This window comes from Mesoplodon densirostris, chromosome 13 (genome assembly GCF_025265405.1).
Source record: "Mesoplodon densirostris isolate mMesDen1 chromosome 13, mMesDen1 primary haplotype, whole genome shotgun sequence".
Lineage (NCBI taxonomy): Eukaryota > Metazoa > Chordata > Mammalia > Artiodactyla > Ziphiidae > Mesoplodon > Mesoplodon densirostris.
The window spans coordinates 12,612,581-12,756,759 of NC_082673.1; the positions used below are offsets into that span (position 1 = coordinate 12,612,581).

The window sequence follows — 144,179 nt, forward strand, 5'->3', positions numbered from 1 at the left end:
TCCTCACCTCGTCACTCATATAGATTATATTCCCCCCAGAGAAACAAATTCTGTGGTGTTTTGTCAACCCTGTTAAATACTGAAGGGGTAGCTTCAGTTACTTTTCCATGGCATGTGGCCCAACCTTCCACCTCCTGATGCCCCACCCCCATGCATAACTGTACCAAGTAATACTAACGGGGGAGGACTCAGCACAAGTTTTGGTTTTTTGCTAACAGCTTTATTGGTATTTAATTCACATACCTTAGAGTTAACCCAGTGTCAAATCCACTGGCTTTTGGTTTCTTCAGAGTTGTGCAACTATCACCACAATCGATTTTGAACGTTTACATCACCTTGAAAAGAAACCCTGTGTGGGTGGATAAACAAAATGTGGTATATACATAAAATGGAATGTTATTCGGCCTTTAAGAGGAAGTTCTGATGTGCTATGACATGGATGAACCTTGAAAACATTTTGTCAAGTGAAATAAGCCAGTCACAAAGGACAAGTACTATATGATGCCACTTCCATGAGGTGTACCTAGAGTAGTCAGATTCACAGAGACAGAACATAGCATGCTGGTTGTCAGGGGCAGGTGGGAGAGTGGGGAGCCGGGAAATGGGGAGTTATTGTTTAACGGGGAGCGAGTTTCCATTTGGGAAGATGAAAAAGTTCTGGAGGTGGATCATGGTGAGGTTTCACAATGTGGATGTACTTAACATCGCTGAACTGTACACTTAAAAATGGTTAAAGTGGTAAGTTTTTTTTTTTTAATTAATTTTTCTTATATTTATTTTATTTATTTATTTATTTTATTTTTGGCTGCGTTGGGTCTTCATTGCTGTGTGCAGGCTTTCTCTAGTTGGGTCGAGCAGGGGCTACTCTTCGTTGCAGTGCGTGGGCCTCTCATTGCGGTGGCTTCTCTTGTTGCGGAGCACGGGCTCTAGGCACGCAGGCTCAGTAGTTGTGGCTTGCAGGCTCTAGAGAGCAGACTCAGTAGTTGTGGCGCTCGGGCCTAGCTGCTCCATGGCATGTGGGATCTTCCTGGACCAGGGGTCGAACCCATGTCCCTTGCATTGACAGGCGGATTCTTAACCTAAAGTGGTAAGTTTTATGTATATTACCACAATTTTAAAAAAAAGACCCATACCCAATAGCAGTCACTCTCCACCCCTTAAGCCCCAGGCAACCACTAATTTATTTTCTCTCTCTCAGATTTGTCTATTTGGGACATTGCACATAAGCGGAATCATACAATATTTGGCCTTTCCTATCTAGCTAAATCTTTTGCTTTACATAGTATTTCCAAGGGTCATCCATGTTGTAGCACATTATTAGGACCTTATTCCTTTTTATGGCCAAATAACATTACGTTGTATGGATATACCACATTTTATTTACCTATTTATCAGTTGTTTCCACTTTTTGGCTATTATAATACTATAAACATCAATACTATAAAAATTCACATATAAGTTCTTGTGTCAACATATGTCTTATATTCCCTCTCATATTATCTATGTATAATATGTAATATGTGACATGCAATTGTTGGGTCATATAAAGAACTCTGTGGTTCTTTATCAGGAAAAGTTTTCCAAATTGTCTCCACCGTTTTGCATTCCCACCAGGAGAGTTTTTAGTAAGTTTTTAAACAAACAGGGACACCCTTGGCCTGCGATAACAACGAAAACCGAGGGTCTTTATCTTTCTCTCTGTCCCTTGCCCCGCAGGGAGGAAGCACGAGCGACTCTATTAAAGAGGGTGGAGGGCATGTCAGGGTAGTTGCCTTGATGACCGGAAGGGGCGGTCCCGGCAGGCTCCGCGCAGCCAACGGCCGGAAAGTGCGCGCATGCGCGCGTGGCCCTGCTGGTTCCCGGGCTCTGGCTTGAGGTGGCGCGCGCGACGGACAAAGCTCGGTGGGTGCAAGAGTCGGGGGCGGGGGGGCGGTGGTCACACACTCCTGGGCTGGGGTCCGCAGTGCTGGAGGTTGCTTCTGAGGGTGGGACAGGCCCTGGAGCCCAGGGTGTGAGGCCGGACTCGCTTTCCATCCACTTTGGTTGTGAGGTGGTTTCCTGCTGCCGCGGCCCTCAGAGAAGACACGCCCCGCGTCTGTTTCAAGGGGACCAACACGGGTTCTTTAGGCTGTGGGAAGACCTGTAGCATTTTATCCCGTTTCGCTTATTGGGTGCTTTTCCAAAGGCGTCCATGTCTTTTCCTCCACTTTCCCATACCTTGGAAATGCATCCCCTCCCAGGACGACGCCCGCTTTACCCACGTGATGCCCAGAGCAGCGTTCTCTCGAGCCTTTTGTAAGTTCCTGAACGCCAGGCCCTGTTTCATGTCGCCCTAGTGCTTCTGTCTGTCTGGATGTCCCAGGAGCCCGTCAGAGTCAGCATATTTCAAAGGAGCTTTACCTTATTATTTCCGTCCTCTTCTCCTGGCTTCCGTATTTCCATTAGAGCGGCGTCATCCACCCACCCTCACAGAGCGGATACCATGCCCAGGGTGAAATCTTTAAAAAAAATGTCTGGAATCCAGCCTCTCCGTTCCATTTCACCCCTAATGCCCTGGATTGGGCCATCCATCTCCCAGGACTATTTTCAATACTTAGAAACTGATTATTGACACTTCTTCCTCTATTCCAACCCACTTTCCGCACTGGTGGCAAGTACTGATTTACAAAATAAAAATTGACTATATGACTCACCTGTTAAACACTTTGATGGTTTCCCTTTGTCTGTATAATCATCGTGGACTTCAAAATTTTTCAATCTGGTTGAGCTCCACCCCGCCATTTCCTTTTTAGCAGCCTCCCTTCATTCGGCCCCGGAAACCCTATGTTCCCATGACGCACAGGTGTAACGTTCTGAACACAACATACACTTTAAGATCGTTGAACTTAGGGCCACAGAGAAATAAACTCCAAAGTTTCTCTCCCCGCCCCCTCCCGCCGTGCGTCCCTCCACCCCCCGCCATATAATAGGGAGAAGGACAGTCTCGATTACTTTTCTTTGCAAAGTGACCTGAACTCCAAGGAGCAGCGGTATGGATTCACCAGTGTGGGTCTGAAAATTAGGGGAAGGGGGATTACCTCTCTCCTTGGAAAACTCTCTTCCTCTCTTCACCTCTCCTTCAATTAGTGACATCTTACCTATCAAATGTCACCTTTAAAGTAGAATTTATCACTTCATGTCTATGTCCCCACTGTATTAAATCAAAATGTCCTAAAACAATAGAAAATATTATGACCCCTACACGAGGATGACCCCAAATTTTGTGAGCTATTTCGTGTATGTTGTTCCTTCTGTGCTCTCTACTACATTAATATTTCTTTAATAGCACGTAAGTTGTACAGAATTATAATTTTTTACATATCTATTTTCCCTCACTGTACTCTCTGAACAGTAGGGACCATATTTTACTGATTTTTGTATCCCCAGTGCCTAGGACAGTCTGATACCCAATAAATAGTAAATACCCAATAAATACTTGATAATGAATAAATGTGATAGTCATTATTTCTGACTTCTCTTAATTGGCAGTCATTGAAGGCAGAATTCAATCTTAATCATTTTATCCCTAGGCCCTAATACAATGTTTGGCATATATTGTTTCCAATGGTGTTTGCTGTCTTTAAATGAATTTTATGTATTCCACTCTCATTACTATAGTTTAATGTTTTATGTTGGTCACTGATAGAAAATTTAAAGCCAGAAGAGGCCTTATCATCTAATACAACCCCTTAATTTCCTACAGATGAACCAAGAGAGGTTGGGTGATTTACCCATAGCAACTAGCAAATGCTGGATCTAGATCCAGGTTTTCAGACTTCTTAGGCTAGCTATACTTTATTACTTATATTGAATTTGTGAAACAGATTTTACCACTTTCATTTTTTTAAACAACGCCTGCAAGGAGACCTCATTATCCAATATTAGTTTCAACAAGCATTTTTTGGTATACCTACTCTGTAAAGAGACATTTGAGGCTCCTGTTCTTAAATTTGAAATCTTATGGAGAGTCTCATAACCTAGTGTTGATAAAAATATCATTTGGCAAGAGAAACCAGTTTTGTTTCCCTTTGAATAGGATTTTTTTTTTTCTGCACCACACGGCTTACCAGATCTCAGTTCTCAGACCAGGGATTGAACCCAGGCCATGGCAGTGAAAGCCTGGAATCGTAACCACTAGGACACCAGGCAACTCCCAGGAATTTTTTAAGTTGGAAATTTTACCTCATTTTATTTCACCCTCAATTTTACATTTAATAGTTTAAACAGTTTTATTATAGATCCTTAAATGTAACTTTTATTTTATTTCTAGGTGTTCTTGTCTTTTCTATGAATTTCACTCTCTGTAGTCTTCACCAGCAGCTGTGGTTTAATCATTCAGTAAAAGAGAAGAATCATTAACTAGGAGAAAATGTCAAATCTAAAAATGAAAGAGGCAGCCCTTATCTATCTTGACAGAAGTGGAGGCCTCCAAAAGTTCATAGACAATTGCAAATCCTACAGTGGTATGTTCAGCAAAGTTGACTTTATTTTAGAAACTTTAAAGTCCTACGTATAACTGTCCTCATTTTTATATTTGTGTATTTTTACAGATTCAAAACAAAGTTATGCTGTCTATCGATTCAGTATTTTAATAAATCCCTCTGATATTATTGAGTTGGATGCTGAACTTGGAAATCATATATTACACCAGCCTTTAAAAGCTGCTCAAGTTTTTCAATCAGTAAGTTAAAGAAAGAAATAATTTTATTCCACATGGAATTTTTGCTAACTTTGGTTTTTTGTTTGAAATCACAGGTCTGTTTTATTGCTGTTAAGACTCTCTCATTAATTGGACAATTACAGACTGAAGCTCAAGTAAGTTTTAGTTAAATTTAACAAAACTAAGGTACAATACTTTCAAGATACCTTGTAAATAAATATTTTTATATTCATATATATTTTTTGTTTAAACATATTTTCAAAGTTTAATAGATTATCTTACATACGCATCTTTACTTCCTGTTTTATCACTTATAACTTTAAACATTTTTATAATAAAACATTTCAAACATACCCCCAAATAAAGAGAATAATACAGTGAACCTCCATATATCTATCACGCAGATTTAATAGTTTGCAATATTTTGCCATACTGGCATCGTCACTTTTTTTCTGAAATGTTTTAAAGCAAATCTTTAAAATACATTCTGTATTTCACCCCTACATACTTTGGTATGTATCAGCCTCTAAAAATTGTGGACATTTTTGTTATATAACCACAATGCCATTATTACCATTTACAAAAAAAAAAATTCCTTGGTATCATCTAATATCCAGTCCATATTGAAATTTACCCAGTCGGGGTCTCAAGACTGTCTCACAGTTTATGTGTTCAAGTCAGGACTAAAACAAGGTACACACATTATAACTGGTTCTTACATCTCCCTAAGTCTCTTTTAATCTAGAGCCATTTCCTCCCCCTCCTTTTTTATGCCATTGAATTTTTGAAGAAACTAGTTAGTTGTCCTGTAAAATGTCTCATCTGGACTTGTCTGATTATGTTCTTGTAGTATTTAACTTATACCCCTAGACACCAAATTTCTGGAAAAAAAGTTGGCTCTAAAGACTTGCTTAGATTCAAATTCAACTCATTTTGATGAGGATATATCATAGTGTCATGTGTTTCATACTGCCCTACATTAGGAGAACTGTTCTATTTGTTATCCCACTTTTAGCAATGCCACGGTTGATCAGTGGGTGCAGATGATGTCAGTCTGATCCCTCCAATATACAGTCTCCCATCAACTGTCATCTAATGGTTTTTGCAGCTATTGATAGTCACTGCCTAGATTCCATTATTTCATTAGGAGTTTCAAAATTGTGATTTTCCTGATTTTAGCAAACTTTCTATATTTATTAGCTGAAACTATCCTGTAAGAGAAGTTTTTCCTCTCATCAACTATTTGGTTACCCTGCATACAATTTGTACAGGAAAAGCAGAAGAAATGTTTGATTCTTTCCATCTGTAAATTTTCAGAGTGATGAATTGAAATATAACAGCCTCCAATGATGACCAATATTTTTTGTTTGTTTTTCCTTTTTTACATTATGAGGAATTACATGAATTTTTAAATATATCTGATAGGTTTCAATGAATCTTTGTCATTCTTTTTGATGCCTATATTATCTAACTTTGGTCATTGGGAGCTCCTTAAAGTTTGTTCTTATGTCCTTTTGACACATTTCATTAGTTTTTAAGCCCCCCTGGTTTCTGTCACAGGGAGATGCACAAGGAGGTCCATCTGGTGTATTTTCTGCTCCATGGAATCAGCCATTTCCCCTAAGGAGCTCTGGTTCCTTTTTGTGAGAAATTATATTTAGAGATCTGGGCACTAGAAGTGTTTGTTGCTATTGAGTTGTCATTGTTTTATAAGTAAGTCTTTTCAGTGAATATAGCGAGAAATGTGTATTGTTAAAGAAAAATGAGTTTGTAATGATATTTTCAATTAAAATATCGATTATAAGGATTTTGCATCTTTAATTTTATATTTAAATCACTTTTCTCTTAATGCTCAAAAGATTGTTTCCTAATACTACTAACAAATTATCTGTTTGATTTAACCTACAAATATACTTACTATATTGTAATGCAAGTCCAATTGGATCTGCAATTTTTATTAATACTATTTTTATGTTCTTATTAGATTAATATACTGCTGAAGTTAACACATTTACCTCCTCTGCCAAGTTATAGTCTTGATCTTTGTGAGTTTCCGTTTGATTATACATCTCAAAGATTTTATATGATGCAAGGAATTGTGATTGCAATGACAACTGTAACCAAGTATACACAAGGTGCAAGATTTCTTTGTTCAGATGAAGCATGCCCTCTTTCAAAAGGTAAATATTAAAATGTAAAATCAAAACAATTTATTGTTTAATCTTAAGTCATGTTTACAATCAGTTAAAAAACATTCACAGCATAGAAAGAATGGACTAAAATTAGGTGTCTCCTAATGTTTACAAGTCTACTTTGCATAATCTTGAAATTCGTTCTTTCTTCCACACCTCTCCCCTATAATTTAACAGATGCTCTTGTGTCGCTGAAGTACTTGTTTTCCTCACACGCTGTTTCATGACTGTTCATGCTGTTCCCTCTCCATGTAATGTCCTCTCTCAACCCTTCGGCTTAACTTCCAGGACATCTTTTCCATTCATCCCCACCTCTTATTGGGTTGGATGCCTCTCCTTTCTTCTCTGTGAACACTTTGTGTATGAATACTGCATATTGAAATTATCTGTTTCTTATTGCCACCTATTGGAATTGTGTGCTTAAGTATCCACATCACCAGTGCCTGGCAAGAAATAGCCATGCCATAAATGTTAATTGAACTGCTATGAACCCACATGCAAAACTGATTTAATTGTATGTTGAATTAGATTCATTTTAAAGGATTGAAAATGGAAAGCTAAATCTGAAGGCAAATTTAGCTTAACTTTGTTTTCTTTCAGGATTTCAGTATATAAGAGTGCATGTACCTGGTGCTACAGAGTCTGCAACAGTAAGAAATGACTTTTTGTGTAATCTATGTTCATCTTCACTTCAAGAAGACAGAAAATTTAGAGTACTTGGTGGTAAAAATGCATTTACGTTTTACAATTACAATTTTTAAAATAATGTCTGATATTTTAATGTGGAAATTAAATTGAATATATATTCTAATAACTGATTCTTTTTTACTCTTTGCCTTAAGATAAACAGATAGTTGAAATAATTACCACAAAGGCACTTCGTGCTTTTCAAGGATATTCTAACAACCAGCCATTTAGGTTTCAATCTCTCACAATCTTCCTCAGAGGTAAGTAAGTCCTATTTGCACTAAAATATATAAACTATATAATTGACTTGTTTATGCTTATATATTATAAATGGTACTTCAAAAGCTTGAAAATAATAGGTCTTCTCTTTCTTGAGTATTTTAAAGAGTCATATTTAGCTAATGTAGCAATTATTCATTCAGTCATACAACATTCACTTAAGATATTAGCACCTGCTATGTCTCAAGCACTATGCTAAGTCTCAGGGTCACAATTATTTACAGTAATAATCTCCCATTATTGTATATATATGTCTTATATAAATATTGGAGTTATTGTTTTAAAATATAAGCTTCAGGAGGGTAGGGACTTGGGTTTTTTACTGCACATAGTAAAAACTCAATACATATTTGTTAAATAAATAAATGAGCATCGACATATGATTAACTGTTGAGAACTGCATGGGTAAAGACCTGTGAGTAGACAGATTCTGCCATAAAGGAGGAAATCATTATCAGTATCGATCACCCAGGGAAGAGTGAGTCGTTGTTGAGAAGCCAGAACTGTGAAAATGAGGATGGGGTTCAGTCTCTTTTCTTGGGCTAAAATTGGAAGAATTAAACTTTTTGTAAAGAGAGATCTTGAATGTCAACCATGTGTAGGAAACTCAAGGGTTAGAAAGCAGAGACTCAAACAAGAAGTCTTTTCACCATGGCCTGGCAAGGACAAGGCAGGCATGTAAGCCCAGATGATAATAGGTGCTTTTTAATATCAATTACTATGTGCCAGGCACTTTTACATATATTAACTCATTTAGTCACAGCAACTCTTTCAAGTAGGTTCTGTTGTTATCTCCATTTTACAATGTAGAAATGGACACACAGAGAAGTTAAGTAACTTTTCCAGGGTTACACAGCTAGTACATGGCACAGCCATGATTCAAACTCAGGCATTCTAACTTCAAAGTCTATGATTTTAACTATTTAATTCTATTATATACAAACCATACATTACAATATAGAAATATAAGTGACTATCCAACTTATATTTTAGTAGAAAACCCTTTCTTCAAATAAACTCTTAATAGAACCCAAATACGTTTTTAAAAGTTAAATTAATAAAAGCAGGCCTTTGGGGGTTTTCAGGAGAGGTACCCAGACTTCCCAGCCTCCTAGCCTTCCTCTTGACCCTTTCTTGACTTCAGGACACATCCACCAAACTGTAAGATTCCAAGGAACAGTTGAAAAATGATTTGCTTTAATTTTCTCCTTGTAATTCATACTGTATCCTTCAGGGGTTTTTTGGGGGGTGGAGCAGGGGGAATGTTTGTTTATTTGGTTTGGGGTTTTTATTTTCTCAAATCTTGGGGCTGATTCTTCCCATCTAGTTCTACAGGGTATATCAATATGCTCTCCGGATCTAAAAGAGAGAGAGAGACAGAGAGATAGAAAGAGGAACAGAGAGGAGGAAAGAAATGGAGATCAGTGTTTGATCACAGAGGGAAGTTAATCCTTGCTCCTCCTCGAAAGCCTTTCTTTCACAGTTTTACAACCATCCAAATTCTAACTGTATAATGGAGGATCAAGATTTTTAGCGTATGTTTTTTAGAATAAATTTTGAACTTGTGCAAAAGCTTTGCTCAGCCTGTAGAGGTGAGAGAGGAACCTAGTAAAGTGTCTTTTGGGTAGACTTTATTTATTTATTTATTTAGATTAAAAAGAGTTTATTTGTATTACAAATGGATACATTTTCATTGATGGTATTTGTTTTTCTTTTTTTTAAATTAATTTTTGTTGCAGCATAGTTGCTTTACAATGTTGTGTTAGTTTCTATGGTACAGCAAAATGAATCAGCTATACATATACATGTATCCCCTCTTTTTTGGATTTCTTTCCCATTTAGATCACCACAGTGCATTAAGTAGAGTTCCCTGTGCTGGGTAGACTTTAGACATGAGCAGACCCAGATGGGAATTTCAGTTCTGCTACTTAACTACTTAGCCTGGTGCAAATCACTTAACCTCTCAGTTTCTTCATATATAAAGTAGGGATAACAATATCTATCTTATAGTTTACAATTAGATAATGTGTATAAAAGTGACTTGCCTATATTATAGACTGTGAATAATGCTTTTTAAAATGATCTTCTTCCCAAATAAAATTATTACTTACAAGGTCATTCTTATTAACATCTCTTGTCATTTAATGGAAAGATGTTTCATTTTAAACACAATGATCTTGTTTTGCCTTTTGACTATTATAGGAGACTATCTAGTTGCTATGTCACATGCTTCTTGAAGTTAATTCATCATCATCTATAAGCATCAAAATTTATCAGCAATAAAATCTTCTCAATTTACATTATTAATGCCACTCAATATGCATAGTATACTAAACAAAAGTAACTACTTAGCAAATAACTGAACTACTAAATTGTTGCTGGTTTTATTTTTTTTTAATTTTTAATTTTATATTGGAGTATAGTTGATTAACAATGTTGTGATAGTTGCAGGTGTACAGCAAAGTGATTCTGCTATACATACACATGTATCTATTCTTTTTCAAATTCTTTTCCCATTTAGGTTGTTACATAATATTAAGCAGAGTTCCCTGTGTTATACAGTAGGTCCTTGGTGGTTATCCATTTTATTTTTGTTTGTTTGTTTTTTGCGGTACACGGGCCTCTCACTGTTGTGGCCTCTCCCGTTGCGGAGCATAGGCTCCGGACGCGCAGGCTCAGCGGCCATGGCTCACGGGCCCAGCCACTCCGTGGCATGTGGGATCTTCCTGGACCGGGGCATGAACCCGCGTCCCCTGCATCGGCAGGCGGACTCTCAACCGCTGCGCCACCAGGGAAGCCCGGTTATCCATTTTAAATACAGCAGTGTGTACATGTCAATCCCACACTCCCTAACTATCCCTTCTCCCCCCACGTCCCCCCTGGTAGCCATAAGTTCGTTCTCTAAGTCTGTGAGTCTGTTTCTGTTTTGTAAATAAATTCATTAGTATCATTTCTTTTTAGATTCCACATATAAGCAATGTCATACGATAGTTCTCTTTCTCTGTCAGACTTACTTCATTCAGTATGGCAATCTCTAGGTCCATCCATGTTGCTGCAAATGGCATTATTTCACTCTTTTTAATGGCTGAGTAATATTCCATTGTATATATGTACCACATCTTCTTTATCCATTCCTCTGTCGATGGACATTTAGGTTGTTTCCATGTCTTGGCTATTGTAAATAATGCTGCAATGAACATTGGAGTGCATGCATCCTTTCGGACCATGTTTCTCTCCAGATATATGCCCAGGAGTGGGATTGCAGGGTCATATGGTAGTCCTATTATTAGTTTTTTAGGGAACCTCCATACTGTTCTCCATAGTGGTTGTATCAATTTACATTCCCACCAGCAGTGTAGGAGGGGTCCCTTCTCTACACACCCTCTCCAGCATTTGTTGTTTGTGGATTTTTTTGATGATAGGCATTCAGACTGGTGTGAGGTGGTATCTCATTGTAGTTTTGATTTGCATTTCTCTAATAATTAGCAATGTTGAACATCTTTTCATGTGATTCTTGGCCATCTGTATGTCTTCTTTGAAGAAATGTCTGTTTAGGTCTTCTGCACATTTTTTGATTGGGTTGTTTGTTTTGATGATATTAAGCTGCATGAGCTCTTTGTAAATTTTGGAGACTGATCCCTTGTCGGTCACATCATTTGCAAATATTTTCTCCCATTCTGTGGGTTGTCTTTTCATTTTGTTTATGGTTTCTTTTGCTGTGCAAAAGTTTTTGAGTTTAATTAGGTCCCATTTGTTTATTTTTGTTTTTATTTCCATTACTCTGGGAGATGGATCGAAAAAGATATTGCTGTGATTTATGCCAGAGAGTGTTCTGCCTATGTTCTCCTCTAAGAGTTTTATAGTGTCCAGTCTCACATTTAGGTCTTTAATCCGTTCTGAGTTTATTTTTGTGTATGGTGTTAAAGAATGTTCTAATTTCATTTATGTATATATAGCTGTCCAGTTTTCCCAGCATCATTTACTGAAGAGACTTCTTTCCTCCATTGTATAGTCTTATCTCCTTTGTCATAGATTAATTGACCATAGGTGCATGGGTTTATTTCTGGGCTTTCTATCCTGTTCCATTGATCTATATTTCTGTTTTTGTGCCAGTACCATACTGTTTTGATGACTAGAGCTTTGTAGTATAGTCTGAAGTCAGGAAGCCTGATTCCCCCAGCTCTGTTTTTCTTTCTCAAGATTGCTTTGGCTATTTGGGGTCTTCTGTGTCTCCATACAAATTTTAAGATTTTTTGTTCTAGTTCTGTGAAAAATGCCACTGGTAATTTTATAGGGATTGCGTTGAATCTGTAGATTGCCTTGGGTAGTATAGTCACTTTGACAGTATTGTTATTAATGCCACTCAATATGCATATTATACTAAACACAAGTAAATACTTAGCAACTAATTGAACTACTGAATTGTTACTGGTTTTAGATCTTTGAACCATATAATCATGTAAAAGTTTCGTTTAGTAAATAGTTATTTTCTTTTGTGTTTAACAATTTTAGATGAATTAGTGAATGAAATGAATATAGGAAATGAGTATAAGATTATTGGAATTCCAACCTGTGTAAAAACATCACAAACTGCTGTCTGTATAGAGGCAAATAGCATCACTTTTTTCAATCCAAAAGGTAAGAAAAATGTTAGTATTATATATTAACAAATATTTAAATTTAAATCCATTTGTTCAGGAAATAAGTATTGGTTGCCTATGTGCTGGGCACTCTTCAAAGCACTAGGGATACAGTTGTGATGAGGACAGTCAGGGTTCCTACTCTTAAATCATATGGTAGACAGTCAATAAATCTGTAAACTAATTAATAAGACAATTTTAGATAACAAATGCTGCAAAGGAAATAAAGCAAGATAATGTGAAACCTTGCCCACAGGAAGAACTCCTTTCTTTTGGCTAAACCTTATTTAGATTTTTTTTTTTTAATAATTACCAACAAGAAAAATGTTTTAAGATGCCAAGAGTTAGAGATTAGTTTAAAGGTTTTTCTATCCAGCCCTTTGTTTTCTAGCTAAGTAACTGTTGTGATCTGAGAAAAAGGGCCCAATAAAATGGCATCCTTTTCCTCAGCTGAGTTTTGAACCAATCGAGAAATAAGACAAAAGAGAAAGGCAGTTGGGGGCCAAAATATCACCCTTATTACTGATAATTTCCTTGCAACCTAATTAAGAATTAAGTAAACAAAAGTGGAGAGCAGACCTACTCTTAACTTGGCACACAAATATCTAAATATAAGACAGGCTAGTTAAATCTTTTTTTTTTTTTTTTTTTTTTTTTTTGCGGTACTCGGGCCTCTCACTGTTATGGCCTCTCCCGTTGCGGAGCACAAGCTCCAGACGCACAGGCTCAGTGGCATGTGGGATCTTCCCGGACCGGGGCATGAACCCGTGTCCCCTGCATCGGCAGGTGGACTCTCAACCACTGCGCCACCAGGGAAGCCCCAGGCTAGTTAAATCTTAAATAATTAAGTTAGATTTTTTTTTTCTATTCCCTAGATAACCATCTGCAATAACAGAGGCCCAAGCTGAATTTGAATGCAATGGATTCTAGATACCTCTGCTTATTTTGAAGAGAAAGCTTTATTTATTTATTTATTTATTGGCTGCGATGTGTGGTTTGTGGGGATCTTAGTTCCTCGACCAGGGATTGGACCCATGCCCCCTGCATTGGAAGCACAGAGTCGTAACCACTGGACCACCAGGGAATTCCTGAGAAAAACTTATTAAAAGAATAAAAATATTGAAGAAAGAAACTACTAATGAACAATAGACATTTTTAAGATAATTAAAACATTTTCTGCTGTGAAGTGCTTTAAGATTTACTGATTTGGTGGCAGGACATGATATATATGTAGGTGAGGTGTGCTTTCTCCTGCTGAGCTCCGGAATTAGGCAGATTTAACCACCCAAATGTGGCAAGAGCAACACTAATGTAGGCCTCCCTTGGTCCATGGGCGTCGATGAGTAGAAGAAATCATTGCCCTGTGATGACAGCCCAAGAGGAAGGAGAAAGGGACTGGGTTACATGTGCGCAGCTGTTTCTCCCAAACTGACCAACTGGATTAAATCACTCATCTCTTTCAGGAGTTGGACAGAATAAGGTAGTGGAGAAGGTCGAGAATGTTACAGTATATGTTGAAGTAGTAGAGTATAAATCTCCCCTTTTAACAGCAATAATCAAACATTTCCCATTCTGCTTTTTAGACCTCACTAAAGGTGATAATATTTCAAACATAGGTATGTAGAAGCAAACACTGCAGTACAAGAGCCCCATGATCTGGCTTTACTCACATAGGTCTTAAAAGGAAAAAAATGAGAGATTTGCTTGCAACCCACAGCCAGTCTATGTGGGCACACAGGTTGACTGCTTCTTCTTACTGCATTCCTTGGGATAGAAATGATAGACCAGAGTGACCTCCAATCATAATTTAATATCATTGTAAAAATTTGAATGTGGCATCATTAAAAGAACTGCAATTTGATAATATTTTAGATAAATGGAATTAGATGTCTATAATATCATTTTCTTGTTTTAAAAAACTCTTTTTAACATATATGTAATATTTACTTTCAGTTCCTTCAGGAATTAGCAACAATTTCAGGTGTCTCCTCTCTTTGACTTCCAGCTCGTGCTGGAAGTTCACAGCAATACTTGCCAATATCTTTGCATCACAAATTGTTCCTCCTGGGACTTACAATTTGCTCAAGCTCTGTTTGTTGATGAGCCTAGTACAGACAAGTGACCGTAACAAGGAACTGGAAGATTGCCTGGATCTTTTAATTATAACAAGTGATATTCTACTCGTAGACAGGTAAAGTATATGACGTTATGAATTGTCATCTTTGTATACATCTTTTCCATGAGCATTATTACAAGACAAATATTTGGAATTTATCTGAGCAGTATAAATATTTAAATAAACTTTTATCAATGAAGTTCAAAACTTTTTAAAACATGAATTGAGAAATGGGATATTTGCTTTCAACATTTTGAGAATCTAACCACTCGAAGTTTCAACTTGTTTCCCCACTCAGACCTTTTTAAATAAATGGCTCCTTTGCAGGCTTCCTTTTCCCCCATTCCCTAGATCAGTGTTCTGCTTTTGTACTTTGTTTTCACTTCAAAATAATCTCCCTGCTAGAGCTAACAAGCTGTTTTCTTCTTTTTCTTCAAGATTCCATTCAATAGTATTGATTCACTGCGCCCAAATAAGGCTGTCAAAAGTGCCAAAATTACTGTTTTGGGGGTGTCACTCTAACCTTGGAGTAAGCCTCTACTCAGCATATTGGGGCTCTCCACTAGCAAGTACCCTTTTTATTTTTATTTTTATTTATTTATTTTTTTTGCGGTATGTGGGCCTCTCACTGTTGTGGCCTCTCCCATTGCGGAGCACAGGCTCCGGACACGCAGGCTCAACGGCCATGGCTCATGGGCCAAGCCGCTCCGCGGCATGTGGGATCCTCCCAGACCGGGACACGAACCCGTGTCCCCTGCATCGGCAGGCGGACTCTCAACCACTGCGCCACCAGGGAAGCCCACCCTTTTTAAAAAGTTACTTAAATGTTCAAAAAGCTAGGAATAAGCTTCATATATTAAAATCATGTATGCAAGTATAAAGCAAAAACAAATTTATAGAATGAATTTTAAATTAAAAAAATAAAATTCAAATTAGCTCTAACTTAATTGGACAGATGATGTTTTGCTAAAATTAAAATTAAATCACAATGTAAATATAGTGCTAACTGCTACAGATTGCACCAATTTAATCTTACACTAATGGGCATGAGAATATTTGTTTCCTAACAGCCTTACCAACACTGAGTATTATCAAACTTTAAAATTTTGCCATTTGATGGATGGAAAGTGGTATTTTATTTTAATTTGCATTTCTTTAACTAGCAGTAAGTTTTAGCATCATTTAGAATTTGTTAAACACTTTTTATTATTTTTCTATGAACTCCTTGACCACTGTCCATTTTTTAAATTGTTTATTTCTTACTGATTTGTGATACCTCTTGTAAATTAAAGCCTTTGTCTCTCTTTCTGTTTGTCATTAACCTTTTCCTGTGGTATTTGGGGCTGTATGAGAGATTTGGTGTTTTGTAGGTAAAATTTACATAAATAAAGTGAAGTAATCAGATCTTAGGTATACAGTTCAATGAGTCTTGACAGATGCATACATTCCTATAGCCATCACCTCAGTAAGATATGGAACATTTCCATTTTCCTTTACCTTGGAAAGGTCCTTCATTCTCTCTTCCAATTAGTTCCTATCTCCACGGGTGATTTCTGTCACCATAGGTTAATCTTCCTGTTCTTGAACTTCGTATAACTAGGATCATACAATGCACACTCTTTTGGGTCTAGCCTCTTTCACTTAACATGTTTTTGAGATTGGCCCTGTTGTGTGTATCAGAAGTTCATTGTTTTTATTGATGAGTAGTGTTCCATTATATGAATATACCAGAATTTATCTGTTCTCCTAGTGATAGACATTTGGGTTTTGCATGTTTTGTTTTGTTTTTTAATTATTAAAGCAAAGTCCTAGGACAGGGCATGGCACACAGAAGATGATCAATTGCTATTTGATGAATGAGTCAATGAATGGATTTGTGGGGTTTTTTTGGCTGCGTTTTGAGTCTTCATTGCTGCGCGTGGGCTCTCTCTAGTTGCAGCGAGCGGGGGCTACTCTTAGTTGCGGTGTGCGGGCTTCTCATTGCAGTGGCCTCTCTTGTTGCAGAGCATGGGCTCCAGTAGTTGTGCCTGTGGGCTCAGTAGTTGTGGCTCACAGGCTCCAGAGTGCAGGCTCAGTAGTTGTGGCGCATGGGCTTAGTTGCTCCGCGGCATGTGGGATCTTCCTGGACCAGGGCTTGAACCCATGTCCCCTGCATTGGCAGGCGGATTCTTAACCACTGCACCACCAGGGAAGCCCTGGGTTTTGCATGTTTTGACTATGTAAGTAAGGCTGCTGTAAACATCTCTTGTAGAAGTCTTTTTGTAGACTTAGGTTTTTATTATCTTGGATAAATACCTAGGAGTGGAATTATTGTGTCATAAGGTAGGTTTATATAACTGTATAAGAAACTGCCAAACAGTTTTTTTTTTTTTTTTTTTTTTTTTGCGGTATGCGGGCCTCTCACTGTTGTGGCCTCTCCCGTTGCGGAGCACAGGCTCCGGATGCGCAGGCCCAGCGGCCATGGCTCACGGGCCCAGCCGCTCCGCGGCATATGGGATCCTCCCAGACCGGGGCACGAACCCGCATCCCCTGCATCGGCAGGCGGACTCTCAACCACTGCGCCACCAGGGAGGCCCTGCCAAACAGTTTTTTAAAGTGGTTTTACAATTTTACATTCCTAACGAGTTAAGGTTCCAGTTGTTTCTATCCTCACCAACATCCAGTGTGGTCAGTCTTTCTCAATTTAGCCATTCTAGTGCATGTGAATGGTGTCTCACTACGGTTCTAAGTTGCATTTCCCTGGTGACTACTGATTCAAGCTCTTTTTCATGTGCTTATTAGCTACTAATGTATCTCCTTTTCTGAAGTGTCAAGTCCTTTGTTCACTTTTGAATGGGGATCTTCCAGATGCACATCCAGTGTCACATATGTATCATGAAATTTTTCTCCCAGTCTAAAGCTTGAGGGTTTTTTTCTTAAAGATATCTTTGATGAGCAGACCTTTTAGTTTAGGTTATTATTTTCTTTTATGTTTAGTGTTTTCTGGGTTCTGTTTAAGAAATCTTTGTCTACCCCAAGGTCATGAAGATATTCTGTTGTTTTCTTCTAGAAGTATTTGTTTTTACACTAGGTCTGTTTTCTATTACAAGTCAATTTTTGTATATGATACAAGGTAGGAGCCAAGATTAATATTTTTCCTATGCATTTATCTAATTTTTCCATACCATTTGTTTAAAAGACTTTCCTTTCCCCATTGAATTGCTTGGTACCAATGTTGCAAATTAGTTGAACTGGTTATAAACAGTGGTTATAAACAGTGGTTATAAACTGGTTATAAACCATTTTAGGTGTAAAATTGAACTGGGTATATATGTATTTAAACGTTCTTTTCTGTTATTTTGACCTTTATGTCTATAATTATGCCTCACATTCTTGATCATTGTATCTCTATATTAAGTTTTGAATCAGGTAGTGCAACTTTATTCTTCATTTTTAAGATTTGTTTGCACTATTTTAGGTCATTTACATTTTCTTATAAAGTTTAGAATCTATATGTTAATACCAACCTCCATCTGCATCGCCCCAAAAGAGCCTTTAATGATTTTGATGGAACTGCATTTAACTTATAAATCAATTTGGGAAGAATTTACATCTTAACAATGTTGAGTCTTCCAATCTGTGAATATGGTATATATCTCCATTTATTTAAATCTTAATTTCTTTCAGCAATGTTTTGTAAAGGTCATGCACATAATTTAAGTTGATTTCTAAGTATTTGGTATTTTTCATGCTATTAAAAATGGTAGTATTTTATTAATTTTATTTTTCAAATATTTGCTGTGAGTATATAGAGATACAATTGATTTTTGTATTTGGATCTTTTACTCTGTGACCTTGTATCAGTAGTTCAAAAAATTCCTCAGCTGATTCCAATGATTAGCCAAGTTTGAGACCCATTGTTCTATATAACTAGGTTCTCAGCCTGACTACATGTTAGAATCATCTGGGATAATATTAAAAAAAATTTTATAGGGCTTCCCTGGTGGCTCAGTGGTTAAGAATCTGCCTGCCAATGCAAGGGACACGGGTTCGAGCCCTGGTCTGGGAAGATCCCACATGCCGCGGAGCAACTAAGCCTGTGCACCACAACTACTGAGCCTGGGCTCTTGAGCCTGCGAGCCACAACTACTGAGCCCGTGGTCCGCAGCAAGAGAAGCCATGACAATGAGAAGCCCATGCACCACAACGAAGCATGGCCCCCACTCACCGCAACTAGAGAAAGCCCGCACGCAGCAACAAAGACCCAACGCAGCCAAAAATAAATAAATAAATAAATTTATTTAAAAAAAATAATTTATGACTGCGGCTCACCCCTAGAGATTCTAATTTACATCATTTGGGGTGGGGCTTGACATTAGAATTTTTTAAAAACCCCAGGCAATTTTTTTTTGTTAAAGTATAATTGACATGCAATATCATGTTCGTGTACATCATAGTGATTCAATATTTATATACATTTCAAAATGGTCACCACAATAAGTCTAGTTACCATCTGTCACCATACAAAGTTATTACAATATTATTGACCATATTCTCTATGCTGTACCTTACATCCTCGTGACATTTATTTTATAACTAGAAGTTTGTACTTCTTAATCCCTTTTACTTATTTCACTTTCCCAATCCCCCTCCCCTCTGGCAACAGCAAGTTTGTTTTCTATATCTATTCTGTCTTGTTTTGTTTGTTCATTTTTTTTTTAGATTCCACATATAAGTGAAATCGTATAATAATTATCTTTTTCTATCTGACTTACTTTACTTAGCATAATACCCTCTAGGCCCATCCATGTTGTCACAAATGTCAAGATTTCATACTTTTTATTGCTGAATAGTAGTCCATTATATATATACCACTTCTTCTTTATCAGTTCATCTATTCATAGACACTTAGCTTGTTTCCATATCTTGGCTATTGTAAATAATGCTGTAATGAACATAGGGGAGCATATATCTTTTCTAATTAGTGTTTTTGTTTTCTTTGGATTAATACCCAGGAGTGGGATTGCTGGATCATATGGTAACTATATTTTTAGTTTTTTGAGGAACCTCCTTACTGTTTTCCACAGTGGCTGCAACAATTTACATTCCCACCAACAGTGTATAAGGAGTCCCTTTCCTCCACATTCTTGCCAATGCTTGGGTTGTTTTTTGTTGTTTTTTTGTCTTTTTGATAACAGCCATTCTGACAGGTGTGATGTGATAGCTCATCATGGTTTTGATTTGCATTCCCCTGATGAGTAGTGATTTGACCATCTTTTCATGTGCCTGTTGGTTCCCCAGGTGATTTTAATGTGAGCTAGGGTTGAGAAACACTGCTCTATAGGCTTGCAAATTTTCTTTCTAAATCTTACTCACCCATTTTATATATCTTCAAATTAGCATCTAAATTCTTTGGAATGACACATACACTAGACATTTCATAGCATTTACCTATCCACATTTAAGAGATACTGCTTCACCCTCTTTGTACCGTATCTCTGCTCATCATAGTAGATTGCACCAGCAAGCTATGATTTCTGTGGCAAGGATTTAAAAGCTAAGCTAAGATAATCAGATTCCTTTCTTATCATTTAAATTTGAGAAATGAAGAGGTTGAGGCAATTGGCAAAGAGATTAGAAAGCAAAAGGATGTGCCAAGAGTTATCTTGATACATAGGTAATAGGGGTAGTCATGATGAACTCTTGGCAAGCCTAAATGCAAAAATATTGAATAAACGAAAGAAAGCAATTCATAAAAAAAGGAAGTCCCCGTTCAAATGTCATTTCTCTATAGCTTTCTCTGACTTCCATCCAGGAGGAAATAAAGATCTTTTATGGATGTCCTCATGACATTATTTTAGTACTTATCACATCGTATCTTAGTTTTTTGTTTACATCTCTCTAGGCTGTGAGCTTTCCAAGTTAAGGACCAAATCTCATATATATATATATATATATATATATATATATATATATATATATATATATATATAGTTAATAACCTGAGACAATACATAGCAAAGACAAATTCTTTTTTTTAAATTAATTAATTAACTTATTTTTTGCTGCATTGGGTCTTTGTTGCTGCGTGTGGGCTTTCTCTAGTTGCAGCAAACAAGGGCTACTCTTCGTTGCAGTGAGCAAGGGCTACTCTTCGTTGCGGTGCACGGGCTTCTCATTGCGGTGGCTTCTCTTGTTGCGGAGCACAGGCTCTAGGCATGTGGGCTTCAGTAGTTGTGGCATGTGGGCTCAGCAGTTGTGGCTCACAGGCTCTAGAGCACAGGATCAGTAGTTGTGGCACACAGGCTTAGTTGCTCCACGGCATGTGGGATCCTCCCGGATCAGGGCTCGAACCCATGTCCCCTGCATTGGCTGGAGGATTCTTAACCACTGCACCGCCAGGGAAGTCCATTTTTATCTGTAGCACTAGTGCTCAATAGACATTGAATCAAATTAAATCTAATTGTATAGCTATTATACATTATGACTTCTGAAAATCAAATATTAAATAATAGTAATGAGTAATTTATTTTTTCCCTTAGGCTTTTGAATTTTAGTATAAACCTTGTGCCCCGTGGTATACGTCATCCAGTCTCTACTGAAATTTTTCCTACTCTATCCAGGAATAAGTATGGAACTGGAGCAGTTAGCATTCAAGGTGGCAGTGCTTTGCTAGCTAAAGGTGGTATCTGCTTTATAGGAGACTTGGCTTCACACAAAAAAGATAAACTTGAACAGCTTCAATCAGGTAAACAGTATTTTTTCAAATTAATTTTCATCTGTTTAACTTATAGTCTCATCCGTGTCAAGGGGTTACTTAACAATTAAGATTGTATTGTACACGTTTTAGGAATAGAGAAATTATATTAAATGACATTTCTCATTTTACCTTTATAAATAAAAACAGAGGAATTTAATGTGCAAATGCATTGTTTTAGGCTTTGCTCTCAGTTTTGCTAACTCCTGAGTTTGTATTAGGCCAGATTTATTTCCTTTTCTTATCTTGTTGCATTAGCTAGGACTTCCAATATGATGTTGAAAAACAGTGGTGAGAAGGAACATCCTGATCTTGTCTTGCTCCTGATCTTTTTTTTTTTTTTTCATATGTGCTTTTTCTTTTTAGTGATATTTGTGGGTAGACTAGCTGGAGACCTTTGAAAATAAAATAGCTAATTTTCTCCCCATGCAGGTTGTTCCTGATCTTAATAGGAAAGTTTCATGTTTCTCACCATTGAGTACGATGTTAGCTGTAGGTTTTTTTGTAGAAGTTCTCTTGCAAGTTGAAAGAATTCCCCTCTATTCTTATTCTACTAAGAGTTTTTTAATAATGAATTGGTGCTGAATTTTATCAAATGCTTTTTCTACACCTATTGATATGATAATGTGATTTTTCTTCTGTAGCCTGCTGATATTATGGATTACATTAATTGATTTTCAAATGTTGAACCAGCTTTGCATACCTAACATAAACCCTACCTGGCTGTGGTGTATAATTCTTTTTATACATTGTTGGACTTGATTTGCTATTATTTTGTTGAGGATTTTTGCCTGTATATTCACAAGAGATATTGGTCTGTAGTTTTCCTATAACATCTTTTGTCTGGTTTTAGTATTAGGATAATGCTGCTTGGGCCAGATTTATAACTAACAAGGATATGGACAGATAAGTATTGGGCCAAGAGAAGTTAGGGCCTTACAATCTTGGCATACCGGCAAGAATGTGCAGCAATACTCAGGGCACGTAGCATATTGCCTCTCCCTACAAAAGAATGCAGAAATAGACCCACACTAGTATGCTTACTTGATTTTTTTTAAATTTACGTATTTAATTTATTTATTTTTGGCTGCATTGGGTCTTCGTTGCTGTGTGCGGGCTTTCTCTAGTTGCAGTGAGCGGGAGCTACTCTTTGTTGAGGTGCACAGGCTTCTCATTGTGGTGGCTTCTCTTGTTGCGGAGCACAGGCTCTAGGCGCACAGGCTTCAGTAGCTGTGGCACGTGGGTTCAGTAATTGTGGCTTGTGGGCTGTAGAGCACAGGCTCAGCAGTTGTGGCACATGGGCTTAGTTGCTCCGTGGCATATGGGATCTTCCTGGACCAGGGCTTGAACCCGTGTCCCCTGCATTGGCAGGCGGATTCTTAACCACTGGGCCACCAGGGAAGCCCTGCTTACTTGATTTTTGACCACAGCATCAAAGCAAGAAAATGGACAAAGGAAAGTTTTTTCAACAAATGATGGTGAAACATCTGGCTATATATATGGAAAAAATTAATATTGGCTCATACCTCACAACTGTATACAATAATTAATTAAAGATGGATCATAAGCCTAAATGTAAAAACTAAAATTATATAGCTACTAGAAGAAAACATGGGAAATCTTCATGACCTTAGGGTAGGCAAAGATTTTTTAGACAAAACCCAGAAAGCAATAAACAGAAAATAATTGATGAATTGGACTTCATCAAAACTAAAAAGTTATACACATCAAAAAGGCCATTTAAAAAGTGAATAGGCAAGCAAAGAAGAAGAAAATAATTGCAATACATATATTTGACATAGGATATACACCTAGAACATAGAAACAATTCTAACAAGTCAGTAATTTGAAAAACAAAGAACCAGACAGCCTACAGAATGGGAGAAAATATTTGCAAAGGATGTGACTGACAAGGCTTAATCTCCAAAATATACAAACAGCTCATACAACTCAACAACAAAAAAATAAACAATCCAATCAAAAAATAGGCTGAAGACCTCAATAGACTTTTCTCCAAAGAAGACATACAGATGGTCAACAGGCACATGGAAAGATGCTCAACATCACTAATTATTAGAGAAATGCAAATCAAAACTACAATGAGATACTGCCTCACACCAGTCAGAATGGCCATCATTAAGAAGTCTACAAATAACAAATTCTGGAGAGGGTGTGGAAAAAAGGGAGCCCTCCTACAGAGTTGGTGGGAATGTAAGTTGGTGCAGCCACTATGGAAAACTGTATGGAGGTTCCTCAAAAAACTAAAAATAGAGTTGCCATATGATCCAGCAATCCCACTCCTGGGCATATATCCAGACAAAATTATAATTCAAGAAGATATTTGCGCCCCTATGTTCATAGCAGCACTGTTCACAATAGCCAAGACATGGAAACAGCCTAAATGTTCCTTGATGGATGAATGGATAAAGAAGATGTACTTTGTCAATACTACTCAGCCATAGAAAAGAATGAAATAATGCCATTTGCAGCAACAGGGATGGACCTAGAGATTGTCATACTAAGGGAAGTAAGGCAGACAGAGAAAGACAAATATCATATGATATCACTTATATGTGGAATCTAAAGTATGATACAAACGAACTTACCTACAAAACAGAAACAGACTCATAGACATAGAGATAAACCATAATGGAAAAGAATATAAAAAAGAATGTATATTTATATATATATTTCTATACAGCAGAAATCAACACAACATTTTAAATCAAACATTCTTCAACTTAAAAACACATACACACAAAGGACCCAGCAAAAAAATGGTCAAAAGACTTAGATAGTGACTGCACAAAGGAATGTATACAAAATGACAAATAAATGCATGAAAGAGTGCTTAATATCATTCGTTGGATTTGGGGAAATGAAAATGAAAACCACAATGAGATACCAATACTTACACATACTAGCAGGTGCAGCTTCATGGGCGGGGAACAAGTATAGCTCTCCCTAGAAGAGCCTGGCACTTGGTTAAAACTCTACTGTCACCATCTTCAAATTTTTAATGATTTTAGGGCTTCCCTGGTGGCTCAATGGTTAAGAATCCGCCTGCCAATGCAGGGGATACGGGTTCGAGCCCTGGTCCAGGAAGATCCCACATGCCACATAGCAACTAAGCCCGTGCGTCACAACTACTGAGCCTGCGCTCTAGAGCCCATGAGCCACAACTGCTGAAGCCTGTGCGCCTAGAGCCTGTGCTCCGCAACAAGAGAAGCCACCACAATGAGAAACCCGTGCACCCCAACAAAGAGTAGCCCCCACTTGCTGCAACTAGAGAAAGCCCGCGCACAGCAATGAAGACCCAATGCAGTCAAAAATAAATAAATAAATAAATAAATAAAATTTTTATAAAAAGAAAATTTTAATGATTTTATCTTTGAAGTTGTTTTGTAAGGAAGACAGTGGAGCTTGAACATGAGCAGAGGGGATACATCCATGCATGTGTCCACCATGCCTTACTGCCCTATTTCAAATAGCATTTGCAATCACTATGAGGCTTGTTAACACACTTAATTTGAAATCAGTTTGATTCTCGCTGGACTCTCAAGCATTGTGACTACACTGCAATTCAGTGCCCATGTTCCATTTCAAAACATCTTCCCCTGAGTGAGATGGAGAGCTGATAGCCCCAAGGAGGCCAAGCTTTCCATTTGAATCAGACTTGCTTCTGTAATAGGCAGTTGCATTCTAAGAAACGCAAATGACCGAGGAACCCCATCATATCCTTTCTTACTTGGTTACTTCCCTGTATTTGCCAGCCTCTTACACTGAAAATGATAATATAGGAGGGAAGGGAAAGATAGGGCAACCCGTTGTTCCTTTTCCTTTCAGTCCTTCCTTACTCATCAGTAGAGAGTGCTGGTGAAATGTGTGAATATCAAGAAACAAATTAAAAACAGTTTTGTGCAAAATAAAAATATTTCCCCTGTTCTGATAAGAACAAAAATACATAAGTGTGTATTAATACTTCCTACAAAATACTAATGATGCTGCATATGAGTTAAATGCTCAAATATTTGTATTTAAGACTGGAATTGTACAATATAAATGGTAAAATTCATGTCAATAATTAAAAATTTTAGTATTAGACTGACAGCTACTTCTATTACATTTTCTGGTAATAGCTTTATTGAAGTATAGTTTGCACACCATAAAATTCACCCACCTAAAATGTACAGTTCAGTGGCTTTTTGAATATTCACAGAGTTGTACAACCATCACCACTATCTGTTATACTTTCAGAACATTTTCATTACCCCAAAGGAAACCCCGTGCTCATTAGCAGTCACCCCCCATGCCCCCTCTCCCCTGAGTTCCCGGAAACCTAATCTGCTTTCTGTCTCTATGGATTTGCCTATTCTGGACATTTCATATAAATGGAATCATACAATTTGTGGTCTTTTATTACTGGCTTCTTTCACTTAGCATAATGTTTTTGAGGTTCATCCATGTTGTAGCATGTATCACTTCATTCCTTTTTAAAAAAATATTGATAAAATACACAACATAAAATTGACCGTTTTAACCATTTTCCAATGTACAGTTCAGTGGCATTAAGTACATTCACAATGTTACACAATCATCACCATTATCCATTTCTAGAACTTCTTCATAATCCCCAGCAGAAAGTCTGTACTCATTAAACAATAACTCTCTATCCGCCCCCCATCTCTAGCCCTGGGAACCTCTATTTAACTTTCTGTCTCTATGAATTTTCCTCTTCACAGAATCTCATTCCTTTTTATGGCTGAATAATATTCCAATATATATAAGTGATTTTATATATATATATAAAATCACTTAAAAAATCATTCATCTGTTAATGGACCCTTGGGTTGTTTCTACCTTTTGGCTATTGTGAATAATAATGCTGCTATGAACATTGGTGTAAAAGTATCTGTTTAAGTCCCTGCTTTCAACTCTTTTGCACATATACCTATAAGTGGAATTGCTGGACCATGTAGTAATTCTATGTTTAACGTTATGAGGATCCACCAAACTGCTTTCCACAGTGGCTACACCATTTTACATTCGCACCAGTAATGCACAAGGGTTCTGATCTCTCCACATCACCCCTATTACATTTTATAAGTAATAAAATATTTTTTAAAGAAAAAGCTTTATATAAAAAAAAGCATTTCCCCCTGCTTTTTGAATAAGAGGCCCATATTTTCATTTTACATTGGACCCTACAAATTATGTGGCTGGCCCTGGTTACTAGAATGACAAAAATTAAAAACACCGACAACAACGGATGTTACCAAGGATGTAGAGAAGTTGGAATTCTCATATATTGTTGATGAGAGTATAGAACAGTACAACCATTTTGCAAACTGCTCTGGCAGGTTCTATATAGTTAAATATATATTTACCTTATGATCCAAAAGAAAAATAAACATGTATACAAAAAACTCTTATCGTGAATGGAGAGAAGACTAATTTGAGAAATATTTGAGAGATAGCATCCTAGGAATAGAATTGAATCCATATATTGAATGCTTATAAGGGATAAGGGGAGGATAGAAAGGAGAATGGGATGTTTCTGCATTTTTTGTTTGGGTTTTAAGTGGATCAGTGGTGATTCTCCTAATTGTGAGTAATGCACAAGAGCCATTTGAGGAGGAGAAATGATGAATTTGGTTTCTCCTATGTTGAATTTGAGATATATTTTCTCCTAGTCACTCCTACTTAGATGGCCCACTTTCTATTATTTTTTTTGGCACATAAAAGAACATTGTTGGGGACTTCCCTGGCAGTCCAGTAGTTAAGACTCCACGCTCCCAATGCAGGGGGCGTGGGTTCGATCCCTGGGAGGGGAACTAAGGTCCCACATGCCGCATGACGCAGCCGAAAAAAAAAAAAAAGAACATTGTTTAATTTCAGCCTCCTTGTAAGCCTGCACTACCTGCCCTATATGACCAGTCTCCTTACCCCCTGCCTATTCCTCCCAATTCACAATTCTAGCTACATGCTTTGGACTGATGATACTCATCGTCAGGGGACACATAAACATTCAAATATTTTTCTTGCCTTCTTCTTTTTTATGGCAGATCCTCTAATTTAGCCATATCTTGCAAAACAATCAAATTTACTTGTGTCTTTACTATCCAGAATTTAGACTGTAAAATTCTGTATAATAATATTTATTAATTTATAGACATATAGACCAAAGTGAACTTAAATAACAAATGGGTAATGTCTTTTGACTTAGCTGTGGAAAGTAGAAGCATCACAGTATACATCTCGGGAAAGAAGTTTGGGGATGATATGGACCAACAAATGACTTTTCCAGTTCAGTGCAGTTTTTGGTCTTTTGTTGATATGGATTCATCTTCAAGAAGAAATATACAGAAAACCAATACTCTAATTGGTCAGATGGTAAAGTATATGTGTATTTTATTGTTAGAGTGTTGTTCAGGAAATTTAGTCACAGATTTTAATCTTAATGTTTTTATTGTTCTTAATGTTTTATTATTATTTCTGTGCTTAATTTCTATACTTAATTGGGTACTAGAACTAAATAATGACACAGTTGTTTGAAAATTTTCATTTTTTAGTCATGCAAAGCAGGTGTCTGCTCACTAGAAATTATTATTTGAATAGGTAGTGGGAGAGGCTTTAATGAATAATGTGTAAGAAGATACTCAGTAAAAAGCATTTTAGAAAAATTTATTATCACAAAGTTCCCATGCTATTTGGGAGTCACTTTAAATAATAATTAATAATAACAAATAATAAAATAATTATTACAATTATAGTTTTATAATTTAATTAATATTATAATAATATAATTCTACTAATAATTTAAATAATAATTCTAAATAATAGTTAACTTGAAGTGTTTATGAAAATGCCAGTGTTTAATATTTGCCTTTTACATTTTTGTTTGATGTAGGATTGCAGTTTGATTCCAGCTAATCTCGTAGAGGCATTTGGATTATTGATTAACTGCAATGAGTCATCTCCTTGCCACCCACTTCTTCCTACTGTGCAACATACTTTAAAGAAAGCCATTGATCCTGAAGGGCTGCTTTATGTAGCTTCTAAACAGTTTACAACTGAAGATTTTGAAAAGGTAAAAGTATGTGCTAATGTTTCTCAATGTAAATAAAACTCCCTTTGAACATTTAATTTTCCTTATTTAGAATTCTTTTATTCCAATTTGCTTGCAGCTTTTAAGCATTTTAAGGACATTGTATAGAAAAAATTTAGGTTCATAATTAAACTAGAAACTGTAAGGACATAGGGACTTCCCTGGCCATCCAGTGGGTAAGACTCCATGCTCCCAGTGCAGGGGGCCCGGGTTTGACCCCTGGTCAGGGAATTAGATCCCACATGCATGCTGCAACTAAGACCCAGTGCAGCCAAAATAAATAAATAAATAAATAAAATATTTTAAATAAAACTTTAAGGACATATTAAAACATATTAAAACATTGAGTTTATTCTTTGAACCACTGGGCAAATCACCATAGCTTAAAGCATTTCCATGAAAAGATTCAAAATAGAATATTTCTATAAAACATTATGTTGAGAGGCTTTATAAGTATACAGCTTTCTACATTTTACAGACTATTCAAAGGGAAACTATATATGAATGCCTACAGAGTTCTGACTATAGGGGATATCTCTCATGACTCACAAACCCATTTATTTTAATGTCCTGACCTGAAAACACGTGTGGTATGTTAAGAGAATCTGAGAGTAGATGATGCAAATTTAGTAATGCCTCTCATAGCTATTAAAGGTAGTCAGGTATTTACAAGTGAAGCCCTTTTAATATTAACTATTCAGAAATCTGTCCACAGTAGAGTTAAAGTATCTGTGTAGGATAGCTAAAAGGCATGGAATGTTGGGAAGTGGGAATCCATGGGTCATTAAATTTTTTGTTCATACCTGCCTTCCTTGTAGCCCAAATTGCATGGATAAAAGGTTGAAAGGTGAGGTGGATTTAAAAATGAAATATAGGGGGCTTCCCTGGTGGCGCAGTGGTTGAGAGTCCGCTTGCCGATGCAGGGGACACGGGTTCATGCCCCAATCCGGGAAGATCCCATATGCTGCGAAGCGGATAGACCCGTGAGCCATGGCCGCTAAGCCTGCGCGTCCAGAGCCTGCACGTCCGGAGCGAGGCCACAACAGTGAGAGGCCCACGTATCGCAAAAAAAAAAAAAAAAAAAAAAAAGAAATATAAGCATAATTTATTCACATAAATTAGAACAGAAAAAGAATAATATTTATGATAAGATAAGGTCTTTTTGTTTGTTTTAGTATATAAAAAAAAAGTAGTCTCTAGGAATTGGGATACTAAATAATATAGACATGCTAATGACCTGGAGAAATTTTTACCCAGTTTTTCCCTGAAAGACAAACAAAAAAAATCTATGGACTTATTAGTCAGGCATTTACTGAATACTTTGTATATTTGAGCCTCTTTCTGTTCTTTTATATTCTCTAAGAAATGTACATTTTTTTCTTCCTTAAATAGTTTATTATTGAGATATGAAACAATTAAGGGACAACTTAAGTGCTAAGCTGGGTGGTGCTGACTATAAGTATTTCATGAATTCAGAAAGGAAGATATCAAGTAGAATGCAAGAGTTAGGAAGACTTCAGGAGGCGGAGAGATTTTTGTTGGGCCTTAAGAAAAGGTAAGATTTAGATGACAGGAAGGATGGGCATTCAAAAAATAAAAATAGGAGCAAAGACATAAAAGTAGAGATGAGTATAAATGGAAAACTGTGAGAAAATCTGACTGACTGGAGCAAAAATTGTATTATGAAGTCATCAAAGTAGGTAGTTCTTGCAGAAGTTGACAACTGGAGGCTAATGCTAACTCCCAGTGCTGCACTCTCAGTAGCAGGGACAACGGGTCCTTTACTGAAAGGGGATATAGGTGGCATATCACTGTGCCCCCATAGCATAAAATCTAGAGAGAACTACCAATGTTATTAATAGTTTTATTATTATCCAGTTCTGAAGGCCTGGAGGGAATTGTGGAGTATAAGGAGAATAAAGACAGGACATATCCAACCCAGGACATATCCAGATCTTTTTAAAAGGTTATATTTAATATATAGATATTGGGACTTACCTGGTGGTGCAGTGGTTAAGAATCCGCCTGCCAATGCAGGGGACATGGGTTTGAGCCCTGGTCTGGGGAGATCCCACATGCCACAGAGCAACTAAGGCCGTGCACTGCAACTACTGAGCCTGTGCTCTAGAGCCCATGAGCCACAACTACTGAGCCCATGTACCACAACTACTGAAGTCCACACGCCTAGAGCCTGTGCTCCGCAACAAGAGAAGCCACCGCAATGAGAAGCCCGCGCACCGCAATGAAGAGTAGCCCCTGCTCGCTGCAACTAGAGAAAGCCCGTGCACAGCAACAAAGACCCAACACAGCCAAAACTAAATAAAAATTTATAAAATATAGATATAATATTTAATAGCAACTTTTTATTATGGGTGATTTTTCCTTTTGGTTCTATGACTTGACAAACCAGAAAACAACACAGATGGTGATAAGTCTGGAAATGATGTCATAGAATAAGGACTTAAGGAACTAGGAATTGTTCAGAAAGAAAAAAGCACAAACCTCAGAGAAAACAGTGATAATCATTAAGTTGAAGATTTATTCTCTACCCAAAATCTTACTGAATCTCTAAGACCTACCTTCATAGTAGTTAGCACAGTACACTTCTAGTGTTTGGTTGTGTTCTTTAAAAGGAAGCGAAGGAAGGAGGGCATGAAGCTCTAGGGCCAATGAGAGATAGTCTGATGGAAGTAAACTGTCAGAGAATTAAGGCTCTTCAAAGGGAAATGAGATTCTGAGGGAAGCTCTCTCCCACTAAAAGGCTATAAGTGAGCCTTTGTCCAAGTACATTGCACAGAATATTTCTGTACTAAAAGGGAGGAAGAGATTATTCTGGGTAAACTGTGATATTCTTTATAAGACTATGATTTAAAGTGCTCAGTGACTTTGGGATGGCCCCAGATATTTAATCAATTTTGTTGTAAATAAAATATGCAAACTTAAAAAAAAATGACAGTATACTTTGGATTTTTGTAATATAGGTCCTATAATGAAGTTTGAATCTCTTAAATTTTCACACTTTCAATTTAGCTGCTTGCTTTTGCAAAGAATTTGAATGTCGAATTCAGCTTGGAGGCAGAAAGAATGATTCATGGCTATTACCTAGCAAGTCGCAGAATCAGAACAGATTCTATATGTGGATCAAAGCTGTCAGCATCTGCATTAAAATATTTGTAGGTATTCAGTTTTAAAACCATATTGACCTTTAAATGATGTGTTTTATTAACTGTCTCACTCGTTTTTTTTGTTTGTTTGTTTGATTGCTGGTTGGTTGGTTTATAATATACCTTGTTCCAAAAGAATTTAAGGTGACAATAATTCCTTCTGTTGTAGTATTACATCATTTGAACCTCCAGCAGTTTGTTTTCACTAAATTAATTTTTATTGGATACCCTGTATCAGATATGTCTGAGAAAAATGCACTGAATTCAGATGAAAATGACTATTTTTTTTAAATGGGGCTGTTTACATTCTAGATATTTTGTAGTTGAACCTAGAAAAAAATTAAGTATATTGTTCCTTGTACTCTTATTTTTTTAAAGTGTTAACATCTGTAACACTTTTTAAAATTTTTAATTTATTTTAATTTTATTTATTTATTTATTTGGTTGCACCAGGTTTTAGCTGCGGCAGGCGGGCTCCTTAGTTGCAGCTCGTGGGCTCCTTAGTTGTGGCATGCATATGGGACCTAGTTCCCTCACCAGGGATCAAACCGGGGTCCCCTGCATAGAGAGCTCAGAGTCTTAACCACTGCACCACCAGGGAAGTCCCCTGTTCCTTGTATTTCTAAATACTTTAGTACACTCATGTATTATTGTTCCTTGAAAGGTTTTTTTTAAACTAATTTTTATTGTAAAAGTAAAGTACAGATGTACTGAAAGAAAAGTCTAAAATAATGAGTAAAGTGCCTTGCTAACCCTACCTATTACTATTCCACTCCCTAGAGATAATCACTGGCAAGAGTTTTTGTGTATCCTTCCAGATCTTATTCATTCAAATAGTAGCATATACAAATATGTAATTTAAATGTGATGTATATCAAATACATATTTTATTTGACTGTTATATATTTTAAATGAATATGTTATTTAAATATATTATATAAAAATATTTTTATAATATATAAATCGGTATATACCTATATGGATAGATATTTTCTTTTTGCCCAAATGGAATCATGCAGGTATACATATCATGATGTCATACTATCAGTGCATAAAGAATTACCTCATTCTGTTTTAATAGCTGCATTACAGTTTTACTATGTTGTGATATGGCTATACCATAATTTAAACAGTCCCCTGTTGATAGACCATTACTTCATTTAATATAGATTAACATATAATCTCAACTAAATTATGAAGTAGGACCAGGGGTAAAATAATCCATTAAATAAATAAATAAATATCTTTTTATGACTGCAATACAAAATAAGACAAGTGAAGGACTGATAGGATATGACAAGTATAGGACTATAAGAGATAAATATGTTCAGTTAATTTCTCCAGCTGTATATTTATCTTCATAGAGCTAAAAAATTGCTAAAGATAGGGCAAGGAAGAAATTAACTGTGATGTTTTAAAATGGTAAACAGAATTGTATAATGCTTTCCATTTTCTGAAGTAATATTTTAAATATTCAATACTCAAAGCTTAAAAGGTTTGAAAGTCCTATCTTCTCATAATGCTTTTTCTCTGTAGTAAAAAAATATTTTTTATTTAAACTCACATAGCCTCAGTTTACATTTGACTATACTGATCCAAGAATAAAGCAGAGTTAATTTTAATATGACAACTCTACTTTTTCCTATTTTAGAAATAAACATTAGAGATGGAGATGGGTTTTATGAAATAGCAAAGTAAATGAAGCACTGCTCAGAAGAGTCATAAACCTTGACTTTTTCTCCTCCTTCTATAGACAGGTACCTAATAACACCAGCCTTGCTTTTCTAGAGAAGTGGAGCTGAACAATGCTCTTTTCTTTCCTTGAAAGGCTGTATTCATATTCTGTCCTGGTCAACAATTTTAGAAGAAGCGTGGGTGAGGACATCAGGAACATGATAATCAAATTTGTAAATAAACAACTCTGGAGAGATCTTCACAGGCTCAAATTATGACTTTAGTCTAGCAAGAAGAAAATTAATAGGACAAATGTAATGTCTTTTTTTTTTTTTTAATTTTGGCTGTGCTGTGTGTTTGTTGCAGTGTGCGGGCTTCTCTAGTTGCGGCTCACAGGCTCTGGAGCATGTGGGCTCAGTAGTTGAGGCATGCAGGCTTAGTTGTGGTATGTGGGACCTTAGTTCCCCGACCAGGAATTGAACCCGGACCCCCTGCATTGGGAGCGTGGAGTCTTAACCACTGGACCACCAGGGAAGTCCCTGTAATGTCTTTAATTAGGTCCCAACCTCCCTGGTATAAGTGTGAATACATTGGAAAGGGGTGATCTGGCTTAATATGAAGAAGATTTGAGATTTCATTATTTTTACATATAATATGAGTAAGCAAGGTAATATGGCTGTAAATAATACTGTAATTTGGGGTTGTAGTAATAGAACATAGTATCAAGAGTGAGAAAATGCTAATTCTGCCCCACCTCTACCCTGCTGATCAAATCACACCTGTAGCACTGTACTGAAAAGGAATATTAACCAAATCTGGTCACAAGGAGAATAGCCAAGATGACAAGGGGCTTGAAAATTATGTCACATGACATATTAGAAGAACTAGGAGGAACTTTCCTGGCGGTCCAGTGGTTATGACTGCGCTTCCAAAGCAGGGGGCACGGGTTCCATCCCTGGTTGGGGGAACCAAGATCCCATATGCTGCGTGGTGCATCCCCCACACCAAAAAAAAAAAAAAAGAACTAGGAATATTTATTTTGGAGAAAATAAAGCATGGAGCAACTAGAAAAGCTGTCTTTGAATATTTGAAGAGCTGTCACATTTAAGAAGTATTAGACTTGTTTTGTAATCCCAGAAGACAAAACAGGGACCAGTTGGTATACATTGCAGTGAAACCAATTTCAGCTTACATTTATATAATCTTTGTGGGTGAGTCCCAAAATTTTCAAATACCTATTTGAAATCACAATAATTCTATTAATTATTATTATCCCCATTTTATAGCAGAGCTTCAAAAAATCTCAGAAGTTAAATGATTCATACAAACTCACACAGCTAGTAAATTCTAGAGACATAACCCAGGTTTTCTGATTCCCACATCCAGCAATCATTCAAGTACATTAAAGCTAGCTTAAAAATAAAAAATTAAGGAATGGATTGCCTCATGTTTCCTAGTGAGTCCTAGGTAAAGTTCAAAAGGGACCGAATAATAAGTAGCCTGGGATGTTGTAGAGAAAATCCAGTTACATGATGGGATTTGAAATTTGCTCTCTAAAATCTCTTCCAACACTGAAATCTCAAGATTCTATGAGGACTTCAAATGGATTAAGAACTAGGAGAAAACACGAAGGATGTGTCTATAAGAGATATTTAGTTAGGTTAATTTTTCCAACTGTGTATTTAACTGAACAGAACTTGGGGAGGGCAGGGTGTAGAATAATAAAGAAAAGCCAGGATAGAAACCAATTCTTTGATAATAAGTCAGGATACTTCCTTGTTCTGCAACAGTCTATTCAACTTGGTAGGAAAAAATGCTTTGAAAAGAAACTAAAATTTTTTAAAAATAAGAATATGCGGATATTTAAGGTGTGGCTTATGCTCACACATATCTTGGTTTGTTCCTGCCAAAATATATATTATCTTTATAATATCAACATATTTTGATTGGCATCAGTTTTCTTTTTTAGAGTTTCCCTATCTGAAGCCCATGCTCGACTGAACCTAAGGAATAAAGTGCTTAAAGAAGATGTACTTATTGCAGCCTTATTATTTGAAACATCTCTAACATTGAAATATGGTAATCTATTAAGTTACTAGTGATCACTACAAATAATTATATTTAAACTTGAAGATTCTTAATCTGGTAAATTAAGATGTTATATATATTTTAAACAATATTTTAAAGAATAATAAATTTCTACCACATAAGTCCTGTCTGAATTTAAACACTTAGTAATCATTTACAGGTAGTATCATTATCTGATATCAAGTTCCTAATTGTGCATGATTGTTTCTATGCTTGAACTTTTGCATTGCTTAGAGAATTCTGAAAAAAAAGTATGACACATGAAATGATTTAAAATTTATCTTCCTCTTAAAATAGCATGCAACATTTAATTGTCAAGCAATCCCCCAGAATGGAGTTAGACACATAGCCAAAGAAAATGTGATCATCTCACATCACCACCTTCTCTGAATTGCTAGTTATAATACTGTGACTATAGCATTTAATTATTTGAAATCAAAGGAGCTTATCATGGTTTTGCTAATAAAAACATAAAGGGGCTCTTAAAGTAAAGAGAATTATCCTCACAAAGTTCTTTTTGAATTATATGAGACATTAATTTCGATGAGATATACCATCCTTCAAACCAAACTCTGGTTCTGCTAACCTAAAACAATAAAACAGCCAGTTATTTTATCAGCAGAACAGTTTTATTCAGGAACAGGAAAGAATTGCAATTCGGGACATTGTAACTATGGTAAATCACATGCAGGTCTGGTAAAGCAAAGAAGAAACTCTTCTATAGAGGAGAAGTGGAGTTGGGAGGGTTGTTATAACAGAAAGTCCATTGGAGGAAACTGGGAGTTCCAAGTATAGTGGCTTTTCATTGGCTGCGTTGTGACAGTCTCTCTTTAGTGGCGCTATTGCCGGGCAAGGAGAAAATCTTTCTTCCACTTGCTGGTGGTAGTAAAGTAGTGTGCAAAAACCAATAGTTATGCAAAAACCAATAGTTACTTCCTGCTGGAGATGCAGGGTATGTCTCTTCCTGTTGAGATATGTATTGATGTTGAGAGGTACATGCATGAGAGCTCCCTCTTCTGGCCTCCCGACTCTATTTTAGTGAGATTTTTACTTTATTAATTTTCAGTTCCAACCCTGGGAGTGAAAGGATTTATTAACACTGACTTTCCTGTGTGTATATGTTTAGTGTTTAAATTTGCTTCAAATTCAATTTATATTGTAATAACTTTTCACAGAGATCCATTAGAACATTAGAACGTTGTTCTATAATTATCTAAATCAAGAATTCTTAACCTAGGATCCATGGATACTGAGAGAGTCCTAGGGGCTTGTGAATCCCTAAATTATATGTATATTTGTATATGCATGTGCTTTCTACCTTTTTGCTTAGGGAGAGGAATCATAAGTTTTTTTTAAATTTAATTTTATTTTTTTATACAGCAGGTTCTTATTAGTTATCCATTTGATACATATTAGTGTGTACATGTCACTCTCAATCTCCCAGTTCATCCCACCACCACCACCCCTGCCACTTTCCCCCAATCATAAGTGTTTTGAAGTATGTCTTAGAGTTTCATAACCCCCAGAAAAGGTTAATTATCATCCTGAATTAGTTTTACCTACCAAAAGAGAAAATCGCTTGTTCCCAACCAATATTAAATAAGGATATGTATTTTTGTTTTTAACTTGCTTTATCTTTACCTTCTTATTCTATATTTTAAAATATACTTGATAAAATCTAAGACATTATTTTACATACCATGAAGAAAAAATGCTGCCAATTTTACTGACATGCTATCACCATCAAAATTGTTAAGATACAACTAGATTTCAGTAAGAAGACAAAAATGTGTGTCTTTGAACTTAGAAACTGTGGTATTATAATATTAAGGACTCCTGTGACTGAATATGGCTATTTTCACTTGATAACTATTTTGTCAGGACTTTCTTGAAGCATATAAGAAAGCTTTTGTTGAGGGAAATAAAACTATATGAAGTTTTTTTTCCTTTAGTTACTTTTTGTTTTCATAATAAGTTGCAGTTAGGTATGTCCTTTTTCAAGTCTTAGCAAAACAATGTTAAGAGCTCCTTAAATTTTACTTTAATCATAGCAGGAAAATAATCCCTACTCAGGGACATTTTTCTTGGATGCAAAAACCAATAGTTACGTTTATGAACTAGATTAAGGAGTTGGGCAGTGGGGAGAGGGAAGAATTAAGGAAAGCTCCCAGGTTTCTGCCTTGAGCAACTGAGTGGATCATGGTGCCATTTACCAAGACTAGGAAGAAAGAGAAAAAGTTTTGGGCTGGGGTGGGGATCAAATTATAGATATAAGTTTGAGACATCCTACAGAGATATCAATAGACAGATATAATAATCTGGAGTTTAGAAGAGAGTTCTAAGCTAGAAATATAATTTAGGGATCATCAGCACAGACACGGTACTCAAAGCCATGGAATGGATGAAATCACAGAGAGAGACTATACAGAGAACCCCAGGACTGCCTTTGAAGAATTCCAATATTTAGAAATGGAGTTGAGGAGGAGGAACTAACAAATGAGACCGAGAAGCAGTTGTATTATAGAAGCCAAGAAAGAGAGTGTTTCAAGAAAGGAGTGTAGTGGTCAACATGTGTTGCGAGTTTGAATAAGATTAGATTTGGCCATCTAGAGGTTGTAGGTGGTCGTGATTAGAGCTATTTCAATGGAGTGGGGATTCAGGTGGGGTAGGAAGTGAAGATATGGAGACAGCCGACACAGACAACTTTGAGATGTTTGACTATGAAGATGAGGAAAGAAATAGGGTATTAGCTGGAGAAGGATGTGTGGTCCAGGGGGGGCTTTTTTTTTTTTTTAAGATAGAAGATAATAGCTCATATGATGTGCAGTAGAAACTAAACTAATGAGACTACAGAAAGAGGGGAAGATCAAAGGCATAAAGTCCTTAAAACGGTGAGAGGGGATGGGATCCAGAGCACATGTGAAGGTAAAGGCCTCTTATAGAAGAGTCACTTCATTTTATAGGAGGGAAAACAATGGATACAGAATCAGGTCTGTAGATTTGGTCTTTTACTCTCCACAAGGTCAACAAGGTCACCAGCTAAAAATGAAAGGTTTGAGGAGAAAAGAATGGAATGTAATAGTCATTGCGGGGGTGGGGGGGAGAGCAAATGTGTTAGATAAACTCAGCAGGGTTGTCAGGCAGTGCAACCGCCCATCTCAGGTTTCTGTGATTCATTTAAAGTGAAACCAAGCAATGCCAATTATGTGTTTTTCTGCCCAGCAGCCTGAATGCAGGCACACGGTAAATAGTTGGGTTCATGCAGAGTTGAGGTTTTGATAGATGAGTGTGGCAGAGTGTTGCAGGGGGGGCAAGGGAGTGGGGGGACTGGCAAGGGAGGGACTCAAATTGGTTAAAAGAGGGAAGTGAATTGAAGGAAGCAGATTGGAGGACTCTGAGATAGAAGACCTGGAAGCATAGGAGGTAGCATAGAGAAGAGGGACATTTTAACTCATGGTTTTGAAGTAAGTTTCTGGAGATATTAGTTTCCTCTGACTCTGGGAATGTGTGGTGGACGTAGAGGGAAAAGGTCAGGACACTTGGAGATTGGCAGTTAAATGGGTCATTCACATGGAAATCGCTGAATGGCAGGTATTAGGGAACAGAGGAAGATTGTGAGCCAAGTACTGAGAGCCGATTGTTGACTTCACCGTGGAAGGGGAAAGGGTGATAAAGCCCAGGTGGCACTGGGCATCAAAGGAAGAAAGATTTTTAACAAGAGGAAAGAATGGTCTAGAAGCCGCAAAGGTGCCGCAATTTAGGCACTGACTCTTTCTTGTGACACTAAGGTATGTGGGGTGTTTGAGAGCCACAAGGAAAGCAGTGTTCTCAAGGGACAGCAAGGTTTCAGGTAAGGTAAAGCAGTACAGGGAGCAGTCACAGAAGTCTGAGGCTACTTGTGTTTACTAATGACAGACAGCTCTAGGAAGGTAGGCACTGTCTGCTTGGCCAGCAGTTGTGCTCCCAGCCAGTTACATTTAGGTACTCATTCAGTGAATCAATGAAATAGAATTTAAGAGCTTAACTTCTGCAATATTAGTCAAAGGTTTTGTTTTGTTTTGTTTTTTCAATTGTGGTAAAATATACATAACATAAAATTTACCTTCTTAACCATTTTTAAGTGTACAGTTTATTGGTGTAAGGGACATTCACACCAACTCCATAACCTTTTCATTTTCCCCAACTGAAACTCCATACCCATTAAACAATAACTCTCTATTCTCCCCTTCCCCCAGCTCCTGGCAAGCACTATTCTACTTTCTATCTGTCTGGACTTGACTTCTCTAGGTACCTCATCTAAGTGGAATCATATGTTTGTCCTATTTTGTCTGGCTGATTTCACATAGTATAATGTCCTTAAGGTTCATCCACGTTGTAGCATGCATTAGAATTTCCTCTCTAAGATTGAAGAATATTCCGTTGTCTGTATATATACCACATTTTGTTAATCTCTTCACCCATAAATGGACAATTAGGTTGCTTCTGCCTTTGGCTATTGTGAATAATGCTGCTAATGAACATGAGTGTGCAAATATCTCTTTGAGACCTTGCTTTCAATTCTTTTGGGTATATACCCAGAAGCCAAATTGCAGGATCTGTAATTCTGTTTAATTTTCTGATGAACTGCCATACTGTTTTCCTTAGGGGTTGCACCATTTTACATTTCCACTAACTGCACAAGGGTTCCAATTTCTCCACATCCTTGCCAAGACTTGTTACTTTCTTCTGTTTTATTTTGGTTTTGATAGTAGCCATTCTTACTGGTGTGAAGTGGTATCTCATTGTGGTTTTCATTTGCAGTTTTCTAGTGATTACTGATGTTGAGTATCTTTTCATGTACTTATTGGCCATTTGTATATCTTCTTTGGTGAAAAGTCTGTTCAAGTCCTTTGCCCATTTTTTAATCAGGCTGTTTTCTTGTTAAGTTGTAGACCCCCTATCTGATACATGGCTTGCAAATATTTTCTCCCATTCTGTGAGTTGCCTTTTCACTATGTTGATTGTAACTTTTGATGCACAAAAGTTTTTAATTTTGATGTGGCCTATTTTATCTATTTTCTTTCCTTGCCTATGCTTTTGGTGTTATATCATAGAAAACATTGCCAAATTCAATGTCATAAAGCATTTCCCCAGTGTGTTTTTCTAAGAGTTTTATAGTCTTAGTTCTTACATGTAGGTCTTTGATTCACTGAGCTAATTTTTAGGATGTAAGGTAAGGAACCAACTTCATTCTTTTGCACAAGGATATCACTTTCACAGCACCATTTGTTAGAAAGACCATCTTTTCCCCATTGAATGGTCTTGACACCCTTGTCAAAAGTCATTTAAATATATACGCAAGGTTATTTCTATTCCATAGATTTATCTTTTTATTGTTTCTCTACCTTCCAATACCTTCTCTCCTTACTTCTTCCACCTCCTCACATCACTATTCAGCTTCAGAACACTAATGGCTATTTCAATGGATGACAAATTTCTATAGTTTCCAAACTTTAAAATTTAAACATCAATGTTTCTTCCATTGACCCTGGTACCAGTTTGTGCATTTACTGAACCTGTTTCCTGGGTCTCAAAAATTTTTTTTAAAATAATAGCTATTGAAATATTCTATGAGATAGATCATAACTTAATTGTAAAACTTTCACTATTTTGTTGAAAATATGATTTCATATTTAGCACTTTTTCTCATTTATACTTTTTCCTTCTTCACTTAGGGGCCGCTGTACTTTGTGTTGCTCCAAATGCAGTATTTCCATTTGAACTGTATAATGAAGAATATTTAGAGCAAAGGGATATCTACCTGACTCAGTGCCAACAACAGCTCCAACAGTTTATTGCCACATATGGACCTGGGACAGCTATCTTTGCTAGCGATGAATAGGCAATCTGAGGAAATCTTTCCTTCATTCCTTTTTAAGCAGTGGAAAAAATTGTGAGTGATTTTGAAGTAATGCTTCAGGTAATCTTGTGTGTAGGGGTGCATTAGAATGCTACCTTAAAAAATATAAAATATGATTTCTTCAAATTAATTGCTAATGGAATAAACACTAATACAAATCTCAAAGCCAACAGCAGAAATTTATAATTTAGGATAATCTTATTAAAAAAACTTCTGGTTAGCGCAGTGTGCCAGTGGTCCACAGATTAAAATATAAAGAATGTTGCAAACTAAGCAATGGAAAAAAAATAGTAACTTTTGTGTAGTTCCCTCTATTTGTCACAAGATGGCAATAACACTTTAAATATTTACTTACAAAGTAAAACCATTTTTTTCTTCATTTGTGAACCTGAAACATTGATGAGTAAATAACAGCATTTATATAACCAGAAGCCTTCAGTGTAAGGACTTTTCATGCTAGATATTGACATGTCTATTATGTTGTTTTAGAAGCCGTAATTATGGGATCAGGAAAAGCCCTGGAAATTTTCCATTTTTAAACCAGGTTAAATGAAAAAAAGTAAGTTCCATTGAATCAAGGAGCAGTAATTGGCTCTTTAAACCTAACTAGTTACAAGAAAGGTACCAAAAGGCAAAGAAACCAATTTGCAAACCGTCTTCATTTTTGGAGGGGAGATATCTGCTCTGAAAAGGTAGGAACACCGTGCGAAAATATACTTATCTTGTAAAATCCCCAAATCCGTGTTTTTATTTTCCAAAGTTTTAATAAAAAGACAGTTCTACTCACTAAAAGGAAAATGTCATCATAAAATTGCCACCTTATTAACCAAGACACTGTCATGCATCAATTCTTTAGAAATAGGTACTTCATGGAGTTTAACCGTGAAGGCAGACAGCTCTCTCACTCTCTAGAGGACTTTAATAAGTCACTTATTACTTTATTTCCTTGCTGTTCATTCAACAGTATTTACTGAATATCCACTAGTGCCAGAGACTATACAGTGTTGTTTTCAGAAGGCAAACCTAGACTAAAAAAAATTCATATATTACAAGTTAAAGACCTTATTTTGTGGCTTCTTATATACTACATTTCAGTTTTTTGTTCTCTATAGGGTGAAGTCAAAACATGTTTTATAAAACTAGGATCCATAAAATCGCCCCCATTTCACACTTAATTGTGAAGTGTTCAGATCCTGTTGATGAAATGAAAGGACTAGTATCAAACACTGGGGGGGAAATGGTTTTCAAATGTTAGGCAAACACCGTAAGCACCCAGGAGGCCACAGTAATGCTGGTGGCATGCATCACCACAGGATCAGTTTCGACAAATATCACCCAGGATACTTTGGGAAAGTTGGTATGAGGCATTACCACTTAAAGAGGAACCAGAGCTTCTGCCCACCTGTCAACCTTGATAAATTGTGACCTTGGTCAGTGAGCAGACACAGGTAAATGCTGCCAAGAACAAGATGGGAGCTGCTCCTATCATTGATGTGGTGCAATCAGTTACTACAAAGTTCTGGGGAAGGGAAAGCTCTCGAAGCAGCCTGTCATCGTGAAGGCCAAACTCTTCAGCAGAAGAGCTGAGGAGATGATTAAGAGTGTTGGCGGGGCTTGTTTCCTGGTATCTTTAAGCCACATGGTGGGAGATTCATTATACAAGTGCTTTTCAAAAAAAAAAAAAATGTTGTCTTTGATGGGAAGTGATATTGCTGTACAATTTATACTGTTTGACTTACCATATTGAAATTATAACCTTGATAAAAGCAAGGAATTTATGTACTGTGGGACTCAACAGGGGAAAAGCAAGATTTAGCTAAATTTAAATCTTCACCTGGGTAGGATTTCAGTTGTTTTTGAATTCTTGTAAATTTGCATGCCCTGGACAGATTGGACTGTCCAGTCACTATTTGCCTTAATCTAGAATATTATTACTAATACTAGGATTAGGACAAATCCTAATTTGTCCTAAATTAATTCCCAAATCTTTTTCTTCACAAATGTAAAAGGAAACAAAGAATTAAAATTAAAAAATCTGTAGGTCATAGGTGAAACCTTTACTTATAATGGGTAATTTAAGGAGTTGAGAAAATTTCAACTAGTTAACCCTTGAACGCAGCTTTGAACTGCATGGGTCCACATAAAGGGTGGATTTTCTTTTTTTCAATAAATACATACTACACTATACAATCTGCAGCTGACTGAATCAGAGGATGTGGAACCTTGGATACAATGGGTGGACTATAAAGCTATACTTGGATTTTTGACTTTAGGGAGGGTTGGCGCCCCTAAGGGTCAAGGGTCAACTATGCTTGTTTTTCAGGAACAGCAGCAGGTCCTAAAGGGGAGGCCCTCATAGTTATTTAGTACGCAGTGATTAGCACCTCTCCAGAAACCCAGTAAGGCAAGAAATGGTATGAGAACTGGATGTACTAAAGTCTCCCCAGCTGCCCACCACCTGACACTTCAAAGAGAATCACTATCCACAGAGGAGCTAGTTACTGACAAGAATATACTATCCCTAAAGTATGTTAAAAACAAGTCTGACTACTAACTATGAAAATGAAGCTGTTTAGGGGCTTCTCTGGTGGCGCAGTGTTTAAGACTCCGCCTGCCAATGCAGGGGACATGGGTTTGAGCCCTGGTCCGGGAAGATCCCACACGCTGCAGAGCAACTAAGCCCATGCGCAGCAACTACCGAGCCTGCGCTCTAGAGCCCGCGAGCCACAACTACTGACCCCACACACCTAGAGCCTGTGCTCCACAACAAGAAGGCCGCGCACTGCAACAAAGAGTAGCCCCTGCTCGCCACTACAAGAGAAAGCCCACGCACAGCAACAAAGACCCAACGCAGCTAAAAATAAATAAATAAATAAATTTGTAAAATAAAATAAACTTATAAAAATATCTAAAAAAAAGAGAAAATGAAGCTGTTTAAAGACCTGATATATTTTAAAGAAAACAGACTTTATTGCCCAGCAATTAAAATCATTTGACCTTATATTTTTCTACATAATTTATTGTGAGATGATCAATGTTAAATAAAATACTAATTTTCGTCATTTGCTTTCATTTCTTCTTGACCAATTCTTCATTTTCCCTTCCAAAATGTTGTATGCCACACCTCTGGAAAAAAATCAGAAACCAACAGTGAAAATCAATCCATAATCAAAACTCGAAGAAAATCAAAACCTGACACACAAAGGCACCTTTAACAGGAAATGGCCTCAGCCCTTTGGAACTTATCAGGTACTTTCAAGTTATCTCTAGATGCGGTTGCTTGACAATTCTTAATTACTTACTTGAGGCAATGAAGAAGTTTTAAACACCACTGCTAAGGACTTGAACATTCATCTGCAGGTACTTATATGCTGAAAAGAACATTTCACCCATTTTAATAAAAAACTGCATTATATTTGAGTAATTCACATAATATATATTATTGGCATCTCAGTCTTATATTATTTCTTCAAAGATACCCTCAGCTGGGTAAACGGCAAAAAGTAAGTCATCATTGTGCCAGTTACTAAACATTTTTGGTACCACGCTTCAGGAACAATACCACAAACACATAAAAAAGCACACAATTTAACATTATAACTTTTGGTACCTTGTTACGTGCACAGCTGTCCTCCTGGTGGTTTTTTCACAGCCATCCTCTATGACAAATTTATCACAACGACCTTCATTCATCTTCAACTCATAGGCTCTGTTGTACCTAGAAATTAAATATATTTCATTGTGAATTCTCATGTGTACTTGTATCTGTTTGTCTGGCATCTTATATGTAGTATGGTCCGGTAGGATTTTTTTTTCCCGTTCTTATCAGGAGCCATTAAAAAAAAAAACAAAAAAGAAAACTTGCAATCTTCCTGACTCCCAATCAAATTTATAATAAAAACTACTAACATTAAGACTGTATAGTGAAGTCATTTTCTATCTGTTAACACACCTCTGAAGGAACAAAAGAATGTGCTTGCTGCTTAATTATACTTCTTTTGGTAGTCAAACTGATAAGCCCCCAATTTTAAATATCTATGACTTCAGGATGTGTTAGTCCTTTTGACTGGTTAGGCCCTAATAATTCCATAAATGATCTTTCCAAGCTGGAAATGGATTCATTAGCATGGGCAAAAATGATGGATATATTTATGATGTTCTTTTACTGTGGCGGTACAGATTTTAAGACATGATGGCCCTAATGAGTACCCAACCATTGCTTTTCTGCTTCAGAGCTTGACAAGAATGAGATGAGCCAGGTTAAAGGTTAGATATATAAAAACAAGTGTGCAGACCTCTAACTAAGAGCATTATTATGGCAGATCTAATATAGTTTCAGAGCAGAGATACATTATGTTGACATCATTACTGGACACAGTCCTGTAGAATTAAGTCCCAAGTTGCCTGAAAGCATATTTATGTACTGCAAAGGGCATGGCCAGGGCCACAGATCATGTCCTACAGAACCCCAGGAGGATAAATCATTGAACTGGACAGCTACTGGAAATGATTTATGAAGACATATCAAATGTTGGGCCTTGCAAGACAATTTATCATTTTCAAGTCTTGAAATGCTGAAATATCTCACATAATATTAGGAACACATACTACTGGTTATGAATAATTCCAACTTTGAAAACTTCACTTTAATATATGATTCATGGCACTTTTGACAACTATTGATACATGCAAGTCCTATTTGTTTAAGGCCTAAAACAAACAAAGAATGTTTAGGGATATGTATGTATAATAAAACTGCTATCCACCCTACTCCCCTCAAAAAACCGAGTCTGGGCACAAAATCCCAGATGATGGGCACTTCAGGATGGAAGGCATGGGATAGGAAGGAAAGAAGGACTGGGATAGGGAAGCAAACAGCTGTTATGGATTTGGTAATATCCCAGTTCTTAACTGGATCAGTGGGCTCTTGTGTATTTATTATGCTTAAGGACTTACGTACATTATCAAAACTTTGATAATCAAACATTTACTTTGTAAAATTTTTAAAAATACCAACACTTAGCAATGAAAATAGTATTCAAGCCACTTAGGCCTCAAAAAACGATGACTGTAATACCAAATATAAACTACTACCAGCCATCACATTTGCCTTGTTGACAGTTAACCGTTGGATTGTTTTAGATCAAACAACTTGTATTTCAAATTGGGGGGAGGAAAAAAACAAACAAACGTATGACGATACCAAGTCCCATGGACGAGGTTCATTTATACCTTTGCTTTGGAAGAGGCAAAAGTTCTTCCAGTCTCCCAGCTCTTGACCGGTTTCTTCTGTATTGTATCCGGAAATACACATCTCTGTGACCCGAAGCATCTAAGGGTACAGCCGGCATTTACAGCCTCAGGGCCTCCTATACTGTACGGATTCTTCTCCAACTTCAATGCCACGTCTCCAGAGCATATTTACAAAGGAAGATCCGGGAACAAATGCCGACAACGCTCCACTGCGTCGAGACCAGAACTCATTGTTGGCAGGTAAACTGTGCTCTGTTAACAAATTTAAAAACCAATCACAAAGTCAGGTCAAGGTTGTCTTGAGGCCTAAGATCCCTTCCCCCACTATAGAACGTTTCCTTAGTAAGGCTAAATGAGCGCCCATTTAAGGGACCCTGAAACCATCTAGGCCGCACACAAAGCTTTACTGGGGATACAAAAGGGCCCCGGCCAAGCCACCCGCCGCGCCTTCCAGCCGCCTCAGAACCAAGTGAATCGCAGAAGGCCCTTACTTAGTTTGAGCTGAGAACAGTCGAAATCGGCGCTTACTAAGGAGAAGGGTCAGCTAAGACAGGTTAATGGCTACTCACAAAATGCGACTGAGCAGAAGGCGCGGAGGAAAGCTCGAGGCTGCGTCAACTGGGGAGGGGGAGAGGAAGGGGGCCTCCTGACATGACCTTGAGGCTGAGGCCGCGCCAACCGCTCCGCTGTGCCCGGCAGTGGACGGAGGGCACCGGGATGGAGGCCCCGGGCGCGGAACCCACAGAGCGGAGAGGCCCGAGGCGGACCCACGCGCTCTGGCTCGGAGCCGGGTTCCAGGCAGAAAAAAAGACGAGGATCTTACACCGCAGGGACTCCCCCCGACCCCCTCAAAGAGCCCGGCGACAGGCCCGCAGGCGCCGCTGCCCAGCCCGCAAGGCCGACGGCTCCAGAGGCGCCTTTCTTCTCCGGCGGCCCGGCCGAAAAGAAAGCACCGAGGCCGGGAGGGGCGCTCGGCGCTCCGGGCCTGGCCCCGCCCCTTCCTGCCCTGGCCCCGCCCCTGAAGCCGGCGCACACCGGCAGCGCCGCAAGTTTACGTGGCCGGCAGAGGAGGCGCTTTGGAATTTCCATAGAGGCTTTCGAGGCTCCTGAGGACCTCGCTGTGAGCTCTCCCCTTGAGTATGTAAGTGATTAGTCTACCAGTTTGTAATGGATCCAAGCAAGCAGAAAATGCTCTAAAAAGAAAGGGTCTCCCGTTCCTAGTTATATTTGCTTGGTCTTCTACTTCCTCTTGTAGTTCAGTACTTTAAAAAGTGGTGGTATTGGACACCCCAATTTAGAGTAAGGGTATCTGGAATCGACCCCTTAACACACACAGAAGAACTAGTTACCAGAAAAAAAAGGAGCTGTTACATTTCCTCTATATTATAACAATAGCTATTGTTACTCGTTTGATTGATAGTAATAGTAGAGCGTTAAGAAAAAGCATTCATAAAGCAGCCACTTGCCTTGTTTTTATGAACATGTTATAATTTGCTATTGATTTTCGTGCTTTGTGTTTTATTACGCTTGTTTCTCGCAATCACTGTATCTTGAGTCCTGGCCGCATAGCATTAGGCTTAGTGCTAGAGGAGACAGGCTGATGATCTTGTTTCCAGAAAGAATACATATGAAAGCATATAATTAAACAGTTGAATCCGTAAAAGACACATCATGCCTCCTGTAAAAACTGGAAGTTGATGACATATTTTAAGTCATTTAAAAATCAAAATGGAGTAACTATGGTTTCAGGCATTCAAAATTGAGTTGGGTGGACAGTGTTGGGTGTGGTTTCAGACATGTTCCTGCCTCACTGAGAACTTCAGTTTTCTGCACTGTGTCCAACTCAGGACACCACCAGCTGTTTTCAAAACAGTATGTGCTAGCAGCTGCTAGCTGCAACCTTGTAGTCTCAAAGGTTACCCACTACCTATGGCAGCTATGTAATCATTTCAGCGCCCAAACAATCCATGTTTAACAAGCACCCTAACTTCTTGCCAGCTCCAATCCTAATTCTTGACAAACAATTTATGTAATCTTATGGTTTTCTGCCTTTATGAGCTTCCCCCATTTTGTAGTGTGGCAGAACACAGTTCAAGTGCTCCCTGGAGCTGTATCTCCCGGGCTGCAGTCCTAACACACCCCAAATAAACACCTCTTTATTTCAACCAGGTCTCTGTTCTTGGAATTCTTGGTTAACAAAATCCAAGAAATTGATACAAAATCCAGGGCAGAATATATTTGCCTCAAAGAAACATGGTGTGAAAATCTAAACCTAGCAAAACAAATTGTGATTATACTCACTTTATCAAAGAATTCCTCTTTATGTGATAGGCTGGGACCTGGGACCCTTTAACCCAGTGCTTGCACCTGAAAGAAACTATAAGGGACTAAAAATAACTGCATACATGTGCAGTTGGGGCAATTATGAGTAATAAGATACAAATTGGCCACAAACCAACTGCCACTTCTGAGGTGCTGGGAGCAAAAAGCGTGATCCCTGCACAGGGCACCACCAAGGGGGTGGGCAGACCACCTAAGCCACGCCTCCTGACCAACCCACAGACCCGCCCCGGTTGTTATCCAGTTTAAGCTCCCCAGCAGCTCCTCTCTGGGAGCGAACAAGGGCACCTGTACTTCTTTCGCTCCCTTGTGCTGCAGCACAAGCCCCAGTAAAGCCTTGCCTGAAATTCTCATTTGGACCCTTATCAATATCTCTTGATTAAAGAGTCCAAGAGCCCGGGTTGATAACATTTATATAAAGTTTTTGTTGAATGCTTTACAGGGGCTTAAAATTCTTTGTTTGAAAAAGACCGCCAATATCATTAGCACTGAACTTTCCTCTAAACCCCTTCGTAGGGCTGGAGTGTGACACAGTGTGCAGGGCCTAATTGTGAAGCATACGATGGGTCATGGTGTAAGTTTTAGCCTTAAAAAATTATTAAAAGCACATGATTAGAGTTTTCATTTTAGAAAAATAATTATGGAAGTTTAGAAAGAACATATGTGATTAGGTGATCAAGTTGTGAGTGAACCAGACCTCAAAGAAAAGCAGATGGGCCTTACCATCATGCCAGCCAAGCAGGACACGGCCAATGTTTACTTAGTACACAAGGGATGGAGTGAAGGTAGGATGTCATATCCAAGAAGGCCAAGAGTAGGGGGGAGAAATTCTTTGTTTGGGGCCCCAAGTGGGCACTGTTTCTCCCGTTAAGTAGTGGCTGGGGCCTCAGCCTGCCATCACAGACTCCTGGATAGATATTACTTCCACTACCTAATTTTCAACGTGGGCAGCCACCTTCACCAGGCCTTTGCTGGGTGAGCAGGTGTGGCAGCCACTATTACTGATTTGTCAATAATTTCTTGGAAATGACACAAAAGCACAGGCCACAAAAGAAACAAATAAATTGGACTTCACCAAGATTAAAAATTTTTGTGCATCAAAAGACACTATCAAGAGAGTGTCAAAGACAATCCACAGAATGGAAAAAAATATTTGCAAAGCATATATCTGATAAGGGATTAATATCCAGAATATATGAAGAACTCCTACAACTCAACAACACAACAAATTTAACCCAGCGCAAAAATGGACAAAAGACATGAATAGACATTTCTCCAAAGAAGATATACAAATGGCCAATAAGCACATGAAACGGATGCTCCATGTAACTAACCATTAAGAAAATGTAAATCAAAACTAATCTCAAAAACTGAGATACCACTTCACACCCATTAGGATGACTATTATTTGAAAAACAATAACAAAATAACAAGTATTAGAAAGGATGTGGCGAAATTGGAACCCATGCACCATTGCTGGTGAGAATGTAAAGTGGTGCAACCACTGTGGAAAACAGTATGGTGGTTCCTCAAAAAGTTAAACATAAAATTACCCTGTGATCCAGCAATTCCACTTCAGGGTATAGACCTAAAAAATAGAAAGCAGAGACTCAAATACTTGTACAACAGTGTTCATAGCAGCATTATTCACAATTGCCGAAAGGTAGAAACAACTCAAATGCCATCAGTGAATGGCCACACTTGCCCCACCTATCTAAAGTGGGTCTACTATAAAACATCCCCCTTTTTGTTTCCTTCATAATCTGTAATGATACTCTAAAAAAAAAACATATACTTTTGCTGCCCTCACTGGAATATACATTCTGTGAGAGGAAAGACCTAATCTGTTTTGCTTACCTTTTTATTCCTAGTACCTAATACTTAATAAATATCCCTTGAATGTATAAATAAATGAATATGTGCTGATTTGGAAATTTTTTCAAGATATATTAAATTTTAAAAGCTAGATGCAGAAGGTGTTTAGTAAAATCCCATTTTTGGTTAAATAAAAAGAACGTGCATTTATATGACTATACATAAAATATTTTTGAGAGGTAACAGAAGAAACTTTACAGTGCATGCCTCTAGGGAGTGAAACTTGGGGCTTGTGGGGAAAGTGATATTTTAATTTTTTATTGTATATCATTCTCTACTGTTTGGGTTTTTACTATGTGTATGCAATTTTATAATTAAATTAAATCAAGTTGAAGAGTTATTTAAGTAGTACATTTTCTTTTCTGACTGCAAAAATATACCGTTTCTAAGACTTGCCCCCTCAGCCATCATTCCCTGGCTGGCATCATAACAAGTGTTTGGGTCGCCAGCAAGGAGCACATCCTTGGGGGTTGCTGGTCTCCAAGTTGCTGAAGTGAGTTAACACTGCCAGTTGCAAATACAACTAAAGCCACTTCAAGGGAGAAGTGTCATGGTTTAAATATGATATAGTGGTTTATCAAAAGTAACTTTTTTTTTTTGGCCACGCCATGCAGCATGCAGGATCTTAGTTCCCTGACCAGGGATTGAACCCATGCCCCCTGCAGTGGAAGCGCAGAATCTTAACCACTGGACTGCCAGGGAAGTCCCTATCAAAAGTAACTTTTAAAAAAACTAGCTATTTTTTGATAGTATAACTTGGATTATCTTAGAAAGTTTACATTTCTTAGATAGACATACGTGTGGATTCAGGGCATATAGGATATTATTTCCTTATAAGCTGTCAGAATCTATAGTCTACACGTACACATGTAAATCTCATTAGTAAATTAATACATTTGGCCTTCAGTCTTTTTCATATTAGTGAATGACTTGGAGAACCTCCTGGTTCCCCTAGATGTTTGCAGCAAAAAATGAGGTTGGAACTGGAAGGAAGTTGGCTCTAATAACCATATGCTTGTGCTTTCCCTTGCTCAATGGTGAGCATGTCAAAATAGAGTTAAGCAAGAGAAATGTAAATGACCCTAGTCATAAATGCATGACTTTCATATATATGATCCTTCTACCTCAGGCAAGATTATTTTTAAACATAATATTGACATTAAGATAATCATAGCATTTATACCTCTCGTCAAGGTTAAAGTTCTAAATCTGTGAAAAATACATTAAGTTGTCAGAATATAGGGCACTGATCTGAATGAAAGTTGATTCTTAAACACTTGAAGTACATGAACTTTACCGAGATAATTTCGGTGAAAATTACCTAAATTACTTATGATTTCTGCCCGGATCTAAAATAATGAGTGGCTTTAATTGTCAATGTGAGACCCTAGGGTTTTCCTTTTCTGTTTAAAAATTTAACTTTTATGTTACAAGTAAGCCTTGCAAACATCTACTTAAATCCTATGACAAATTCTGAATGTAATGGAATGTTATTAAAATTATTCAAGCTGACCAAAGGGACCTGAGGGGAAGTCTGCTAGGGAACTTCAGTGAGTTTTCTTCTTTGATGAAAAGGCACATGTGGGAAGAAACAGCTCTTCTTCCCCTAGATATGATCATCATCGATCAACGGGGAAAGAATTCCTGGCATCGCTGCAGCCCTCTTGTTAAATGAGGGGAGCTTCTGTTGATGGCAAAGTGGGAAGGAAAGGAACCAAGCAACTTAAAGACATCGAATAGTCACCAAGTTAAGCAGCCAGGGAGCCACTCCAGCTCCTTGTTATGTGAAATAATACACTTTTATTACTGTTCAAAAAAAATTATTTAAGAATGATTACATAGAGGGTTGAGAATGTGGAAGTAATTGAAAAATTCAAACTAAGGTTAAAGTATGATGTTATTTTACCTCAGTGATGATCTAATACAAATTATGTCCTGAAATTAACACCCCGTTAAACTTAAATACAGAGTAGATTCTGAATGTTTTTTCTACGATGTCTCCTTGTTTTTATGCATGAATTTCTCTCTGTCCGGTGGTATTTTGGTAAACAGGATCTCCAAAAAAAACCAACAACAAACAAACAAAACCCCAAACCCCCTAAAACAAAACTCTGATTTGTAGTATTTGCAGATATCCACGCTATTAATACATCTTGGCAATTTCAAGCTTCTAACAACTGGTTCACAAGACACCTGAATGCTTGAATAATTAACAGTTAGCTTTCCCAGCACACCATTGTCCCTAGAAGCTGAATTGCTGCGTTGAAGGATACAAGCATCTTCATACATAATATAGTCAATTGCTTTCCAAGTAATTGTTCTACTTCCTTGTCAAAACTTGCTCTTTTCAGAATTTAACATTTTTGTCAATATGATAAATATCAAATGATATTTACTGTTATTTTAATTTGCATTTGCTATAAGGTTGAAAAGATAACTTTATGAATGTTTTGCTTTTCTCTTAAATTTTTTTTCACGTTTTTAATCATTTGGGTTTTCTCTTCTGTAACTCATAGCCTTCAGAGCTTTGCCCGATTTTTTATTGAAGTATCTGTAATTTAAAAAATTGATTTATGGGATTTCTTTCTATATTCTGGATACTAATCTTTTGTCAGTTAACAGTTACATGCATTGCAAATAACGTTTCTCAGTCTGTTTTATTTTTTAGTTATAGTTATGGTGTTTTATGTTGTTTGGAACTCTGTACTCTTCTCTCTGCTTAGGAATAGCTCCTTGGTACCCAATACCTCTGCATTTCTATGCAAGCTTTCTGGCTACCCTTAAATCCAGATCCTTTAATGCACCTTTCAAGGTCCTCCTTGATTTGAAAATTGGGAATAATATAACTTATTCCTAGGATTGTTGTGAGGATTAAATGAGATAATATATGTGAGGTATCCATCCTTCTTCCCCAGGCACTTTCTTTCAAAGCAGCATGTTCTTCTCACCTGGTTTTTCCTATGCTCTTCTTGTCCCTCTTTGCCTTCTCAGGAAGCCTTCCTTGATTTCTTAAGACTGTGTCAGGTACCTTTATTGCCGTCCCGTAGCCATTGCCAGCCTTCTTCCCTGATAATGGAACCCTGATTTTGTTTGTGTTACGTGCCCAGTCCTTGGGCTCAGCCTATTATTTCAATCTGTTTGCCTGCTTCCCCTGCCTCCTGTGGTAGATGCTGAGAACTGGCTCACTCAATACTTATTCCAGCCTCCTTTTATCTGCATTTCTGTACGTCAGAGGATGAAAAGCTAAGTATTATATAGTATTCCAAAACTCTTTTGCAGCTTGGATTATGGATGTGAATTAGGTCCTGCCAATCAAATGCATCTGTGCAAAACCTGAATTCTAACTTGAGTTATGAGAGGAGAAAAGCAGGCTGCGAGGCATCCGTTGTGCTGGCATTTATGCAGCAAAGGCTGCATGTTTCTGGAGTCAGTCACTGCAGGGGCAGCTTCCACTGGGCTGGCAGAGTCCAGGCCATGGCAGAAAATTAACTGCTTTGGCAGCCCAGTTGCATGGAATGACTTAGGAAATTGTTCCTGTAAATCCAGCCCGAGTTTGTTTCATCCCAATGATTCTGTAAGTCACTAATACCTTGTAAGACACCCCTTTCCTTTTAAACTAGCTAGAGCAGATACCACCACCAAACCCAGACTGATATTCCTTCCTTATAACTGAGGGTGACCTTGTGACCCACTTCTGGCAAAGGAGAAATAAGTAGCATCCTTAGCCCCTGATATCTTTACGAAGCCATCTTACCAGCCCTGGACTGCCTACTTGTGGATTTTTTTTACATAAGAGAATAAAGTCCTAATTTATTTAAGCCAGTATGGTTCGGTCTTTCTTGTTAGCAGCTGAATGCAATTCCTAACTGATATAGTAAGCAATGAACAATGCCTGCCATAGTATTAAGAAAATATTTGTGGACCAACTGATGATTGATGAACAAAAGCACTGAAGCATGAAGTAGCTCTGTGTGTGTGTGTGTGTGTGTGTGTGTGTGTGTGTGTGTGTTTACTACAACTTAAAGTATAAAATAGGCAGTGGTGGAGAACAGTGGGCAGTGATATAGGTAGGGGTTTCATAAGCCAAGTTAAGGGTTTAAACCTGCTCTTACATGATGGGGAACCATTGAATGGTTTTGCACAAGTAAATACATTACATCCTCAGGTTTGCATTTTTGATAGGTTACTTGGGTGCAGCCAATACAGAAGGCAGGGAAAACTTCTAAGTTTACAGAGTGTGGGTGAAAGGTGATGAATACCTGCAATAATTATTCTCACAGACTTTTGTAAATGTACGTATATTATTAGTGAAATTCTTCAATGTGGAATTGCTAAGTCAGAAGGTGTATGCATAAAATATTGAGAGATACTGCAAACTTGTATTTAAAAAGCTTGTATACTCCAACAGTGCTATAATCCTCATTTCCCCACCCTCATCAAAAACGGGTATTTTACCTTTGTGTCATTCTTTTATTTCACATTTCTCCATTTAATATTAAAGGGAAAAAAAGGCAGGAGGATTAAAAATTACAAAGATTAAGTTTCATTAAAAACATACATGCTGAAGCATTATGGTTAACTCTAGTATGCCAGAAAAATAAGTCATCATCACTTACCCATTTCCTCCCCGGTTTTATTGAGATATAATTGGCATATAACACTGTATAAGTTTAAGGGGTGCACCATAATGATTTGATGTATGTCAAGATGATTCCTACAAGTTTAGTTAACATCCATCACCTCACATAGTTATATATTGTTTCTTGCGATGAGAACTTTTAACATCTACTCTCTTAGCAACTTTCAAAAACACAATACAGTCTTGTTAACTATATTTACCATGCTCTCTATTACATCCCCAGGACTTATTTATAACTGGACAGTTTGTATCATTCTGCTAGGTGAAATATGTTATTTCATTGCTTTTTAAATTTATATATCTTATCATGGGTGAGTTGTGTGTCTTTTCATAAAGATATTAGCTGTTTGATTTCTTTTTTTTTTTTTTTTTTGCGGTACGCGGGCCTCTCACTGCTGTGGCCTCTCCCGTTGCGGAGCACAGGCTCCGGACGTGCAGGCTCAGCGGCCATGGCTCACGGGCCCAGCCGCTCCGTGGCATGTGGGATCTCCCCGGACAGGGACACGAACCCGTGTCCCCTGCATCGGCAGGCGGACTCTCAACCACTGCGCCACCAGGGAAGCCCTGATTTCTTTTTATGAACCGCTTACTCATATCACTTGTGGAACTTTCTACTGAGTTGCTGGTCTTTTTAAATTCCGAGAGCTGCTTTTATATAAAGGAAATTACTACTGTGACTGTCATCTGTTGTGACTTTTTTCTCTAGGTTTTTAAATGTTGTTTGTTTGTTTTTGTCTTTTCACCTTGTTTATGGTTTTTTCTTTTGTTTTATGAATTTATTTTATTACAGTCAAAATTACCCAGCTTTTCCTTTATGGCTTCTTGTGTTTTTGTGTCACATTTCACCTTGCCATCTTTAACCTTCTTCTAACATCTACCCAGCCAGAGAAGCCAAACCTGTCTTGCTTTGAGCTGCTGACATGTATTTTCTTAGCTGTCATTTCACATCAACTTTGTGAGCCTAGGGGAAGAAAGAGATAAGGCGAGGGAAGTTTATTGAGGGCAAACACTAAGCCTAGTGCTTATCACAGTGAGCGACTGGTCTTGGCCTGAAGTCAGGTCTCTTTTCCAAGGCAGTCTCTCCTGTATGTCCCAGAACATCACACTTGTAGCCTGATGGGACACGGGTGGAACAGGCCTCCTCTTTCTGAAAGGAGGATATGGAAGTAGCTTCCTGCTTCCCACCTTTCTTCCCTCCCTTGACTCTCCTGTCTCTGCCATTGCACCCCACTTTTTTTCACTTGTTTATTGCCCACATTTCAAGAGGACTCTGGTCTAGGGGCTTACAGTCAGCAAGAGGTGCAGATGTGCTACACACAGAGTAGAGACAGTCTTGCATGGGCCTTTAAAAATTATATAACTTAATTTTAAAAATTTGACCCACATGATATACCCATCTATGTAAAGGATTAAGATGCCTTATAATAGCACACATTTAAAGTTTTTTAATTGAGTGATTTCAGAACTTATTTGAAAATAAGGTTTAAAATCAGTTCTTATTTAGACCTCACATTGTTTTAAATGGCCCCCAGTTTTCAATGGCCATAAAAACAGAGACAAGTGATTTAAGTCCATCCCCAGACCTCCCCATGGACATAGTTCTTGGTCCTGAGAGGGCAGGAATGCGTGTTTCTTCAGTAACATTCATGTGCACAGGAAATGACTATTGACATAATCTTTAAGCCTAATAGTTAAGATTATTCTTCAGTTTATAATTTAAAAGCTTCTGACAGCTAAATGCTATGGTATAATTTATAATGAAAGAGTTTGAGTGATTGAGGTATATTTCACTGAGCTGGTTTCTCTTATGAGTTGAAACTACGACTTGTGTAAACATAGGAAGGGAAGCCTTTCCCGGGTTTATGTAGTTGGGCAAGAATATTTAATGTCCCTCATTCCCAACTGTGCTGCAGTACCATCTGTGCTGTACTCAAAGTTTATAGGAAGCAAATCTATAGGATTTAAGGGGCATTTATTTTTTTCAGTAAAACAGTCATGTATAGACCACGAGCTACCAGTATGTAACAAAATAAAAGTACATATTAATTTTCTTTGAGATATACAATTTTATACTATTCCCCTAGTGCTCCTTTCAAACATTTGGAATCTTAGCTTTTGTATATTTTTGGTTACAATAACAAGAAAAACAAAACTAAAAAATCAAAAGTGTGTACCATGGAGAAAGACAGCAATGTACACTACTAGTGGTAAGTCATCTGGGAAACTGTAGATATCACATCATGCATCAATGATTTAAAAAAAAAAGAGTTTGTCATCAGATTAAGACAGAACTGCCAGTTCTGGAAGAGTTGAAGTTCATAGGTTTTCAAATAAATTACATGATTGATATAATTTGCAATAAGCTGTACAGAGTTGGGAAAGAGCATTTAGATTAAACCCCTCTCTCAAAATAAGGTATCTAAATACATGAATTTAGACCAGAAGCAATCTGTTTGACTTATCATTTCTTCTCCCTGCCAGCTAAGAATACAATTTTATATAAAGCCAGGAAGCAATTTGTCTTAAAAGATGCCAAATACAATTCATGTGTTGATTTCTAAGGGAATTATGTTGGCCACGGTGGAGCTGTTTTGTCTGTATTGGATTATTTCCTCAGAATGGCATTATTGACACACCGAGGACTAAAGAAGAAGATTAAATACTGCTGGGAAATATATATAGAATTAACTCTATACCTCTCCCCATCCCCCCTAAACGAACAAACAAACCAAACCAAAAAAGAGATCTTACTAGAGCTTGAATAATTTCTCTTTGATAATAACTGGTTAGTTGCTTTTGTGAATATAAAATGAGGTCTTTTGAAAGAAGGATAAATTACTGAATAATTTAGCCTAAAAAGCAATTTCAACTAAAATACTGTGTATTTCAGCGAGGACAATCAGCATTTATTTATTTATTTATTTATTTCGTACAGCTTCTTCTAAGTTTAAATAAAATCTCCATGAATAGATAAGAAAATTACTGTTTAGGATATCTGTAACTCTGCAGATTGAAGTAGTTGGGTCAAAAAACCCTTATCAAAATGTAAAACCAGTATTTTTTTTATCACCAAGTAACGTGTGAAACAGATATCCTCACCTTTGCTCTATCCCAAACACCCACCTCCACTGTGGGACTTTTACTTTCCACTTCATTTCTTTTTGTTATTAAGTTTTTTTTTTTTTTTTTTGTGGTATGCGGGCCTCTCACTGTTGTGGCCTCTCCCGTTGCGGAGCACAGGCTCCGGACGCGCAGGGTCAGTGGCCATGGCTCACGGGCCCAGCCGCTCCGCGGCACGTGGGATCCTCCCGGACCGGGGCACGAACCCGTGTCCCCTGCATCAGCAGGCGAACTCTCAACCACTGGGCCACCAGGGAAGCCCAAGTTTGTTTTTTAAAAGAGATACATATATACTTTTTTTTCCAATTTTATTTATTTATTTATTTCACATCTTTATTGGAGTATAAATGCTTCACAATGTTGTGTTAGTTTCTGCTGTATAACAAAGTGAATCAGCCATATGTACACATATACCCCCATATCCCCTCCCTCTTGCGTCTCCCTCCCACCCTCCCTATCCCACCCTCCCTATCCCACCCCTCTAGGTGGTCACAAAGCACCCAGCTGATCTCCCTGTGCTATGCAGCAGCTTCCCACTAGCCATCCATTTTACATTTGGTGGTGTGTACATGTCCATGCCACTCTCTCACTTCATCCCAGCTTCCCCGTCCCCTCCATCCGTGCCCTCAAGTCCGGTCTCTACGTCTGCGTCTCTGTTCCTGCCCTGCCGCTAGGTTCATCAGTACTGTTTCTTAAAATCCCATATATATGCATTAGCACACAGTATTTGTTTTTCTCTTTCTGACTTACTTCACTCTGTATGACAGATTCTAGGTCCATCCACCTCACTACAAATGACTCAATTTTGTTCCTTTTTATGGCTAATATTCCATTGTGTATATGTGCCACATTTTCTTTATCCATTCATCTGTTGATGGACATTTAGGTTGCTTCCATGTCCTGGCTATTGTAAATAGTGCTGCAATGAACATTTTGGTACATGACTCTTTTTGAATTATGGTTTTCTCGGGGTATATGCCCAGTAGTGGGATTGCTGGGTCATATGGTAGTTCTATTTTTGAGCTTTTTAATGTAGCTTTACTGATATATAACTGACATACAATAAACTGCACTACAAGTATTTTTACAACCAGGAAAAGAAACAATATTTTAAAGTCTGTTGGAACTAGTTCTGCTTCTAAAAAGGTATTTCCTTATCCCCCCAAATTATCACTATAGAGGAATGGTAAATTTTTTTTTTTTTGTGACTATTACTGAGAGAGGTGAATGAACTGACAGAAATTTAAGTGAGAACTTCCCTTGCAGATTATGGGATAATACTGTGATCCAAATATACCCCCCTCCCCGCCCTATTTTATATACTCCACTAAGGACAGCATGGTGAAGAAGCTAATACCAAGTAGGTATCTATCTTCTAGAAAGATTTTCAAGTGTACCTTCATTATTTGTTAAATGACCATAGAGACAGATATAAATTTAGCAGACTAAATTACTTTTCAAATTAGTGCTTTATTTTATCTCATCCTTTATCTTGACCATGCACCATTAATTAAAACAGCATGCTCCTTGGAAACTTTGGGTGAAAATATGCAATTTCACCTCAGATTTCCCAACCTACCAAAAGCTGTTAGCATATTTAGCAATTTAATAAAATGTTATGAAAACCTATGACAGAAATATAGTTCTTTGGCATTAAAACATTTGTAACTGGACAAGAAGAAATAAAAAATAATACTGTTTAAGACAATGACTAATGATTTAACACGAGGATTTAGAAAAGTCTGATAATTCAACAATAGTCATAATTTTTCCCCAGTTAAATGCTTTAACAACTATAACCAAATAGATTATTAGCAATAAAACCATTTTTTTCTGAAATTCTTGCTATCACATTTAGTGTTTACAGTTCAGTTCCAGGTAACTTTAAAGAAGTTCTGATTTCATACCTTAAGATAAAAGGTTATTCTTAGCACTTTTTATTCCAATAATTTATGATAGTGAATGGCTGAATCCATCTCATTTTACTTTTTATTCCTTTCAATGGTATATGAGTAGGTAAATATACTCACAAATATTTAAATATACAAACATTTTTGCTACCTATTAATATGTAGACAGCTTTCATTGTATGGCTTTTCTTTTAAAGACATGCTTTGGTCACATTACAAGGAGTACATTCACATTAAAATAATAAAAATTACAAACTAACTATAAGACATGAGTCAAAACATGATCATCCTCGAATCAACTGAATGATAGTTTTTGCCTTCAAATAGTCTTTTACTTCATTTCACTGCCAAAAGCTGGAGTTAAGTGGAGGAGAAAATGAAATGGTGGTTCAGCTGCTATCTTAATTCAACCAAGTCCATTCATACACATTTCTATTTAATAATCTTGGATGAAACCCAGCAACTTTAAAACTGTGGGTTATCGAGAAATGAATGAACTTTACACCTGGACAGTGGACTAGTAAAGAGGAGGAAAACAACAAGAAAGGGAGATAAAAGGGAATCTCAATCAGCAAAGACATGACAAAAGAGACTGATGATTTTTTTTTTTCCAGGTGTCTCTGTTGCACCCTGTTGTTCTGAGAGTCAGCGTGTTCCCTGACAAATGTCTCTGCTTCATAGCTAGGACCCCCAGGCTGCTGGCGAAACTGAAAGCACTGGTTCAGTCAGGCAGAACAGCTGCTCCCTGGGCACTTCATGTGCAGGGCAGTGGGAGAGGCCCATAGCAGAGGGTTTTCCTTGCTTGTAGGTCCACATCAGGGCATCCTGTATCACAGGATGGTCACTCTGTGTCCTCAGACCCCCTCAAGGTGCAGATCAGCGCCAGAATTCCAAAATCAGACAGGATTTCTCCCATTTCATAAGGGCCAAGTAGGTAGACTGTGAACAGCAACTGACAAGGGGAGAAGGGACCTGGCCAAAGCTGTGACTGTGAAGGTCACGGGGGTTCGCTGGAGGCCCCTGACAGGTCTGAATGTGCCACTTTCTCTACAGGGCTACAGCTGCACCTGTGTACCTAGTCCAGGACCTGAAAGAGAGTGGGGTGGATGTGGAGTGACCAGGGGGGAGGGTGACAAACCCTGCTGCCCAGTGACACCCGTCTGCTGTTCACACAGGGCTGCAGGGTTTCCCAATGCCTTCCACAATTTGGAAACATAATAAGATATTTAATAATACTCTAGGAAGGTGGCCAAGCCCTGTCCTAGGAAGCAAACCATTTCTAATACTCCAAACAAGTTTTCTAAGAGGGAAAAATAGTTATAGAAGTTGCTGCACTGTCATATTACTTCAACAGTCTTTTCACACATATTCAGCTAAAACTGAATAAATGATCTCAGACCTTCCAAGTGGAACGGCTTCTTAGACCAATATTAAGCACAGACTGGTTTTCACAAAAATGAAATACTGGTGTTTTACAAACCCAGCTTTTATTTTTTTTAAACCAGGAAGATTGTATACATAGGTATTAGCTTTTCAGTTTGTAACTGATATACTACAGAAAATGTGTGTATTCTTTGGATATATACACAATTCTTTGCTTTCCTATGTCTCTTTCTTTTTTTCCATTAGTTTCTCTGGCACTATATAGTAGTGACTCTCACACTGAATAGATAAGCTGTGTGTTTTACATTATTATTATTACATAATTTACCAGACTGATTATTTCATTCCACATTTATTTAGATTAGATAAATCTGAACATCCAACTATGGATTCACATATAAACTTTCAGAAATGATGTTTGTTAGGTCTGATGTAATAAATACAGAATTATTTCATATCATTTAAAAACAATGACATCACTTTCTACCAGCCCCCCTCAGGGGAGAGCCTAAGGCTGTGAGTCTGTTGGAATATTGTCATGATTTATTTTTTCTCCAGAGACAGAATGCTTCAGAAACTGACCAGTAGCACCAATGTACAATCTTGATCGCATGGGCCATTTCTGAAAAAGAATATTTAAACAAGAATCCAAAAGTTAGTATCTGTGACAGATATAGTGTGTAATAGTAATATTAAAAATTCCAAATACCTCAATGCAAATGCAATACCATGTAGCTAGTAACAATGGTAATTATGAAGTCTAAGTGATGACACGAAAAAATGTTAATAATAAAAGTAAATAATACTACTAATAAAATTATTAGTGCTAATAATAAAAGTAAAAACATACCCAGACTTCGATTATAATTATATGAAATAATACGTGTGCATGTGGACCAGAACTGCAAAAAATCATGGAGAATGAATATATTTAAATGTAGGAAAATATACCCACAATGTTTTAATATTAAACTAAACCTAAAACAAAATTAAGCCTAAAACAAGATCCCTGGCTTTAAAAATATTTTAAAAAGTTATATGTATGGGGCTTCCCTGGTGGCGCAGTGGTTGAGAGTCCGCTTGCCGATGCAGGGGACACGGGTTCGTGCCCCAGTCTGGGAAGATCCCACATGCCGCGGAGCGGCTGGGCCCGTGAGCCATGGCCGCTGGGCCTGCACGTCCGGAGCCTGTGCTTTGCAACGGGAGAGGCCACAACAGTGAGAGGCCCGCGTACCGCACAAAAAAAAAAAAAAAAAAAAAAAAAAAGTTATATGTAGGACTTCCCTGGTGGCGCAGTGGTTAAGAATCCACCTGCCAATGCAGGGGACATGGGTTCATCCCTGGCCCAGGAAGATCCAACATGCCACGGAGCAACTAAGCCCATGCGCCACTACTGAGTCTGCGCTCTAGAGCCCACAAGCCACAGCTACTGAGCCCATGTGCCACAACTACTGAAGCTTGCGCGCCTAGAGCCTGTGCTCCGCAACAAGAGAAGCCACCACAATGAGAAGGCCGCACACCGCAACGAAGGGTAGCCCCCGAGTGCCACAACTAGAGAAAACCCGTGCGCAGCAACAAAGACCCAACGCAGCCAAAAATAAATAAAATTTTTTTAAAATACTAAAAAAAAAAGTTATATGTGTTAAGTATTATGCATCTACATTGTCAAAGGACTACAATGAAAAGTGACTAATTCGACTATCTAAACATTTTACCTAGCTAAAAGCAATATCTTGAAGTTGCACATATTAGAATGTTTGGTGTTATATAGCTAGAACATCCAGGTTAAATGTCTGCTTGTACTGGCATCACACAGCTCTAACCTTTCAGTAATCATCGCATTTGTATTCTGATTGTGTCTTTTCTAAATTTACCTTTAAAATGGACAGCCTCTCAAACAATACAATTAATTTCCAAACAGGCATGATGATGAAAAAATATACAACATAGGTAGTACTTTCAGGATGGACTTTTTTTTAAGAGGGGAGGGTCATATAATTTTAGTTCTAAGGTCCTTGGAATACTAATCAGAGAAATAGTGCTTTTTTTTTTTAATACAAAGATAAGTCCTTAGACTAAAAGAGTACAACTCTTAAAGGTCAGCAGTGGGGTCCCACACTCTCCAGAGAGTAAATGCTGCTGTGAGCAGCAGGCTATTTTCACCAGCAAACATTCATGGGCAGACTGCTGGTTACACAGCACCATGAAATGTTCTTAAATGCCTCGCAAATGATCCATGGTGCTCAAACAGAGGTACAATTATTAACAATCCAAAGTCCGTAAGAGCTTTGGGTTTTCAACACAAGTTGCATATTAGAATCACACGGGAGCTTTAAAAAATACTGGTGGCCAAGTCACACTCCAGGCCACTTAAATCAGAATGGACCTCTTTGGAGAAGTATAAGGTAGAGTCAGTTCTTATCTGGAATAATATAAGCCTTCCTTATACTTCCGAATACAGTTACTGTCACCTAAACTGGGATTCCAGATGTAAAATGTAGCCACAGGAATAATAAGTAGGCATGTGATTTTTATTTCTCCAGATGGGATAAGTGAATTTAAGAGTCCTAAATTCAGCTTATTCTGCTGGGAATCTATACTTTAACACAGATTAAATATAACATCTGTGTTACTTGGAATTTAAATGGTCCATTCTTATATAATCTTCCTATAAACAAACTTGTATTTTATGTTCAATACAGTAATAAGACTGACACTGTGTTAGTTATTTTTGCAAATCCATTTCAGGTTTTGTTTTTTTTAAACCATAGATGTGAATTCTTGTACTTTCTGGGTATATCATGTTGATCCTATTCTTGGGATCCCTGCTACCAGTTGGTAACATTAAGTGTTTTAGAAACTAGCCTGGGATTTTTTGCTATGTTTGGATTTGGCATTGTTAGATCAGATTTAAGGCCTGCATTATACTGAAAAATCCAGTGTCATGGTATTATGGATTGAATGTTTGTGTTCCCCCAAATTCATTTGTTGACGCTCTAACGCCCAACGTGATGATATTTGGGGAGGTAATTTTGGTTAGATGAGGTCATGAGGGTGGGTCCCTCATGATAGGGTTAGTGGCCTTTTAAGAAGGGGGAGAACTCCCCTTCTTTGAGAGAGAGTTAAGTCGGCCAGCTGCAAGACAGGAAGAGAGCTCTCACTAGGAAGTGAACTGGCCAGCACCTTGATCTTGGACTTTCCAGCCTCCAGAACTGTGAGAAAACAAATTTCTGTTTTTTAACCCACCTAGTCTATGGTATTTTGTTATTGCAGCCTGAGCTGACTAATATTCACATGTAGCAAATACTGTAGGGCATAGGTCATCAATTTCAAGTGCAGAATTTTAGGCATATTATAAACCAGTGCTTTTCAATCTTTTACACTCCTGCCACATTTTCATGAGCATAAAAATCTCATGCTCAAACCTCAAATGTAATGTGAGAATTCTACATTTGAAAATATAGATAATAATAATTTGAGAATGTGACTTAAACACATCTAAGTATAAATAAAATAAAAATACTACTGAATGCTCCCTGTTAGTTCTCTGTGTTTCCTGGGTTCCACTGTATTGAGAATCACTCTAAATCATGCAACCAAGAGTGGAGACAAGTGAAAGCATCTGTTCTTTACAGCCTTGCTAGTATGTAAGTAATTTATGAAGCAAACCTAGAAGTGTATATGTGGATTTTTGCCTGATTTTTCATGGACTTAATAAAACTTCCCTTTTTAATAACTTTGTGTCCCTGGATTTTCAGAAAGTCTTCAAATGATTTTATTCAAATGAATTTAATGTAGACACATAAATAGTTTTAAGAGTCAGAAATAAAAATATAAATACAGTATTGGTTAGGTTGCATGTCAGCCTCATGCCAAAAAAGCCAGCTGACTGATTTACATTTCACTTCTCAATGGTCTGTTTTAGCATTGTGTAGATTAACACAATCCTGACCTCTACTTTACCTAATAAGTCATACTTAAAATTATGTAGTTTCATTAGCTTAGAACAATCTAGCAAACTCATACAATTAACCAGAACTGAACCTGAAACTTAAGACTAAAAATATGTTCCTGGTTTTTGGAGTTAAATGACTCCAAAATAACAAAACTTTGTATTTATTTTTTGAAATTATTGTTTATCTGTATTATCAACAATGATTCTCCAGGGGTAATGCAATTAATAAAGCCATCTGTGCTTTTCTTTCAATGTAAGTATCTGAAATATACCCCTGTTCCCTTGGAGAAGCACTGCCCTTTCAGACTCTGGTGCTGATCAGAACTGCTCACATCCCAAAGGGATAAAAACTGCTGTTTTAGGCTATGCCCTGGGATTCCAGTCTCTTAAACCTTCCAGTTTCATTTGAGGTACTCATAATGTAAATTCCCAACAATGCTAACAGTGCTAAATCCCCAATACTGATAATAAGAACTGATGATTCAAAATTATGGCCTTGAAATACTTGTTAATGGATCTTTGATCAAAGTAAAGACCCCCTTACGTTGTAAGGCAGAAAATGTCATTTTGGAACACTCTTTAACTAAGTAAACCAAAAAGTACAAATAATCAGGATATCTTTATTTCTTTGGCCTTAGGTTAATCAACGATGGACTTAATATTTAAGCATTTTGGTAGTCTCTGTAAAATAATGTGTTACAGGCAGTATCAATTCTGTACGTAAAATCTCTTTCCTCTGCATCTCCACTGCATATGGTTATAGCCTCTCTTATGGCACATACTACATTCTCTCTTATAATACTGTTATTTATATTTCTGTCTTTGTCTCTATTATATGCTCATTTAGGACAGGGATCTAGTCTTACCCTTAATTGCATTCACTCTCCTAACAGTGCTTTGCACAAAGCAGGCACTCAGTAAATGATTTTAAAATAGACTAGTCACTTGTTCAACCATCATCAATTTCATTTTTAAGAGGTAACCTTTGGCTTTCTTTCATTATCCCTAGATTGTCTTTTAAAATAAAAATAATTGATTCAGAGGACAAATGAGATTTAATTTTTCTTTAAAGAGTTATATGACTACAAAAACATTTGGTATGGGAGTCAGGGCAAAAAAACTCTTGTTAAGCTTATTGTTACATGAAAATTATGGTTTTAACATTACTCATTCAAAAAAGCACTGCAAGAAACTAAGGCAAAAAACAACTGGATTTCTCATCTGATTTCTCTCTCCCACAAAGAGGCATTTAACAGATGTCTTTTGTATTAAAGCCTACTTAATGTTAAAATAAACTTCCTTAGAGTATAATGTCAAGTCAAAAGAAATCTAATATTAATGATATATTTGAATAGCAATCTAATGTACCTAATATCAATCTAATATTAACAGATTAGTAGCATCTAATATCAATAGTAATACAAAACCCCTTAATTAATAATGAATAACTTTCCAGCTGAGGTTATACAACACATGCATGGAATGGAATAGTCTATCATAATTATGAATAAATGATATTTCAAATTTTTATACTTAATATTTGAACTAGTTTGAGTCTATCATCATGTTGATTAAATGTGCAAAGTAAATTTTATTAAACCTTACCACAGAATTTTAAGTTCAGTTAATATTAGAGGATGTACTTTACCCTCAATTCGATAATGATTATTCAATAATTTATTGAACATTGATATACTTAAGGCAAAGTCCTAATTTTGTGTGTGTGTGTGTGTGTGTGTGTGAGAGAGAGAGAGAGAGAGGGAGAAAATGCTTCAGAATGGTGGAATCAAAAATTTGAATATTTAGTTTTAGAAAACATAGGGAAGGTGATCCATTTTGAACAGAATGCCTGATCAATGTAAGATTTTAAAACAATCAAATCTAGGAGAAAAGGATGATGAGAGTCTAAATACTGCAATATAGGTAATGAATCATAATCATATATACCGTATTAAACAAAAACCCTGCCCACTCTACCTATATGTAATGAAAAACATACAAGAAGGAGTCTCTTGGATAATTTTGTACATTATGTTACTTGAATATTTAATCAGAACACAACACATATGCCAACTTATTATGAAAATCACATAAACTCATTATAGTTTTTCTAACATTCTTGGTGGTTGTCTAGTCCATGATCGTTAACCTTCATTAAAACGGACTGAACATTCACTGTGTGCGGACGCAGAATGGTCTCCTTTTGTTTTTACCAGCTTTACAAAAAATTTCCAACATTAGTTTCCTAGGATTAGTTAGGGGCAGATACTTCCTTCACCCCGTTTAATTCCTGAAACTTTTCAAATATTTGATAAACACCACAATGGTAACAATGATGTAAATTTAAAACCCTCAAAGGCTCATAAATGTAACTCGGACACTAAAAATTATCAGGACGTGCAACCAAGCACCCCGCCAGGCACCCGCAAGAAACTTCTCATCTAGGAAAGGAATCCTGTAGGTTGCATCCTATAAGGGGCGTGAGACTCCCCTACCCAAGCCAGCCCAGGTTTAAGCCCTCTACCTGCAAACCGTCAAGGAGTAGCCTTGTGCAGTGGGGACCTCGCTATGGGTGCCTTCGCGGGCCAAGGTCGCTCTCCTGATCTGTTCCCCGCCTCACCCTGAAGGAGGGGTGAGAGCTGGGCGGTATCTGCCCAGGCGGGGGCAGACCCCGCGGTCAAGGTGCCATGCTCCCAGCCCCGGCTCCCCAGTGCGCCCTGCCCGCCTACCTTGACAGGGTGTAGGTAACCATCCCCGCGCAGGGCGCCCAGTCCGGGATCCGCCGGTGCGTCGGCGTCGTCCTGCAGGCTGCGAGTGAGGTGCGCGATGTAGGTGGTGGCCAGTAGCAGCACGTCCAGCTTGGACAGCTTGGTGTCCGGCGGCACCGACGGCAGCGTGCGCTGCAGCTCCAGGAAGGCGTGCCGCAGAGTCTGCACGCGGCTGCGCTCCCGCGCCGCGTTCGCAGCCGCCGGCCTCCCGCCCCCCGAGCGCGCGCTGCCGCCTGCGCCCGCCGGCCCCGGTCCGGTCCGTCCCTGGCTCGAGTCTCGGGTGGCGGCTACCGGTGGCGCGGGCTCGTTGCTGGCGATCAGGTGGCTGCCTGCGGGGCCGCCGCTGTCCATAGCGGCTTCCGGCGCCGCGCGCCCTGCCAAAGATGGAAGGCGCGTTGAGGCTGGGGCGCCGGTCGAGTTTAACCCGGGGAGGCGCAGCCCTCCCGCTCCCCCTGCGCGCCGGCCCCGGCCGTCCGACATGGCTTCAGGCGATCTCAGAGTTGAGCACCTTTTGACTGGGGCGCTTTTGCCTCCCGGCGTCTGGGGAGAGTGGTGGGGCCCGAGTGTTCCTGGGCTGCTTGGAAGGCTGAGGAGGGGCGCGGTGCCGGCTTTACTTTCCGCCGACAAATTAATCAGAAGGGCTACGCTACCGGGGAAAAAGATTTCGGAAGCACAGCTCCGGTTCGGAACTTGTTCGCGCTTCTGGAACGCTGTCCCGCCTGTCCAGCAGTAAAGATGAAGCTGGTCAACTCGTGGAGCGCGGCGGGAAGCCCTGCCTCGCCAGGGCCAGCCGTGCCCACGCCGGCCGCCCTCGCACCATTAGCTCCCGAGGCCCGGGGAACCTCAGGGGCGACGGCAGGAGCTCAGGGCAGTTTCTGCCGAAGAAGCGGGGGACCGGTGGCCTCTCCCGGCACTAAGGCACCCGCTACCCCTCCAAGCCCGGGAGCAGCGCGGCGGGGGTCGGACCGGGGCCCTCACCTTTCCTGGAGCGGCCGTACGAGGTTCGGCTCCGCTGCGAGGGCAGGCGAGGAGCGTCGAGCTGGGTATGCGTGGCCAGGACCGCGCCGGTCACTCCATCCTCGTCCAGCCGAAGGCTACGGCCGTTTCCAGCCTGGGCCGGACGCGCCTTTTATGCGGGCTCCTTCGAGGCGAGGCGTGCGTGCTGGCCAAGCTCGCCGTGGGATGACCGCAGAAGGACCCGCTGACGTCCGCAGGCACCTGAAGTGCCGTGCAGGGGACTCGGTCCTCTCCTAGCAGCCCGTCCGCCTCGGGAGAGTCATTAATGCACCCGTCCGGCGGGGCGGGGCCGGGCCAGAGGGGGCGGGCCGTCTTCTTGGTCCCGCCCCTCCGCGTCCAGGTTCTCCCCGGGGCGGGACTTGGAGAGCCGCACGTCCAGCGCGCGGGGTTGGCGTTCGCCTGGGCCAGAGCTGCGGTCTGAGCTGTAGGACCCCAGCGCGGCCTCGCCAGTTAGCTCGCCTCGCCGCCGCCCTTCCGCCTCGGGCCCAGTCTGAGCCCCGGCACCTTCCAGGCCGGCGCCGAGCCGAGGCGGGAACGCGGCCGTTTTGTTGAACGTGACGTAACTTTCTGTGAGGAACTGTGGAGTGTGCCGCCTCGAGGCGCTCACCTTTCACTCTACCACAAGGTAAATGTCTCCCGCTGCCCTAACTGCTGAAAGCGTAGTCCTTCCACCCTCGGGATTCCGTGACCAGTTTACTGAGCCGCCCAGAGATAAACTGCACTTAGCTCGAGCGCGCCCACTGTCTGTGGTACCTTAGGAAGTTCCCCCAGTCGCGGTCGCTTCTCCCCGAGGTTCCGGCGTCTCACTCGTCCCCCAGGGGCCCCCGCTTTGTTTCGCTATTTGGACGGATTTGGAGTTTCCCTGCGGGGAACTCGCCTGAAGTGTTTAGCCCTCGTGGCCCCCCCAGGGAGCGGGGCCGGCGGCCGTGCGGGGAGGGGCTGTCTCCGGCCTCCTTGAGAAAAGGGGGCGCTGCCCCGCGAGACCTGTTCCCAGCTGCCCAGGAAGCCTGGGCCCTGGACGCCCCCCGACCCTCTGTGGCTTCCGCGCGTTTGGACCCATCGCCTTCAGAGGTGAAGTCTGAGCGGACGCCCCGTATTTCCCAGCGACGTGATTAGTCCATCCTTGAAAACAGTGCCTGCGAGGGGAAGAGCAGGACGTTAAAACACCTTCTTTGCGGTCAAGACGGAATATCGAATTTAAAATAGCATTAATGAAAGCGCTCTTGTATACCTGACATAATTTCACCCTTTACCATAGATTTTAAAATTGGAGCCACCGACTAGTGCATAGTAATGGTGGCACTTATTGTATTCGAGTGTAGAATTCCACACACTTTAAGTATACTAGTGAATCAAAAGAATCCTCAGGTTTTCATCTCGATTCCCATTCCGTAACTGTAGTTCGATTTACACTTTAGAAAGAAGCACACCAAAATACCATCGGTTCAAAAAAGGATTACTTTCTTTTGGTGAAGGAGAAAGCACACCTTTATTTCCCCTGTAAATTGTGTGTAATGAGGAATAAAGCAGTTGGAAAGCACTGTTTCGGATTCTGTAAAGAAGCAAATCAAACAAGAACTCAAAAGGTTCTTCTTATATCATGAGATACCGTAAAGCTACAAACCCCAAAGGATGACGTTGCCTAGTAATGCGATAAAGGTAAAGAGTCACACGTTTCAGATCGCTTAAGGCTGAATTTACTGGTTTTTTACAAACACATTTTCTTTTACTTTTGAGTTATGAAGAAGGTGAGGTTCACATACATCATTTTTGGTCAGCAAGCTTTCAGATTCCTTCAAAGAGAGATTCCTGTATTGAGAGAGAAAAAAACAGAACAAAACAGCGTTTAAATTATTTCAAAGATGAAAGTTATCCACAACAGGTAGCAAACGTATATAATCTAGGACACATAACAATAGTGAAGGCTAATGATTAGTTACTAAACTGTGTGCCTCTTCTCAGGCTTGAAAGGAAGCAGAAACAAAGATTCCCCCCCCCCCCAGGAAGGGAAGAATGTGGAAAATCTATGAGTTGGGAGAGATGGGGACATAAGAATACGGGGGGAAGGTGGGCCGACTAGGGTAGGCACGCTGGCACCTCACACACCTCACCCTAGCCTAGCCTGCTAGAGTCTCCTGCTGCTTCAGGAGGTGGGGTGGAGGTGCAGGCACAGCAGAGGCACTTCACTGCTAACAGTGCCTGGCCAGTTGCCTGCTGAGTTGCCCAACAGTCAAGTTCCAAAGAAAGGACTGATGTAACAAGACCAGCCACTGCAGGCCACCCCCCTTGTCCTATCTGCTGCCACTCTAAGCAGCCTCTCTGAACCCTCTGATGACTCTAGAGTAGTCCTGCTTCCTGCAAGAAACCAGTATTTGCAATTAAGTTCAAAATGGAAGATGAAAATCTTCAAATTTTCCACATTACATAAATTAGTAGCAGGTACCTTATTTAGCACTTCTTAAGTGCTATACGAAAAGCACTTTATTTTCTCATTTTGTCTTTACAAAAACCCTTTGAGGACTTTACATTTACAGTTGAGAAAAATAAAGCTCAGAGGGTTGAAGTAACTTGTCCAAGGTCACCTAGATAGTAAGTGGCAGAGACAGGAGTCAAGCCAGGCAGATTGACCCTAACACCTGTACTTTTCACCATACTCTTCTATTTACTATTTGTAGGGTTTTTCATTATTTGCAAACATTTTTTGTATCTGCTATCTCAATAAAGGGCATACTTTAACTTGACTCCCTATGAACAATCCAAATACTATTTTTATAGTATGTCTTTCTTTGGAGTTCTTGTCTAATCTGGTTTTAGAGTGCCGTAGATTTTATTTCACTGAGCGTGATGTAGGTCTTAAAATCATACTTATCTTTTTTTTAAATGTGTCAAATACTTTGGCATCTTATCTTTATATTGTAAAATAATCACACATACCAGTGAAGAAAATATATTGATTTGTTATATAGCTATATCAATGGGTTTTATAGAGTTGGTGCTTTTTTTCACCTTTCAACGACTTCCCTCATTGTTTAATTAAGGTATAATTTACAGGCTTAAATTCACTCTTTTGAGTGTATAGTTCAGCAGTTTTGATAAACACTAACAGTCATGTAACTACTACCACAATAAAGATATGCAACATTTCATCACCCCCCCAAAATTCCCTTGTGTTGACCCTTTGTAGTCAACCCCAGGTCCTCAGCAACTACTGATATTTTCTCTCTACAGTTTTGCCTTTGCCAGAATGTCATGGAATCATACAGTGTGTAGCCTTTTAAGTCTGTCTTCTGTATTTTATTATATTTTATTTTTTTTAAACATCTTTATTGGAGTATAATTGCTTTATACTGTTGTGTTAGTTGCAAAGTGAATCAGCTATATGTATACATATATCCCCATATCCCCTCCCCCTGCGTCTCCCTCCCACCCTCCCTATCCCACCCCTCTAGGTGGTCACAAAGTACTGAGCTGATCTCCCTGAAGTCTGGCTTCTTTTGCTTTGCATAAGTCTGGCTTCTTTTGCTTTTGAGGTCTATCCATGTTGTGTCATGTATTGCTAGTTCATTCCTTTTTAATGCTGGGTAGTAGTATTCCATTGGATGGATGTACCACAGTTTGTTTATCCATTCCCTAGTTGAGAGACCTTTGGGTCGTTTCCAATTTTTGGTGATTATGAGGAAGCCACTGAAAACATTAGGGCTCAGATTTTTGTGTGACTATAGGTTTTCATTCCCCCTGGGGAAGTACCTAGGAGTGGGACTGCTGAATGTGGTGTGTGTTTAACCTTGTAAGAATATGTCAAACTATTTTCCAAATTGGCTGAAGTATTTTTTGCATTCCCACCCGTAGTGTGTGAGAGTTCCAGTTGCTCCATATCCTTGCTAACATTACTTGATTTTTTTCTTTTTATTCACTTTAATGGACATTTTTAAAGAAGAAAACGATCCAATATTTAAAACATTTTAAAAATCAGATGATTTCACAATCTAGATGTCTTGCTTGCTAGCTAGTCTCATTTCTCACCTTCAACATGTCTGCCTGGCTATACCATTTTGGAGCCGAGTAGCTGCAGGCTGCAGTTGCCTTTAGTTGGACATGTGCTCTCCAGTTTACCTCAGTCACATTCTCACCTGCTTCCCTTACTTACTTTATCTGCCTGTACTTTAGGGTGTTTTTGAGCCCCCCTTGCAGTGTAGTTAAGAGCTTGGCCTTTGCAGTCAACGACCTGGATACAAGTCCCACCTCTGCCTCATGGCAATCCTGTGACTTTGGGCCCCTCTGACTGGGCTTCTGCAACACTCATTTTCCCCATGTATAAAATGGGGCTGATAGTATTCTTATCTCAAAGGGTCCTACTGTGTTTTATAATTTGTTTGGGTAATGAAGACTAAGCTTTCGAAGTAGACATTTTAAAATGGAAAATAATGAATACAATTTTTATAACTTAGATCTTACATAACTCTTGTTCACAGAGTGAGCCATTGACAGAGTTGAGACTAGAAGTCACAAAAGTGAGTTTACACTGTTCTAAAGAAACACTTTGTCGCTCACCACTATTGCTTTTTTTTGAGGGATTAGGGTTGTCCTAATTTCAAAGGGTTCTTTGAGAACTGCAAACCAGAATCTTAATGTTATATCTACGTTACTGATACATACATTTATTTTGCATATGAAAGTTAATTAGAGGTTAGGTTGAACACAGCAAAATTAAAGACATTTAGAGCTTTGCAGATGAGTTTATGTAAGATCATTCCAGAGTTTCATGACTAAAAGTCTTATCTAAGTTTTAAAAAATTCTTCTTGAAGCACATAGGAGATCTCTTGTTACAACTGTTCAAACATAACCTTAACAGTGGTAAAAACAAATTATTTGTACTGTTTTTAAAGGTCATTTTTTAACTCAAAGAAACCTAATGCTTCCATATTCTAACTAAAGGTAGTAGGTATTTTATAAATAGTTAAATAACATACAGTGAACATTTCCTGTGAATTATGGGTCCCAGGGATTCACATTCCTTAAAGGTATCTGAAGCTAAGGGCATTCTAACCCATCTAGAAAGTTATTATTTTTACATTAAGAAAAGAGATGGATTGACTCTATTGACATCACTTAGGCTTGAAAGATAGTTAATCAAGTAACAGTTTGCTTTTTTCGTTGTACAGTACTGTATTCTCAGTGGATCTTATTTACAATGTATAACTGCCTTTAATGTCCATTTTTAAATTACTAAGGCTCAAGTACCTCCTAGCATGTTTGAAAAGAGAGGAAACATCTGTCAGAAGTATTTACTGTGACAAACATAGAAAGAAGCAATATGTGCACATTTTTTGTTTAATACATATGTTATTTTTAATTGAACAGTGAAGGCATTTGTTCAGAATCAGCCTTTAAATAAAAAATAGTGTTGAACTAATCTTTAATTAAAGTGTACGTTGATAGTATCAAGTTCAGTTTGAGGGTCAAAAGCAACGTCAATGAGTCTGACTTTTTCCTCCCTGTAGGGAAAGCAGGCTTGTGTAAATATACATGAGCACAGACTGCATGCATTTATAAAGGAGGTGGAAAACATTCCCCTGTCATTGGACAGATTTTGCTTCACTGTGTTCCATATAGGATACAGGCACAGCTTTCAGGGTGTAAACCGTAAAGGAGTGTGGGGCACATACTTTTAGCGTTTTGGAAGAAGGCTCTAAGCTCCTTTCCACCTCTGAACAGGCTCCCCACCTCGAATCTTAAATATAGACTGTAGGGGACTCTTCTGCTGATGCCAGCGCATTATCCTCCAAGTCATTAAGGGAAGGAATTGGTTTAATCAACGCTTTTAGAAACTAAAAATCTGTCCTTTACATTTGGGCCGCATATTTTGTTTTTAATACTTTACTAACCTTCTAATGTTATCCTCATTGTCTCTTAGCCTTACACTAAATTAGTAAAGTGTTAGCAGTAGGCATACCCTAACAATCTATTATCAAGAGCTTAATGAGATTCTGTAATATATTTGGTCATCTTTTATTAAAGAGAGGTAGAACTGATATTCCCATTTAATAAGACTTAGATCATTTGTGATGCCAAAACAATATTTTGGCATGTCCTCAATGAAAATGTTACATGAGGAAATAAAAAATATTTAAAAGAAAATGTCTATGTAATACTTTTTCGCATTATAAAACTTGGGAATCAGGATTGAACATAGTAAACTTCACGGATAATGGCAGCGGCAGGGCATTCTTTGTATTATTCTCACAGGAACCCCTCTGTTCTGCTGGTTCCTTTAGGGTAGCCTATCTTAGCAGTACTTAGCAGTCAAAAATGCATTTAGCTCTGTGTTTAGTGTTCCTAGTCAGGAAAATGAGAATATAGTGATTTGTCAGTGCAGTCCTAGGGACTAGAGTTTTGCTTGGGGCTATAGAATATGTGGTATGTGCCATAGCTCGCAACTGATCTAACAGTGTGTGTGGCAATGTACAGATTTACCAATATTGTTTTCTGAAGCTGTGTTCATTTTTATCGTTTTCTTTTCCACCTTGATGATATACTAGCAAGACCTTTCAAAATGCTTGGCAAAGAGACAAGACTCAAGAACACTGTTGTGGAATTGACGTGAGGTATGTAAATCTTTAAGAAACTGTTGGGGTGCTATGAACAAACTGGCTATGGTTTTTTTTTTTTTTTTTTTTTTTTCCTTTTTGCGTTATGTGGGCCTCTCACTGTTGTGGCCCCTCCCGCTGCGGAGCACAGGCTCCGGACGCGCAGGCCCAGCGGCCACGGCTCACGGGCCCAGCCGCTCCGCGGCACATGGGATCCTCCCAGACCGGGGCACGAACCCGTATCCCCTGCATCGGCAGGCGGACCCTCAACCACTGCGCCACCAGGGAGGCCCCTGGCTATGGTTTTGATGGCAGTGATAATGGACATAATCAGTAAGGCAAATTCTCACATAGCCTCTGGTTTTTATGTGTGTGAATGGAGAGGAGGCAAGACCAAAACTAGGACTCCTTATATATCCTATCGCCTCTCCCCAGATAAAGCATTTTCCAGACTCATAGGACTCTCTCTCCCTTAAGCCTCTCCTGGCAAGCCTAAGCCACTCTTCAGGGAATGGGGGTAGGATAGTGCAGCACTGTTGTTCATGGGTCTTCTTCAGGAGGGCTCCATTAAGGAATGCTAAATCACCATCCCTTGACTGGACCCTGCAAAGAGGGTCTCGTGACAAACCCACGTGACCTTCATCAGGCAGTTCTGGAAAAAGGAAATCTATTCCAAAGTACATCCACAGGCTCTGATTACTTTCTCAATGAAATACGCTATGGCCCTTTATTATATTGTAGTGACTACTATGGTATGATCGGAAAGATCAATAGAGCAGTCATTGTATTGATTATAAATGAAGAAAAGTTGAATGGATAATTTGTAGGATGTATGAGGATCTGGTTTATAACGCCCATAGCATTTATCACAATATATAGTAGTGGCATCACATTTGACTCTCACACTAACTTGTTGCAAGATCTTTGAGATCAGGACTATCTCATTTGAGTTTTTATTATATTGAGTATTGTCTGGCATATAGCAGGTGGCTGTTAGTTTTATGAATAAAGGAAGTTATTTTCTGGTATGATTTATCTTTACATCACAGCAATAACATCTTTTTTAAAGCTGAAAAAAGCAATTTTCTTCTCATTAGGAGACTCAGCTGATTCATAATGAGCTAAATTATGTATAAACTCAAGGTTTAGAATAGTGATTCTTTTTTTTTTTTTTTTTTTTTGCGGTACGCGGGCCTCTCACTGTTGTGGCCTCTCCCATTGCGGAGCACAGACTCCGGACACGTAGGCTTAGCGGCCATGGCTCACGGGCCCAGCTGCTCCGTGGCATGTGGGATCTTCCCGGACCGGGGCACGAACTCGCGTCCCCTGTGTCGGCAGGCGGACTCTCAACCACTGCGCCACCAGGGAAGCCCTAGAATAGTGATTCTTAAACTACTTTTTGGATCATAAATCTCTTTGAGAATCTAATGAAACTTCTAATGTATCCTTCAGGGACACCAGATTAAGAACCTTTGGTTTGGAGAAGTGGTGGAAGTAGCCTATCTCTGTAATGCTCTGCCTTCTCCTCCTTTCTGCCACCAGATGCCCTGCTGTAGCCATCTACTCACTAATGGACCACCCTTTATCATCTGGGCCTCGGGCTCCTTCGATATGATCCCTGCTCATTCAGACATCTTTACATGCTGCTTCTGGGACTTTCCTGAGTCACCTGCCCTACCTCAGTAGGTGTATCTAGTCTGTGACTCCCAGCTCTTCCTGAATCAACCCTTCCACTGCAACAGAGAACGAGGAGACAGACGGAGGGGCTCTCTTCCTCTGTGCTGTTGACAGTGAGGGTGTCCCATCCCCCCCCCCAAAGATAAATCACACACAAAAATATTTGAAAGAACCTACCCCATGTCTTCAATAATTTTAGGGTTATCTTCTTGGGAGCTTTCTGGAGATGCATTTCCATTTGCAAGGTATCTTTGTCTATCAGAGAAAAAAACTGATTTTGGCTTACCCACCTGTGGGTAATAAACAGGAACTATGTGATGCATTGTTTCAAAGTTACCTGTAACATACAAAGAATTAAAAGCATTCTGCTTTGAAACTAATAACTAAATTGCAAACATGGCATAGAAAAGCATTAGACTATCTAAAATTATGTTTTATGAAATGGAATTAGATGACGTTATATAGATCCACAGCAAAACCAATAAAAAATTAATATCCAAGATAAAAATATCACAGACTTTCATACATGAGAACCTACACAGGAAAGTTTATGGTCAACTCTCATAGACAAAATGGGTATACCAACATTAATATTAACTGCCCTTGCATTTTGCTGTTATGAGTTTATTTTTTCAGTGTGTTTAACCTCTAGGGAGTAGATTAGTCAATTATAGTTTTTGTAATATGTTCATACCTTTATTTCCAAACTTAACATTCCACATCGTTTCCCTGTTTAAAGATCCTCCTTCCTTTCCAGCAATGATTTCCTTTTAAGTGGAGACTGCCTTATTCGCCTCTAATTCCCCGGGCCTAGCATAGTGTTGGGCACATCTAAGATGCTCAACAAATGTTTATTAAATGACTAAATGAATATATCCATCAAAGCACTACAAAAGTAAATGATGAATAAAACGAAACCAGTTCAACCAAAAAAAAAAAAAAACGCTGAAGGGCATTCAGATATGTTGAATTTTGTTAAAGTGTTTGACTTTGCTTCTAATTTTGAGCTATATAGTTGTGTGACTATATTTAAGACAAGATTTTTATTTTTATTTTTTTAATTTATTTTTATTTTTATTTTTTTGCTTTATAACAAATTTAATCAGTTATACATATACATATGTTCCCATATCCCCTCCCTTTTGAGTCTCCCTCCCGCCCTCCCTATCCCACCCCTCCAGGCGGTCACAAAGCACTGAGCTGATCTCCCTGTGCTATGCGGCTGCTTCCCACTAGCTATCTACTACCAAACGTAAGACAAGATTTTTTTATTGTAACATCCTTGAAGTCTGAGTTAATTTTACCATATAGAGCTCCAAATTTATAGGGCTACCAGAAATATGTAGTCAGAAATACAAAGATGACTATCTTCCTAAGAATTCCTGTTCACTTATAATGTATTTGGTTGTACAGAGGTATCTTTAAATGGTTCATCTTAGCTCTTCTAAAGACCTGAAGGTCTATTGTAGATTTAAAAATATACACAGTATATCTTCTAGACTTTAAGTCATTTTTTCCATTTCTCCTGAGTGGCAATAACAGACACTTTACATAAAGACTACAGTGTAAGCTATTGGCCACATACCTAAGGACAGAGTTATTGCGTGTTAAATACGTATATCTAGGGATATCACAGGTTGTAAGCCTGGGAAGCTCAGAACTGTACCATTTGTTTGGATGAGGTTGGCAAACATGTGTAGGTGGTGAGGAAGAAGGACATCTATAGATGGCCAAGAGAGAATAACTGAGTACTCCTGAGGAAAACTCACATAATTTCTATTACAGCTAGTCAGCTTTCAATTTCAATTTAATTTTAATTTGATTGACCTTACAGTCTATTTTTCAATATAGTACATCATATAATCTATTTGAATACTTTTTTTTTTTTTTTTTTTTGTGGTACGCGGGCCTCTCACTGTTGTGGCCTCTCCCGTTGCGGAGCACAAGCTCCGGACGTGCAGGCTCAGCGGCCATGGCTCACGGGCCCAGCCGCTCTGCGGCATGTGGGATCCTCCCGGACCGGGGCACGAACCCGTGTCCCTTGCATCGGCAGGCGGACTCTCAAACCACTGCGCCACCAGGGAAGCCCCTCTATTTGAATGCTTTTAAAATTTCAAAGTTCTTTCATAATATAGTCTCATTTTTCTCCCTAGTTCCTTTTTTGTTTATAAAAATTATATGTTTACATATCACATATTTACACATTTGCAGATTTTTCTAAATTCCCACCAAACTGAAGTGAATTTCTACGTAGAGCAGACATTATTGTCCTTGGGTCCAAGCATGATTCAGCCAGTCATCAGTAGAGTGGTCACTAGAAGCCAAAGCTGTTTGATGAAGTCAGATAACTGATTAATCACTGTCTCCCTGCTATCTTTGTGACCTTAGACAAGTTATTTCATCTTTCTAAAACTCAGCTTTCTCAGCTGCAAAATGGATATAATAATTACCTTTCCCACAAGTTAAAATGATTAAAGCAGTAGTGCGCATAAATATCTGAAATGTTTGGCACAATAAATGTTAGCTCTCTTTTCTTCCCTTGCCTCCTCTTCTTGGCTTCCTAGACTGGAGTGCTTTCCATTTTAAATTATTAATGATTATCATGATAGCAACTACAACAAGGTATGAAATGATGCTTCTGTACTATATAACATTCTGTATGGCTTTTAAAAAAATTGTGGTAGGAACACTTAACATGAAATCTACCCTGTTTATTTTTTTTATTTTATTTTATTTTTTTATTTTATTTTTTTTTGCGGTATGCGGGCCTCTCACTGTTGTGGCCTCTCCCGTTGCGGAGCACAGGCTCCGGATGCGCAGGCCCAGCGGCCACGGCTCACGGGCCCAGCCGCTCCGCGGCATATGGGATCCTCCCAGACCGGGGCACGAACCCGCATCCCCTGCATCGGCAGGCGGACTCTCAACCACTGCGCCACCAGGGAGGTACCCTGTTTATTTTTTAAGTGTACAATAAATACATTATTGTTGACTCTAGGTACAACTTTGTACAGCAGACCTCTAGAGTTTATTCATCTTGCTTGACTGAAACTTTATGCCTGTTGATTAGTAACTCCCCATTTCTTCCACCACCCCTAGCCCTGGGCAGCCACCATTCCACTCTTTGATTCTATGAATTAGACTATTTTAGATACCTCATATATGTGGAATTATGCAATATTTGTCTTTCTGTGACTGGCTTGTTTCATTCAGCATAATGTCCTCAAGGTTCATCCACATTGTTTCATATTACAGAATTTCCCTTTTTTTAAGGCTGAATAGTATTCCATTGTTTGTATATACGTTATTTTCTTTATCCATTCATCTGTCAGTGGACATTTAGGTTTCTACATCTTGGCTATTGTGAATAGTACTGCAGTGAACATAGGAGGGTTAACATGTCTTTAAGATCCTGATTTCAGTTCTTCTGGGTAAATACTCAGAAGGGGGATTGCTGGATCATATGGTTATTCTATTTTAAAATATTGAGGCACTGCCATACTGTTTTTCACATTGGTTGCACCATTTTGCATTCCCACTGACAGTGTGCAAGGGTTCCAATTTTATCCATGTCCTCACCAACATTTTTTTTTTGTCATTTGATAATAGCCATCCTGACAGGTATAAGGAAGTATCTCATTGTGTTTTTTTAAAAAATATTTATTTATTTATTTGGCTGTGTTGCGTCTTAGTTGTGGCACGCGGGATCTTTGATCTTCATTGCGGCATGCAGGATTTTTAGTTGCGGCATGCAGGATGTTTTTTTTAGTTGCAGCATGTGAACTCTTAGTTGTGGCATGTGGGATCTAGTTCCCTGACCAGGGATTGAACCCAGGCCCCCTGCATTGGGAGTACAGAGTCTTAGCCACTGAACCACCAGGGAAGTCCCATCATTGTGGTTTTGATTTGCCTTTCCCTGTTGATTAGTGACATTGAGCATTTAAAAAATATACCTGTTGGCCATTTGTAGGTCTTCTTTGGAGATATGTCTATTGGAAATGCTGTTGGGAAAATGGTGCCAATTAACTTGCTTGACAAAGTGTTGCCACAAACCTTCAGTTTGTATAAAATGCATTATCTGTGAAGCGCAATAAAGTAAAGCGCAATAAAACAAGGTGTGCCTAAAATCACTTTATTTATTTATTGAAATATAGTTGATGTACAATATCTTGCTAGCTTCAGGAGTACCACATAGTGATTTGACATTTGTATCATTGTGAAATGATGACCACCATAAGCCTAGTAACCATATGTCCTCATGCAAAGTTATTATAATATTGTTGACCATATTCTTTGTGTTGTATATTACGTCCCTGTGGCTTATTCATTTTATAACTGGAGGTTTACCTCTTAATCCCCTTCACGTGTTTCACCCCGCTTCCCCGGCAACCACTGCTTCTCTGTTTCTATGAGTCTGTTTTTGTTTTGTTTTGTTTCGTTTTTTAGATTCCACATATAAGTGAGATCATTCAGTGTTGGTCTTTCTCTTTCTGACTTATTTTACTTAGCATAATACCCTCTATATCCATCCATGTTGTCACAAACGGTAAGATTTTATTTTTATTTTTAATGGCTGAGTAATATTCCATTGTATATATCACGAATCTTCTTTATCCATTCCTCTATTGAAGGATACTTAGGTTGCTTCCATATCTTGGTTATAGTAAATAATGCTGCAGTGGACATTGGTGTGTGTATATCTTTTTTTTATTTTTATTTTTTTTATTTTTTTATTTTTTTTTCTTTTTGCGGTATGCGGGCCTCTCACTGTTGTGCCCTCTCCCGTTGCGGAGCACAGGCTCCGGATGCGCAGGCCCAGCGGCCATGGCTCACGGGCCCAGCCACTCCACGGCATATGGGATCCTCCCAGACCGGGGCACGAACCCGTATCCCCTGCATCGGCAGGTGGACTCTCAACCACTGCGCCACCAGGGAGGCCCTGTATATCTTTTTGAATTAATGTTTTTGTTTCCTTTGGGTAGATACCCAGAAGTGAAATTGCTAGACCATATGACAGTTCTATTTTTAATTTTTTGAGGAACTTCTGTGCTGTTTACCATGATGGCTGCACCAATTTACAATCTCACCAGCAGTGCACCAGGGTTCCCTTTTCTCCACATCCTTGCCAACACTTATTATTTTGTTGTCTTTTTGATAATTGCCATTCTGACAGGTATAAGGTGGTATCTCATTGTGGTTTTGATTTGCATTTCCCTGATGATTAGTGATGTTGAGCATCTTTTCATGTGTCTCTTGACCATCTGTATGTCTTCTTCGGAAAAATGTCTATTCAGGTCCACTGCCCATCTTTTAATTGGGTTATTTGCTTTTCTGATACTGAGCTGTATGAGTTGTTTGTGTATTTTGGATATTAACCCCTTATCAGTCCTATCATTTGCAATTTTCTTCTCCCATTCAGTAGGCTGTCTTTTCACTATGTTGGTAGTCTCCTTCGCTATGCAAAAGCTTTTGAGTTTGATGTAATCCCATTTGTTTGGTTTTGCTTTTGTTTCCCTTGCCTGAGGAGACAGATCCAACACAATATTGCTGAGACCAATGTCAAAGAGTTCACTGCCTGTGTTTTCTTCTAGGAGTTTTATGGTTTCAGCTCGTACGTTTAAGCCTTTAATCCTTTTTGAGTTTATTTTTGTATATGGTGTGAGAAACCGGTCCAGTTTGATTCTTTTGCATGTAGCTGTCTAGTTTTCCTCACACCATTTAATGAAGAGGTTGTCTTTTCCCCATTGCATATTCTTGCCTCCTTTGTTGTAGATTAATTGGCTATATAGGCGTGGGTTTATTTCTGGTCTCTCTATTCTGTTCCATTGATCTGTCTATTTTTGTGCCAGTACCATACTGTTTTGGTTACCGTAGCTTTGTAGTATACAGTAGTATACCCTTGAATGACACAGGTTTGAACTCCTCAAGTCCACTTTTATGTGGAGTTTTTTCTATAGTATATACTACAGTGTTACACGATCTGAGGTTGGTTAACTCCTTGGATGTGGAACGAAGGATATGGAGGGCTGACTGTAAAGTTACATGTAGATTTTTGACTTTGGGGAGGGTTAGCGCCCCTAACCTCCTCACTGTTCAAGGGTCAACTGTAGTTTGAAATCAGGGAGTGTGATCCCTATGGCTTTGTTCTTCTTTCTCAACATTGCTTTGGTGGTACTTTGACATCTTTGGGGTGATACTGAAAATATGCAAGTCCTTACCCTGAGTCTAGTTTTGCCCTTCACAGCCAGCCAGGTATAAGCAGAGGAGGAGAAATGCCTCCTGTCCATTTTATAGGTTTTAGATCTTGAGAAGTTCATATTGCCAACACAGTATCATCACTCATGTGAATACTGTCCGCTAAAAAAGTCCAATTCTTTGAAATAATGTTAACAGTTCATATTCAGGGGATACAATATGGCAAAATCATCAGAGCTTTCCATCTCTGCTTCTCTTCACCTCAACCTCCTTGTCCTAGAGTGATAGAGCTCCTAGGATATGCTATCTATGCATAAAGCCTCACTACACTGTTTTGGTTTCCGTTTCCCTTTTCCCCTGGTCTCACATCTTTCTGTGTCTCCATCCCCTTAGCTGTGGAATTAGAAGACCATTAGCATTCAAACACTGTCACGGAACAGAGCAAGGGCCTCATTTCAGCGTTGTGGACTATAGAATCTGTGAAGAGTGAATTCTAGGATACTCCCCAGTATGCTAAAGATGATTATTACACATCATACTTAGCTACATTTAGTTTCATTAGTTAGGCAGGGGAGGTTGGCGTGTCCTTGTAACACAACCTTAGGCATATTATAATCAAAATATTCAAATGTTGGAGTGTACTTAAAAAAGAGGACAGGCCACAGAGTATAGGGAACATATGTGGTTGTGATACATTTTAATTTTTTATCCTGATGAAAAATGTGATTTTTGCACTTTTGCTAAACAAACATACTTGTGAATTGTTTCACAAGTTACATAGCTGATTGTTGTTTCACCATTTACATAACTAGTGTCATGCACTTTTGCCAGATATAAAATTATACACTTTTCCCCACCCTCATGGCTCTCTGTTTATATAGCTGACATAGTTATACTCAATATGAACTAAACATAGCTTTTTTCATATATGGTAACTACCATTTTCATATATAAACATTATAGGAAAAATTTCCTAGGAATTGTAAACAAGTTTAAAAAAAGCCCATAAAAAATCTAAACAACCCCCCTTATTTTTTTATTTGTTTATATATTTATATTTTATTTATTGAATCAGTGATAAATAGTAACAGCTACAATTGTGATCTAAAAATCAAACAAACTAGAATTAACATTGGGTACATTTCACCATATTTGTTCCATTTGCTTTACCTTAAATAGAAATAGTTTATGTAAAAATTTATCTACTTTTAAATAAACACACTCTTTCTTTTTCTTATTTTTTCAGTGCTAGTTCATAACAACATTGTTTTTAAGACTTTTTGAAACTGCAAAGCTTAATTTTTAATTTTGTAACAAGGATTCTAATATTAATGTGAACACAAAATCTTAAAACACACAATTTCAGAATTCAAAAATTACAAATATTCTCCATTCCATTCTATAGTTATGTGCCCTGGAGCACTTATACACACATGCATGTACCCACAAACCCCCCTTATTTCTGGTATTTTTTTTTGTTGTTGAGTAGAATATTCCCTTTGCTAGTAGAAGTGATCAACTAATGAATGACAGCCTACTTACTTATGTATGAGTTACTTATATCCTCGTTCTTACTGTTCCTTTTTTTGCTGATTTTCTTGGCATCTTTGGATGCTTTCCAATTCATTAGGAATTGTCTTTCCATATTTTTAATTTCTTTTCCATCAAGGAATTCTAGAGAAAATATATATGTTAAAAAATGTAGTATATAAATGCTATAAATGTTATGTATCAATACAGCATGAACATTATAAATACAATATATAAATATTATTTATACACATACAATATATATACCTCTGGTTCAGGACACATGAAGAGCTACACAATAGGCTGAAATAAATTTATTTTTAAAATACCTTATTTACACAGCTTCTGTTTTTGTTGAACTTTTATTTATTTTTAATTTTTTTTTCTGATTTCAAAAAGAATATGTGCATATTATAAACAACTGAAACATGATGGAAAAAACATAAAAAGGCTCTGTAATTACTATCCATATCTCTCCTTCCCATCACTAACAAAGGTAATCATTATAAACAATTTTATGTATGGTCACCTTTCATGTATCATAAAGTATTTTAAAAAACAAAAATGTCATATTCAACAAAAATTAAATATTATCTATTCATTTAAATAATTCTATGGTTATTCATAGGAAAAAGTAAAATATATTTTATGTTAATTTCAATAAGAAGTTTTATATATGTAACATGGTATTTTATTTTATTTTATTTTATTTATTTATTTTTTTTGTGGTATGCGGGCCTCTCACTATTGTGGCCTCTCCTGTTGCGGAGCACAGGCTCCGGACGCGCGGGCCCAGCGGCCATGGCTCACGGGCCCAGCCGCTCCGTGGCATATGGGATCCTCCCGGACCGGGGCACGAACCCGTATTCCCTGCATCAGCAGGTGTACTCTCAACCACTGCACCACCAGGAAGGCCCGTAACATGGTATTTTAAAAGTACATACATTAATAATGCTTATTATATCCTAAGATATAGGATATAATAGGAATAATCACATAGCTGGCCTCTTCGTTCTATGAAGTGAGATTTCAGCTATCTTTACATTTTTTTTTTTTGCAGTACGCGGGCCTCTCACTGTTGTGGTCTCTCCCGTTGTGGAGCACAGGCTCCGGACGCGCAGGCTCAGCGGCCATGGCTCACGGGCCCAGCCACTCCGTGGCATGTGGGATCTTCCTGGACCGGGGCACGAACCCGTGTCCCCTGCATTGGCAGGCGGACTCTCAACCACTGCGCCACCAGGGAAGCCCTATCTTTACATTTTGTTTTTTTAAAAAGTTTTGAAAATTGAGCATATTAAATTACACAAATAATTTTGTGTGTTGTAAAATTTGGAAAATTCAAAGAAATGGAGAAAACAAAACATTGCCTGTATTCCACAACCAGAAATAATCACTGACAACCACGGATAACACTTTAGTATATTTCTTAGCATTGTTTTGTTTTCTAGGTGTGTATTGTGTATATATGTGTGTATTATATAAAAATGGAATTCTCTATTTATACAGTATCACATCTTACTTTTTAATATTGTATTGTGAGCATTTTACCACGTCTTTAAACACAATTTTTAATGACTGATAGTATTCCAAGTACAAATATACGAGTAATTTACCTTTAAAAATATACATGACTGTTCTTCCTGTGTATTCTCTGTTTCCTACTCTTGGCTGGTTGGGTAAAGGGCAGGTAAGGTGTGACTCTCACATACGTGTTTTGAAAAATCGTCTTGGATGTTTCTGATATACCCTCTGTCATCCCCTCTTTCCCCCAAGAGAACCACTGTACTAGCATTATGATGAACCAAGGTTTACTATAGCCATGAGCTTTGAAGTGGTTTTGCCATACGTTGGTTTTTATACTCAAGTACAGCATGTCATAGAAACACTCTCACAAATCTCCTCTGTGAGAGGGCAGTGATTATCTCTCTGATACTGTATAACTTGGTACCTATTGAAGAGCATTGGTCCATTTCCCCTTATATAGTGCAGATTCAGGAATGTTATTATTTGTACAGATCTCATAAAGGGACTCCCCACCTTCTCTCCTTTCAGATGAAAGGAACTCCTGTATGTTCTTAAGGTGCCATTTGGCAAGTGTCAAGCAATGAAAACCTTGATCAATTTTATCTACAGAACCAAGAGTCTCTGGATCGTCAGAGGATTTGTGCCAGTGAAAATTTGGCAAAAGGCCAGCAAGTTCTACACATTTATGACTAACCACTTTTATTGGTAACAGCCACATTTTCTTTTTAAAGAAAGAGTGTCTGATGTCTTAATTATTTCTGAACAGCAGACCTTTTTCATATTTTATTTCTCAATTTTAACTTTTGCTTTTATTAAAATATCAAATTTAAAGTTGACCATTTTTGTAGATCCAGATGTCATATTCATATCTCTGAAGGCTTGCTGATAAATTAACTAAAGAGTTAACCAGCTCTCTTTCTCTAAGAAAATCATATTAATATAATATAAACATGTACCCAGTGATTTGGACACCAGTATCAGTCTATCTCTATATTTCGGTTTGAGACAAACAGGATTTCTGTTTAGATCCATTTTCCACAGCTTCATCAACTTGTTCAGTAAACACTCCAGATCCTATCATTAGAGAAGAAAAAAGAAAGACACGGGTATTTCATATTATCAATATTTCTTTCATGTCAGTTAACTGTTTTTAAAGGTAATTACTGTTTTCCATGGAGTTCTAGCTCAGTGCCAGGTACTTAGAAGGTTACAATAAATGTTTTTTTGATAAAACAGTCTATACTAATAATAGAGAGGACTAAAGATGAGGCAAAAAATAAGGTCCTGAGTTTGGGGCCACAGAACTCTACTCTGTCACACTCCCTTAAATGGACCCAACCTGCAGCTCAGAAACCACTTTGCCTCTGGCTATCCATGCTACAGAAGATGCCCTGTTCTTAGTGGAGCTTATGGAAGTTTACAGATTAAGGCCATTATGGAGTAGTAAGTAAGCAGTCCATTGACATTGCAAGCAATATTTATTGTTGCTTTTTCTTTTAAAAAATCTGTTAAAAAAATATCAAAGGGGAAAATAGGAGAAAAAAAAAAAACTTGTGTGCTCATCACCCAAAGATCACTTTTAGTATGTTATGTATCCTTCTAGTTTTCTTTTTGAGCATAGGGATTTCCTTTTTAATTGTCATCATACTGTAGGTACAGTTTTGTTTTATGTACATCATAAACATTTGCATGTTTTAATAGCTTATAAGAAAATCAGCTTATTGATATTTAAAGGAATAATTAAGTTATTCCATGGTTGAAAATCCAAATAAATGTGAGAAAAACAGATTGATCGCCTTTAAGAACCAGCTATCTCAGTTTGCCCTCTTCACCTCCTCTCTCTCCCTATTTGATTTTTTTTTCAATCCAATATCTCTGTCTCCAATGCCCTGTTTTTCTCTCATTCCTTTTCTTGCTTTCTCCCGTTCCTCATTTTTTATGTGTATATTTTACTTTATCTACTATTTTTTAAAATTTTATTTATTTATTTATTTTTGGCTGCGTTGGGTCTTTGTTGGTGTGCGTGGGCTTTCTCTAGTTGCGGCGAGCAGGGGCTACTCTTCGTTGTGGTGCGCGGGTTTCTCATTGCAGTGGCTTCTCTTATTGCAGAGCACAGGGTCTAGGCCTGTGGACTTGCAGTTGTGGCATGCGGGCTCAGTAGTTGTAGCTCGCAGGCTCTAGATCGCAGGCTCAGTAGTTGTGGCACACGGGCTTTGTTGCTTCACGGCATGTGGGATCCTCCTGGACCAGGGCTTGAACCTGTGTCCCCTGCATTGGCAGGTGATTCTTAACCACTGTGCCAGCAGGGAAGTCCCTTAGCTACTATTTAATGGAAGTGAAATATACTTTATACTTTATTTCTTATATCAATATATGCTCCAAACTTAATCTGTAAAGAATTACTCAAAACAAGTAATGGAAAAACTTTTTCTACTCTATAGCCCATGATTGATTTGTAAAAATTCAGTGGCCACAGGCAGAAAAAAAAGAGGAAAAATACCTTCAGTAGGGCAAAAACAATTACTTTAAAGCAAATGTTTTGCTAATATTAATAATGAATACTGATAATAACTAATTCTGTGGAGAGCTTTCTGGTTGTCAGAGCACTGCCGTATATGTGATGTTGTACGCATCCAGGAGGATTGCATTTCTTTAGAATATGGGTATGAGGATTTCAAAGTTAGTAAAAGTTCCAGAGGATAGCAGCAGGCAAACACCTATGATTCTTTTATCTGTTTTCCTCAAGCCAAGACCAAACTTATCATAGGGTATAAGGGAAAATTGGGAAATACAAATTATGGATTAATTCATACATATTCTTAATTGCAAAGCTGAAAGTAATTGATAATGCATTGCCTGGTATTTTTACTCCCCGTAGCATTTCCTCACCTTCAAAACTTGATACCATTCAGCTTTGTATATCCATTTAATTTAACTATTTATACCTTCCATCTTATTCTTTGCTTGATCCATGTTTCCTGTTGCTTAGATATTTCATTTTTCCACTTCTGGAAATTTTTCTTATGATAAGACTGCATTTACTCTTTAGGTTTTAGAAAATATTTTTTTTCTTACTATGAAGCTTTGACAGCAGTTCCCTTCTATATATTCAAAATCCTTCCCAAACTTTCATATCCAGGAGGTAACAAATATGGAACATCCAGATACGTGCCTGCATCTACATGAAGACATGCTGTCTTTGGGGGAATCATTAGAAGAACAGCCAGATGTCCAGAACCCACTGCAGAGCGCTTTAATCTTGCTGAGACCAATGTCTTCATATAGAAAATGGTGTCTCGAGTTCTGCCTACTTCATTATTTGTCAGATATTTATTGAGTCATGGGCTAAGTTCTGGGCTAGACTCTAATGGATTCAAATAAATAATTTATGTGAAAAATATAAGGACTTGTTTTAAACATATACAGGCAACCCTAAACTTTCTGACATTGCTTCTTACTATTTGACCTTAGGCAACTCTGTATCCTCATTTATAAAGTGAGGATAATTAGGATTAGTTGTTGTGGGATATAAAGTGCGTGGAACAAAGCAGGTAAAGAATAAATGTGTTAATTCTCTTCCTCTTTGCCTGCTCTGCCCCCCCTCAGTTAATTCTCTTTCTCTTAATTTTGGTCAACAGAGAGCAAACATAGTTGTAAGGGAGAATAAGCTTCTGATCCACTGACAAGTAACTGACTTCGTAAAAGAAAGCTCTCTTCAGAAGTTGTAACTTCATCCTTCAGTCCTGGGCCCTGGATTATGCCCTCTTCACAGCATTTGTTCCACAGCTTTTGATACAGCCATAATTATTTTATGTGAGAGTTTCACTGTATTTCTCTTAGTTTAAAAAACTCTAAGGATGGAATTGTGCATTGCATCTTTGTACATCGTTGAATATGATGCCCATCATCCAAAAGTTAATAATAGCAGTAAGAGAACTTTAAATTTATATAGATAAAAAGAATCCTGTAGATTTTTGTTAATTGTTCCTCACTTGATAAATTATCCTCAACATACTCCTTCCAGTGTATGTTTATTCAAGACTAAACTAATCCTGTGCTGCAATATGATTACTCTTTGGATACGCTCTGGTTGTTCATTGCCTTCTTGTCTTTAATAAAATGCTTTCACTTTCCTGCCCTTCAATAAGTTACTAAAGGGAGCAGACACTTTTCTGGACAGTCTCTGTATGATAAATGATCATGTCACACTATCACTTAGAGGAGTGCTGCAAAATACTAAGGAGCCAATTCTATTTCCCATGCAGGGTTGGTGCCTCAGCTACTGTATAGGAGCCTACAATTAATGATGGCTGCTGATGAACCTGTATCGGACCAGAGTGCTCCAATCTTTATTGGAAACGTCTAGCCCAACTGTCCTAACTAAATCTAAAGACAGCCATTTGTCATCCCCCTGACTGCCTGTCATCATCTGCCTGGGAAAATCTATAATTTTTGGCTTGTTCCTGACTAAACTGTGGAGTGAATAAATTTATCTTTGGGTTACTCTGCTTGTCAGGATCAATATTGAGCAGAGGTTGAATAAATTAGAAACTGGAAAAACATGACAGGCTGTAGAGGTTTGTTCATTTGTGTCTTATAAATCAAATATTTAGTTTATTTAAGAGGCAAGCACGTCAAATTTTTGATTTCCACCATTCATTCTAAGATGCTTTACCTCATGATAAATGGTCATCAGAAAACCAATGAAGTAAATCACTGATATATCTGACTGTGAGATGAACTTTTCAGATCATTTTATTGATTTGGCAAACTTTGCAGAAATAAAAACTGTAGGTAAAGATTAAAATTTTTTTCTTTCAAGTTTTTATACATTTTTGCAACCATGATATTTGACTTAATAGTGTCAGCAAGATATATAATGTTGGCCCTAGAAAAGTTCATGGCTCATCAAGCTACTTGTAGAACTCCAAGTTTTATTATAAATAGTTATTAAAGAATTTAATATTTTAATACATTGCTGCATGCTTATTTAAAGGAGTTACAGAAAAAAATGGAAAGAGGGCCTCCCTGGTGGCGCAGTGGTTGAGAGTCCGCCTGCCGATGCAGGGGATACGGGTTCGTGCCCCGGTCTGGGAGGATCCCATATGCCGCGGAGCGGCTGGGCCCGTGAGCCATGGCCGCTGGGCCTGCGCATCTGGAGCCTGTGCTCCGCAACGGGAGAGGCCACAACAGTGAGAGGCCCGCATACCGCAAAAAAAAAAAAAAAAATGGAAAGAAATGTTAATCAAAAGTAAATATCATTGAAACTAGAGCTGTAGAGTTAAAGAAGGGAGTTTCTAAAGTATGGAGTATTTGACTTAAAACCTTTTTTTCTCCTCCTCAGTGATTGGTTTTGCCACCAGTTTTATTGGGGAGACCTGGGTCATCAAGCACAGAGTTTTTTCAGTTATCTGCCTTTGGTCTCACACTTCCTCTTCCATTCTTCTTTCTGATTTTTATTAACAAAGGAAAAGTCCCACCTCTTTTCCCAAATTAATCAGTTCTCTCGATCCCTTCCACTCTCCACAGGCCTCCTCCTCTTGGGATCATCTTTCTCTTGCATTTCCATTTCCAGTCTATCCCTCACCTCTGGCTTTTATCCTCTTACGTATCATCACTACACTTCTTGAAAGAGTAGTCCAGACCAGTTCTTCTCAAACTTTTATGTCGTTACAAATCACCTAGAGATCTTGTTTAAATGCAGGTTCTGATTTATTAGGTCTGAGGCAGAAGCTGAGACTCTGCATTTCTGATGCTGATGCTGCTGGTTCTAGGACCACATTTGGAGTTATAAGAGTCTAGGTCACTGCCTCTGCTTCCTCAGTCACTGGGCACTCCTGCAGCCCGGTGCTTTTGGTCAGGCACTGCTAACATTATCATTGAACTACACATTGACAATTTCGGACTCTTTTTTTTTTTTTGGCCGCACTGCACTGCATGTGGGATCTTAGTTCCCTGACCAGATATCGACCCAGCACCCTCTGCTTTGGGAGTGTGGAGTTTTAACCACTGGAGCACCAGGGAGCTCCCCGGACTTTCTTAGTCTCATTCTTTTGAGCAACTTACCCTACTGACCGTACCCTTTATGACTTTTCTTGCAGGCTCCCTGGATCCTGCATGAATCTTTGACCCCACAAATGACAAACCTCTGACCCTAGAAATCCCCAGTATATAAACAGGCTGCTTCCTAAAAGTTGCTTTTGAGAATGGAGAACACATCTTGTTAAAAAAAAAAAAAACAGTGCTATGCCTGGTCGACTGTTGCCTGAATCAGCCCATAAAAATATTTAGTCAAGAAAAAGCCCAAAGAATATCTGTGCAGTGATAGTGCAATAAAACCTCCCTGTAATTTACCACCATGTTTCCCCAGCACTGGAGCACCCTTTGGGGACAGAAGCAGGTGTCCCTGCAGCAGACCATCAGGGATCAGTTCTCTTGCGTCCTTTTCTATAATCTACATTTATTCCTTTCAAACAGTGTTTTTCTTCCATGGACCACAGAAGAATGTAAAGTCATGGTTAGAAAAACTTTTTTGCTCCTGTAACCCACCACCTTCTCCATTTATAAGCAGACCCTTTACAGAAAAAGAATGACCAGATTGATGGAAATAGTAAAACATTTATTACACCAAGGAAGGAAGGGTCATCTGTATGTGAGAGGAAGAACCAGATTTTGTGGGAAGCCACACTGAGCATTTTATCGTACACTGTCTCTTCCCCTTTCTAGGCAATTTCATCCATGATGACAGTTTCAGTGGCCACTTAACCAATATGCTGAAGACTCCCACATTCTTCTGTCCACTGAGCTCTGGCGTCATATAACCAACTGTCTTACTGATATTTTCTCTAGAACAGTTCAAAGACACCTCAGATTCTATATGACCAAAACTCATGATCTCTCTCTCCCCTAAACCTGACTCTTGAGTTCCCTATTTTCCATTGTTCAAGGCAAAGCTATGGAACCACTCTTGACCTCTCCCTCTTCCACACTCCCTATATCCAACTCACCGTCAAGTCTTGTCCACTTTACTTCCTAAACAGATTTCCAATCTGTCGGCTCACTTCATTTTTACCTGTTCAAGTTTCCACTTCCTAACCAGCCTGGCCTCTTTCAGTCTATTCTCCACACTGTATCCACACTGATCTTTTTAAAATGCTAATCTATAATTACATCACCCCTGGCTTAAACACCTTCAGTGGCTCCCTGCCGTCCTTGGATAAAGACAAAACGCTCTATCATGGCCTATGCAGCTCATCTGCCCACCAGCCTCTCTTTGCGCTATGCTCCATCTTTACTGTCTCTGCTTCCCTTTCCTCATCTTTGTCATACTCTTACCTGCCCCAGGGCCTTTGCACATGTTATTCTCTTTACCTGATAAGCCCTTCTGTTCTCTCAGAGGTCAGCTCAGCAATACCTTCCTAAGGGAAGCCTTCACTGGGCTCCCTAAGGCAAATCCCCCAGTTATAGGCTCTCAGAGCAACATACTTCTCCTTTGTTGCACTTGCCATGGATGCAATTTTACTTTTGTTTTTGGGTAATTACGTGCTTCACGTTTCTCTTCCTCTCAATGCTGAGAGCTCTTTGAGTCCAGGGACTGTATCTGTTTTTTGCTCACTATTGTCTCCCCCATTGTCTAGCAAGTGCTGCCACATGGTAGGTGTCTTGAATGAATGAAGAAGAAGAAATAATGAATGCATGCATGATTGAATGGTTTAGAAGCTGGACAAGAATTTTAAACAAGAAATTATATGGAACTGTTGAGAAAAATTTGCTGATTAGAGGTGCTGCAGACATAGAGAAAGAGAGAGGAAAGACAGGATTTATCTTCTATTTTTCTCCTCTTTTCCTCTGCCACTCTCACCTTCTCCTCCCCCACCCCAAGTCTCTGCCCTGGACTTTGGACTAGGGAATAGGAGAGATGATGGCAGGGTTAGAGGATCTTGGGGGAAGGAGTCCTTGGCAGCTGTGAGTCTGTAGAAGTGAGAGGGAAGGGAATGAAATCCCAAACAGCAGGAAGGACAGAAGCCACTTGGCCCAGCTTCTTCCAGGTCCTTATGCAACCATCCTAAGGGATCATTATTTTTTTCATTTTTTTCTTTTTTCATGTATTTTCTGTAGATGCATATGAGGAACCTACAATGGCCATTTAAAGGCAGCTGGTCTAAGTGCTGAAAACCTTTGGTAATTATAGTGGTTTTGTTAGAATTCTCTAATGACGTCCACTTGTTTTTCCCCATGGCACAAAGCTGTCTGTTGTTGAAGACTCTTAGTTAGGATGGATGTCAGCGACTTTATGTATGGCACATTGAGCTTTCTCTCCCATGGCACAGGGTTTGATGTCAGCAGCTTTTGGGCAACTTCAATCAATGAGTATAAAGAATGGAAAAATTAAATCCAAAAAATGGAGACGCTGATCCCAGGAATATATACAGAGAAATAAGTTAATATTCTGATGCTAACATTCATGTCCTTTGACTAAGCCTTCAGAGGATGATTTAAAATGGACCACAAAAGCACATTTCAGATGACCCCTAGGCAAGTCTATATTCAGGCTTCCAAGAAGCTGTGTCTAGGCATTTTTAATTGCTTGTGTCTTCTTGCTGGAAGTGAAAGAACTTCAGATTTCATCCTCACTCCCTGAATATCTTTTCTCTATGGGAGGGAAAAGCAACTTTTGGCTTATCCCAGCCTCTGGAACTTGCTAAATGGTTTGCATTCCTTCCCCAGATAGTTGAATATTTTAAATTGTTCTTGTATTCATTCATTTTATAAACATGTAGTAGGTGTCTACTATGTGCCAGGCACTGGGCTGAGCTCTAGGGAATCCTGAAATCAACAAAAATTCCTTGCTCTTAAAGGCTCTCAGTCTAATGGGGGATATGGTGATATACAGTAACAATGATATTAACCATTTGTTCCTTACCAGCCATTCACTGTTTTTTAAATTACGTTCTTTTTTTTTTAATCAAAGCAATACAATCAACACAGTTAAAGAATCAAATAAGACCATAGGGTTTATAACAAAATGTAAAGAGTACCTTTGGGCTTAAAACCACATTCAACTTCTTCAGCTATTTCTTTCTTTTTTAAAAAAAAACATACATTTTATTTATTTTTTAAAGATTTATTTATTTATTTTTGGCTGCATCAGGTCTTAGCTGCAGCAGGCGGTATCTTCCTTGAGGCATGCGGGATCTTTCGTTGCAGCACGTGGGCTTCTCTCTAATCATGGCGTGTGCTTTTTCTCTTCTCTAGTTGTGGCGCGCAGGCTCCAGGGCACGTGGGCTCTGTAGTTGTGGCGTGCGGGTTCCAGAGCCCACGGACTCTGTAGTTTGCGGCATGCAGGGTCTCTAGTTGAGGTGTGTGAGCTCAGTAGTTGTGGCGGGCATGCTTAGTTGCCCCATGGAATATGGGATCTTAGTTCCCCAACCAGGGATCGAACCCACGTTCCCTGCATTGCAAGGCGTATTCTTTACACTGGACCACCAGGGAAGTCCCACTTCAGCTATTTCTATGCACATTTACCTCCACATTGCTAAATTACAACTGCTGTTTATTGATTTTTAAATCTTAGGTATTTACTGAATTCCTACTATGGAAGATGATGATTTAGTTTTCATAAATATTACTCCAACCCCTACAACTCTTCCCTTCCTCCATCCTGTCAACAGAGTCATACTTAAATTAATAAGATTAATATCCATTGACCATATTACTAAGATCACTTAAGTATTGTTCAGAGCTAAACCACATAATGCACTATGGTTGTTTCTTATTTTCCCTAGAGTTAAAAATTGGTTGGTTATTTATTTGCTTAGTTTTCTATGTATTTATCACCAATTCAGCCTGAGGCAACCTGGGCTAGTAGATGTTTTCCTAGGACATTCCTTCACTTCAAATTCCCTTCAGATTCTTTCTGGGAATTTCCTTAACCTTTCTTCTGTTTCCTAGATCCCATGTCTTCTCTTTTCCTATTTTCCTCTCCTGTTTAGGTGGAACACATTTTCCAAGAGCTGCCTAAAAAACGTATGTGGGACATAAATTTTTTTGAAACCTTGCATTTTTTAAATGTTTCATAACTCCATAATTGCTTGAAAAATTGACTGAGTATATAATTCTAGATTGAGAATATTTTTAACTCAAAAATTTGAAAACATTATTCTACTATCTGCCAGATTGAAACGTCTGATAATTCTGATTCCATTTTGATTTCTGATTCTTTGTATTATGATCCTCTTTTCCTCTGTAGAAGCCTTTAGGAACTCTTTACTCCTGGTATTCTAAAAACTTTTAAAGTGGGTCAGTTTTCATCCACGGTGCTGGCATTTGGGAGACTGTTTCAATCTGGAAACTCATGTCCTTTGGTTCTGGAGAATTTTTCTAATATTAAAATTAACTATTGAATTATAATTTACATATAACAAAATACATTTATTTAAATGACCAAACCACGTACATCCATACAATGACCACCATAATCAAGAAAGAACATTTCTGGACTTCCTTGGTGGTGCAGTGGTTAAGAATCCACCTGTCAATGCAGGGGACATGGGTTCGAGCCCTGGCTCAGGAAGATCCCACATGCCGCGGAGCAACTAATCCCATGGACCACAACTACTGAGCCTGCGCTCTAGAGCCCACGAGCCACAACTACTGAGCCTGTGTGCCACAACTACTGAAGCCCGCGTGCCTAGAGCCTGTGCTCTGCAACAAGAGAAGCCACGACAATGAGAAGTCCGCACACTGCAACGAAGAGTAGCCCCCACTTGCTGCAACTAGAGAAAGTCCACGCACAGCAATGAAGACCCAACACAGCCAAAAATAAAAACAAATAAATAAATTAATTAAAAAAAACATTTTCATCATCCCAAAACATTCATTTATGGCCCTTTCCAGTCAGCCTCTTACCATTCCCACCAGGCAGCCATTGATCTGCTGTTACTATATACATTTGTTTTTACTTTTCAAGAGTTTCATATAAATGGGGTCATACTGCATGTACTCTTTTTTTTGTATGGCTTATTTCACTCAGTATAATCGGATTTTTATCCATATTGTCATGTGCATCAGTAGTTTATTCTTTTTTATTGCTGAGTTATATCCCATTGTATGGAGCACAGTTTGTTTCTCCATTCCCGTTTAAGGAAGATTTGGTTGTTTCCAAAATTACAAATAAAGTTACTATAAATATTTGCATACAGGTATTTGTGTGAACATAAATTTTCATTTCACTTTGGTAAATACCTAAGAGTGGGATTGCTGTGTCATATGGTAAGTGCATTTTTAACTCTATAAGAAATTGTTAAACTGTTTCCCAAAAAGGTTGTACCATTTTACATTTTCCTCAGCAGTGAATGAGGGTTCCAGTTGCTCCACATCCTCATCCAAAATTAATACTGCCAGTCTCTTTATTTTTAGCCATTCTAGTGGGTCTGTAGTGGTATCACATCTTTGTTTTAATTTGTATTTCCCTGATGAATAATGATACTGAGTATCTTTTTTTTGTTTATTGACCATTAGTATATGCTCTTTTGTAAGTTTTTGCTGAAATCTTTAGCCCATTTTTAATGTGTTGCTTGTCTTCTCACCATAGAGTTGTAAGAGTTTTTAAAAATATATTTTGGATAAAAATTGTTTGTCAGGTACATGATAGCTAATATTTTCTCTCTGTGGTTCACTGTTTCATTAATAATGTCTTTCAGAAAGCAAGTTTTAAATTTTGATGAAGTCCAGTTTATCAATTTTTTATAGGTCATTTTTTTGTGTTCTTTTAAAGAACTCAAATGTATTTTTTTTTCTAGAACTTTTATTTTTTAGCGGTTAAATTTGGATATGTTATATTTTGAGTAAGTTTTTGTATATGGTATGAAGGGTGAAGGCTCACTATTTGGATGTCCAGTTGTTCCACCAGCATTTGTTGAAAAGATTATCCTTCCCTCATTGAATTATCTTAGAATCTCTGTAAAAAAAAATCAGTTGAACATAGGTATAGATTTATTTATAAAGTCTTTAATTTGTTTCCTTGATCTCTGTATCCATCCTATGCCAATACCACACTGTCTTGATTATTATAATGTTAAAGTCATGAAATCAGGTAAGTTCTCCAACATTAATTCTTTTTACCAATATTGTTTTGGTATTTAGGTCCTTTGCATTATCATGTAAATTTTAGAATCAGCTTGTCAATTAAAAAAAAATCTGCTGGGATTTTGACTGGGATTATGTTGAATGTATACATTAATTTGGAAAGAATTAGCACCTTAATAATATAGAGTCTTCCAATCCATGAAAATGTTATTTCTCTTCATTTATTTAGGTCTTCTTTAATTTTTCCCAATATTTTTTAGTTTTTATTCTATAGCTCTTGCATGTATTTTCATAAATTTATTACTGAGTATTTAATCTTTCTTGACATAAATTGTAAATGGTATTTTAAAAAATATCATTTTCCAGTTGTTCGTTGCTAGTATGTGAGGATTGATTTCTTGCATATTGACCTTGTATCCTATGACATTACTAAATTTGTAAGCTCTAATAGCTTTTTATAGATTTGTGATTTTAAATATATACCCTATCATGTAGTCTGCAGATAAAGATAGTTTTACTTCTTCCATTCCAAACAGAGTGTTGTTTCATTTTCTTGCCTTATTGCACTGGCTTAGCCTTCTATAAAGCAGAGTAAACATCCTTGCTTTACTCCCTGTCTTGAGGGGGAAAGAATCCAGTCTTTAATCATCAAGTATGATATTTTTGTTGATTTTACATAAATGCCAATTATCAGGTTAAGTTCCCTTCTATTGATAATTTGTTGAACTTTTAAAAATGCATTTTGTGCATCTATTGAGATGATCATAGAATATTTCTCCTTTAATTTTTTTGGTGCATCACATTGGTTTTTTTTTTTTTTTTTTTGCGGTACGCGGGCCTCTCACTGTTGTGGCCTCTCCCGTTGCGGAGCACAGGCTCCGGATGCGCAGGCTCAGCGGCCATGGCTCACGGGCCCAGCCGCTCCGCGGCATATGGGATCCTCCCAGACCGGGGCACGAACCCGTATCCCCTGCATCGGCAGGCGGACTCTCAACCACTGCGCCACCAGGGAGGCCCCACATTGGTTTTTAAAAATATTTATGTATTTATTTGGTTGCACCAGGTCTTAGTTGAGGCAGGCGGGCTCCTTAGTTGCAGCATGTGGACTCCTTAGTTATGGCACGTGGGCTCCCTAGTTGTGGCATGCAAACTCTTAGTTGCAGCATGCATGTGGGATCTAGTTCCCTGACCAGGGATCGAACCCAAGCTCACTGCATTGGGAGCACGAAGTCTTATCCACTGTGCCACCGGGGAAGTCCCCATCATGTTGATTTTTTGAATGTCAAACCAATCTTTGATTTCTGGGATAAATCTCACTTGGTCATTATGGATAATCTTTTTATATATTGCTGGACTTTTTAAAAAACTTAATTTATTTTTGGCTGCGTTGGGTCTTTGTTGCTGCGCGTGAGCTTTCTCTAGTTGCGGCGAGTGGGGGCTACTCTTCCTTGTAGTGCGTGGGCTTCTCATTGCAGTGGCTTCTCTTGTTGCAGAGCACGGGCTTCTGGCGCGCAGGCTTCAGTAGTTGTGGTGCGCAGGCTCAGTAGTTGTGGCTCGTGGGCTCAGTGGTTGTGGCTCGTGGGCTCTAGAGCTCAGGCTCAGTAGTTGTGGTGCATGGGCTTAGTTGCTCCGCAGCATGTGGGATCTTGCCAGACCAGGGCTCGAACCTGTGTCTCCTGCATTGGCAGCTGGATTCTTAACCACTGTGCCACCAGGGAAGTCCTATATTGCTGGATTTTATTTGGTAATATTTTGGTAGGGACTTGTGAATCTATGTTCATGAGGGATATTGTTTTTATTTATTTTATTCATTGTAGTTTTCTTGTAGTAGTGTTGGGGATAGGATGATGCTAGCCTGATAACAGGAGTTGAGAAGTATTCCCTGCTTATCTATTTTTCTGAAGTAGTTTTTGTAGTTTTGATATAATTTCTTTTTTAAGTATATGATAGAATACATCAATGGAGCCATCTGGGCTTGGAGTTTTCTTTGTGGCAACGTTTTTCCTTATAATGATTTATTTAATAGATTTATTTAATATGATTTATTTAATAGACACAGAGCTGTGATTTTTAAACCACAGCCTCTCTGGTTCAACTTCTTAACAAATTAAACCTGTCCCCTCTAACTTTGTTTTTAAGGTGTTTTAACCTTTTAATTTTCCCTTCTCTTGTCCTTTAGTTTATATACTGAAATTTCAGGTATGGGGAAGTATTTCATGAAAAACCTGAAATTTCTCAATCCATAACATGGAAAGAAGTTTGTAACAGGTATGTGGGGCTTTGGTTACAAGAGAAGACAATGCAAACACCTGTTAAATCCTCTATTCTGAAATATGCAAAAAACACAGTTGACCAGACCTAATCTCACTATTGCCAGATTCAGTGCATTTCTCTTAACCTCTTATCTGCCCTCATGTCAGCCACTCAACAGCATTCAAGTCAAGTGGCCATTCCCTCTTCCTTAAACCTCCTTTTTCTCTTGTCTTCTCCTACATCTTTGACTCCTACTAGTGCCTTCTCATCTAAATGATCTCTAAATTTTAGAGTGGCCTCATTTATTCTTTATCTTTGTCTGCCACCCAGTCCCTTGACTCTAAATATCATTTAAATGCTGTTGACTCCCAAACTTTCCAATCTAGCTTTTCCTTTGAACTCCAGATGCCTACTTTACACGTGCATTTCAGTATCAAATAGGCTTCTCAATAGAAGGAATTCTTTTATTCCTTCCCTTGTATCCCCCCAACTTGTAAAGGCTACCACTGTCTCCTTAGTTCTGCACACAAAAACCTTGATTCTTGTTTTCTTTATTCCTACACATCCTACTATTCAGCAGATTCCATGAGTTCAATCTAAATATACCTTCAATCCATCCACTCCTTTTTATCTCCAAGCAGCCATCTTCTCTTACTTAATTTTTGCTGTAGTCTCCCAACTGATCTCTTTGCTGTCATTCTTGTAACCCATTCTTCACATAGCTGATAGGGAAATCTTTAAAAAATATAATCTTTTCAGTGACTTTCTGTTGCACTTAGAATATAGTCAGCTTCATGACCATGGCCCCATACCTTCCTTTCTAATCTCACGTTAACTTGGCCTTAGAGAATCATTGTAGGCAAAATAGCTTGGTTTTAATGTCATTCAGAAAAACTTCCTTTGGGAGTATTTATAGGCTAGCATTTTTGTCCTGTTAAACTCTCCTTTGCTATTCAGAGTTTAAAGCATAATAGAATAAGACTTTAAAAGTAATGACAATAACTGCATTGAATCTTGGTAATTATGATAATTAACAACTAACCAGATCTTTCAAGATGTATTCATATATTCAGCACTCATTACTGAACATTTGCCAAGCATTGTGCTTAGAACCTGGCCTTCAAAAACATTTAGGGAAAATACTTATCTTGCAGATTTGGGAGATGGATTTCTCCACCATTCTCTCCCCAGGAAAGTGAGCTGCTGTCTTTAGCCACTCTGTTCCCATTTCCCATGGCGTGAATGTTGAACACTGTGCACATCCCAGGTCCTCTCTACTTAATCAAATACCTAAACTCCAGGCTCTGTCACTTTGAATAGGATCATACATATAGTATACAGTATCTTATATAAGACTACCCATCTATCACAGTATGGATACAGATACGGTGAAATCATAGGAAAATTAAATAATTCTGATGAATACAAAATGCCCAATGAAAAAGCATAGAAGAGCAGTCTAAAATTTAAAATATTTTGAATGCAGAATTTATCCCATGAACTTCTTAATTCCTTCATGTTGTAAGTTGAAATGACTAATTGAGTCATGCTTCCTTCTTTTTTTTTTTTTTGCGGTACGTGGGCCTCTCACTATTGTGGCCTCTCCCGTTGCGGAGCACAGGCTCCAGACGCGCAGGTCCAGCGGCCATGGCTCACGGGCCCAGCCACTCCACGGCATGTAGGATCCTCCCAGACCGGGCACGAACCCGCGTCCCCTGCATCGACAGGTGGACTCTCAACCACTGTGCCACCAGGGAAGCCCCTTATTTCTTTTTATTTTAAATATCTACCATGATTGTTCAATGGCATTTTGAATATTTTGGGGAATTCATTTGTAGTAGAATAATATTTATTTTCATAATTATCTACTGCTTAAAGTAGTTATTAGATGAGCCAGGTAATAGTCCTGAGTTTGGAAACAAGACCAGGGGTAACTTTTTTAGGGTCAGAGGATAGCTGTCTGAAAGTGGTTTTGAAATAAGAGCTCTGTTTATGAGAGAAAGAAGCCTATTCTTCCTTCTATGGTCCTATGTAAAGAAATTATGTCATAGGGCTTCCCTGATGGCGCAGTGGTTAAGAATCTGCCTGCCAATCCAGGGGACACAGGTTCGAGCCCTGGTCCAGGAAGATCCCACATGCCATGGAGCAACTAAGCCCGTGCGCTGCAACTACTGAGCCCACGTGCCACAATTACTGAAGCCTGTGCACCTAGAGCCCGTGCTCTGCAACAAGAGAAGCCACCACAATGAGAAGCCTGCACACCGCAATGAAGAGTAGCCCCCGCTCGCTGCACCTAGAGAAGAGCCCATACGCAGCAACGAAGACCCGACACAGCCAATAATAAATAAATAAATAAATTTTTTTAAAAAAAGAAAGAAATTATATAATAGCCCACCCCATTGCCAAACCAGAAACTGTGAGGTTTTGGCAATGGTTCAGCTCACAGATGACTGTTTCCAGGAAGCCTTCCCTAGCCCCAGGCTAAGTTAGTGATACCACAATACTTATGAAAACAGAATCACATTGTAGTCTTATCACTTGCTGACCATGTTTGTTTTTTAATCTCTGGGACTCCACTCTTTCTTCCTCTGTTCTTTCAATACATGGAGTAGTATAGTGCCTGGCAAATGTGTAGGTGCCCAATACATGTTTGAATGAATGAGTAATTGAATGAATATGGCATGATATGGCATAACATGACATGAATGTAGCTAGTGCAAATTAGAATAAGTTAAAGATCCAGGTGTACCCCAAGGAGGAGCAGCCGGGAGAGAGTTCAGGTCTAGTCACAGTTACTAGAAACTCATTCGTTGGGAGAGCAGAGTTAAGGGGCAACAAATCTAGTCTCCAGAGGGAAACATTTGATAGAAAAATAATAGAGAGTGGAAAAAGTATATACTTCCTTCTCAGAGAAACATTTTTCTGTTGGTGAGGGATGGAGGCATTGGGGTATGGAAGAGAAAACCAGATAAGACGCAGAATTATGCAAATAAATGCATTAAGAAGTAAAGATTCATAAACTGGTTTTAGGACAAATTCAGAATAGTTTCAAAAGTAATACATTTTATAGTTATTTAGCAAAATAAGTATTTTTCAATCACAATTTCATGTAAATATTAAAAAAAATTTCCTTTACCTTACCTTCACATGCAGAAGTTGGTTGTCAACTGCTATGAGCTGATTAAGATTCTCCAGTATTTCTAAGTCTCTTACGTCATCAATATTATTATTGCTGATATTCAATATAGAGAGGGATTTCTGTAAGAAAGGTAACTAAATTAGGGTTAATAAATAGTCTAATTAAATACTATATATAGAAACCAGAAATCCTAACCTGTGAAAAATTAAAAATTTATCAGTTCAGGCTGTTTTGCTCTTTAGGCAAGAAAATAAAAATCCTTGGAGATTTTGTTTTTATGTCATATTATTTTTCAGATGGAATTTTTAGAACTATAGTAATTGTAATGTAACTTAGTATTTTTGTCTAAAGTTCCTTCGTGAGTCCAATTTTTCTCTTCTAAGATATAAGAGAAATTTATAGAAAGAAGCCAAGAAAGAAGCAAAGAGAGAAAAAAGATATCCCAATAAGCAATTGATAACACAATATAGAAAAAATGCTTATTTCAGTTCAAGCAAATTATCATTTTGTGTTAAATATCACTAAGATTAGGGAGAAATAATTTTTTTGTTTGTTTGTTTTAGGGTTTTTTTGGCCACACTGTGTGGCATGTGGGATCTTAGTTCCCAACCAGGGCTCGAACCCACGCGCCATGCATTGGAAGAGTGGCGTCTAACCACTGGACCGCCAGGGAAGTCCCTGGGAGAAATAGTTTTTATCTCTATTTTTCTAAATAGGAAACATGACCAAGAATTGAAAGAATATCTGATTTTTATTTATTTATTTATTTATTTATTTATTTTTTATTTTTTTTTTTTTTTGCTGTACGCGGGCCTCTCACTGCTGTGGCCTCTCCCGTTGCGGAGCACAGGCTCCGGACACACAGGCCCCGCGGCCATGGCTCGCGGGCCCAGCCGCTCCGCGGCATGTGGGATCCTCCGGGATCGGGGCACGAACCCGCGTCCCCTGCATCGGCAGGCGGACTCTCAACCACTGCGCCACCAGGGAGGCCCTGATTTTTATTTTTATGTCTATCTCTCCATATAGTTTTCTCTTGGTCATCCATATGTTCAGAAACCAGTTAAAATAATAATTATCTAATTAACAAGAAGTTCAACATCAGCCGTTAATGAGGACATAAATATACAATAGAGCAACACTAAATCAGAGCCATCTTAAAATCTAAGGCCTGGGATTCTCTACCAAGATGGAAACTACCCACCCAGGTGTCCACACATAGCTAACCTTTAGAGAAGATACTTCCTGATACTTTTTAAGACCTGATGTACAGCTTAAAAAGTATACCTTATATTTAGAATTTCAGAACTGCTTGAATCTGCAAAAATGAGCAAGCAAAAACGTTTTTGGTGATAATCTGTAATAAAACTATCCATGTCCACAGTGGCATGAGTCTGCTTGGTTCAGCTGCGGTTGAGCTGAGACACAGTTGTTTCTATGGGATAGTAGGGAGGGTAGGACAGAAATCAGATCACTCCTTTCTTTTTCAATTTATAGCACTCCCCCTCAATTGTTATACATTTCATTAAGAAAACCTTCTATTGCCCTCTGTTTTGGGGCCCTCTAGAGTAAAACCAACGAAATCTGTTCCATTTACATCCCTTGCCCCAGAATTGAAAGTAGCATATCCTATCAAATCTCATTTTGAGGATTAGTAAAAGCCTCCACGGCACCCTCTGGCTCCCTGCTTCTCAACTCATTGTGACACCTCTATGTGATTTGACCGGTTGTCAGGTGACAGCTGGAACCTCATGTCTGCTCCCAGTTCTACCTGCTTTGGATGAGGCAGCGCTGTACGTAATGCAACCTACAGTCAAATCAGAATCCAGGGAGAGAATGACTGATCATTATAATGATTCTCTAGGTTGTTTAAAGTTTTCCAAATAACTGTGCTTTCCTCTTTCCCTAGGCTTTTTTCCTAAAATTTTAAGTTTTGAGTCATCATGATCACACCGAGGTCAAAACAGGAATGCGTTAGCATCGGTATTAGAACTCCATACTTTATATAACCTTTTCTCATCCTTCTTTTGATCCTTCCAGTTACCCTAGGGGCAGGAATTATTATTCCCATTTTATAGCTGCTGAGTCTCTGAGACGTTATATAGGAAAAATTAGTTTTAGCTCTCAAATTCTCAACTGGCCATATAAACATGCAGAGTATTACAATGTCCAGATATACCTTCCTTTTTTTCATTATAAGCATTGATCACTATATTCTTTGTCAGAATAATCAAATTTGGCCTTACTGCCAGAGAATGAAGAGTTCTTGGATCAAACAGGAGCTTTTCTCCACGGGGAAGCCTCTGACTCTCAACATGAAGCTCTCTTAGTCCTTCTAAGCCTTCTAAGCCTTCTATGACAGCAATGTAGTTGCCTCCCAGATATCTGCAAAATATAAACCATTTTTTTAAATTTATTTTTTTATACAGCAGGTTCTTATTAGTCATCCATTTTATACACATCAGTGTATACATGTCAGTCCCAATCTCCCAGTTCATCACACCACCACCACCACCACCCCCTATAAACCATTTTAAAACAGACATTCTGAGAGCATCATGGTCTAGAAGTGATAAAAACATAATAACAAAATCATGGAGCTATGTGAAAATTATACAGTTGACCATTGAACATTGTTGGGGTGTGTGTGGTTAGGGGCGCTGACCTCCATGCAGTGGAAAATCTGCATATAAATTATAGTGGGGACTCTGTATCTCTGGTTACTTTGCATTTGCAGATTCCACCATGGATCATGGCTCGTGTAGTCCTGTATTACTATTGAAAAAAATCCAAGTGGATCTGCACAGTTCAAACCTATGTTGGTCAAGGGTCAATTGTACATGCAGAATGTTCTCTTTATATTGATTCAATGAAAAGTTTATTTATTTGATTCTTACACTTAATTAAGTTTGAGAAATATTTATTTTTTTGAAGTGAGAGAAATAGTCCTGTCTACCAGTGCTCCTGTTGTGTTGAAGTGCATAAGAATCACCTGGGTCATAGGTTTAAAAATGAAGATTTCTGAGCTTTAACCTCCAGAGGTTCTGATTTGCTTACCTAGGTTGGAACCCAGCAATCTGCATTTTTTAATTGACATATAGTTGATTTACAATATTGTTTTAGTTTCAGGTGTACAGCAAAGTGATTCAGTTATATATATATTTTTTTCAGATTATTTTTCCATTATGGGTTATTATAAGATATTGAATATAATTCCCTGTGTTATATAGTAAAGCCTTGTTGCTGATCTGTTTTGTATAGCAATCTGAATTTTTAATAAGCGTCTCCCACCCCACTTATTTTCCCCATTCTGAGGCCCTTGGCCTGCTTTTTGAGAAGCACTGATTGTTCCTCCAATCTGGGGAAATTGGATCCACTGGGCCTCATTGTTTAATTAAAATCATCATAAGCAGTAAATGCCTTTTACAATCAAATCTATATCAACATTATCAGTTCTATGACCCTACCTTTTTGAGATGTGTGATTCTAAAAGGCACAGAACTCATTTGGGTTCCATGGAAACTTTTTTCACCAGTTGAGCCTAAATAATCAGGTTTCAGGTATGTATCCTATAAGCCCTTAAGACAACTCACCCTCCTTCAAAAGAAGTTATCAGGGTTAATAAAACACAAATTATCAAGTATTACATGTATAACAATCTATTTAGTACTAATAATATTGCAAAAGAATAAAAATGAGGCAGATAAAGGAAATGCATGCATGCAAAAATATTACTGTAATGATGACAATTACATTACTTAGAAATAAAAGCACTTACAGTTTTTCCAGTTTCTTTAATGACCCGAGGTTCTCTATACGTGAAATACAATTGTTTTGTAGGTATAAGTGGGTCAGATTTGTGGCATAATTCAGGTTAGTGATTTGACTAATACAGTTATCATACAAATATAAAACACTAAGATTTTTGCAAAGAGAGAGGTCTTCCTAAAAGAAAAATAAAAACAGTTGATACTTAATTTCTCCTGAAAACTTGTGTTTTTAAGAAAGTTTTTCACTTAATCATTCTACACATTTCATTAAGGTTAATATAAAAGAACAGAATTCCTCTGTTCTTAACACAGTCAAAACGAGACTAGAATGATTACAAAATTAGCTCTAGGTTTTAGTATTCTGTAACCTTATCAGTAAAATTGTGTTTGTTAAGAAAGATTTTCCCAGGGCAAGCAGTTTTCCTTGGAAGCAATTAGGCTCCTCTGGAAGTTGAAGCATCTAACAAATTATTACTTCAACATTATGAATCAGGGCTTAATCTTTCTGTAGGATTGGAAATAAACTGTTGTCGTTTATAATACTGAAAAACCACCGGAAGTCATCTAGCTATTCAAGAACAATGGATTAATAGAGAAACTATGATAATGCTATTGAAGGGAATACCGTATAACCGTAAATTATCCTTTAATTTCTTTAGTAATATCTTGTGATCTCATAATAAAATGAAAACAGTGTATTCAACATGACCCATTATTGTAAAATTATATGAATACATGCCTAGAAAAAAGACTGAAAGGACATCACCTATATGTTAATAGTGGTTTTCTCTGCACGGAAGGATTACAAGTCAATTTCTTTCTTTTTATATTTATTTTATATGTTTTTATATGTGTTTTATAAATGAATACCACTTACTTTTGAGGTAAGAAAATAAAGGTATTTTTAAAAGTCTGTCATTTCTTGTGTGGTGGTAGAGTTAGTCTAGAGTAAGTAGGCAAGAGGTAAAATGAAATTCTGCTCAAAAATATCTCAGCTTTCATCAAGTCAACAAGATCTTTTAAAATACAGCCACATCTTAGGAACCGGTTGAATTATTTTAACCAGTTTGCTTTCCTCCTGACAGAGGTCCTCCACACTGAAGGAGCACTGATTGTGAGGGGCCAAAAGTACATTAAATGGAAGCTCTCTGGAGAAAGCTGTCTGTGATGGTATGATGAGCAATAAAAAGGAAACATGAGGTTTGGGCAGTTAGGGAAAAGGCTCACCTGGAAACTGGAAAGGAATATAGAATGGGAGCTGACAAAGGTCTCTGCAAAAAAAAAAAAACAACCCCTGACTGTCTTAATTGACAGTTTTGCCTGGAGCTTCTGTGTTTTTTTCATTCATTCATTTGTTCAGTAAGTATTTATTAAAGCACTTAATATGAGTCGGGCACTGTACTGGATAGGGGATTTAGAGTGATGTGAAAAAAAAAAGACATGATCCCTGCCCTCATGTAGCTTATGCTTCCAAGAAAATTTTGCTTATCTGTAGTCTTTAGCATTTTATTGTAGACAACGGATACCAATACAAATGGCCTAAAAGGGTTATTGCTGCCTTTAAAATTTCCCAAATTAAAGCTAAAAACTAGCTTAGCACAGAGAAAATTAGCTTAGCACAGAGTATATATCCAAGTTAACATAATCTTGTCTGATATAACTGATATGGTATAACCTAAATTTATATAACCAGTCAAATTATGTGCAAAAAAGATGTCACTGTTCATGTTTTGAAATATGGTACTTACATATAATTCTTAATATTTTGATATGTTAAAATTCATATTCCAAGGCTTTGGAATTATCCCAAACTAATTATCTTTGAAATTATTTTCCAGCATATACTTCTAAATCTAGTTTGCTACACTATAAAGAATTTTAGGGGAACATATATATTTAACAATTACAATGGTGTATTTTATAGAGGCTTACTTTTTAAAGTTTAACATCACAAGCAGGAAACTAAAATAAAAACATAATATAAAGCTGACTAATCAAAATATAGTTAAAAAGAAGGTATGCCCTGATACCAGTTTCTAAACTTTACATTGTTAATTATATAAAAATAGGAAATAATTTCACAGTTCTTACAATTGCATCTATATTTTTGGCTGAAAAATTTATATGAGTTATTTTCTTCAGGTATTGTAAAGTGGTTTCTTCTTTTCGGGGTTTAAGATTGCTCTTTTTGGCAATTAGATCCAAGGTCAGTCGAACCATGATTTCTCTATAAATCAAACTCTTGGCAATAGCTCTCTTCTGGTACCATGTTAAGAAGCAGGTTTAGGTATTTTTTTATGCCCAACTTCCTAAAAATCAAAGAAAAAAAGGAGTATTATCTACATAGCAATTTAGGAAAAATTATTTTGACTCACTCTGTAATTTTCTTACATAAAACTATTTGATAAACTAGTTCATAGACATTTTTAGGGATATTTAGGTTTTTTCTAAGTTTATAGCCTTAATTCTTTTCATAAAAATATTTAAAACAAAAATTGATTACATCACCATACACATTCACTTTTACTTTTAAATCTTTTCCTCTCCCTAGTGTTGACTTGTTACTGTGGGCATCTTTTAAAGGATTATTTTTCTCTCTTGGAGTTGAAAATGACCTCAGCATCATTTAGTGTTCTCACATGAAGAAACTAAGGCCCAGAAATCTGTCTCAAACCACTCAAGTTAGTGACAGTTGAAAATGAGACCAAGTGATCATATTTATTAGTCTCCCAAGTCAGAACACATGGTATGGAAGCCTTGAGCATATTCACAGGACAGTGGTGAAAATACTTTAAAATGGAGCTGGCCTTGACATTTTATGTTACTGCAACTGTAATTCAGAAAGACGCAACATAATGCAGTGTTTCTCAACCCAGACTGCCTGGGTTCAAATTTTGGCTCCACTGCTCACTGGTTAGGCAATCTTGGGCATGTTACCTCAGGTTCTTATAAAAGTAGGATAATGGTACCTACTTGCAAGGGATATTGTGAGGATTACATGAGATAATCATGTACAGAGTACCTGGTACATAGGTCAATAAATGTTTGCTGTCACTATGCTACAATTGTTTTGTTCACAGATAACTGTTCATTGTTTCACCTGGAATATATTAAGACTGTTGAATAAGGAAAACATGCTATTAATAAAATATTGCTTTATGTAAGATATCCATATGTGGTCCATAAGTTTGAGATAACCCATTGTTTTCAATCATCCAGAAAGTATAGCTATTTAAGTGATAAATATCCCAGTTTCCCTAATTGTGTTTTATATTCTCTTATTCAATATGTAACCAAAAATACGGTTTAAAATTAAGCATTTTTACTCCAATGTATCTGGAATTTCACCAACCAAACAGTTCAATTTGTGTGGTGTTCTGGACGTGAAATAAATGCTTAGGAGGAAAAAATGAATTTAGTGAAAGATAAATTTGTGTTCTCACACATTGGCATATAATTACCCAGGCTATATTATATAAAATGCCCACAATAAAGTATTTTAAGATATAGAATGTATCCTTAGGCTCTTCAGAATGCAAGATATAATCTACAGAATAAAATTATGAAATCTTCATAGATTTTTGAAATTTCCATAAATTCATTATTTTTATAACAAAAATTTAAGCTTATTGTTTACAGATGAAATTTCAAACATGACAAAATAATATTCTGAACAAAGTTTCTAGTTAAGTATAAGTAGCTTTTCTTAATCTTACCTTAAAAATATTTCATGATAAAGAATAACACCACACCCATGAATCCATAGGTCAGCTGATAATATAAAACATTACAAATACATTTGAACCCCTCTATATCTTTCTCTCGCTCCATTCTCAAATTTAGGGTTTATTCTAAATTTAGACATCCCTATTCATGTCTTTGTACTTTTGCTACAGATATGTGTGTATCTAAACAGTACATGGTATTGTTTTTTACATTCATAAGTGGTATTATTTTGATCCCAACTTTCTTTTTAAAAAATATTTTGGTTGTGAGAATCATCAGAGTTGATGTGTATTAGCTCTAGGAAATATGCACTGTTGTATAAAATCCTATTGTAAGAAATGTATTTCTTCTGATGATAGATTTTTTGGTGTTTTAATTTTTTGCTTTTGCAGTGTTGCTTTTATGGTTCTTGTATATACAACATCTTTAGCACATGTGCAAGAGCTTCTTTAAGGTTCAAAACTAAGGATGGCTGTTCCTGACGTTTTCAGCCTTACTGTATATTGCCAAATTGTTCTCCAAAGAATTTTACCACTGGCGGTTAAGAGAGTTTCTGTTGCTCTACAATGTGTTTTACACCACTGTCAACCTTGATATTTGCAGTTTTTAACTTTTTGCCAATCTGATGGGTGTGATGTATATCTCATTGTTTTTCTTTTCTTAGAGATTTTTATTTATAAAAATGAAACAAAAATGGATTTGAATTTGCCATTCGATGCGAGTCTTTTTCTGTTATTGACCATGTGGAATTCCTTTTCTGTTAATTGTGGTTTCTGATATTTTGCCTATTTTTCCTTTTGGGTTCTGTTTCTATAAATAATGTTTAGATACATGTGTATTTCTATCAGATACTAATATTTTATTGATTTTATAGTAGCAAATATCTATTTCCAGGCTGTAGCTTGTTTTTTCTCCTTGATTTTTCAGTTTGTTTTTAATGGCATCTTATAAAAAATGGAAGCTGTATTTTTTTAATATAGTAAAATGTATCAAGAAATTTTTTGTTCATGTTTTATGCTTTTTGTAGCTTATTAAGTAACTCCTTCCCTATCCTAATTTTAAGAGAAAGACCTATATTTTCTTCTAAACATATTAAAGTTTTGCTTTGCATGTTTTGGTCTTAATCTAGAATTGATTAATGTATAAGAAGTGAGATAGAGACTTAATTTTTTTTTTTTCTTATGGAGAACCAATTATCCCAGCATATATGCATGGTTCATTTCTCTTCTATTCACTTATGTATCTATCCCCAGGTCAACCCTGTCTAAATTAGTGCAGCTTAATAATATCGCTCCACTTTGGTTAGTCTTAGTTCTTAACTCTTTTTTATTTTCCAATTTTTTTATTGTGGTAAAATGTAAAATTTACCATCTTAACCATTTTATAAGTGTACAGTTCAGTTTTACTAAATACATTTATAATATTATACAACCATTGCCACAATCTATCTCCAGTGCTCTTTTCACCCTGCAAAACTGAAATTCTATCCCTGTTAAACAATAATTCTCCATTCTCCCCCCTCTACCCTGGCCCAGGTAACCACCATTCTATTTTGTCTCTATGATTTTGATGACTCTAAGAACCTCATATAAGTAGAATAATATTTTATTTTTGTGACTAAGTTTATTTAACTTAGCATAATGTGCTCAAGGTTCATCCTTATTGTAGCATAAGTCAGAATTTCCTTCCTTTTTGTGATTGAATAATATTCCATTGTATGTATTTACCAGATTTTGCTTACCGTTCACCCATCTATGGACATTTGGGTTGCTTCCATGTTTTAGCTATTGTGAATAATGCTGCTGTGAACATGGTGTACAAATTTTCAATTCTGAAGACTGTGTTTTCAATTCTTTTTGGTATATGTACAGAAGTAGAATTGCTGGATCTTATGGTAATTCTACTTCTAATTTTTTGAGTAACTGCTGTATTGTTTTCCACAGCGGCTTTACCATTTTACATTCCAACCAACAGTGCACAAGAGTTCCAATAACTCCACATCCTCGCTAACACTTGTTATTATCTGTATTTTTGATAGTAGCCATCCTAATGGGCATGATGTGGTATCTCATTGTAGTTTTGATACGCATTTCCCTAATGATTAGTGATGTTGAGCATCTTTTCATGTGCTTATTGGCCATTTGTATATCTTCTTTGAAGAAATGTGTATTCAAGTCCTTTGCTCATTTTTTAATCAGGTTGTTTTCTTGTTGAGTTGTAGACCCCTATCAGGTGTATGATTTGCAAATATTTTCAAGTTCTTTGCCCACTTGAGGTTTAAGAGTTCTCTATATATTCTGGATATCAATCCCTTATCAGATATATGACTTGCAAATATTTTTTCCCATTCTCTGTATTGTCTTTTTACTCTGTTGATAGCACAAATTTTAAAAATTTTCATGAACTATAATTTGCCTATTTTTAATTTTGCTGCCTGTGTCAATGATGTCATTTCTAAGAAATCATTGCCAAATCCAGTATTGTGAAGCTTTTGCTCTGTGTTTTCTTGTAAGAGTTTTACAGTTTTAGGCCTTACATTAGGGCCTTTGATCCATTTTGAGTTAATCTGTGTATATGGTGTTAAATAAGGGTCCAACTTCATTCTTTGCATGTGGATATCCAGCTTTCCCAGCCTCATTTGTTGAAAAGACTATTCTTTCTCCATTGAATGGTCTTGACACCCGTGTCGAAAATCATTTGACTGTATATGTCAGGTTTATTTCTACACTTTCTGTTTTATTCCACTGGTTTATATCTCTGTCTTTATGCCAGTACCGTGCTGTTTTGATTACTATAGCTTTGTAGTAATCAGGAAGTACAAGTCCTCTAGCTTTGTTCTTCTTTTTCAAAATTGTTTTGGATATTTGGATCTCTTGAGATTCCTTATGAATTTTAGGATACATTTTTCTATTTCTGCAAAAAAAAAAAAACCCCAAAAAACAAACCCATCTTTGGGATTTAGATAAGGCTTGCATTGAATCTGTAGATCACTTTGGGTATTACTGACATCTTAAACACTATTAAACCTTCCAGTCCCTGAAGAGGGGATATGTTTTCATTTATGTCTTCTTTAAATTTTTCAACAGTGTTTTGTAGTTTTCAGGGAATAAATCTTTCACCTCTTTGGTTAGTTCCTAGGTGTTTCATTCTTTTTGGTGCTACCGAAAATGGAATTTAAAAAAAATTTCCTTTTCAGGTTGTTCATTGTTTGTGTATAGACACGCAACTGATATTTGTTTGTTGACTTTGTATCCTGATACTTTGCTGGATTCACTTATTGGTTCTAACATTTTCGTGTGTGTGTATGTAATCTTTAGAGTTTCTACATATAAGATCATATCATCTGCAAACAGAGATAATTTTACTTCTTCCTTTCCATTTTGGATGCCTTTTATTTCTTTTTTCTGCCAAATATTTCTGGCTAGAACTTCCAGTGTGATGTTGAATAGAAGTGGTGAAAGTGAGCATCCTTGCCTTAGAGGAAATGCTTTCAGTCTTTCACCATTAAGTCTGATGTTCACTTTGGGTTTTTCATATATGGCTTTTATTATGTTGAGGTAGTTTCCTTCTATTACTAGGTAGTTGAGTGTTTTTATTGTGAAAATTCAGGTTGTTGAATTTTGTTAAATGTTTTTTCTGCATTATGTGTTTTTTTCCTTTCGTTCTGTTAATGTAGTATGTTATGTTCATCAGTTTTTACATGTTGACCATCCTTGTATTCTAGGAATAAATCTCACTTATTCATGCTGTATAATCTTTTTAATATGCTGCTGAATTTGGTTTGGTAGTGTTTTGTTGAGGATTTTAGCATCAGTGTTCATAAGGGATATTGGTCTATAGTTTTCTTTTGTTGTAGTGTCTTTGTCTGACTTTGGTATCACAGTAATGCTGGCCTCACAGAATGAGTAAGAATGTGTTCGTTTCTCTTCAAAGTTTGGAAAAGTTGGAGAAGGATTGGTGTTTCTCTTAAAATGTTTCATAGAATTCACCAGTGAAGCCATCAGAGCCAAGGCTTTTCTTTGTTGGGCGGTTTTGGATTACTGATTCAATTTCCTTCCTAGTTATAAGTCTATTCAGAGTTTTTATTTTTTTTATTTTTTTAAATAAATTTATTTATTTATTTACTTTTATTTTTGGCTGCGTTGGGTCTTCATTGCTCTGCATGGGCTTTCTCTAGTTGCAGTGAGCAGGGGCCACTCTTCATTGCAATGTGCAGGCCTCTCATTGTGGTGACTTCTCTTGTTGCGGAACACGGACTCCAGGCGCGCAGGCCTCAGTAGTTGTGGCACACGGGCTCAGTAGTCGTGGCTTGCGGGCTCTCGAGCACAGGCTCAGCAGCCATGGCACACAGGCTTAGCTGCTCCGCAGCATGTGGGATCTTCCCAGACCAGGGCTCGAACCCGTGTCCCCTGCACTGTCAGGCGGACTCCCAACCACTGCTCCACCAGGGAAGCCCCAGATTTTTTATTTCTTCATGAATTAGTGTTGGTAGGCTCTGTGTTTCTAGGAATTTTCCTATTTCATCTAGGTTATCCAACTTTTGGCATACAGTTGTTCATAGTACTCTCATAATCCTTTTCATTTCTGTAGAATTGGTAGTAACATCCCTGCTTTCATTTCTCATTTTAGTTATTTGCATCTTCCTTTTTTCTTAGTCCATCTAGCTAAAACTTTGTCAATTTTGTTGATCTTTTCAAAGAACCAGCTTTTGGTTTCATTGGTTTTCTCTCTATTATATTCTCTATTTCATTTATCTATGCTCTAATCTTTATTATTTTCTTCTTTCTGCTAGCCTTGGCTTAGTTATTTTTCTAGTTCCTTAAGTTGTAAAGTTAGCTTGTTGATTTGAGATCTTTCTTGTTTTTTCTGTCAGCATTTATAGCTATAAAGTTCCCTCTTAGAATTGCTTTTCCTGTGTCCCATAAGTTTTGGTATGTTGTGTTGTCATTTTTCATTCATCTCTCAGAATTTTCTAATTTCTCTTGTAATTTCTTTTTTGATCCATAAGTGCATTGCTTATTGTTAATTTTCCAATTTTCTTTTTGTTACTGATCTTTAACTTTATCCCACTGTGGTTGGAGAAGATACTTTGTATTATATCTATCTTTTAAAATCTATTGAAATTTAATTTGTGACCTAAGGTATGGTTTATCCTGGAAAATGTCTCATGTGCATTTCAGAAGAATGTGCTTGCTGTTGTTGTTGGGTAGAACGTCCTGTATATATCTGTTAGACCTAGTTTCTTTATTATGTTGTTTAAGACCTCTATTTCCTTACCTTTGTTTGGTTGTTTTATCCATTATTGAGAGTAGAATATTGAAGTCTACAATTATTACTGTAGAACTGTAATAATTTCTCTCTTCAGTTGTCAGTTTTTGCTTCATATATTGTGTTTTGATGGTTTTTCATTAGGTGCATAAATGTTTATCTCTGTCATCTTGTTACTTATTTTCTGTATGCCTTATACTGTTATTGCTCCTCGTTTTCTGTCTTCCTGTCTTATTTTTGTTGAGTTGATTTTTTGCAGTGAAACTAAATTCTTTTCTCATTTCCTTTTGTGTATATTCCAGAGCTATTTTCTGTGTGGTTACATTTACCATCCTAAAGTTATATCACTCTAATTTGATTTATGCCAGTTTAACCTAAATAATACATAAAACTTTGTGTCTTTATAGCTCTGTCCCCACCTTTTTGGTTGTTGATCTCACAAAATTACATCTTTATACATTGTGTACCCAAAAACATAAACTAACGATTCTTTTAAATGCATTAGTCACTTAAATTATGTAATAAAATGTGGAGTTACAAAATAAGTTACAATAATACTAGATTTTAGACTCCTTGTTTTTTAAAGGTATTAGTCTGTTAAATCACGTAGAAAAACAAAAAGTGGAATTACTAACCATCTTTACAAAAATACTAGCTTTTGTAATTCCCCTTGTTTCTACATTTATTGAGATCTTTATTTCTTCTTGTGGCTTCAAATTACTATCTAGTGTTCTTTCATTTTACCTTGCTGGACTCCGTTGAGCATTATTGCAGGGCAGGTCTAGTGTAATGAACTCCCTCAGCTTTTGTTTCTCTGGCAATGTCTTTATTTTTGCCTCACTTTTGGAGGACAGTTTTGTCGATATTGGATTCTTTGTTGGCAGGTTGTTTTCTTTAGCACTTTGAATATATTGGCTCACTGTCTTCTGACCTGAAAGTTTCTGATGAGTAATGTGCTGATACTCTTATTAAGGATTCCTTGTATGTGAGGAGTTATTTCTTGCTGCTTTCAAGGTTCTTTGTCTTTTGAAACTTTGATTGTAATGTGTGTCAGTGTGGGTCTCTTTGAGTACATTTTACTTGGAGTTCATTGAGCTTCTTGCATGTTTAGAGTTACGTTTTTCATCAAGTTAGGGAAGTTTTCAGCCATTATTTCTTCAGATATTCTCTCTGCCCTACTCTCTCTCTCTCTCCCTCCCTCCTCCCCTCCCCTCCCTCCTTTCTGGCACTCCCACAGTGCATATGGTGGTCTGCTCGGTGCTGTCACACAGGTTCCTTAGGCTCCGTTCATTCTTCTTCACTGAGGGAGTGGGGCTTGCAACAGTGGGGAGAGGTACAACCTCTTTGTCTGCATCTCTGTGATCAGAAGCAGCAATCAATGATTAGTGGGCAGATCCTCAATATTTGGTGGATAGTGCTTTTTGCCCACTTGGTTCCTGTAAGCTGTGTGCAGAACTTCTCTTTAGTATTTATATCTATTTATTGATATTTCCATTTCGTTCATACATTATTTTCTTGACTTTCTCTACTGCTCTAGAGTTTTGAGCATCTTTAAGACAGTTGTTTTAAAGTCTTTGTCTAGTGTATCTGCCACTGGGTCTTTTTCAGGGACAATTTCTGATGATGTAGTTTTTTTTTTTTTAATAAACTTAAAAAAAAATACTTAGGCTGCGCTGGGTCTTAGTTGTGGCATGCGGGATCTTTGTTGTGGCCTGTGGGATCCTTTAGTTGCAACATACGAACGCTTAGTTGCAGCATGCATGTGGGATCTAGTTCCCCCACCAGCAACTGAACCCAGGTCCCCCACATTGGGAACATGGAGTCTTACCCACTGGACCACCAGGGAAGTCCCTGATTATGTATTTTTGAATAGACCATACTTTCCCATTTCTTTGTATGCCTTGGTTTTTGTTGTTGTTGTTGTTGTGGAAAACTGGACATTTTAATCTAATAATGTGGTAGCTCTGAAAATCAGATTCTCCTCCTTCCCCAGAGTTTGCTGTGTTTGGTTATTTTTTTTTCTTTTTTCTTTTTTTTTTTTTTATTGTTACAGGCTATCTCTGTGCTGGGGATCAGCCTGAGGTATAAACTTAAGGTCTTCTCAGGTCTTTTCGAAGTCTGAACCTTTCTTTTGGCATGTACAGGTCACTTTCTATTTTTCCCTTTATATTGAGCTGCTTTTGAATGCCCTAGTGTTTAATGTCTGGTTCCCAAAAGGGGAAAAAGAGAAAAATAAAGGAAGAGGGGGGAAATAATGGGCAGTGGCCCTTTAAATCCTTCTGGAAGTCACTTCAGCCAGAGGGAGTGGGGCTTGCAACAGTGGGGAGAGGTACAACCTCTTTGTCTGCATCTCTGTGATCAGAAGCAGCAATCAATGATTAGTGGGCAGATCCTCAATATTTGGTGGATAGTGCTTTTTGCCCACTTGGCTCCTGTAAGCTGTGTGCAAGATGCTCCAGAAACCCCTGCACAGCTTCCTGCCACAGGGTTGGGTGTGGGGGATGGGCAGCTATTGCAGAGGTAAGATCTGAAACTGACCAACATGAACCACAGCTTATGCAGTCTATTGTCTAAGCCTTCCCCTGGAAGTTGTAAGCGTTCAGCAGACTCCAGCATTCTAAAATAGTTAACAGCAGACAGGTTCTGCCAGTGCAGCTGTTGTTTAGGTGGGGAGACAGATGTTCCCTACTCTGCCATATTCCCAGAATCCTCTCCTCCCTGACTCTTTCGTATACATTTTAAAATCAACTTGTCATGTTCCATGAAAAATCCTGTCAGAATTTTGTTAGGAATTGCATTGAATTTATAAATAATTTGTGAAGCACTAACATCTAATACTGAATTATCATTTCCATCACTATGGTATGTCTCTCCTTTTTTGGAGTGCTTCTTTAATGACTTTCAGTAGTTTTATAATTTTCTCCTAATTAAGGCCATGCATAAGGATTTTTTTTAGAGTCATTTTTAGGGATCATATATTTTTGTTTATATTGCAGATGTCATTCTTTTAGGAATTATGTTCTCTGTAGCTAATGTGTCAAAATGCAATATTTTAAAATTATTTAAATATTTAATGTATTTTAAAAATATGATTTCTTTGGCCCATATTTTATAATTTTAGATACTTTTCTAGAAATTTCAAATATATTTTTTACACAATAACTGTGGTAAAAATGCACATTGTAAAAAGGTTATACATCCCAGGGTTTCTCCCTTACAGCTGAGGCAGGAGACTGCTGTACAGGTGGCCATGCAGTAACAAGCCTATACTATGAAGGAAGCAATGCCCTTTGGGAGTAACTTTTACTAATGGGAGACAGGAGCCATGAATGATTTATTCTCCCTTCTTTCCCAATAGACTTTTAAGAGACACAGCCATTTCAAAAGGTCCCTCTGAAAACATGCTGTAGACTTCTGCATTACACATTCTCTTATATTTGCTCTCCTTCCATCTCTGTCTCATTCCTTTTTTCCCTCTCTCTTCCTTCCCTGATTTAGCCTCCCAAAAAGTGTTATCACATGAGTTTTTCCTTCAGACTCTGTTTTCTAACCTGGGCTAAAACAGAAAATTTGGATCATCTGAATCCTCATGAATGACCATGCTATAAATGGACTTTGTCTCTAGGTTCCAGTGCACAAATTGGTGTTTGTATAGAAGTAAAATTCTCTCAGACAACTAGAAAAGGAAAGAGGCTAATGTAATATATAAGTGAAGTATTTATTAAACCAGGGGAAGGCCAATGGACCTCATCAACAAGCTATAGGCAAACTTCCCAGGGGTTTGAATATGGAAAGGGAGAGAATTGAACCCATAACACACAATGATAGAGACTGTTAACTCAAAAGAATGTGCATTATAGCAATCAAATCCACAAGAGGGGATTTGTTTTCATCAAAACACCACCATTCATGTTGTTAATAGAATATTAAACTTTATTGGTACTATAGTTTGTTTCAGAGATATTATAAGCTTCAGGAGTTTAAACTGAAATAATTATGTCAGCACTTGTGAGATGTCCTTGATTTTCTTTTAAAAGTGGTTCATTATTTTCTAAAGTTTGAGAAACTGCTTTTCCATAATTTTTCCCTACTACATATCTCTGTACTCTCAGGGCTCCATTTGCTAGGATGTGTCTAGCTCTCCAGATCGCCAGTGGGGACAGCTTAGAGCTGCTATACAAGTTCTTTGGAAATCCATTTTAGTAGACCCCTTGGCTTTCATCATTTGGGGCTCCTACAGGCTAGATGCGGGGGACGTTTCCGAATTCAGTTTGTATATTTCCCTTAGGTAGCCCCAAACCCAGTGGCTTACACGTGCTCTAAATCGCCGGCTGTGAGGCTTTCCCCTTTTCAAACCCACAAATCCCGCTTCCTCAGCTTCTTGGCTACCACTCCACCCGTGTCTCCCTCCCCTAGAGCTGTTTCCCAACCTTGCCTGATTCTAGCCCTTTGTTTAAAATACAGACTTTCAGACTTTTTCTGGAAATTCTTGATGTCAGGAGATAAGGCTTAGTAATCTGCATTTTAACAAGTGCCCCAGGAAAGTCTTACTGGCAGGTAAGTTTGAGAAAAATGGCTCTAGGGTTTCCTCGGTTCCCACACTTCTCCCTTGAGGGCATCTCACCGTTCGCGGGATGAGCCGGGTCAGTAACTCAGGTTTGGTAAATTTCGCGGGTGCCAGGCCTCCTCGGCAGCTGTGGTGCGGTTGCTGGGCGACCAGACAGACGCGCCTGGTCGGCCGCGGCTCACAGGAAATATCGCGAGGTCTCTGGAAGCGCTCTCCTCGGTGTCCTACCCCGGGCCCAGCCCTCTGTGTCTTGGTGGCCGGGGGTTGATGGTAGCCACTAGGCAGGGTACGAGTGGAGGTCGGTTAGTGGGATGAGGCCGTAAAGGCATCGGTCACATTAGCGTTTTCGTAGACCAACCAGTAGCCAGAACAATTTTTGGCAGGTCACCATTTCCCCCTACTGGATTATCCTTGCCATCAGCTTTGAACGTTTTAGTGCCCAGTTACCACGTTTTCCCAATAATAGGGCAGGAAACGAATTGTCTGAATCAAAGTACAGCGCATACTTCACCTTTCCTCTGATAAAATCCAAACTCCTTAGGGTGGCATTCCAGTCCGGTTATAATGACCAGCCTCACTGCTTGCCTCTTTCCCTCTTCAGTATTTACAATCTGACACTTGGCCCAGTACTAAAAAAATTGTACCCTCTCTCTCCTGCTGCTCAGGGTAGCAATAGGACACACCTTTCCTCCTTAATATTTGTTTTCCCTTTTAAGATTCAAGGACTCAGCTTGGAATTGGCGCATTTTTTCTGAAGCCTTCCTAGGTACTCAGTCATGTTAAGTGATGCTTTTTTCTGCCCCCCAGACAACTGGGATATGGTAACTTCTTTAGCCTAGCACTTAACACACTACTGTCTGTTACCCATATCTCCAATAAGATGGTAAATTCTTTGAGGGTAAGGATTATGTCTTTTACCTTGCTATTCCCAGGACCTGGCAAAGTGCTTTGTACATTAGCAGTCACTCCCAAACATTTAGAAAATATATAATTTACAAATGAAGGAGAACAACAGTAGAACAAGTGGAAAGGCTGGGACTCATTAGGGGTATGGTAAAGTGAGCAATCTGAATTAAGGGACAGTACAAACCGGAAAACTGTAATAGCTCTGATCTTTAGGGTGGGGGCACTCTGGAAAATCATTGCTGTTCCTTGAACAAAGAAGTGTCAAAGAGTAGGAGATTTTTAGAATTACAAGGAGGCTTAGAGCCCACGTGGACAGTCCAACGTGCCATTTTGCAGATAAGGAAATTCTCAGGCGTAGAAAGAGAAAAGAAATATGCCGAAGGTGACACCTGAGGTAGCAGAGAGGGAACTTACCCTTGAGCCCCTAATTTCAAGCATAGATCCCCCTTCCTTATATCTCACTGACTGTTGCAGTAAGAGTAGCCTAGAAAGAGGGACAGAGGCATGGGGACAGATATCCTAACCCCATTTAGGACACTGTTGCTAATGTCTAGTTGTGAAGCAGTGTTGGCCTGTATTAGGGTGAAGGCAAAGAAAATGACAAGGAATAAACAAATTTAGGAGGCATCTTGAAGCATGATTTAATAAAGAGAGATTGCATAGGATAAAGGGAGGGAGAAGTTGAAGATAATTCCTGGGTGTTAAGTAGAATAAAGGAACAATACTGGAGAAATTGGAGAGGGAGGCGAGTCATTTGGGGGGAAGTGGATGAATTTCCATTTACACATGTTAAACTTGAGGTGAGATTTGTTTAATAGTTTCCAGAATAGAACTAGTCATTGAAACCATGGGGTCATAAATGGTGGTGAGGAAGAAAGTGGGGAAAAGAGAAATAGTAAGTTAATAACTATGCCAACTAGTTTGGATGGAAGAGGGAAGCAAAGCTAGTTAAGATATCAAGAAAAATTTATCAGAGGTGACATTTGTTCTGAGAAGAACAAATAATAATTCAGTGATTTAGAAACCGGTAAATTAGATTCAGATACTAGGGAAAGAATTTAAGGAGGAGAGTACCTAACAGAATAAACAGCTACAGAAGGGTATGACAAAGTAAAAGAATGATCAAAACAATATGGTTAAAACACTACAGCACAAATCAGGTGCCTGTCTTATCTATTTTAAAGGTCATTCACTTGGGAACAATAGATCCAGCACTATATGCAGGCCCATCCTATTGCTCTGTGTAGCCCTCATTTAACTTGCTGCTAACATTACTTTACTGGAAACATGTTTAGCAATGCCTCATTGAAAACCAGTTGCTCTGTTAATCTTTGTTTTATAACAGTTTCATATGTCATTGTAAAGCAGAGTATGATCTCATGTGTGGTAAAATTATATACATACTTAAATGTCTGAAAGGATACATGTCTATGTCTATACATGTATAGGTTTAGATGTAGAGCTGTAGATCTATACCTGTATCTATATCCCCAAATATTTAATAGTGGCTATTTTTTGGTGATGGGATTATGACTGTTTATTTTTCCTTCTTTTTTAGTAATCAGGTTTTTAAGAATGATAACACTGTATCCTGAAAGTTCATTTCAGATTCTGCTGTTTGTAGAATTGAAAATCTCTTTGTGACAGCTAGTTTTTAAAATACTTTAAAACGGTTGAATCGCTAATTAATTTTTTAATGCAACAAGCTGGAGACAGTATTTTCTCATTCAGATGTGAAATATAATTCCTGTCTAGTGACACACAGTGTTAAACAGTCACCTGTGTATTTTCTAATATGGCAGAAATCTGGCAGACTGCAAGAAATACTTGTCTTCAGTGCCACATCTGTAAATTCAGCATATAATACTCTAAGATTGACACTTTGACAGATGTTGAGAAATTTGTATTTGTTAAAAAAAATGTGAGGTCTTGAGAATTATTTTAAAAGACACTCTTGGAAGAATATGCTAAAGAGCACATTTTCTGAAGCCTCCAATAGAGTTTCCAAGTAACTTTAGACAGAAACTCATTTTTTATTTAGAATACTGTTCTATGTATCTTTGTCAATTAGTATGTTTCCTGACCTTCTAGAGTACATACTACACAGAAAACACTTTAATGATTCATTTCATTGAAAAACCAACAAATTAAAGGGCCCAGATGTGTATATCATCACATAACTCCATACAGAAATATCATTTATTGGAGTTAGCTCCTCTTTTTATTTTGACCTTGTAGACTGGTAAATATTAGTAAGTATGGTAGGCAGACTTCCAACATGGTGTCAATGATTTCACCTCTTGGGATTCATGCCCTTGTGTGAACCCCTCCCCTTCAGTGTGGAATAGACATAGTGACTTGTTCTAAGCAATAGAATAAGGCAAAGTTGATGAGATACCACTTCTGCGATTTGATTACAAGAGATTCTGTCTTGCTAGCAAACTCTCTCTATTGCATTTTTTGGAGTGCACTCTTTGATAGAGCAAGCTGTCACTTAGTAGAGCTCCATGTGGCAAGGAACTGGATGGTCTCTAGCCAACAGCTAGTAAAAACTGAGACTCTCAGTCCAATGAGAAACTAAACGTCAACAACTACTGCTTAAGCTTGGAAGTCAGTCCTTCCCCAGTTGAGCTTTCAGGTGGGACCTATTCCACACCTTTATTACAGCCTCATGAGGAATCCTAAAGCAGAGAACTCAAATTCCTGACCCATAAATTCTGTGAAATAATAAATGTGTGTTACTTGAAGCCACTAAGTTTTGGGGTAATTTTTTATGCAATAATAACTAATACAGGGGACAATGGAAAATTTTTTTAAGGAGGGAAATTTTACTTAGAAATTTGGGACATGATTCTCATTTTCATAGGACCTTCTGAGGGGAAGCTCAGAGGAGAGAAATGAAAGTGATGATAGGAGGTTGTAGCTTAGCTGGAACAAAAGATTTTTAAATAAGTATCCATTTATAGAAGCTGTAAGTTGTAGAGTCTACAAAGGAAGCCTTTTTGTTCAGGAATGAGGCAGTTTCCATCCAAGGCTTGATTACTCTTGATTTCTGTAACCTGGTCATGATCGTTAAATTGAGAGCTTCATGGGTTTTTAATGGCTTGATGTACACAATATGGGCACCAATAATAAATAATTTCTTTAAAACTTAACTTAGTAATTAAATGATTACTTAAATAATTTATGTCATTTATTATATAATGCATTCTATAAATGTAAATGATGATTATATAGGTTCTGTATAAAACAATCCAAGGTATTTCTCATGAGTTCCAGACCTATGCATGCAGCCAAGCTGCTGGGCATTCATTCCACCTGAATATGAATGTCCTAGAGGCAAAAACCCCTGCACCTGTCAAGAACTGAACTCGTTTCTATCCCGCACAAATGTGATCTGCCTCCTCTAGTTCCTGTCTTGCCCGCAGTTCCACCCTGCTACTCCGAGTAGAGCCTGAGTACTCTCTCGTATACTAGCGCCCCCACGTTGAGTCACATCGAGTCCACTTAATCTCAGAAGCGACTGTCAAATCCAGCAGTCTCTCCATGCTCGCATCAGTACCGAAGAATGGACATGAAAGGACTTGGACAAGTTCTATTAATTTTTTAAAAGTTCTGTTTTAGTACACAAATTTTTCTCAAGTTGTATTTTTAAAGTTCTATTAGATGTAACTGTAAATTAAAGGATCTAGGCTGAAAATCAGTTTCATTACCTGAAAGTAACATTTATGTCTATATATATATATTTTTTTTTTTTAATTTTTTTTTTTTTTTTTTTGCGGTACGCGGGCCTCTCACTGTTGTGGCCTCTCCCATTGCGGAGCACAGGCTCCGGACGCGCAGGCTCAGCGGCCATGGCTCACGGGCCCAGCCGCTCCGCCGCAGGTGGGATCTTCCCGGACCGGGGCATGAACCCGAGTCCCCTGCATCGGCAGGCGGACTCTCAACCACTGTGCCCCCAGGGAAGCCCCATGTCTAAATATATTTTAGAGTAAAATTGTTTTCTGAAAAGTATTTTTGTAAACATTGCCACAGATATTCTAATTGAAGTAATGTTTTATTATGTTTTATTCAGGAGTGAAGATTCCTGAAAAATCTATTGTCAGTAGAGCCTAACACTTTAGTTTGAGTCTTTCAGGAAGCATTTGCAAGAAAGGGACTTATAATTTTGGAAAAAGTTTAGATTAGGTGTCAGGAACAGATCATTACTTATGTTTTAGGGATTTAAAAAAAATTGTCTTTCGAAACAAGGGTGGGGAACCTCTGTCTTCTAATAGAGATCCAAGACACTGCTTAAGTTTATCAGGCCAATAATAAGTTCAGCAAAAGTTTAATTAGTTGGTGATGGATTGAAGCTAAGAGTGAAACTCAGCTATGTAATACACTATAGTCTTGTGTTTTGCAAAACAGTTAGTTAAAATCAGTGAAAACATCTTGTATATTTGTATTTAACTGCTTTATTTTTTTGGCTCCTGTCTGTTTTTTGGTTAGCTTGTTTGAAAAGAGTTCCATTCTTTCATGCTTGTTTTTGAAAATGGCTGGTGTATTTTTTACTACTGTGTATAGCCATTTGCGTATTTCTGCGGTTGTGATCCTTGATTGAAAAATTTAAAAAAACCTTTTTTCACTCTTGTTTTAACTCTATTAAGAAGTTTGTGAAAAGATTTTCATTTTATCGTAATCTTACGGTGAAACAAGTCAGCTTCCCCTAAAAAGGCATAAACATTTAATTTTGTTATCCTAAAAACACATATTGTTAATGTTTCTTAAAAGTGAATAGAAATGTCCATTGCATTTATTTCTTCATTGAACAGATATTTACCAACTGCCTACCATGTGCCATTGTTCAAGGGGCTGAGGATGCCAAAGGTATTCTGATCAGGTGCCATCCCTGTGGCACTTACCATCCAGGAAGGGGAGACAGATAGTGAAAAAGTAAACAATTCAATGGTCAAGATGATTTCAGGTTGTGGTACATTCTGTGAAGGAAATAAATAGGATAAAATGACTGTATAACTGGGGTATAGAAGTGAGGAAGAAGGAGGGAAGGAGAGAGGTGTTTTCTTTAGATGAGAGAGGCTAGGCCTCTCCGGAAGCATAATTTGAGCTGAGACTTGAAGAATGAGCAGCTTAAAGAGCCAGGCCTTTGAGAGCCTGTGAGGAAGTGTTCCAGGCCCGGGAAGCAGCCAGTGTGAGGGCTCGGAGCTGGGAAAGAGCTGGATGAGCATAAGGACCCCAGGACACTGTGGCTGGAGCAGTGTGGAGGGGGAGAACAGAATGAGAGGAAAGCAGGAAATAGATCAGCCTTTAGGCCACAGTGATAAATTTGGATTTTGGTTTATAGCAGCATTTAGGTCATAAGGCAGAAGGCAAATTTTTCTTTTGTTAGTGAGAAAAACTATATTATATTTAGAGTTTGAAGGAAAGAACAGTGGCCACTTATTATTATAAGTTGAAATTCAAAGTCTTGGTTGAAATGTAATGTTCTTTTTTTTTTTTTGCGGTACGCGGGTCTCTCACTGTTGTGGCCTCTCCCGTTGCGGAGCACGGGCTCCGGACGCGCAGGCTCAGCAGCCATGGCTCACGGGCCCAGCCACTCCGCGGCATGTGGGATCTTCCTGGACCAGGGCACGAACCCGTGTCCCCTGCATCGGCAGGTGGACCCTCAACCACTGCGCCACCAGGGAAGCCCTGTGCTTTTTTTTTTTTTTAATGTAATGTTCTTCTAGTGTGATATTAATGTGATGAATATAGTATTATCATAGATGTTCTTAGAAATCTGGTAGCGGGAGCCACCAGAAAATATTATATTAGAAAATATAATTTCTACCTGTGCTCCCAAATCTCAAATTTAATAGAGCTTTTCAGTTTTGCTCTTTACTGAAATAGGTAAAACACTTTTTAAATTGAGTTACAGTTGATGTACAGTATTATATAAGTTACAGGTATACAATATAACAATTTTTAAAGGTTATATTCCATTTATAGTTATTATAAAATATTAGCTATATTCCCTGTGTTGTATAATATATCATGTAGCTTATTTTATACATAATAGTTTGTACCTCTTAATCCCCTATCCTTCATTACCCCTTCCCCCTTCTCTGTCCCCACTGGTAACCACTAGTTTGTTCTCTATATCTGTGAGTCTGCTTTTTGTTTTATTCACTAGTCTGTTGTATTTTTTAGATTCCACATACAAGTGATATCACACAGTATTTGTCTTTCTCTATCTGACTTATTTCTCTTAGCATAACACCCTCCAAGTCCATCTGTGTTGTTGCAAATGGCAAAATTTCATTGGTTTTAATGGCTGAGTTGTATTCCATTGTGTGTGTATGTATGTATACATCTAAATGTACACATACAAACACCACATCTTCTTTATCCATTCGCCTGTTTGATACATAGGTCACTTCCATATTGTATTGCCAATTACATATTGGCAATTGTAAATAATGCCACTATGAACATTGGGGTGCAACTAGTGTTTTTGTTTTTTTCAGATATATACACAGGAGTGGAATTGCTGGGTTATACAGTAGTTTTGTTTATTTTTTATTTTTTAAAAATTTATTTATTTATTTTTGGCTGCATTGGGTCTTCGTTGCTGTGCGTGGGCTTTCTCTAGTTGTGGCGAGCGGGGGCTACTCTTCGTTGTGGTGCGCGGGCTTCTCATTGCGGTGGCTTCTCTTGTTATGGGCTCTAGGTGTGTGGGCTTCAGTAGTTGTGGCTCGTGGGCTCAGTAGTTGTGGCTCGCGGGCTATAGCAGGCTCAGTAATTGTGGCGCATGGGCTTAGCGGCTCCACGGCATGTGGGATCTTCCCGGACCAGGGCTCAAACCCGCGTCCCCTGCATTGGCAGGCAGATTCTTAACCAATGTGCCACCGGGGAAGCCCTGTTGTTTTTAAAAAAATACATTTCAGTTATATCTTTTAAAAAATATATTTATTTTTATTATTTATTTTCTTTATTTTTTTTTGGCTGTGTTGGGTCTTAGTTGTGTCACGCGACATCTTTGGTTGAGGCGTGTGGGCTCTTTGTTGTGGCATGTGGGTTTTCTCTCTGTAGTTGTGGCGTGAGGGCTCCAGGGCATGTGGGCCCTGTAGTTTGCAGCATGTGGGCTCTCTCGTTGAGGCGTGCAAGCTCAGAAGTTGTGGTGTGCGGGCTTAGTTGCCCCGCGGCATGTGGGATCCTAGTTCCCCGACCAGGGATTGAACCCGTGTCCCCTGTATTGGAAGGCGGACTGTTTACCACTGGACCACCGGGGAAGTTCTGGTAGTTCTGTCTTTAGCTTTTTGAGAAATCTCCATACTGTTTTCCACAGTAGGGTAAAGCACTTGTTAATAAACTATTTTTAGATCTTGGGATAACTAGAAGTCCATTGTGTTGATGTCTGCCTAAATAAATTACAACAGGCCACAGTTCCTTAGTTTTAAGTAATGTAGTGTTTTACCTTGAATATTAAGACCAGTTAGAAAGTTTAAAAATAATCTCCCCTAGAAAGTGGTATTTGTGTATAATTCTCACATCTGTGGCATATCAAGTTAACTTCTCTGATGGTATAGAACTTTTCAGTTGACTGTAATTATTCAACACGGTATGCCCTCATACATAAGATCATAAATTAGTTTTTTAGTCTAATTTTTGTTACTTTATTTAAGCCCAGAATCTTAATAGCCTCAAATATACTAGAGACACATGCAAGAAATGATAGAAGGATTACATATGAATTGAAGTAAAAGATTAAAGCTAAATACATACATGTTTTAAAGGACTTATTTAGTGTCATCAATCATGCAAAGAGTAAATTGAAGTTTATTCAAATAATAAATTGAGCATGGAGTATAAAGTCGAAAATTCTAGGAACAAAAATGAATCATTTAAATAAAACATCTGTTTGCAGATGAGCTTACAGAAACTAAATTTTCAGGAAGGTAAGTAGTTTGTTATGCTTTGCAATGGTAAGCAAATTCATAGTTATATGATAGATATTTATAACCCTCCATAACCTAACCTAAAAGTCACAAAGCTCTGTTCTTGACAATATATTTCTTTATGCATATGCCTCTTAGGTTATGAAAAGTACAACTGTAGTTCATCAAAATGTGCCCCAAGGCACAATACCATTTTACTCAGTCATTAGAAAGTTTAGCGTAATTGCTTAGTATAATCCAAAGAAAATATGAGTACTGACATCAGGGACTCTCCAATTTGTTAGGCAATTGTTCCATAATTTTTGGCACCAAGATAATCCACATTTGAAAAAGCAATTAATCATTGGTGTTAGTTATCAAGCTATGATTTTAGCTGTTTCCTCCCAAATTTGACCTGAAATGACAGAGTTCCTTATTTTATTTTTGTAATATTCTGATTTCTGAGATCAAAAGTTTAAATATGCCAGTCTGGTTACAGTTGACCTGAGTTTTGTGTAACTAATTTTCTAAAATAAGTAGATCACAACTTTTTACTTATAAAGATAAATGGTATTTCTTCCAGTAATATTTGGATAAAAGGTTTAGAAATTTTTAGAAACTTACAGACTGATTACCTCAGAACAAATTACTTGAAGTCCTTAAGCTAGCACTTGGCCCTAAGAAGGTAAATTTATTTGCTGCTAAAATATCTGCTGTATTGAAAATTGACCAGAATGAGAGAACACAAAATTAGATTTTTAATTTTCAAATGCAGTGACATAGACACATCAATTATTAAACAGTGAATGAAATAATTACCCCATTGTAATTTGAACATAATCAACTTTTACTTATTTTATATCATATGGATGAGCAAAACCAAGAGCCATCACTCTGTGTAGTATATTTTTATATCTTCAAAAAACAAAAAAACACATTGCTCACCCATGTATGTATCTTGGAGTTTATAGTTAAAACAATCCAGAAATTTAGAAAGAAACCTTGGAAACTCAACAGTCTGTGTTCAGTTCATTTCAGTCAGCTACATGTGGATACAATGCAGGCTTAGCAATATAAAAGAACTCTTCTCTGCATGCATGACTTATGCATCTGTACCTCATCACTCATAGAACAGTTTCTGGAAACTCTGAACCTCTGCAGTATGTAGCATTCCAACTCCCAAACAGTTCCTCTAATTCACTGTAAAGTTACTTATATTCCTGCTCTTCTGTGTTTATTTTCAAGTGGCTGCACTATAGGGCAGTTTATTATTCTATTATGCAATGCAGTGATTTTTCAAAATCCTGAATACCAGGTAGTCATACTAATTTGTGACAACAATCTTCAGACTTGATCCCTCAAATGGAGCACGTGATGTTTGGTCTCAGAGCTGATTTTCCAAAATCAGAAACAATGGAGCACAAATGGTTTCTCTGCCCGTTGGCTCTTTGTTCTTGGCAGTACTACTGATTTCAAAATAACAACTTGTGTGGTGTCTTATTGTTAATCAATAAATAAAATGTGTGAATGACATACTTATATAACTGGACAGTATAACCTAAAAATGATACTAGATGCATAAATTCTCAACAATATATAGAGAAGTTAATGTTGTTGAATTGTTTGGAACTGGGACCTTGAGATATTAAAACAATCTGGAAAAGTTGGAACATGCTTGATTCTGGGATCTCGCTGTACCCTTATCTGGTCCCAATCCCCAACCCATATCCACTGACTTCTCTCTCCATCTCTGCTCCAGCCTGTGCTTCTGGCTCCAGTTTTATTACTTGGATATTGGGATTAAGTTTTTGATGATGATTGACATTTCCTGTATTTTATCACCATAGAGCTTGAGAAATTATCTCTGAAAAAATTTGAAGCTGAACAAAAACCAGACTTAGAAAATGGCCTTTTCAGCTCCTGAATAGCTCAAGGCTGTAAGATAACACTTTGCAGGAAAAAGCAATGCCAATTCATGAGTTAGTTTCTGAATGATGATGGCTGCAAATTGACCCTTAATTTCCTAAAATCTCAGTATTATGAATTGGAGCACTTATACCAAAAGTGATCATGACAATACATTAAAACTTAAAGATATACTTTAAAAATATTTATAAAGGTTCTTGCTTTTAATAAAGTAACTGCATTTACAATAGAATGCAAATACTCTTTTGTGGGGCTATTTTTGCGTGGGCTGGACTGTTAAGCAGAGGGGGTGTTTGTTGGTTGCTCTGTAGTATCCATTTAGCCTTAGTGTGCAGTAGTCATGAATTTTGGGTGTTACTGACCCCACTCCCAGCTCCAGGAGTTACCCTTAATTGGTCTAAACCAGTCACTATATATATATATATATATATATCTATATGATCCCAGGAGTGGGCTCATGACCCAAGTTAGACCAATCAGAGTGAAGTCAGAACCTTACTTTGAAAACCATGAGCAGCTTTTTCCCCGTGACTGGATGGTGTGGTGTGCAGCCAATGTGGAGGAATCTAGCTTGAGGTTTAGGTCAACATGTGGAGGGCACAGCAGTGAGAACCATTACTGGAAGCCTAATCCAACTATGCCTAAGCCAAGAGTTTGGACTCTGAAGTTAGGTGAACCCACAGATTCTTTGTTTAAGCAATTGTTTTTTTGTCATTACTTGCAACCAAGGCATCATAACCCAAATACTGAGTCCAGTGAAGTTAGGACTGACAAGTTTTCTTTTTCTGGCAATTCCCTGTTGTTAGCATAGGCATTTTCCATCACACCAAGATATCTTAATTGATTAGATCACCAATGTCAAATTAAATGTGGATAACAGTCAAGTCTTGGAATGAAAACTGCTAGTATGTTTTCATGGTAACTTCAATGACTCTCTTTCATGTCAAAACTTCAATCCTTCAATCATGTCTGTCAGAGAAACCTCAACGAGTTTGTTATTGTTCCTAATTGAATGGCTCAGTATGAGCTGGTGTCACTGAAGGCTGTGGCAGTAAACACAGCTTTTAGCTGCTCGTGATTTTTTTTTAAAAGGGCCTAAAAATGGAGGTGAGGTTGAGCCATCTGAAATTGGGAGCCTGCTTTTATTTAAAGGGATACAAAATGAGACCAAAAATGCTACTATGTCATCAACTGTCTGAGAAAGTATTTGGATACTAATGTTAATGGCTTCCTCATCTTACCAAAGACCACCTCTTTGCTAAATCTCATCAAAAACTTTTAGACTTTGTTTTCCTTGACCTCTGGGCCACATGTGAAGTCACCTCTTGTGGTCTCCTCTTCCTCTGACCATTTTGAATTTGATGGTTGCCATGTCTTGGGCCCTCTTCTCAGTCTTTATTTCCACAAAGCATCTCATCTGATCTCATCCAGCCCTCGACCACAGCTTTCTTAACAGAGTGCTCTTAGAAATATCCGTCTAGTACATTTCTGTTGTTTAAAACTCTTTTAACTCCCTACTGCTGTTAGGATAAAGTCCAAAAGGCCCCTGCAGAATCTATGCTCATCTTACTGAATAAAGTCTTGTCACAAGACAAATCTCTTGTCGCTCCCCACGTACTACTCGACACTCTCAGATATAAATGAATCTCAGTTCTTGAAGGTTCTAGGTTCTTGCTCTCTGCCTCAGGCCTTCCACATATCGCTGTACTCTTTGCTTATAAAGGTAATAGCTTCTCTTACGCTTTTTCTGGCTAGTCCTCCTATCTTTCAAATTTCAGCTTAATGTAGGTCACTTGCTTCAGGAAGCCTACCTGGGTAACTCCTCTCGGGGGTAAGTGTTCCTCCTGAGAGTTCCCCAGCACACTTTGTTTCTCCCTTCACAGCAGTATACTTGGGTTCTTGTTAACTTAGCCACCACTGGAAGTTCTGTGAGGACAGTGGCCAGGTCTACCTTGTTCAGAATATCTCCAGAGAGTAAAACCGGGCCTGGTACAGTAAAGGCACTTGGTGAATATTTGAATGACTAGATACCTGTGCTAGGCGCTGTCTCAAATTTAAGTTATTTGACTTTCAGGAAAGTAATTTATGGTGTGACAGTGTTTCACAGGAACATAAAAATGTTACATTAAATTGTATTTTTACTAACAGACTATCAAAAGAAGGTTTAGGCAAATTGAAAAGTGGCTCTGATAATATGGCAATGAGACGCTGCCATCTTTTGACTAAGTTAGATAGGCAAGACTTTAAAAAACAGAAAGGTTCTAACAATATTTCCTTCCCTCATATTTAAGAACATTAAAGGATACTAGAAAAATAATGTAACCCTCCCACAAAACAATGAGAGAACAATTTTATTTTAAAGAATTTTATTATAGGATGTTAATATTTAGGATACTTCAGAGCACCTTATTCCTCTAATCAGGTTTTTGGTAACTGGTTTCAAAGTGTTACTTGAGTATTTTTCTCATACTGGCTTTCAGGCAAAAGTACTACTTAGTGATTTTTTTAAGAGATGTTAATTTGATTAAACAGTTTATCCTTAATAACCTGAGACATCAATCCATGGATAGCTTCTATGGTAGTTTTACAGCTGGAAAGAAAAAAACACATCACATAATGTCACAAGAACTGAGAACTATTTCAAACATGCAAATCCCCCCTCCCCCATTTCCATCCTTGCACCCAAATAATGATTTTTGGTCCTATTCATACTCCACAAAATATACTATACCAATTTATAGTTTACTCTTTATAGTATACTATAGTGATTTTTAGCCTTCTGCATGTCTTTTGATCATTTCACTACTTACTAACACCTTCCCAAGAGAATGACAATGTAAAATTTGATATAATTCAGAACAGTTAATTTTGTTATTTGTCAGAAGGTTTGGGAAAAGTTCTGTTTTAGAAGGTTACCGAAGTTATTTATAATTCAGAATTATAGATTGATTCCAATGTTACATTAAAATCTGCTATTCCTTGTTGTTCATTACTTAGAATAATTTTAAAAAATGATTTTAATGAATCTTATGCTTTTTTTCCTGAAATAATCACAAACATCCTTCAAACAATTCAAAGCCAAAGTTAGGTTAGTGGGTGAAGGACTTACATTTTAAAATTGATAAAAAAAAACAAAAACAAAAAAAACGATAAAAACCCGCCAAAATTCAGAAGAGATGCAATTCTTGTAAAGTTACCCCCAGAAGGAAAATTTTCTACTTTTGTACTACTACTTTTCTCCTTCCTACTTTTCTTCTTATATAACTACATTCCCACAGTGAAATTTTTGCTTCATAAGAAATTGAGATGTAAATGCAGATAAAATTAGACACTAAAAAATCAGACACATGTAAAGACAGATGAGCAAAATGACATACTCAGAGCAGGTATCAAAAGTAAGACCTAATGCCAAAGAAAAATGTAATTTTTATCCAGGCTACTACCTCTATACCTTTTAAAAACCCATGAAGAAGGGAATAAGATCATTCTAACCCAAGATGGCTTCTACTCCTAATACACCTTGCACCCTCCCTTCTCTCTTTTCTTTCCTATCAACTAGTCCAGTTTTTCTTAAAAAGGATACCAAGGTATTGGTTTACACAGATGTCAACATAGTCTTCCTTTCCTCTCTACCCCTAATTATCACATTAAAATTCAAATTTTTGTGAAAGTAAATGTTATTTAGTAGTCTTCCCAATCCTGTATGCATCTGAAGGACCACATAATTATTTCATAAGTTATCAGAGAACATATCCCAACTTTGTTCCTAACAAATTCTTGTAGTGAAATTTGGGATACTAAACTACTGTATAGAGGATTATTTCAGAAAAATAAGAGAGATACAATCACTTCTCTGATATTTAGGGGCTTAAAACTTTATAAAAATTTGAAATTTGATAAACTTAAATCCTAATTTAATCCTTCAGATGATGATTAGGTTAGAATAGCTGAGGACATCCTTTTTGCAAGGTTTTGTCTTTGCTTTTGTTTAAAGATCCAGCAATGGATTGGTTTTCTTTCTTACACTTTCTAGCTGAACCTGGAAAAGGTGACTGTGAGTTTTTCATAACATTACCTAGACCCTTAAAAGCCTTTAAAGTACCTACTGTCTCCTAAATTTTCAAAGTCAAAACCTGCATTTGACAACTCTTAAAGGTCCAAATAAGTTAATATTCAGGTACCATTGTAAGTTATAAGTTTAACCGTAAGGAATTTGAATCCTGTTATTTGCAAAACTTGAAGGAAAAAAAGTTAGGGGTAGGAATAGCTTTGCTTAACTTACCTGTCTCGTGTAGCTTTGGCAAGTTTGTCTTCTGACTTTCGGTCATGTGTTTCTAGACCCAACATGAAACTCCCTCGTCCCAGCTGGGCTTCTGACTGTTCTAATTTTTCAGACAAATCAAACACCTGACCGGTGGTATAGTCTGCATTCTGTGGGGAAAATTATATTGTGTCAATATATGATACTAGTTTATCATTTAAAAAGTATGTAAATTTTCTTCTATATAGAACGTTTCATTTACAAATAATTCCATTATGAAATCTAAGTGGATAGTCAGTGAAGGAAGAAGTCAAATTATACTTGCAAAAACTGATTCCAAAGCTCAAGCAGTTCAAGTGTAGAGTTTTTCACCTTTTATAATTTCAAGATTAAATTTGGAATTGTTCTTTTCGACTGCTTAAATCTAATATTTGTTATTATGAGAGGCTTTGAAGTACACATATCTGAGTCCAGGTTCTGGCCCTGCTGCAGATTAGCTGGGAGGCCTTGGGAGAACTCCTTTACTTTTCTGTGCCTTCAAGTCTTCTTGTGAAAATGGGGGAGGAAGGTGATAATTTCTATCTTAAAGCTATGTGAAGTGATGTATATAAAGCTCGTAGGACTGTCGATGACACCTGGTAAAGCCTTAATAATTGTTAGCTAATTTTGTTACTTTTTCATGTTGAACTTCCAGAATTAGTATTTATGACAATATTTTAAAAATTACATTTGTTTTAGCTTTTCTGATTATAAAATTAATAGTTAAACAGAAAATGTGGAAAATGTAGAGCAGTATAAAAAAAAAAAGGAAATACCTACAGTCCCTCCACCTAGCTATAGCCATAGTTATATTTTAGAGTATTGCTGTATACTCACAGGGACACCCACATTTGGTAAGCTGAAATATTATATATGCTGTTAATATTTCATACATTTTTAAAACAAAAAAATTAATAATTACATATGTACACTTAACTGTAATATTTTTAAAAAACATTTTACTGGAATATCTTTATTCTATTTGCTCAGTCTGTAAAATAGTGTATAGGAAATACAGTTCAATCACAAGACATTTAAAAACATTATTTGCTGTCATCATAGTTACTACAAAGAGCCCTTTAAAATGCTACCAGCTTTCCAATGATTTTACAAACTTATGATATTTTTAAAAATATGCAATTATATTCACTTTTCTGGATCTAAATGGTTTAGGTCACCAATATATTCTCCCCCACAGATTTGGAGAAAACACTAATGTTTGTAGACTATGTCACGTTTGGAAGATTTAGCTCAAGCCATAAAAATGTAGGATGGCAGAAAGAGTTATACTATTAAAATGAAAAAATAAATCAATTACATTTCAAACACACAGAGAAATAATATAAATCAGAAAATATTTTTTTTCTTGTAGCTTTTAGATTACATGCTTTAGCTGGGGAAAGAGATGAACATATATTTATATATTTTTTCTTAGAATGCTTAGTAATGCAATGTACTAGGTATAAAACTACAAAAAAGGAGGAAATATAATTTAACCTTTTCTTGATTATTAATGTCCTCAATATATGCAGTTCTGGAATACAAGGACAGCCACAGGCTGAGTAAATAGGATTGTATGCTTTTTTTTTTTTTAAATAAATATTTATTTTATTTATTTATTTTTGACTGCATTGGGTCTTTGTTGCTGCCCACGGGCTTTCTCTAGTTGCAGCGAGCGGGGACTATTCTTCGTTGCGGTGCGTGGGCTTCTCATTGCAGTGGCTTCTGTTGTTGCGGAGCACGGGCTCTAGGTGTGCGGGCTTCAGTAGTTGTGGCATGCAGGCTCAGTAGTTGTGGTGCATGGGCTTAGTTGCTCCGTGGCATGTGGGATCTTCCTGGGCCAGGGCTCCAACCCCTGTCCCCTGCATTGGCAGGCGGATTCTTAACCACTGTGCCACCAGGGAAGCCCAGAGCTGTATGCTTTTATACAAAGGTTCAGAAAGCTCCAGTCTTACTGTTTCCTCCCCTTGCCATCATGTGTCACTTCTGGCTGCTATTAGTATACTTGCCTCTAAGGAAACACCACACATGGGGCATTTAGCCATGCCTGGTACATAGGAAGCATTTAATAAATGTTTGCTATTATGATCACTCTCTTTCCTTCTAATTTGCTATTTCTGATGGTTGAGGATAAGAAATAACAGAAAGCTTGTCAGAATTATATTTAAAACCATAGTAAATATGCTCAAGTGAGGTCTCTTCCCATGAATACAATGAATCAAACAAACAGTAATTTATTGAGGCTTTACTATATGCCTAGTACTTTGCTAATTACTTTATATATAAAATATTTCATATAATCTCAGTGTACTTAACAATGTGGGTACTATTATCATTAGGTTAGAAAAACTTAGTCACATTAAATAATGTTGTGAAGGTCACACACAGCTAGTAAAGTGGCAGAGTTGTTTCTGAACTGAGTTTATTTTATTCCAAATTTCGTGGTTCTAACCACTATGTTATACTGTGCTGTATGAAGTAGCTTACTTAAAAAAAAAAAAAAGGTAAAAAAAAACCAAAACAAAACTGTTCCTTACTAAGCTATAGATAGAAGTTTGTTAAATATATATTCTTCTAAATGTTAGATTTTAATGATATATTCACTACGATTTTTCTTTTTTTTTTTTCTGCTTAGCATCTGCTGCTTTAGGGTAGTGATGTTCTGATTTCCTTCTGAGGACTTTCTTAGTCCACATGCTCCTGAGTTTCTTCTACCCCAGCCCAGCAGTAAAGCACCTGCCCTGGCCCATGAACTCATGGTGTTCATGCCCTTCACCCAGAGCAGGTTTAAGGATGGGCATGTGAACTACAAAACTCCAGACACCATGAGGCTTTGCCTGGGAATATGCCGGGATGTGTGTGTATCTTGGTCTTGTCTTTTCAGTGTGAAACTGAGAGGCTGGGAGATCTAAGCTAATGCTGCCATCTTGGTTTCACATGAAGTCTGAAACTGAAGCCAACTGACTTGAAATCAAAGCTGAGAGAGGAAGACCAAGACCTCATAATATTGTCTGAATGCAAATTTAGGCTGTGCGTTAAGTCAGCCCTACTCCTGGACTTTGCAGTTTACATGATTCTCTTTTTTGTTTAAGCCAGCTTGGTTGGGTCTCCTGTCACTTGTAACCAGCGTCCTACCTGAGACACACAACAAAAAACAGTATTTGTATTTTTCTCTCTGTAAGTCTGTTCAAGGCAGGGAGAAACCTCACCCTCATCTGGCCACTATATTTGTATATATATTAGGCTTAGTCTCAGTGGTACACGACACAGATCCTGGCTTGGCCTAGTATCACAATCCACATCTGGTCATATAGAATCTGCCCCCAGGCCTAATATCTTGGCCAAGTCAGATATAGCCTTTCCATGAAAAAAAGTTTCAGTTATTAAACAACTTATGTAGATTGATAAAAAATTCAAACACATCCCTTGCAAGTATAGTACTTACAGTAAGCAAGCTAGAGGAACTCAGCGTATTCACCCAGTATTTATTCCACAAAAGCTCAAGCAATTTGCGATCCAAAGAGGATTTGAAATATGAGACTTCTAAGGCATAATATCTATGAAACAAAAGCACAAATCTAGTGAATAAAAAAATTCAACCACATCATATAAAGGTTATGGCCAAATTTAAGTGAATTACATTTTATATCCAAATAGTCATATTTTAATTTTTAGTCTAATAGAATAACAGGTAAACATGGTTTCCTTACTCTTCAGGGGTATGGTTTCAAATCTGATAACTAAACATTGTTGTGTTATATTTCTCCCCTCTGTAGAGCCCAGAAATTCCCAAGAAATTATCAAGAACTAATCAAAACTTCTGAATGACATATGTTTATCCATGTCATTGAGTTCATAAATTCCAGCCAATAGCACACAAACTTAATGAACTACCTCTCTAGGGTCAACTATAACTTTTGTTAGGTTTTTAAAAATATCAAAAATATATAACTGATTCACTTTGCTCTACACCTGAAACTAACACAACATTGTAAATCAGCTATACTCCAATAAAAATTAAAAAACAACAACAAATGAAAAACCCCTGAAAATGTCATGTGGACTCCCCATTCCTCCCTTTTTAATCCCCTAATAAGGACCTACTGCTTTTTGGAAAAGCAAACTTTAAGGTAGGTCCTTAAACCACATAAAAGAATTATTGCTGCTTCCAAAGGTGCCTAGTTTATAATCAGGGATAGCAAGGAAAATTTGGTTAAATGTCTGAAACATATATATATATATATATATATATATATATATATATTTTTTTTTTTTTTTGCGGTACGCGGGCCTCTCACTGTCGTGGCCTCTCCTGTTGCGGAGCGCAGGCTCCGGACGCACAGGCCCAGTGGCCATGGCTCACAGGCCCAGCTGCTCCGCGGCATGTGGGATCTTCCTGGACCGGGGCACGAACCCGTGTCCCCTACATCGGCAGGCAGACTCTCAACAACTGCGCCACCAGGGAAGCCCTGAAACATATATATTTTTTAAAGTAATAAATATTTAAATATCTCAGGGGCTTCCCTGGTGGCGCCGTGGTTGAGAATCAGCCTGCCAGTGCAGGGGACATGGGTTCGATCCCTGGTCCGGGAAGATCCCACATGCCACGGAGCAATTACCCCCGTGTGCCACAATTACTGAGCCTGTGCTCTAGAGCCCGAGAGCCACAACTACTGAAGCCCGCGTGCCTAGAGCCCGTGCTCTGCAACAAGAGAAGCCACTGCAACGAGAAGCCCGCGCTCCGCAATGAAGAGTAGCCCCCACTCGCTGCAACTAGAGAAAGCTCGCGCGCAGCAACAAAGACCCAAGGCAGCCAAAAATAAATAAAATAAAATAAATTTATAAAAAATAAATAAATAAAAATAATAAATATCTCACTACGTTCTGTACATCAGTGGATACAAAGAAACACAAGGGACTTGCTTACCTTAAGGAGCTTACCATTTTTATGGGAAATGTGGGGTGAATCCACAAAATGTTAAATATATAATGATGTATGTTGAATAACAATAAGTGGTGCTATGGTGCATATTTAAAATTAATCTCCTGCCAATTGAATGTTAGAGATAATGAGTACTCTTAGTATAGACAGAACTGCCTGAGAAGCCCCAGGGAAAAGGCAAAATGTAGAGTAACCCTTACATGAGTCTATAGTGTGGATATGTTGAGAACGAGGAGGTAGCATAAGGCAGAGAGCACTGACTCACAAAAAGGAAAGTCATGAAGGGAATAATAAGTTAATCAGTTTGCCTGGACAGTTTAGCAGGAGCAGAAGAATTATGTGAAGGGAAACCTAGAAAGCTATGTTGAGGTCTAGCTGGCAGAGGACATTACATAAAAGGCTAAGAAATGATCTTCTAGGTACTTGGGGCTCATAGAAGGTGTTTGAGCAGATCAATGATATAGCCAAAGAGGTGGTTTATAAAGCTGGCTGTGGTAAGATGTGTTAGAGGAGACAAACTGGAGGCAGGGATACCACAAAGGATGCCACAGCAGCGTGGCAGATGTGAGGAGATAAAGGCTCACACTCAGGTTGGTGGTGTAAAAGATAAGCACACATGGATACAACAAAAAATTCTTGTTCATTCAATTCAGGAGTGAAGAAATAAAAAAAGAGTAAGAATTTAAAGATAATTCTAAGTAAAGGCTTGTTCAAGATTAAGATATCCATGCATATGTATATATGAAAGGGACACAGCTGTAGTGAAATGTGGAAGTGGAATAGTGTATTTCTTGAGCACTTATTATGTCCTGGTGCTTTACATACATTCTCATTTAATCTTTCCTACAACCATACAAGGAAGGATTTATTATTCCCATTCTACAAAGAAACAACTCTAGAGAGTAAAGACCTTGTTCAAAGCCACAGAGTTAGAAAGTAGCAGCAAAAGGATATGGTAAGTTATGTCTATTATCAAAACCTCATGGTCTTAATTGTTATATCCAGAGTGTAGACATTTAAGACATTATTTAAGAAGTGAGGCCCTGGGAGTTGAGGGGGTTAGGTATGGGAAGAGGAGGCAGGGGCTCAAGTGGAAAGGTCAGCTTTAGAAAGGAGGGGTTGTACCTCTGATACTTTAGGGAAAAAGACATGAGAGGATGAGCACAGCAACATATTTAGATTTATAAAGGATGGAAAATAAGGGAACTCAAACTTGAGGGTCTAGAATAGACTTTTATGTTTTAAAATATATGGACCACCTTAATGTTATTACTGTTTTAATTCCGTAGGTTGATGCAATGAAATTTTTTGGTCTACTATGTAGTGATTGGCTGCAAATCTCAGTAGCAGAGTTGAAAACAAGGAGAATATGTAAAATTATTCGTGGAGCTAAATCCTCATCTTCTGTATGGGAAGTCAATAATAGATACTGCCTAGAACTGAAAATCAAGAAGCAGCACTATCAGCATGCTGTTTGAAGATACGGGGGTAAATACTTAAACAGAGTAACTATAATAGTTTAAGTGACTGCCTCTGGGAGATGCGAAAGGGAATGGTACAAGATTGTTTATTTTATAATAAATTTCATAGAACCATTTGACTCGTTAAACTATGTGCCTGTATAACACTGATAACATACAAGCTAATTTAAAAAACACTTTGTGTCCTATTTTTAATAAGCCTCTTCAAAGTTAAATATATTTAGTATCTACATTAGATTCTATGTTTAAAACAAACTTTGGATGATGATCTAGAATTTAAGGTAGAAAAGAAAAAAAATCAATATAAACTACAAATAATAGCTCATTGTCAAATAATTTAGGAAATGGATATGTAACGAGCCTGTACAAAACCCCTGCTCTTTCAACTTGGCACTATATTTCATTAAAGATTTGAAATAAAAATAAATTAAGCAACTTATTTGCCCTATGAAAAAGTTTACTCTTTATTTAGGAACTGATCCTAAGTAAGAGAGTATCTTTGAATATCCTAGTAATTCCAGGTTCAAAATTCTATGCTCTAGCAGTGCAGGAAGCTAGAATGCAGTAACTCCTCTTTTTTTTTTTTTTTTTTTTTTTTCTGTACGCGGGCCTCTCACTGCTGTGGCCTCTCCCGTTGCGGAGCACAGGCTCCGGACACACAGGCTCCGCGGCCATGGCTCGCGGGCCCAGCCGCTCCGCGGCATGTGGGATCTTCCGGGATCGGGGCACGAACCCGTGTCCCCTGCATCGGCAGGCGGACTCTCAACCACTGCGCCACCAGGGAAGCCCCAGTAACTCCTCTTTGATAGGCTCATATTTCAGAAAAACAGGAAATGCAGATTTGTTTG

General features: G+C 37.9%; 4 protein-coding genes, 1 long non-coding RNA gene and 1 other non-coding gene across 9 annotated transcripts in view; 2 read left to right on the plus strand and 4 right to left on the minus strand.

The window, feature by feature from the left end:
• The first annotated feature begins 1,869 nt into the window (after positions 1-1,869).
• Positions 1,870-41,295, plus strand: MCMDC2 (minichromosome maintenance domain containing 2). Its single transcript, XM_060116563.1, has 15 exons — positions 1,870-1,902; positions 4,310-4,502; positions 4,590-4,720; positions 4,795-4,854; positions 6,684-6,879; positions 7,492-7,614; positions 7,734-7,838; positions 12,370-12,495; positions 14,451-14,688; positions 21,135-21,340; positions 27,576-27,742; positions 28,260-28,439; positions 31,488-31,630; positions 35,265-35,374; positions 41,098-41,295. The coding sequence occupies exons 2-15, from the start codon at positions 4,409-4,411 to the stop codon at positions 41,262-41,264; spliced, it is 2,046 nt and encodes a 681-aa protein (XP_059972546.1). The 5' UTR covers positions 1,870-1,902; positions 4,310-4,408; the 3' UTR covers positions 41,265-41,295.
• A 3,428-nt stretch (positions 41,296-44,723) lies between these two features.
• On the minus strand, positions 44,724-44,806 carry LOC132501133 (small nucleolar RNA SNORD87). The gene has a single exon (XR_009534167.1). It is a non-coding gene; the product is annotated as a small nucleolar RNA SNORD87 (small nucleolar RNA).
• A 2,784-nt stretch (positions 44,807-47,590) lies between these two features.
• On the plus strand, positions 47,591-91,484 carry LOC132500917 (uncharacterized). Of its 2 annotated transcripts, none has more exons than XR_009534095.1 (3): positions 47,591-47,676; positions 76,083-76,148; positions 91,319-91,484. It is a non-coding gene; the product is annotated as an uncharacterized LOC132500917 (long non-coding RNA). The 2 variants fall into 2 exon arrangements; XR_009534096.1 differs by lacking the exon at positions 91,319-91,484 and adding an exon at positions 77,673-77,751.
• TCF24 (transcription factor 24) lies at positions 62,311-68,876 on the minus strand. Its single transcript, XM_060115447.1, has 2 exons — positions 68,487-68,876; positions 62,311-62,424 (listed from the first exon to the last, which is right to left on the minus strand). Exons 1-2 carry the CDS (start codon positions 68,874-68,876, stop codon positions 62,311-62,313), a joined length of 504 nt encoding a protein of 167 aa, XP_059971430.1.
• On the minus strand, positions 71,240-110,519 carry PPP1R42 (protein phosphatase 1 regulatory subunit 42). Its single transcript, XM_060116255.1, has 8 exons — positions 110,391-110,519; positions 108,308-108,474; positions 106,776-106,914; positions 104,535-104,651; positions 88,010-88,127; positions 85,542-85,673; positions 77,985-78,144; positions 71,240-71,351 (listed from the first exon to the last, which is right to left on the minus strand). Exons 1-8 carry the CDS (start codon positions 110,517-110,519, stop codon positions 71,240-71,242), a joined length of 1,074 nt encoding a protein of 357 aa, XP_059972238.1.
• Positions 110,520-134,957: 24,438 nt separating this feature from the next.
• Positions 134,958-144,179, minus strand: part of COPS5 (COP9 signalosome subunit 5) — a 16,601-nt gene continuing 7,379 nt past the window's right edge. For all 3 annotated transcript variants that reach the window (XM_060116333.1, XM_060116332.1, XM_060116334.1), the window contains exons 6-8: positions 140,354-140,465; positions 136,891-137,039; positions 134,958-135,198 (exon numbers count right to left, since the gene is read on the minus strand). In XM_060116333.1, the coding sequence (XP_059972316.1) occupies positions 135,114-135,198; positions 136,891-137,039; positions 140,354-140,465 (346 nt within the window). In that variant the 3' untranslated portion in view covers positions 134,958-135,113. The remainder of the gene's footprint in view (positions 135,199-136,890; positions 137,040-140,353; positions 140,466-144,179) is intronic.

What these genes read in the sequence shown, in the direction of transcription:
- MCMDC2 (XM_060116563.1), top strand. Translation starts at nt 4,409, where the DNA reads ATGTCAAATCTAAAAATGAAAGAGGCAGCCCTTATCTATCTTGACAGA. An exon ending in AAAATTTAGAGTACTTGGTG is followed by an intron (nt 7,615 to 7,733) that starts GTAAAAATGCAT and finishes CTTTGCCTTAAG; the next exon opens with ATAAACAGATAGTTGAAATA. An exon ending in ACTTGAACAGCTTCAATCAG is followed by an intron (nt 21,341 to 27,575) that starts GTAAACAGTATT and finishes CTTTTGACTTAG; the next exon opens with CTGTGGAAAGTAGAAGCATC.
- TCF24 (XM_060115447.1), bottom strand. Translation starts at nt 68,876, where the DNA reads ATGGACAGCGGCGGCCCCGCAGGCAGCCACCTGATCGCCAGCAACGAG. An exon ending in GTTACCTACACCCTGTCAAG is followed by an intron (nt 62,425 to 68,486) that starts GTAGGCGGGCAG and finishes ATTCTTTTTCAG; the next exon opens with AAATGGCCCATGCGATCAAG.
- PPP1R42 (XM_060116255.1), bottom strand. Translation starts at nt 110,519, where the DNA reads ATGGTTCGACTGACCTTGGATCTAATTGCCAAAAAGAGCAATCTTAAA. An exon ending in TATAAGTAACTCATACATAA is followed by an intron (nt 78,145 to 85,541) that starts GTAAGTAGGCTG and finishes TGTATGTTACAG; the next exon opens with GTAACTTTGAAACAATGCAT. An exon ending in AAAATTATTGAAGACATGGG is followed by an intron (nt 71,352 to 77,984) that starts GTAGGTTCTTTC and finishes CTCTCAATACAG; the next exon opens with GAATCTCTCTTTGAAGGAAT.